At 39.3% G+C, this 144,179-nt stretch overlaps 3 protein-coding genes across 7 annotated transcripts in view; 1 reads left to right on the top strand and 2 right to left on the bottom strand.

Annotated features, from left to right (window-relative positions):
* The first annotated feature begins 47,348 nt into the window (after positions 1–47,348).
* On the top strand, positions 47,349–91,980 carry CEP162 (centrosomal protein 162). Of its 3 annotated transcripts, none has more exons than XM_041480428.1 (28): positions 47,349–47,601; positions 48,143–48,327; positions 49,144–49,240; positions 53,959–54,094; positions 62,870–63,022; positions 63,287–63,473; positions 64,418–64,467; positions 65,675–65,790; positions 66,765–66,795; positions 67,159–67,281; positions 68,003–68,194; positions 68,361–68,442; positions 69,290–69,554; positions 70,740–71,007; positions 72,681–72,823; positions 73,618–73,845; positions 74,480–74,614; positions 75,509–75,621; positions 76,400–76,505; positions 77,266–77,392; positions 78,300–78,463; positions 79,887–79,991; positions 81,034–81,258; positions 82,351–83,021; positions 83,847–83,988; positions 84,957–85,055; positions 87,843–87,977; positions 89,679–91,980. In XM_041480428.1, the coding sequence occupies exons 3-28, from the start codon at positions 49,181–49,183 to the stop codon at positions 89,886–89,888; spliced, it is 4,266 nt and encodes a 1,421-aa protein (XP_041336362.1). In that variant the 5' UTR covers positions 47,349–47,601; positions 48,143–48,327; positions 49,144–49,180; the 3' UTR covers positions 89,889–91,980. The 3 variants fall into 3 exon arrangements, with proteins under 3 accessions (XP_041336362.1, XP_041336363.1, XP_041336360.1); XM_041480429.1 differs by having other exon boundaries at positions 53,959–54,097; positions 65,675–65,742; XM_041480426.1 differs by having other exon boundaries at positions 53,959–54,097.
* Positions 91,981–96,839: 4,859 nt separating this feature from the next.
* Positions 96,840–107,810, bottom strand: MRAP2 (melanocortin 2 receptor accessory protein 2). Its single transcript, XM_041480415.1, has 4 exons — positions 107,740–107,810; positions 104,402–104,551; positions 101,550–101,649; positions 96,840–97,255 (listed from the first exon to the last, which is right to left on the bottom strand). Exons 1-4 carry the CDS (start codon positions 107,774–107,776, stop codon positions 96,904–96,906), a joined length of 639 nt encoding a protein of 212 aa, XP_041336349.1. The 5' UTR covers positions 107,777–107,810; the 3' UTR covers positions 96,840–96,903.
* A 28,267-nt stretch (positions 107,811–136,077) lies between these two features.
* Positions 136,078–144,179, bottom strand: part of LOC121360501 (cytochrome b5 reductase 4) — a 30,710-nt gene continuing 22,608 nt past the window's right edge. For all 3 annotated transcript variants that reach the window (XM_041480367.1, XM_041480368.1, XM_041480369.1), the window contains 5 exons: positions 142,882–143,034; positions 142,123–142,273; positions 139,151–139,237; positions 137,603–137,767; positions 136,078–136,698 (listed from right to left, as the gene is read on the bottom strand). In XM_041480367.1, coding sequence (XP_041336301.1) covers positions 136,644–136,698; positions 137,603–137,767; positions 139,151–139,237; positions 142,123–142,273; positions 142,882–143,034 — 611 coding nt within the window. In that variant the 3' untranslated portion in view covers positions 136,078–136,643. The remainder of the gene's footprint in view (positions 136,699–137,602; positions 137,768–139,150; positions 139,238–142,122; positions 142,274–142,881; positions 143,035–144,179) is intronic.

Raw genomic sequence — 144,179 nt, 5'->3', positions numbered from 1 at the left:
GTCCTTAGAAACTAGAACTATGTTTAACATCCCTAAATAAACACAGCTGACATGCTTACAGTTTGTTTATGCATTTCAGCATTCGCCACAGAAACCAAACTAATGAGCATTGATCTCACTTCTTGCATTGTAGTGTGTAAAAAGAAGCTAAAATTCAAGATACGTGTGCACAGTCCTGACATCTCCAAATCTTGGCACAGGAGCAAAGTAAATATTGCCAAAAAAAGTCTTTTTCTTTTTTTTTTTTTTTTTTTTTTTGTGAGGCCACCACAGTATCTTTCAACAAGTTACTTAGAAGTGTAAATCCTGAGATTGCAAGGCTGAGGACCTGCCTCCATATGCTGACCAGCTTCACTGGACTATGATGCTGTACCCAAAATTTCTGTTATACAGGACTCAAGGAGAATTCTCTGCTTTTACATATTGTTAAAATAAGGAAATGCAAGTTTTCCACCTTCTTCTGGAGAGTAAAAGAAGAGCTTGAGCTCTGTCTTTTCCTGACCTCAGTGCCTGAGGATGGTCCCTTTAAATTTGCTAATAGTGACATAGTTTGGGATGCTGCTACCTGCTGGCAGCCAACTATGAGGAGGGCTTAGGGGAAGGAGAAGGGACAAGAACCATATACTTTTTCTTATTAACTCACAGTGTTGGAAGAGAGGGAACAGAGTTCCCTTATATTTACTGTCAGAGACTGTTATCTTAATCATACACATACATTGTTGCTGGTCCTCTCCACCATTAGCAAAATCCTTTCATTTCACACCAGATTAGCTGAGAGACCAGATTTTGCACAGATGCCAGGCTAAGTTACTCTCTCTTCTCAGATATGCTGGCTGTTTTTTAGAGAATATGTCCAAGCAGTTCTGAGAATCCCCGCCAGATCTCTGCTGGTAGAAACTGGCTCACATTCCCACTGCCACTCCAGGGGAAGGGCACCTCAGCATGAACCAGTCTCTCCTCTGTACTGTAGCTGATTTTTGCAGAAGATGGTTTGGTTTGTTCCACAGTTGAGCCCCAGAGGAAGCTACAGGTTATGCAGAGATCCTGGAAGTAAAAGAGAGCAGGAATAAAGCTGATGGAGCCGTCACACCCACTTTGGACTACTCCAGCTGCTTGGACCTGGCCCTTGTTACTACTTTACAACCCCTTGCAGAAGGATTAGGCAGAGTTGCTTTTACTGGCAAGAGTGAGATAAGGTTGAGAGGGAACATTACTGATGCATGGTGAAGACTGAAGATGGATGGTCACATTAAAAATACAGTGGTCACAACATAACTGTTGAACTGTAACTCGTTGAATGTGATCACATTTCCCCTAGAACCACCTCTGCTGCCTGAGCATCTGTACCACTCATTTCTTTCCCTGGTGCTGGAAAGCCCAAGTAGCTGGGATCAATATCCCAGCCTTTGCTGAGAACTGCAGAACATGTGTCTGCTCAGCTGATTACAGGTTGGATCCACCGCCTGAGCAGCCAGGAATACTTGCTTTAGAAACATTAATTTGGCACTGCAATAAATGGTTTGCCAAGGTATTTATTCCCAGAACAAACTCACATCAGTTGGAAATGCCAGGCTCTCTGACCTGTTCTAATTGGAGTGTCCCTCCAACTCTTCTGGAAAGGCACAAACAGAGGTAAACAGACATCCTTCTTCTCCCTCTTTGGATCTTCTGCATGGCTGAGGTTCCCACATAATTCCTAGTATTGAGTTCCCACATCTTTTTTAGTACTAACTTTTGGATCAAGGCCCCTAGTCTTCCTGCAGCTGTAACAACAGCAGCAACTTAGTGGTAAATTCTGTCAGAAGGATTATGAAATTCATTGATAAATGTTCCCATATAGTGTGTCATATTTGTAGTATAACTGAATGGGAAAAAATACTCTTCCTCCAAAAAGAGTTTTAAAAAAACGTGCTGTACATTGCACCCCTATTTGCTCTTTTTTTTGTTGCCCAAGGAACCAATTTTGGTTATATACATTTTTCTTTTGTCGCTGGTTTGTTGGACCAGATCTGGTGGTGGCTGATGGATCTTTTTTTATGACATTGCCAAGTCCCGAGTCCAGAGGTGTGAGGTGGGAGTTCTGGCACTGTCGTCTAATAAAGAGGGGGGAAATATATTCAAAAAGTGAATGTAGAAATTTGAGAGAGTAATAAGAGTTTGAGAGATGCAATGGGGAACCTTTTTTCCTTCTCCCTAAGTAACTTGCATTTATCATGGCCCTTGGGATGGTAAACAGACATAGCCAAATGATTGCATACTTTCTCTTTTGCGACTAAGGCATTGGTGTTTTGCTGTATTTGTGACCAAAAATAGTTTATTTAAAAAAAAATGAAAGAAAAATAAAACAAAACTACTTATTCTTTAAAACATGGAATCTGCCTCTGCCTGCCACTGAAGTGGGAAGAAGAAATAGAGAGTATTTCCCTGAATGAAGGAAATACAGTAGTTTTCTCAGTATGTTCCCAGAGCAGAACCTACAGAAACTCTTATGTTCAACAGCACATTCAAGAAACTATAGTTTTTTGCTTATCCGTTTTTAGAAATTTTTTTTAATGGTCAGATTTGGCTTAAATCTGATACCACTGACTTCAAAAAGAACAGAAACAATCCACTGGTGAGTTCTGCAAACCTTGCTCTTAATTGTCATCAAGAAGAGCAAATGCAGCCCTTGGAGAGCAGTGGGTCATATACGAAAGTTTAATGAAGGATATCTGGAGTCCTAGTTTTTTATTTAGAAAGCACTTGGATGCAGTGGTGAGTCAGAGGCATTACAGCAGCAGGGCCTGGTATCATGCACACATTAGAGATGCCAACTAATTCTCTGGGTAAACTGGGAATAACTAAGAACTCTTAGTTGCAAAAGAGAGATGAACGATCAGGAGCAGCTCATATTTCACAGAATGGAAATATGCACTTCTGGAAGTAGGCTGCTGGTTTTTTATTGCAGGCAGCTAAATAAAACAGTGGAAAAAGAAATAGAAGCAGCCACTCTATGACTCTCGAATTTTTTCCTCAGCTGACTATGCCCTGTATGAATGGCACCAGCAGTGTTTTGGAGGGATGTCCAGGGACAAGAAGAAGGGCCTATCAGAGGTTACAGCAGCTGGTGGTCACCAGGTCTCCTAGGATCCTGGTTGCTTCCTTCCCAGTGGAACAGTGGACACCTGCAGACAATCAGCCCTCTTTCAGTGTTTTTTCTCCCCTTGACTTTTTAGTGGTACATACACTGGGCTTTTGAACTAGGTGAGGAGCTTTATCTACTGGGACATCAGGGATGGTTGGAGACCTCTGTTTGTTGTAAGTCCACTCCCCCTGTGGGAGCAGCAGACACAGGAACACCCCGTTGGCCCTCCACTCACTGTATGAAAGACAATACCTCCTGCCCTACCCACTGTCCACTGATTCAGATGTCTGAAAACGGATATGGCAATGCAGGATTTCCACACAGGGAGGGAAGGCTAGTGGACCGGCTGTCAGACTTAACCCCTTCAGGTACATATTGTCCAGTCTTTGGAGAGAGGTCTCCTACAGTAGGATACTTCAGCTTTCTCTTCAACCACAGGACAGATAGAGAATCCTGAAAAAGTTCTTTGAAGAAGCCAAGTACAGGTTTTTCCCTCTTCCATCACACATATTAGACCATTATATAGTGCCTCCCACCTTTGGTTTCTTTTTAAACAAGTATGATTCAGATGAATAAAGTTTGGAATAGGTGTTTGGATCAATATGGATTGCAGAGTCAACCCCATTGTCTCATTTCTTTGATACATTGTCATGTGTTTTACACCTATAATGATCCTCAGATGATTTACTGAACCATGCAGTTGATGTCAGTAAAATTACCAAGTGAAAACCATGAGAATTTAGAAAGAAAATAATCAAAATCGTCTTCAGAAAAGTATTATTTTAGGGCTGTGTCAAGTTATGTTTGTGAATTGTCATTGATATCAATAGGGCTTTTGATGGGATGAGGAGACAACACTACAAATTGTGCAAGCTGATCCAATACATCAGAAAACCCAATACAATCTGGTCTTCAGTTGTACCAGCTATGACTGAGGACATTATGGGATGTCCCCTGTCTCAGCCACTTCTTAAGTGTCCCCTGCAGGTCTGGGGACTTGTGCTGTTTATTACTGTCAGTGTTTCTACACAGGAGATGCATCAGAAACTGAGATTCCCTTACAAGCCATTGATCCATGTGTTCTTTTATATTGAATTGTTATTACTGAACCCTTCCTGCTTCACTTATGAAGCCCCTAAAAGAGAAATCAGAAGCACTTTGTCACCTCCCCCAGGAGGCATATTCCCATCCCATCCAGCAAGCTGCTGCCAATCTCGACTACAATGGGAGTTTTTTACAAATGTTGTCCAACTTATCTTTTGACAGCTACAGCCCTGCTTTGTGTACTGCAAATGCTTAAGTAAATACATTAACCCTAGATCTGTAACTTCACAAAGCCTCGTCATAGTGTGTATGCTTCTGAAACTTTACCCTGTAGTACTTAACATCTGTGACTCAGGGTGTCAAAATGTTAATTGGCTGGCATGATCAAGATTAAACAAGTAGATTATTTTGATATTCTCTAGTAATATATTAAAAGTGAAATCGGATCCGCTGGCCCTTGAGGTTCAAATCTCAGCACAAGCAATTATACAAGGAGTTCCCTGTAAAAGTGATCTGGAGAACTGAAAAAAGTGAGTCCTTCCCAGATGTGGTCTTAGCAGTGGACCATAATACATGAAATCAATGAGTTAAACTAAGGGAACTAGTGAAGGCAAACATGTTGGTTTTAAGTTTCAGATGAGGTTTTTGCTTATGCCCACCTCAGGAAATTAATATTGCATTCATAAATTGTTTTTCTTATCCAGGAGATGAACCTTAACATTTTCATTCAGCCTCAGAGTATTAGATTTCTTTAACACTTTGCCACATTAAAAGATGTTTTCCATCTGAATCTGATGATGCAATATCTGAAGAAAAAGTTGGCTGAGTGGCATTCCATAACAAGCAATAAAAGTTTATGATGCACAGAGTACGATAATTGGCACAAAATGAATTGAATGTTTCCTCTTGGATAATATTTGATAAGATATAGTATGTGTAGCTATCATAACATTTCAATCAACCCACGATTGCTACTTTAAACTGTATTTATTTTATTGTCTCCATAATGGGTTTTACAGTGCCAAAAATTGGTCTGACTTCACTGGAAAGATGAAAAATCAGTGTGTTGTTTTCCCCGGTGAATTTATTTCCCACTGAAATATTTTTCTCTTATTTTCTTCTCATTTTTTCAACCCACCTTCTTGCCATAAGCTGTTGACATATGATTTGTTGAAAGTCGAAGCTAGTGGACACCAGTGTTTTATTTTTTCCCTCCATTCTGGCATTATATTTGCATAGGGGCTTTTACAAGGTTAATTAAACTATAATGGGGAAATCATTCATGGACAATGTGCTTTCCCAGTTTCCAGATTTTATAAACCTCACACCTGTTTTTCTTAGGTTTTTGTGCTACGTCAGCCTATAAATCCTCCTGTATTTCCCAGTGTAGTTTCTTATGAAATAAAACTTTTTTCCCTCCATTTGCTCAACTGTTTTCAATACTTGCAGTCAAGCCTGAAGTTGTCAATCACGGAACAGCTTATCAGTCTGAGCTTTTCCTTTTCAAGCTTATACTCAGTGACTTTTGAGACCTGTCAACACCCAGTTGAATTTAGCCTTAACAATAAAGTCACACTCTATCTCCCACCTAGTAGCTTTAGATTAAATTCTGATGTCATATACGTCATATTTACATAGTTAAAACTCATAACAAAGCAACCCACAGGCAATAGGATGTAATAACCATGCAACAGAGCCATTTCCTGTCCCCTTTTTTCTCTCACACTATGTTTCGTGTAGTTTATTGGATGTGAATGTTTTGAAAATGAAAATCGTCTGGGAGAAAACTGCTAGCCAGGCGTGAGGTTTAGAAGAATTCAACTAAAAGAATATATAGAGTTGTAAATGCATGGCCACCTCTGGTATTGTAAAATAGAAACTCTTTCAATATTCCTTTCATTTCCACAAGAAGAATAGATGGGAGGCCACAATTATGTGCTCCAGCAGTCGATTTTTAATATCTTTAATTCTGCTCATATTAAAGGAAAACAATTAACTTGGAGTCAGAAAGCCTTAAACACCAAAAGTTTTACAGTTTTCATTTTAAAGCACAAAGGACCTACTTCAAATACAATGCAACAGGAACTTTAACCACGGGCTATGTTTAAAAGACAAATCCACCATGGTACTTTAAACAATCAATTAAGGCAAGTTTAACAATTTTTTTTCAGCCTTGCAAAATAGCCCTATTAAAAGTAAGAAAATAAAAGCCACTATGTTTCTCTCTCTCTCTCTCTCTCTCTCTCTCTCTCTCACACACACACACACAGAGTATTCTTTAACCATAGTATTCTTTAAGTCATACAGAGAGATTGTCTTATCTAAACTTAAAGAAAAGAGTAAGCCTTAAACTTATGTGAACTTTATGTAGAGCAATGCAGTACTTTCTGCAAACTGTTTTTCCAAACAGACCAATTAAATGCTGCCATTAATTTATTGATAGCACTCTGTTTAAAAGCAAAATATCCCTTCACTAAACTATTTATTCAGAGAGATTTGTTCCTCACTATATGGATTTATTTTACAATTTATTTAGAATTTGAATCTAATGCCCAAATAAGAGACTACAAAGAGTGAAGGACAAAAGCATCAGTGTCTACCAGAAGGCCAAAGAGTCTTCCCTTCTGATGAGAAGACCCTGTGACTCTCCCCTTATACCCTTGTTGGGCCCTTCTCCATCATGTTCCAACATGGAAATGAATGGTCTCTTAATTCTGAAGAGGGCCACTCCAGGGTATCCAATTGCTAAAAGCTTACATGTAGGCTGGACTTAAATGCACATGTCTGTTCACATCGTGCAGGGCTTGCATCACAGGTTGTGTGCAGTGGGCTTGCCCAGATGTATGGCCAGCATCCAGATGCTACAAACCTTGCTGCTTCTGTTTTCCTTGCTGCTGCGACTGCTGCTATTGTTCCAGCAGCTTTCTTTGCTACAAGAGCCTGGCTAGCAGAGGTTAAATTAAACTGGTTTTGGGGCCAGGCAGCTCTCCATGGACTTGGGAGAACAGTTTTATTTGTGCTGAGTTCCCCAGTTCTTGCTCGGTAAATAATGGTCCGTTTCAAAATGAATCATGTGTCAAAGCCCTGGTTTTCTAGTTTGTTCTGTGTGCTTCATTCCTCAGCAACTGGCAGCCTGAATTCCTCAGGAGGCACAGCTTGTTACACAGCAGGCCCCACAGAAAGAGGTCTAAAGTACGTATCCCATATCTTAGACATCAAATGTGAGCTATTGGTGCTGGGAACTGCAGAAAATGGGAATGCTGGGGGTATAAATTTGTGAGACGGACTTTGGCATGATTGGAGGACTTCTGCTGAAGTATTGAGTCTGGTCTTGGATGCAGCCCTTCAAAATGATGTGAAGGGAGGGACTCAGAGAAAGACAATAAGAATAAGCTGAGATTTAAAACCAAGGGGAGAGAAGAAATTTCATAATGCTTAGCAATAAAAAAAAAAAAAAAAAAAAAAAAAAAAAAAAACACCACCCAAAAAAAGAAAACTGAGATGAGAAATGGCAATACGCTTTGAAGGATAGCTGCCAAAAGACAAAAATCTATTCTTTCTTTTTTCACCTCTGTTTACATGTGACAAGCAGGAACATACTTAAATTGCAGCAGAGAAGAATGAGGTATTAGGAAAATCCATAAGGATCTTTAAACACTGGAAGGTGCTTCTGAAGGAGGTTGTGCAATTTCGAATACTGGCAGCATTTGTAAGAAGAAATGCATCTGTCAAACACAGTTTCAGTACAGAAGATCCTGCCTTGACTCAAGAAGATAGATAATGTCCTCCCACAGCTTCTCACACCTTTGCTATCTCTAAGTCTATGCTTGGCCTTTGTCTCTCTTCCTGACTAACTCCATATCAACACCTGATCCTCCTCCTAAGCCATCCTGCTCAACCCCGCCGACCCTCCTAAGGTGAAGTTAATTGTCAGCAGGCAGTAGCACTCATTGGAAAAGCTACCTCTTATTCCCCCAGCTCCTTCTGGTGTTTCCTGACAGGAGCTTACAACTGCAGGGAAGGGATTGACCAGCAGAGAAGAGAACAGGCCAGCAGTAGCAGAGAAGGAAACTCACCCAAGGTCAATCTACTGGTCAGCACCTCTGCAGTCATCTTGAGCCTCCTGTGCCCATAGACTTATGAATCCAGTGGATCATGCTGTCTGTCAGTCAACTGGCCTTCAGTACCAGGGCTTGGCTATCTCTACAGAAGGAAAAAATATATGGGTATAGTTAACATGTGTAACTCTAATGCATAACATATGTAGCCATGTATGTAGCCAGAAGGTGTTCATTGTGCTTGCTGGAGTGATGATTGCCTCAGCTTGCACCACATTTTTTTGTGCCACTGCTGCATTTCCTCCATCAATTGCCTGTTTGGCCACAGAGCATGAGTGCTTCTTTCTTCTCACATATGAAACAACTGGTCTCATGCCAGCATCAAACCCACTGTGGACCTCCTTGTACCACAGGAGACTCCAGGATGTCACGCAGCCAGTCTGACATTCAGACTTGCTAAGCTCTTGCTGAGCTTTTGCACAGCGCGCTGAAATCAGCAAGAACAACAGATGTTCAGCCACTTTGGAAATCAAGCCAAGAGCATTTTCTGGGGTGGGTCTGATGGCAGAAGGATCCTGTTCTGTCTATGTGATTTAAAGCCTAAGCTGAAGACTCCTTGATTCTCAAATGGACATGCACTGTATATTGAAATTGCAATCCAAGTTTCCTGACTGCTTTATTTCATACACAAGGTGGTTGATATGAAGACTTCAGAGAAAATGTTAAGCCTACATAATGAAAGACTTGACTGAGTTGACATAGACTGCTTAGGCCTGCAGCAGGCAAATTTTTATGGGACATGAGGTTTTTCTTTCATGGAAATTATGTGTTCCCACAGAAATACATGATCTGCTGCTCATGAGAGAGGCATGAGGCCACTGAGCAGCCTCTGTCTCCAGACGTGTCATGGGCTGACGTTAATGAAGGCGGGGTGCACGACCTGGTGCCTCTCACAGACACTCCCTCCACAATACTGTAGTTCCCATCTTCAGACCTTGCAGCAATCCTGCTGTATGTCCGCCACAGCATGCTGGGTGGCAACCTTGGCTCTGGGATGGATGTTGTTGACTACCTGGTGTAAGCTACCCACAGGATCCCAAATCCTTCAGGACTCAGTGGGAGAGCTTTTCAGCTGACCTGAAGTAGCACATGCATATATGTGAGAAACAGCTACTTGCCTTCTTGTTTTTTGAGCTTTTGAGCTGACAAAATAGCTGAGCAAGAGCTCATGTTAATACCTTGAGTATTTCAGTGTGTAATAGCAATCAGCCCTCTCAGCTCTGCGCACAGAGTGATGCTGAGGAATGAAGTCCCTGCTACCCTCTCAGCTAACAGTGATCTGGGTGTGCAAGGGCTTGTCTGCAGCAGGGGTGGGACACTGGCCATATCTCTGCAGCCTTGACGCCCAGCTCTCAAAAGCCTTCCATACTGCCTTCTCTTCTTACTAACACAGCTTTGTTGCAAAATTTCAGAGAAAGTGTATGTTTATTCTCCACTTTCCTTGCCTTCTTGTTTATTTAATCAGAGCATTTCCCATCTACCAAGATTTTCATTTGTCTATGACAGAGGCACTTTCAACATATCAATCATTTGTACTGTTGCTGAGAAAACAGTGGTCTGAACCACTACTGTTCTTTAAATATTAAAAGTAGGGGTTGATTATAAGAATAATAGCACTTAATGCTTTATATCTCAGGGAGTCATGAATTGGGAGCTCCATGCTGGCAGTAAATATTGGGAAAAGGAAGCAATAGGTGACTTGCTTAGGAAAGATCTCTACATTTTCTTCCATGAGTGTTGCATCATGCATTTGACTTTCTGATTCCTTGGAGAATGAGGTATAGTTTGCACAGCAGGGAAAGGAGACATTGCACATGAGAAGTTCATGATGATTACAAGGGCAGAAGCCAGAGTGCAGTGTGAGTTTCCTTCAGATGATCTTCTGCCAGGCAGTCTAGTAAGGAAGAAATACAGGGTTAATGAACAGAGTTAAGAGAGAGGAGTAACTGAAAGAGTAGGAGGAACAAAGCAGATTCACATTCAGCATGCCCAGTTTGTCTCTATCAGATGTGCAAGTGATAAAATGATCAGGATAACAGAATAGCCTCAGATATGGCAAACTGTTACACAAGTCAACTCTGTGTGTCACATTATTGAGTATTTATGAAAATTAATGTGAAACAATGGTAAAATTCTGTGGTTAAAAAATGACCTGTCAATTGCTTCTACCATTGTTTTCACATCATCCCATGAAACAAAGAACATTTGGAATCCAGGCCTCTGCTTCATTTGTATTTTGTCCCAAGCTTGTGATATGTTTTTGCAAATTTGTCAAGATGAAAGAAGATGGTAGTTGGTTCCACAACCAACATCTTCCAGCACACTCTACAAGAACACTGGAATGAACTGTCACTTCTCAGAAAGTTGTGGCCTAAGGACATTCTGTTATGGGCCTAAGGACCTTCTCCTGTCTTCAGTTATGTAAGACAAGTCCTGAGTCGTTTTTGACTAGGAACTAGGCCCACAGCCATGCTATAAAACAGCAGAGTAAATAGTTGCAAGCCACAATTGAGACTAAACTTCTATTTCTCTACTGAAGCCAGTCAGACCTAAAGACCTCACTTGGTATCATTAGCATTTATCACAGATCTAGAATTCACACACAAGGATATCTGATATTAGGATGTTTTTTCTCTACACTTTGGGTAGAAGATATCCGTGGTTACAATGAGGTAATGACTGGCCAATGCTGATTTTCCAGTGACCTGTAAGGACGCTTGCTCTTGATCTCAATTCAGCACTCCTGCAGCTATGTTTTCTTACCCTTTTCTAACTTACAGTCTTGGACTGGCTCCCATACATCCACACTTAATTCTCTTAGGCTACATGTAGAAAATGCTGTACCCTTTCTGCAAGAGCTCTTTTTTCTAAATTACATTCTAGTCTTCAACATGTTTTACTCCCTTTTTTGTTCACTTTCTTTCTCCCCTCCATAATTTACCTTTCCCTACAGAACACACACGTCTCAACAGACATATTCAGGCTTCATTTCCACCTTGGGCTTTCTGCACTTGTTATGCTCTGCCACCCCTTGTCTTTGTCTGGGGGGCTCCTCTCTCCTTCACTATGCCTGTTCAGGGCCACGAAAGGCAACCTCTGACTCGTGTCAGTTCCTCCATACCAGGTCTTTCACTGTCTCACATCTCTCCTACTTTCCAGAGCAAAGGATAAAAAACAAAGTTACAAATCATATTCTTGACTTGGGTTTTTTTCCCCCTCTTTGGTCCTGGCACATTCCAATCTCTTTTAATCTTATCCATACCTCCTCCATATGCCATTTCAGAACTCAAACAAAATATACAGTGTATAATCATAGAATAGTTGGTTAGAAGGAACCTTAAAATCATCTTGTCCCAACCACAACATAATTGGCAGGGACATCTTCCACTAGACCACGTTGCTCAAACGCACCTTTTCCTTGCTTCCTGCTTTTGACAGCTTCCTTGCTCTCAGAATTTAAATTGCCAGGACTCTCACTTAATGTCTGAATATGATTTTTCTTGGTTCCCCTCTTGGCTTCAGAAGTTTTCTTCTGCCTTGGCCTATGCAATTTATCTTACAACTTAAGATACAACTGAGATTAATGAAGACCTGGGCAACTGTTATCAAGTGAGAAAACTGATAATTTGAGGAAAATAATGCCACAGACTTTTAGGAGCATTTTAGAAAAAAAGAAATTTATTTCCTTTGTACATAGCTCTTCCTTCCAAAGACAGCTGCAAAAGACAGCTGCAGAGACAGTGGGGTTTTTTGTTTGTTTCCCTGGCTCAAATGGTAGATTTACACAGCAACCTGAAAAAAGTTCATCTTGGCTCTAGATACATTCTGTTGTCACCTGCTGTTATCTCCAGAGATAAACCAGTAACACAAGCACAGCTCTGAACACAGGTGGAGTCTGAACATAAATCAGACTATGCCCAACAGTCCCAAAATCAGTTCTCCCCCATCTTGGGGTCCCACTGGCATCCCCAGGACAGGCAATGCATGGGTTTAAACAAAACCAGGAGGGTTGGAGCCAGCCTGGATATTTCAAGTACCTGTTCATATTGCCTTGTCCAAGCTCATTGTCCTTCATAATTGCCATCATATGTTTCCATGTGCAATGTGACTGAAAGATAGGTTTATATCCGTTCTGCTATTTGCTTATGCTGCATCAGTGTATACAGCAGGAGTCCCTCACAGCTGCACAAAAGTGGGAACCAAAGTGTTCAAAAACAAGCACAATCAGTAGCTTGGACTAATTTTCATGAGCAATTTTATTTCAGTTGTGTGTTTTGTGAGGGAAAGTAGTTTAAATCAGCTCTCTACTTCTACTTATATTAACTGCAGTATTTTCTCTGCTGCAATTGTGTCTCTTTGTTTAACTGTTGTTTAGTTAAAGCAAAAGTGTATCATAACACATTTTAAAGTAATATTTCTTTATTTCTTCCCCTCAAATTTAGCAATAATGCTACCTTAACATGACAGAAAAAAATGCATTATTTAATTCTTTAAAAGCTAACAATACAATTCAAGCTATGGACATAATTTTTCTCAGATTGTTTCTCACTTTAATGATAACACTACTTTTTTTCTTCAAGTTATTGTTAATTTTAATACTCTCTAATCTCAAAATTGCCATGAGGAGACTTTCACATTTCTTACACTGAAGAGAAGTGGATGTTACTTTACCAGAGACTTCTCTATTTGGAAGTTAAAATGAAACATGTCTGAATGGATAGCAGGACGAAGTTATAAAATGAAAGACACTGTTGCAAACTTCACAGCCCTGCTATAAATCAGGATTTTTCAGTCTCTAAGTCACATGATCACCATGGTTCCCTACTTCCTCAACAAATTAAGAATATCCATCAAACAACAAACCTTTCCATTGATAGAGAATATTGTATCCAGGCTCAGTAAATATATATCCAGATACAGAAATGCAGTCATATCAAGAAGATCCTGAACATAAATAGAAATTAAAAGTATCCTACATTTTTTTCATCATCTTACCCAACACCACCCAGACAAAAAAAAAACCAACAAACCAAACTTCCTGAAATCAAAGAACTTAAACTTTACATGACTTGGAAAAGAGTAATTCATTCAGCAGGCAGACAGGGGACTTGGGTAGCCACTGAAATATCTACAATGCCTACTACCTTGAGCATGGCCAATTATTGCTACAGTGCTCCATTAGACAGAGATTTTAATGATTAAACAATTCTGGAGGACTAGACAAACATGTCTGTGAAGATGTCCATCTGCCTCACTTGGTCAGCTCCTAGATTTCGGTAGAACTGGATTTTCTTTCTGCATCAAACCATCAAAGGAGGCTAAACACAGTCAGGGAATCCATTAGAAACCTCAAACCATGGTCCAACCTGCTAAACATTTATTGAATTTGGAAAAATGTGAGACAAATTTAGACTGAACTTGGGCTGATTTATTGTGTTTGGCAAAACATTGTTGTTTTGTATGATTATGACTCTCAAACCAGACAAAGTTAAGTGGTTTAATTTGAATGAAACTAAAGCTTAAATCAAAGCTGGAGAGACATTACTGGAACAAAAGATTTTGGATTTTTCTTTTTTTGTTGTTCTTTCTTATTTTTTTTTTTCTTCACAGGAACAAAAGTTGTTTTGGTTTGGTTCTTTTTTCATCTTGAGCCAAACTCTATAAAATATTTTATCTGTGCCTTTCGTCTGCCTGCACATATGAAAATGGAAAATCATGATGATTTTTAATACAAGGTTTTCCCTGATCATTATTTACCTATTTTCATCAGAATATAAGAAGTCCTACAATTTTGTCAAGGTTGATTTCTTCACAGCAAACAGATTCTTCCAGAATGGAGAAGTGGTTTTGCCTAAAATAAGCAGTCTTTCAACCAAAAAGACAGAGGGAAACTCTTAGGCTTTTATTGAAGAGGTTAAACCAAATTACCATTCCAAACGTTAAATTCCAGGGAATAGGCACATGAAAGCAACAATAAAATAGCAAAGTAAGATTTTAAAAAAAAGTTTAATTCTGCTATTCTGGAATTCACATGCATTGCAAAATTTATAGCACTTCCTTTTTTCATCATCATCATTGTTATTATTTGCAATCATCAAGTGGAATGTTGTTTTCCAGACAGAGGTTTTGTAGAATGCAAACTGCAAGCAGTTTTATTTTCATTTCCTTAATATTTTTGCATAGACTTAATTTTCTCCTAGCAATATAATTAATTTGAAATTTAAATATATTCATATCTTGAAGCTAATGCAGATACATAGCCAACTACTCACAAAACCAGACATGAAACAGCAAAATATTTAGAACTTGGGCAGGTAGTACTACATTTTTTCCTCATATGTTTGCACAAAATAATTTCCTTTTAGGTTTGAATCATAAAATTCACCAAAACAAATATAATTTTGCTTTGAATTGCAGATGTTTTCCTTGACAGAAGACTCCATTTAATTTAATTTGACTTAATTTAATTTAATTTATAATGCAGTTGATGGCAGAGTAAATATAGTTGTACTTCAATTTGTCTTAAGAGAAAACTAAAATATATTTAATATTTGCATCACTGGAGGCTAAAGAAGAATATTTTGGTATCACCATGGCCAAGTAAAGCAGAATATGATGCAGTTATGAGTTCATTTTCATGACGGGATGTAGAATCAGGGCCTTTTGGGTGTCATTCACTGGAAGATAAAGAAGAATATTTTGGTATCACCACGGCCAAGTAAAGCAGAATATGATGTAGTTATGAGTTCATTTTCGTGACGGGATGTAGAATCAGGGCCTTTTGGGTGTCATTCAAAAATCCAGTGGTTATGTTTGGGTTTAAAATCAATAGGGTTTTTATACAGCTAATAAGACTATGTAGAAATGCAATGCATTATGCTTAGGAAAGAGATGGTGAGAAAAATGTACCTCAGAGCTTCATCCTGGCCTTGTTTCTCCCTCTAATCCCATTACCAGAGCATGGCCCTGGTGGCATTGGATGCTTGTGTACAAGCTGGCTGTGCTGCCCAAACCTTCCTGCCTTCTGCAAGGCTGATGGGGACGCTGGCAAGGCACGCTGCTGGGGCAGGGGACCCCAAAGCTGCTCAGCGCCAACACACCCACGGCACGGCCTGGCAGCGCGGCCGCGTGAAGGCCAGTGTGAAGAGAAACCCTGCAAGGCTCCAGTGCAAAAGATGCAACAACTGCACGTGCTCTGCAGGCAGCTGCTGGCCAGCACCAGCCCCGGCAGGTTCTGCCCCTCGCCTCCTCGGTGCCCTGAGCCACGTCCTGCTGCTCAGGGGAGCGATGCTCCGCAGCCTTGCCCTTCCCAAGGTCCCAGCAAATTAAGTGTTTGCAGAACAACAACAGAAAGGTGAAGCAAGGCGATTTCATACTCCACCACGAGTATATCTAAAATAATACCCACTCCCACTGTGGCGGGAGAGGAAGGCTAGCTATAATTAAGTTGCTGAAGTATAGCACTTTCATTCATTAAAAACAATTCTTTGATTTAGCGCTTAACACAAAACACCCACAGACCACAGGAAATCTCTGGGCTAATTCTCCTGCCCTTTCACCTCTCACACATTCGAGCTTTCTGCTTTCTTCCTCCTGTCCATCTGCTTTAATCATTAGCAACAGCCTTGTGCAACACCTCTAACAAGAAAAGTCAGCTGTCATCAGAGCATATTTAAACTCTGACTGTTAGTTTCCACTAAATCAGCTCTATGCCCACAGGCCTTATTAAGCACACAGAAGGGCAGTAGTTGCAGGTCCCAAAAAGCTCCAGGGCCAACTAGCCTTTCCCAGGCAAAATTGTGGTCCGTGCATTCCGCAGACCAGGTTTATCCTTTCCTGAGTTTTCCAAAAGCTTTGAAGTGCAAACACGATGGCTGCAGAAAACAGTGGCTGCATGACTGTGTTCACTCAAAATCTGCTGCCTGTGGATGGTGAATTTGTACCGCGGGCATTTGACTGCCAAAATATACAATTGTTGGGAGGGAAAAACAACATCAGCCCCGGACAGTGGTCTAACAGGGTAAGTACAGAGAGGACTACAGCACGAGACCTGGAGAGGGTTTGATTTTGCTTGGGAAATGAGCACCCCTTTCATAACATGCTTGTTCTTCACAGCATGATGACTGTAGGAATAGAATGAAGGCAATGACAGGGGAAGCTCTTGGTGTTCAATAAGAAGAGACTCATGGGCAAAGGGGTTTGGAAAATAGCACATAATGTGAAGGTGCAGTCATACATTGTGGGAACATTTACACACTTGGATTAGCTCTGCTGGAGAAAAACAGATGAAATTCAGAGATATCATGGAAACTACTGGGATAACCCCCCAAAAAATCAGGCAATCAGGCAAAGCATCAGGTAATCAGGCAAGCTGAAGGGATACCGGGCACTTTAGCTTCCATTGTCTTAAAATAACCGCTGGGGTTTTTTGCCTGTAGTCCTAATTATACACATATTACCTGCTTTGCACATATCCTAGAGGGTTAAATCAACATTGGGTATGCCTAGAGAAAAGATATCAATGGAAAAAAGGCAAGTAAAAATCTAAGGCATTGGTCCTGGATATTAATTTTAAGTGTATATGTAAGTACACATCTTTGGACCAGGTCCTCAAATGTTGAGAATCTATGTACTAAAATTAGAGAAATTGCAAAGACAGACAACCCAGACAACCACACAGAATCCTCAGAATAGTTTGGATTGTAAGAGACCTTTAAACGTGACCTCCCAAAACACCTCTGCAATAGTAGGGACATCTTCAACTAGACCATGTTGATCCAAGCCCTGTCCAATCTGATCTTGAACGTTTCTAGGGACAGGGCATTCAGTGTTTTACCATCTTCATGGTAAAAATTTCTTCCTTATATATAGTCTAAATCTATCCCCTTTTGTTTGAAACCTTACTTCTTGTCCTGTCATTAAAGACACTACCAAAATTCTATTTTCACAGCTCTTTTATAAGCACTCTTTAAGTATTGGAATGCCACAATAATGTCTCCCCAGAACCTTCTCTTCTCCAGGTCAAACAACCCCAGCTCTCCCAGCCTTCCCTCATTTGAAGGGTGCTCTGGCCCTCTGTTCATTGTCCTGGTCCTCCTCTAGACCTACCCCCACAGATCTATGACTTTACTGGGTTAAGGACCCCAGAGCCAGATGCAGCACTCCACAATCTCTTCCCCTGGCCTGCTGACCTCTATCCTTGTCATGCAGCCCAGCATACAGTTGGCTTTCTGGGCTGCAAGCACCAGTTTATGTCCTTTTTTTTCCATCCACCAGCACCCCCAAGCACTTCTTGGCAGGGCTGGTCTCAATCCCTTCATCCTCCAGCCAATGTTGACACCAGAAGTGGCTCTGACACAGATGCATCACCTTAAGCCTGGCCTTGTGAACCTCAAGAGAACCTCCACTTCTCAAGCTTGTGCAGGTCCCTCTGAATGGCATCCCATGCCTCAGGCATGTTAGCTGCATCACTGACACAACACCTGCCATTCAAGAGAATGCATAGGTTGTGTGTCTTCAGTTTGGAAAAAACAACAGCAGAAAAGGGGTGTTACAGAGCAACAGACAGCATTGTAACTGGCATGGTAAAGAGAAATAAGAAATTATTATTTACTTCTTGGATGTAGCCACACTGTCTTTGAACCTACTCTTTGCCCTGTGCCACCTGTGAAATTTTCACATAGTTAAAATGCCTGTAGAGAGGTAGTTTTTAACACTGCATGTGGTTAAGCTATAGAGCCCAAAAAGAAACAAACAGAATCACAGGAAGTAGGTCTATCTCAAGGTATTTATCACAGTGGATGACAGTGCAGGGTATCACTAAGGCACTGATAACTAAAGGCTGGAAAGATGAGTGAAGCTCTACATGCCTTGAGTTAGTACTCCGCCTCTTCATGCCTGCTGCCAACCACTGTTAGAAACAAGATACTGTGTCTGAGTGGTCTTCAGCTTTTTGCAGTGCCAAGACCATGTTCATGTTCTCCTGAGAATTTAACAACTCATAGGACGTCTTGCCAGGTATTGAATTCAAACATTAAAGTTATAGGCTGAAACAGTACAAAGCAAACAAATTAATAAGCAGTGAAAACTTATGTTCCCATCACAGGATTGCCAAATTATCACCTGATATCTTGAATAGTGCTTTTAATCTCCAGCATACTTTACTTATTAGCTGGTGGAAGGATAGCAAGTCTACGGAGGAAATTACCCTGAGCTTCAGAAAATAAGGTATGCTTCCCTTAGGGCAGCAACAGATTCAGGTTACCCTGACCATGCACTCTATAAATGGGTATATTGAATGAAATAAGTTCGAATGTTTCAATAAAGTTGAATCACTAGCATTAATATAAGCATAATTAAAGTTGTATCAGCACCTCTGTTCGGAAATTGCATCTTAGTCAGTTTCAAAGGTGTATTTTGAACAGAAGTTTTATTAAGTAAAAAAAAAATATCTGTGCTGAGGATGTGTAGAGGTGCTCCAGAGGGTGTAGCTACATTCAGAGCTCCTGACTTCAGGCACCAGGCTCCTTCCCTCCACCTCCCTCTGGAAAAGCGTGGAGCTCTCAGTGGTTAGAGAGTGAGGGAATGCCTTGGACCAGCCTCCCAATGAAGGCATTGTTCCATAGATCTGCTGAAATTAATCCGACTGGTTTCTGCCTTCTTACACCTCTCTAAATGGCCACATTTTAAAATACACACATACACAGTGCACATGAGAACATTTCACATTTGGTTTTTGCAATGTAATTGTTTTGCTTGCTCTGTTATGGTTTCTTGCACCAGATGTAGGAATGTTGAGACATATGGAAAACAAAATCAGCTACAGTAAGAGTGAGCCATAATTGTAGGTTACTCAGAGACAGGTGAGCAAGATTAAAGGCAATATCAACGAACGGGCAGAAGGATTCTGCGGAGCACTAGTGTTTCTTCTTTAATTATCAGCTCCCACAGCCCATAACACTGTAATGCTGTGCCATGCTTGCTCAGTTCTTCAAAATAAGCAATTCCAGAAGAAATCCTATGATGACAGTCTGTAACTATATAATCTGTTGTGAAAGTTGCAAGATGATAGCAATTAAAAGAAATTTAAGGCTCTTCACAGCCCACTTTGGGTCTCTTCACCAAAGGCTTAGGGAGGTTAAACTGACCTCTTAACAGCAGTCCAGCCTTAGAGATGGTACACAGAACAAACACCAGCAAAGTTTTAAACTCTGTACTAAGGGGAAAATTGGACATAGGGTGGAAAAACTAGTGATGATCTGCTTAGTCCTGGTTTACACCTTAGCACAATGCCCTACACTGCACCCCCCACGCCACGCTTACTGAGTATCAGCTCCTCACCTCTGTCTGCCTGGGAGCCCCAGTGGAAACATGGACACCCGTGAGCTGCCTTTAATCCCAGCCTGCCAGCCTGTGGCTGCGGACCAGCACAGGCACAGAAAGGGCTGCAGGGAGCCTCTTGAGGGGCAGAAAACACCCACTGCTCTGCCATCTGCCCTGCGCGGCTGCTGCCGCCCCTGAGGTGGTCACACGTGGAGCAATGCCTCTTGCTGAGACAGCTGGCCAGAGCTGAGCTTTTCTGCAGCACGCCCCTGCTCCTCCTCCCCATGCTCTGTGCGGCAGCCAAACCAAGCAGTGCTGCTGAGAAGCTTGGAGGTGACGGGATGTGTACAAGTGGCTGTGGCGGTGCTGAGAGCAAGGTGGGTCCCTGCCCGTGGGCTTAGCCAGCCTCTCAGCTGGGTTTTGCAGCCCCAGCCTCTGGCCTCCTCTCAATACCTCAGCCACCTTGTTCAAAACTGGCTTAAGTCTGCACTGCCTCATGCTGCCAGCTGCACTCACCATCCCAAACACACCGCAGGCACTCTTGGCTCCAGAGATAACCCATTGCCTGTGGCCATGCACAGAAAACTTTGGTTTTCCAAAGCGTTGCCTCAACCCTTCAGGAAGGCATTAGGATCACTTACAGAAGCATACAGAATACTTTGTTTCAGCGCTCAATGGTCTGTTTGTGTGTTTACCAACTGGAGGGGGTTGCAGCACGCAATTTTGCCGAAGCAAAAAGGTGTTCCAAGAAGAGCAGCAGCAGCTGTAAGCATGCTCTGGGAATTAAATAATGGCATCTTATAAAACTTCACAAATTGAGCCAATAAGTGTGCAATAAGTCAGTTTTGAAATTACTGTCTTATATCAAGTTTCTCTAATAAAAGTCAAATTTGTGCTTAGAAAAGCTTAAAGCCCATATGTAGGAAAACTTTACAACACTAATGGGAACCATGATAGAGCAGCATGTTAGTAAATACATGTGTAAGCAGCACAGTACAAAGAGAAAAGTAGCAATATGTTAATTATCTCCCTCCTGTATTATTTTTAGTTGTCACTGTGGATGCAACTGCAGTGAAACACATGCACATTCTGACAGCTGCTCTGTTCCACAAGGATTAAAACAGCAGGAAGACTGGCAATGTGAAAGAGAGAAAACAGAGACTTTTCTTCTATAATAATTCGTTACATGTCCATTTAGACATAGAAATAACCTTTTTGTGTTCTCAGTGATTGATCCAGAGGCAACTTTTTTAAAGGAGATATATGGGTTGGAAAAGAAAGCTGTCTCATGCTGGAGAACTAATCCACAGGGATAGGTTCCTTACTAACAACCATGGGTTCTCACTCAGCTTGGATGTGTTGCAAACAGTCATGCTAGCGTTGACAGAGGGGTAGTCTTTCACATCCCAGAGGCCTCTGGCAGGCTCACCCAGCAAGCTTGGAGCCAGCCTGGAACCGAGGTCTCCACCAGACGAAAGGTGAGCAAAGCTGCTGTTGCTTTGCAGGTGTGAGACTTGGACACTGTGCAGAAGATCCGTCCTGCTGCTGGAGAGGTTCCAGCCTTTCCATACGGAGCACCACTGAGTAATGACAGCTCATCCACTGGCTAACTGCATTTCCCAAATGGGCAAACTTTCCATGGACTGAAATAAAAGTGAGCAAACTAGTTTTGGTTGCATTTTTCCTTAGCCAACAGTATGATTCCAACAGTACAAGGCAGAACCACTCTGTGCTGTCTGAATTAGGTAACCACAATTCTATTGGTTGAGGTATAATAATAAAAGCTCATCTGAAAGGATCCAGGCAAGCCCTTTGAATGCCTCTCATCTGAGCTTTTAGAGAAAAAAAAAATCTAACAGAGCACCAAGATAAAGAACACTGTAGGCCTTTTTCCACTGATAGACCATACCCTTAAATAGGGAAGGTAAAAAAGAAAAAGAACTGAGCAGTTAACAAAGTGGCTTCAGAAGCTGAGTTAATCCAGCAAATTATGGGATAAATAGAGCCCATTACCCATGCAGTCACCCCTACATCCACCAAACCTCATCAATTTATCACAGGATAGAATCACTTCTCACCTAGAAAACATTAAACAAAATGAGGCAAATAAACAGAAATGCTTCCCCAAAGCTCTGCATAACTAAATTGGAGATGCTGCATAAAAAGGGTTGCAGAGTTCCTAACTCCAAAAGGACATTCAAGTCTTAATGAGTCCAGAGTTAATAACTGAGGTTCCACACTAGGATGAGTCTTTAAGATATAGCTTCATAATTTCCAACTCAGCCTATTGGATTTTGTGATTTTGGTTCATAGGCCTTTGACCCATGCATCACACTGCATAAGTACCAATGCTAATATTTTTATATAGATAACGTCTAGAATCTGGGCATTAAAATGCCAAATTCTTTTGAGGAACTACACTTGGACTTAATGTAGGGGACTTGGTCAACAGTTTAGATATATATTTTTGTTTCATCATTTTGAGTTAACAGACAAGACGATTTCAAAGATTTCTTTTGCCTTTGAGGTAAAAAAAACAAAAAAAAAAGGTAGATTTTTTAACTTTTTCTTATCACCAGATCTTCTTAGGACCTACTGTTCTGCTTTTAGAAACTGACAAATTATATCCTCTTCCTGTGATATGGTGACTAAAACTGTATAAACGAATGTTTCTGACAGTAACACGTAAACAACAGATCAGGTCCTCCCACTCTGCAAATATAACAGAACTCAAACATTTCCTGGGCCACAGTGAGGATGTAAGTAAAGTAACTGCTCAAATATGCCAAAGGTCTGGACTTGGAGGCCAGAAAAAATCACTTTACCTGCTACATTCTACATAACTTTGGTCATCACAAGAGCATGCAAGTATGGAAGTCTCTTTCCTTAGTGCAGTGTCTGTCATATATGGCCCATTGTCTGGACAAGAGTTGTGGATGTGACAGTGCTTTATTTGGTTGTGGGGCTCTTCCATTGCTTTGCTTTTGGGTCCAACAGAGAGCTTGGATGTGCTGGAAAGACACATACCCTCATCTTCAGTCAGGTGCAGATGATCCTCTGTTCTTGCAGTGGGTTATTCCATGGGCAGGGAAGGTCCCTGACTCAGCAAGTCTCCAAGGTGAAGACCAACAGCCACCCATGATCTTTCCTCCCCAACCTTTTGTCAAGTCCTCTGGAAAACCTGAGCTCAGGTCCTGCATGTTTTTTGAAGGCAAGAATCAGGACCTTGAACCTGATTCATAATTCAGGGGAAAAAACTGTTTTCCTGCACATCCTTAAGATGGAAGAGCTCCCTACAGCTCCTTGGACCAGGTTTTGGGCAGCCTAATTTCACATAAATCCCTATGCTTAGGGTTTCCTGTGGTGGGCTGTAGGCCTTTGGGCATCCAAGGCAATAGAAAAACACTTAAAACTTGGTTTTGGAGGCAAATGGGGCTTACTGACCCTAGGCCTGTATGTTTCCACTCCTTAAGGTGTGGGGGTGTGGGGTTTTTTTTCCGATGCTTTATTCTACACCACGACCAAGTGTGGCGGGAAGTGTCCTGGGTAACAGCAAATTACAGAACAATTTGCTGCAACTAATTTGAGCTAAAAGCACTTGACTTTCAGTGGGACTTTTCAGCTCTAGCACTCTGCATCCAACTGTTGCTCTTTCATTTTGGCTGCAATGGCAGAAAGCTGCAGCCTCGGCTGGGTGCAACAAGAGGAGCATCTGGGGATAGTTTTGTCAGATGTAGTGAGAAGGGCTAAGATAAATAAGAAACCCAAAACTCAGTACCTGAAATAACAACTCTTGACTAGAACATTGCAGATTTTTATCTATGACATTGCAGATTTTTCACTCATTCTCTTGATTTTTTGTGTGTGCATATACAACATGAAATGGAAGAAGGTTCTGGAGCAAATAGTACAGTTTGGTTTTGTACAACAATTCACACAGATCTGTGAAGCTGTAGTAGAATTTGATTTGCATTCTGTTTGTAAAATAAATACACAGTGTTTTCAAAAACATTTTTTATTTTCCATAAAAATATTACACTGTCTATTCCTACCTTTAGAAGCTGTTTTGCCTTTGAGATGCTGAGGCTCCACAAATATGTAACCAAGAGGTTTTTTTCCTAGAATGTCACAACATGCCCTGCTCCTAAAATGGAAAATATCACTATCTCCATATTTCACTATATTCTGGGGAATATGAAGTGAGCTCTTTTATGGACTAGGACAGAGGGGCATTGGAACAGCATGTGCAGGAAGTCATAGTGCAACCACTGGGGATATGGCAAAAAACCTCACATTTCTACTTACAGTGCTATCTGGGAAGGAATTTCCCAATAATATAAGAAGATATATGGATAGTCTGACCTATTTTTTTGTAGAGACTCACTGCAGCTGAGTATTTCCTGTACTGACCTGGATCCAATATCATAGAACCTAATAAATCAGTTAATATTTCAGGTAACTAAAATATTAAAAGATGCCTTAAAGATTTAAAATTTTTCCACACATCATACTCCAGCTTAACAAACAAAGGTAATGTGAAACATGTAAAAAGTCCCCTCCTTTATTAATTTTTCATTCTTTTTTTTCTTTTTCCTTGAAAGCTATCCAACTAAGCAAGGAAGCCATGGCCTTAGAAAGCACTTTTCTCTTTACCAGAGTGTTCAGAGACAATGTGTGTGGCACATTTAAGTGATACATAATCCCCAGTTCTTTCCCTCAGTCTCTAAGGAATAAAGACATAATCTCTTGTTGTGGTAAGAACTATTCCCCAGAATACAGATTTCATCTATACAATGTATCTAATGTTGCTCCAGTTATTAAACTTCCTGCTAAGTTTCTTATCTGTTCCCAAATACAGGATTTTTTTCTATGATTTGACTCAAGAATTCAAATTTTCATTTGTGTCACACAGGATCCATGCTGACCCCTCAGATTTCCTATGTATGGCAACTCTGTGAAAGCACCCAGGAATAAATGCACTTGGAATAGAACCAATTAGTTTCACTTAGCTTTTGCTGACCATGATGCAACTGCGCAGGCATCACACAGATTAGCCCAGAGAATCTATCCATGTTAAAAAAAAAAAAAAAAAAAAAAAGCTTTCCTATTGTTTTTCTAAAACAAAAGGATCTCAGTTTCACAGAGCCAAGACTTTTGTAATAATCCAGTCACTACATTTCTTGGAAGTTCAAGAAACAGTTAATTCAACATGATCTCTTAGAAAAAGCCTAGTAGCAGAAAAAGAAAAGTGCTTGCTGAAGGCCTTTTGCTTTACTCTGGGTTTTAGTTAATTTTATACACGACAACTAGGTCATAATTCATTCCAGCCCATTTGCAAGCCAAGGATTCTAGGATTTGTATAATTCTTTTGTAAAATAGCCAATTTCATGCAGAGCATGCAAACATTCAGAATTGCAACTGTCAGGAGACAAAATTTGCCAACAGCTGAATGGAATTAAATTCAAAAACATTTCAGTCACTCTCTTTTATATATTAAAGCAGCACAAAGCAAAATTTTACAGAAAAAAACAATGGTTGTGACACCAAAAATAATATTTTGTCATTGATCCACAGATACTAATTCAACCCCAAATCCTTAAAACTCAAGGGATTTTTCTTGAAACTCTGACGAAAGCTTCTATCAGATTTTCAAGGCTCTCCTGACCCTCCCAGCAGAGAAACAGGCAAATCAAAAGTCCTTGGTATAGCCATAGCTAACAGCATAGTTACAGATTTTAGCTTTGGGCTGTTTTTTTCTCTTTATAAATATCCTATGAACAAGCTGTCATTTGACTGCTTATTTCTTTAATGTAAAGTAATATAATTTTCAGGTTGCAGACTAGACTAGACAGGGAATATTCACTGCAAGTATCAAGCAAAATCCATCCAAGATCTGAGCTAAGATTTCAGGTCATCACTGACAAAGCAGTAGACAAAGACCTAACTGTGTTTACATGAAATTTTACTACATAATATCATTATATTTTTGAACGTACTCAATGATAGAAGTAGTTAACCTTTCAGTTGGATCAAGGAACTTGTCACATGAGGAACATCAAAATGTTCTTTGGCATTGTTTTTACTTTAGAACAACAAATAAAAGGAGTTTTTATCACATTCATTTGTGCTGTTGCATTTTTTAATAAATTCAGACTTGACAGCATAAGGTTTATAAATACATGAGGTTTATGAACATACAGTTTATGAACACTTTTTGCTTTAAACAAATCACTTATGTATTAGGAAATCTTAAAAAATGCCAATCGTTCACAGTGATATTGTATAAAAATATTTCTATGTTTCCTAATTAAAATAGGATGTTTCATTTCAAAATATCCTTCTACTTGTTTTTTATAAAAAAAGGTTAAGAATTACCACAGATCAATAGTCATTTCTGATGTTTTAGGATTTTAACTGTGCCATCCACCAAAACTATCTGAATGGTTTAGGTTTGGGGTAACTTCATCCCCACCCTGTCACTCCATCCCTGCCACTGAAGTCCAAACAAATCATCTGTTCTGGAAGAGCTCGACTGAAAGACAAGACAGTGACAATCTTCAGTCTGAAATTAGATGGAATTTCAGCCCACCTCAATGCCACAGGGTAGGTGATGCCCATGGGATGGTGGTGGCACCTTCCCATTAGAATGCAGCCCCCTCTGCACATGACCTGGGCCAGGACCCCCTTCAGCCACCCAGTATTACAGTGTTGTCACAGGTGAGTCACAGCCTGAAGACTCCCTGGGGCAGAATTGTCACTTCAGACCAATCTTGCTCTGAAACTGGCCAAGTCAAGCAGCTGCAGCCCTACATTCCTCATCTGGCAGGCAGGTCGATCCTACAATTTGTTGAGCACATATAGCAGTCCATTAAATAAACCTTGAATTTCTCAAGTTCAATGGGAATACTGCAATGACTGAGAGATTTTGGTTTCAAGGATCCCATCCTTCCCAGTACTGGTCCATTCCCAGCACATGGGAATTTTGCCATTGAATTCCACTGGTGTTGGGGGGTACTCCAGGATCAGGTCTATTCTGTAACATGGAGGAAAACATGCTTTTAACAACATAATCTGTGGTTTAACCCAGCACTGATATTCTGCTGCAGAAAACCATTCTGCATGCAAAATCTGCATTTTCACTTTGTAATGTTGCAGTTACAGTCCTTGCAAGTGTCTGCTTGGATCCACAATGAAAGTGGGGTGAAACTGAAACAAGTTGAATTAAAGGTGTTTCATGTCTGCATTGGTTTAAAATGCCTTTTTCTCCTAACTCCTCACAAGATACATCCTCCTGGCTAATCCTGTGAATCCAGGGAACAAAAAGCCACTTCACACAGTCTGTTTCAACTGTACAATGAAATATCCAGAGGAATTAGTTTGGACAAATGCTTTGATTTGGAGTTGTTTGAAGGCACGGTAAGTTAATAGTGTCACTGATGAAGATAATCCAAGGAATTTCAGATAAACAGGAGATTAAATGTCTCTGGTTTGATGGATAGCTGATATTCTGATATTACACCTTGGTTTTCTTTCTAAAAGTCTGCACTTACTGTCAACAACAATGGATACAGTAGACTTGAGCTTCCTCATATCCACCAGACAATCCTGCTCATTCCCAACTGTCACATATTCCTTGACTTGCAGCTACTTTTCAGTGTCTGCTGCTGCACACGAGTGCTGACTTACCTCAATTTCAGTGCATGTGGAGGCTGCTGTTCTGTGAGCACTGAGAGCTGGCCAGTGGCTTTACTGTGGAGCAAAAGAAAAGGTCACTACTGAAATAACTTTCCAACTACAGGCCCTGTCTGCAGGGGCAGATGCATCTCCTCACACACACTCGGCATCCCTCTGTGATCAGGGGGCTCCAGGAAGAGCAGCTGGGTCTACCCATATGTAGAAACAGAAAAAAAAGTACGGATACACCCCTATAGATAGAAGAGATGGGTCAAGAGAAGGGGAAATAAAAATGGATTGGGAGAAGCCATGCTCATTACAAGGGTCTGGAAGCCAGTTTGAGTGATTTTTTTGTTCTGGTTTAAAAATGCCTATTCGAAAAGAACACATATAAGCCATTTAGGAAAAGTCCATTTTAAGGAAGTGATTAAAATAAAAGAATATAAAGGCAAAGTCAGTGGCTCCAGGCAAAAGAGCACATATTTATCAATGTTGCTTTATTTGCAGAAAAAAAACAATGCAATATTGGTCAAGTAATTTCTCCCCACTGAAGACCACAATAATATTAATTGAACAACTTACTTGACAAAAAACTCTGGCTATTATTTAGTCAGCTGTAGTTACAGCCTAATTTATGTCCGTTTCCATTCTCATTGTTATGAGAGTTTCCCTCAGGAGCTAACAGTGTGAGATAGTACAAAAATGCTTTTATTTATTTTGTATTATTGCCTACACCCAAATGCTTGCTAATTGTACTAGTTTCTTTTCAACATGACAAGAGGAACATGCTGAGTGAGAATTTTAACAGCAAAAATTATTTAAGAAACAAAAAAAATCTTGTTTTCCCCAACTCCCTACTTCTTGGACACCAGCAAATAACTGAGTAGAAAAACATCAGCCAGAAAGAAGCATTTGTGACCTCAACAGTGCACTAACTGGCTTTAATGAGATGACAAAGTACCCAGAATCCAGCTGTCTACAGCAAATCTTCCAGATCATCACGCTGAGGGTACCTCCAAGTTATAAAACTGACTGAGTCTCCATACAGCAGGCCCTGAGAAACCCATTTCAAAGCATCCCTGCAACCTCCTCTTTTCACATACACACAAGGAGCACACGTCATTTTTAAGAGGCCCAGAAAAGCAACCACAGTGTGAAACAAAAAATACAACAAAGTCAAGAGGTATTTGGCGCCACTGGAGCATTTCCTCCCTTTATTTTTTTGCTTTTTCCCTCTACTTTTATCCTCCTCCTGGCAGCAGCCCTTCCTTGCTCTCGACCCTTAGCTATGCTACCTCTCCTCCGTACATCCCTGTACGTTCCCACACATCCTGTGGCAGCCAGCAAATAGTCAGCAGCTGGCCATGGCCTGCCTACCCAAAGGGAGCAGCCAAAATATTCCCTCCAGGGCTTCCCTTCAGCATCACCATCAGGAAACTTGCTGCTGACAAAGGCTCCGTGCTGGCCCCAGGAATCAAACAGTGGCCAAAGAGCAGGGGCTCTCCCTGTAGCCCAAACAAACACAACTTATTGTAATCGCTTGCTGCCTCCTGTGCTTATACAGTACAGACCTTCTTGGGTTACAAGACACTTTGAAGATCTCACCTTCTCCCATTACTTGTCTTTTATATAAAATGTCCACAGATGTGAGTCTGCTAGTGTGTCAGAGGGCTGTGGTTAATAACTTATAAAGCAATACTTCCTATCGGGCACGCAGCTCCCGCAGGGCCGCCCGGCAGCACTGCCTCGCTGCAGGAGCACCCTCTGCTGACTCCCAGGAGGGCCGCAGCCCTGAGGCCAGGGGTGGCCAGCTTGGGCACCTGCTGGGGGACAGCCCCCGGCTGCAGGGACACCGCCTCTCAGCTTCTCCAGGCTCACGGGGACTGTTAGAACCCCTGCAGCAAACAGCAAAGCTTAATGTCCCGGCAAAGATCAAATGAAAAGGACTCAAGTGGGAATGCACTGAGGTGTTACCCACGGAAACGCCATGCAATGCAACTCCAACTGGTGAGCGTCACCTGCAGACAGCCCGGCACATTTTCTGTGTGCACACTCCAGCAATCACACTGGAAAGGCTCCCCTTGAGCCAAAGGCACAGGGAAACAGTCTAGACAGACACAACCTAAAACAGGGCATTGTGTGTGATACTGTGCTCCCAGTTCAGCCCCGGTGTGAGGGAGCACAGGAGAGGATGTGGGCCATGCCAGATAACTCTCTGTAGGTCAGACTGATGCTCTGGGCCAGCAGTCACAGACTGAGAAGAGTCTCCTAGGAGCGTGCACTGGGTGGGTCTGCAACGCCCTTCGGGACTGTAACAGCTCTGGAGCTGCACATGGCAGCAATGATGGTGAGAACAGTCAAACAGCGTCTTCCTGCAGGGAGGAATGGGCTAGGTCCTCATAAATAAACAACGTGGTGCAGCAATGGCTGCTCAATAAAGAACCATTGTGTAGCTCAAGAGAGCTGGTGGCAAGTGCTTGTCATTCCTGCTCTGCCACATCTATCTCTGTGAACAGTAAGTCTATTTACTATTTCACTTTAAAAAAAAAAAAAAATTAAATATTCTAAACACTTTCTAAATGCTTGCTAATTGGTGAGCTGATGGCAATATACCTCACCAGGAATCCTTACAAGGTTTTAAACTGATCATTAATTTCAGATTCCCAAAATGCATTTAAGTGGTATAAATATTACAGAAAAGATTTCTGGGGTGCTGTGCAATTTCAGTTTTCTTTCAATTTTGTTTACATCCTAGGACATTTTTTTATCACAAAAGTGATTACAAACACAAAACATTAATGGCTCTCTAGGCATTTTCTTACTGATTTGAGGAAGAGTTTGTCTGTTGAAATCTTGCCTGCTTTTTCAGACTAGTGTAATAAAAGATATTTCACTGCCTTACAAACCTTGATCAAAGTGTTGAAAATATTATTACCAGCAGTCCTTTAGTATTCAGATTGGAAGGGCAAAGGCATGTTCTTATTTAGTTAGAAACCAAACTGACCTCCTCCTGCCTGAAACCTTTGGCTACTTATCTCCAGTCTGTGGTACAGGAGCCCCTTTTTGCACAGCAAAAAAACATGAACAGTCACTGGACACCCTTCATGGCAGGATGGAGGCCAAGGCTTCAGGATGGAGGGACTGTCCAGCTTCAGGACCCTGGCTAGGCTGTCCCTCCCTCCACACTGCTGCTTGTGAGCCCCAGATTGCCCTTTCCTGCTGTCCTTAGGCTGGGGAGGCAGCTGGTTGATGCACAGTGGGAGGTGTCGCTGGGCAGCCTGGGCAAGTGATGTGACACGTGAAAACTGCTGTGCTGATGCTCCCACACTGTCACAGAGTCCTTCCCATGCACAGCACCTGAGCTAAGGGCTGCTGCACAACCAGAATACCTGCAGGGACTGCTGTTACCAAATTTCATTACACTTGGCTTTCTCAGATTATCATATGATGGGGGAATGGCTTCAAAGTGAAAGGGAGTAGGTTAAGATTAGGTATAAGGAGGAAATTCTTTACAGTGAGGATGGTGAGGCACAGGGACACGTTGCCTGGAGAAGCTGTGGATGCCCCAGCCCTGGAAGGCCACACTCAGAGGAGCTTTGAGTAACCTGGTCTAGTGGAAGGTATCCCTGCCCATGGTAGTTGGGGTGGAACTAGATAAACCTTAAGGTCTCTTCCAACCCCAAACATTCTATGATTGAATGTATGGTAGAATTTGTGTAGGCGGTCTGTTATTAATAGGGCAAGGATACAGGAAGATTTGTTGCAAATGCTGAATTCTTTCCCACTCACTCATCCAGGGAGAGCCAATACCTTCACAGAGGAGAGACTTGAACCACTGCAAGGACAGCCAGTAAGCCAAGACCAACCACTATAAGAAATACTGTGCTTGTTGCACTGCATGGAGAGGCAATTTATCGATCCTTGCTTCAGTGTATCAAGACATTTTATATTTTTAAAGGAGGTGAAAAGCATGCAGACAACTTATTTCTGCCAAAAAGTACCAGTTAAGAGACCTTGAGGTATACTTAATTGGAAAAATATTCTGGTTGGTCCGGCTTTCAGCTTTTAATTACAATTCTGTTAGTGCATCAGAACCACACATACCATCTCTCATCCACATCTATTGTGAACAGCCAATCATCAGGTAGGGAAAAAGGGCAGTTTTAAATTACCCCACATTGTTTCAGTAGAACTTGTTACCAAGCAGCATCTAACAAAGTCCCTGACTCACTCAAGGAGCATCTACAGAAAATGAGGCTCTCTGACAGAACAATCCCCTTGCAACAGCAGTAAGAGGATTTGTTCTGAAGGTCTTTTATTTAGGAAGAACAGCAAAATGTTAAGAAGTGCCAAGATTTTTCTTTTGCGTATAAATCCCCTCACTTTTTCTATTTCAGGGGTCATGCACCACTGAGGTATGTGGTAAGGAAATAGCATCTTGAACTTGACTTATACTGAAAAATGAAACAGATCTTCAATATTCCATGGAGAAGAGGGTGTGCATCGTTTCTTGAGAATAAGCCCTTTGTGTCTCTATTATTTTTACAATGCACTTTAATGACCTGAAAGCATGTGTGTGCCTTCTTAAATCATCACATACAAAACTACATTTTAACTGTAAAATGTATTAAGACTCTTATAGAGGAAGTTATGCCATGTGGAGGGTTTTTTTTTTCCCTTTTCAAAGATAGCATGAGTTTTGTCCATATTATGAGGACAAGCTTCAAAAATGAAAAAAACTAAAGTGGGAAGGGGAAGATGGTTGGTTTGGTTTCTTTTTTTTTTTTTTTTAAAGAATGAATCCTAGCTCTAGACAACAGTGTTAGAAAAGTCACCCTTACCAGATGGCTAATACAGACAAGGGAAAACAGCCAACTTGATTTCAAATGTGAGAGTGATTTTTAAAATGAATGATAGAAACTACTTCAGATTCATTATTTTAAGCAGGGAAACTCATGTGTTTAGCTTATGGGTCTGGTTTGAATAAAAGTTTGTCTTTCTTGAATAGAAATCATATGTGATTCAGGCAGTGGCCTGGACCATTTGCTAATACTAATTGTTGAGGGTTGAAAGTAGGGTAGAAGATTGTTAAAGTCTTCCCTGGCAGTAACTTGATCTGTGGAAATGTACTTTACAGGATCTGTGATGAGGTTTACAGCTGGCAAAAGCTTGTGATAGAATGGCCACATGACTTCACATCTCCCTTTTAATAATGGAATATAAGCTCACATGACACAAGTTTGGTAGGTAAAGGATAACAGGGATTGTATAAACTGAATCAGGAATATATATTTTTATAAATATTTCACATCTTGAAAGATACTTGATGATGTGGCTATTTTGAAATAATATTATCACAATATGCTGAAGTAAAGCTGGCAACTTAGAAAACCACCAACTGAGGCCAGATGGGCCACTGAAGCTTTCACATGAAACACTGCGGAGAAAAAAAATAGTGTGAGATTTTAATCACATCAGTTTGCCCTTGCTCAGTCTCAACAGAAACTGGTCAGTTGGTAAACACTTCATTTGCTGATAAGGAAGAGCTCTAACCTTAGTTAAAAAGACAAAATGTGATTATTCCACCTAATTTACATGTTAGCACCTGGTAGATTCCAGAGTGAAACCTTATCTTCTGTTTCTGAAATGCCAGTGTTGCTGTATATTCAACCTTCAGCCATAGCCCTTAGTGCAGCGTTGCTATTCATATCTACATCCAAGCTTGCTGGAGCTTACTGCTGTGTGAAACACCTAGGGCATGATTCAGCTGCCCAAAAATAGGTTTCCTTGCCCTTCAAATGCCCTTCTGTGTCTGAGATATCCCCAGTGGGCTGGCAGACATGGTGCACAACCCCCTGCTCTTCATGTCCCGGCCTCCCCTTCCAGAGCAGCACCCAGCTGCCTCAGGGAAGCACACAGAGGAGCACCACCAGACAGACACCAAAGGCTGAAGCACTGAATCAAATCCTCTACATCTGTGGTGTATACCTGTGAAATCCCTTCAGAATCAGGCCTTACAGGGACCCATAACAGAATTGTGGCTACAGGCCAAAAAGGAATTGTGGGTTTGATGCCCAGGTGGAATGCCATGGCTCCTCACCCATGGAGAGCAAGAAAAGTTTGGCCCTCGTCAAATGAGTGGCTTTTGGTTAGTGTTCATACCAACAACACATCATTCGTGAGCTTGTCCAGAAGGGAGCAAGAAAAGTTTGGCCCTTGTCAAAGGGATGAGTGGCTTTTTGTTAGTGTTCATACCAACAACACATCATTCGTGAGCTTGTCCAGAAGAATTTCAGCCTGCAGTTCCAGTCAGAGAATCACACACTTATTTTCATTGCACATTCAATCCGTATCCCTGTATTTCCTGAAGCTTTGTCATGCTCGGGTAGACAGAAACTATTCTTTTCACTAATATTTGTATTGTTTCACATCTGGTTCATAATAATTCTCATGCTATTGTCAGTGGAATTGCTCTGCCATTTCCTTTCATGATGTGCTTGATGGCTGCTCTGGAAAACAGTTTATTTACAGGTTCAAGAGGATGCCGTTGGGTGCATTTTCCATTTGGCAAACTACAAAAGTAACATTTACAGTTATAAACACCTGCATAGACTAACACATATGTTGTATAACTTTCTTCACAGAGAGGTATAGAGCATAAATGTCACGTAAACAGCTTTCCACAAATCAAAATGAACACAGAAAAAACTCAAGACTCTTAGGGAAATAAAAGCACAGGACTGAAAGTTTTTCAAAATTTTCACTTCTATTTCTTCCCAATCCTAGTCATGGTTACTTCAGATTTTCTCCACTGTCTCTTTTGAAAGTAGTGAGTATTGTGTACTCATTTTGTATTCTATTGAAAAATCACAAACTTTCAAAAACACTGATTTTTTTTTTTTTTAATTAGTGATTTTACTTCTTTATCCATTTGCGGAACAGCAGCTGGCTGTGAAAATAATCTGTGTTGTGTCCTGCTCTTGTGTGGTCCTACAAGAAGTTACAGTGTGCTCTTCTTTGGAGGAAGCTGAGCTCCTTGGTTGAGCCATGTCTAAGTTCTTACACATTTTGCTGGTTCTGACCTGAACATCCCCTTGCATTTTTAGGCAGAACAGTGCCCTTTCCCTAAACAGAACTAATCAGTTTTCAGACCTATTGTTCAGCTATTAATGGAGTTGATTATGTAATGGTCACTTGTGAATAAAGACTGCAACACCCCTGACTGTGGAGTTTCCAGAAGATGGTAACAAACTCACAGTTGCCCACAGCAAAAATGCTTGTGAAAAAATTCAGCCCTTACACTTGTAAACCTGACATTAGTGACTGAAATCAATCACTTGTCTGCATATCTCTCAAAAGGGATGGAGATGGCTGTGGGATAGACCTTTCCTGCTCTGATTCAAAGACCAACATCTCAATTATTTTCCTGGCCCTCACATTCCCAAAGGAACAAAACTTTTTGTTCCTGCTCGTTGTATGGCCTTCAGTCCTCTTCCATTGACATCCCCAAGGGAAGCTGAGACAAAAGGTCCAAAAAAGCTCATGTCTGCCTGTGGAGGGGGGGATTCGACTCTGCAGAAATCTCCTGCCTCTGCTCCTGAACACTTCTAGGAGGTGCAAAGCTACTCCAGTGGTGTGGAGAAACAGATCAAAGGACTAGCAATTTATAGCTCTTCATTATGGACAAGGCTGCAGCATCGACCTTTGGGCAGGGTCTTGGAAAGAACTGATTTAACTTAACTGGTGTCCAGAACTGCCAAGATTATAGAAAAGACCATTGAGACCACTGAAAAAGAACAAGATAGAACAAGCCACCTGAGGCCCACACTTCCTATGCCAGACCTCTGAGAGTTTCTGCATGTGTCAACCTTTCACAGGCAGTTGGGTACAAATGCTGAGCAAGGAATGTAGGCCTTTGCCAGGAATATGTTTTAGAGAACAGCATGGACAAAAGCTAAGAAAAGCTTTCACAAACAGCACAGAAAACAGGAATTAGTGAAATTCCTTTCCCAGCTGTAATTCGCATGTGTTTTAAGCACTATTAACACAGACAAAAACAAATTTTCAGATAGTTTTTGTAATAGCAAAAGAGGTTGCTCTTGTAACAGGTTATGACTCAATGTTTCATTTTGTTTTATGCACTATAACTTACATCCAGCCATCTTTTAGCTGGCTCTGTCAGCAAGTCCTGACTCCCTTTTAAGCCTCAACCCCCTGGCACTCAGAACTAAAGCAGTGACCAAGTCCTTAAACTTATCCACTAAATGTGTTGGCTTTGAGAGCTTTCTCCAGAATTATGTCAACCCTCCACTTATCACCTATCTTCTTACCTCCTGCAAGTTCACCACACTTTGTATACAGCCTGGGATCTTTCAGAGATCATCATGTAACATGTTAAAGCCATTCTAATCTGCTGCTTCACACATAACCCCTCAATCACAGCTCGTGATTCCAACCATCAGGCTTCATAACCTTTGTAGCACATTAGCCAAAAAAAAAAAAAAAAAACCAAAAAAGAGAGAAAATCCATTTTCATTCTATCTTATCCACAACATGTGCAAATATTACCTCATCCATTCTTGAGCTGGCTCCAGAGATTAACTCAAAGTTGACATGATAGATGTCTAATTTAAAAAATAGTCTGTTTCCTGGCAGTTGATTTTGTTGTCAGTTTTGTTTTAAACTTCAACTTTGGGTCTGACATTGCTACCAGAATTTCATATTTTTAAATACCATTTCACTTGCAAAGGCTGAAGCCAAGGATGATGTCATGTGTGCTAGTAGCTTAACACATATCTGCAGTGGGAGCTTAAAGATTAAAAAGGAAATTTTCCTTCCAAAAACAAGAGCAGGAAAAATATTTTTGTAGGAAAGCAACGTGACACTATTTAACCTTCTGATTATGCAAAGCATTACATGAGTGTTTTAATTGTGGGAACATCAATTAAGGAGTTTACTAGGCAGGAAGTGGCTGCTGATGCCTGTGGAAAGCAGTCTGCATGAGGTTTGACGCAGCATCTCTTGAAGTGAATGGAAAGAGTTTTACTGAGCTCAGTGGAGGTACTCTGCATTTGTACTAATGCAATTCCGAGCACAATTTGACCCATGGGGATGAAGGGCACTGGCTAAATGAAAAAATAGCATGAATCTTTTGTTTATGTTACAGAAAAGCTCTTATTGTATGCAATATTACTAAGAAATAAAATATCCTTTGCAGAAACAGTTTGTTCTTCCTAATCCAGTATTATTGTTACGCATGTGTTAAATCATAGGATACACATGGTTGTAAAAGCTGATTTATTAACTAACTAAAAATCAGAGGCATCCACCCAAGTGCCACCCAGCATCTGCTGGGACTAATGTCCCTCAAAAACGTCCCATATGTCAAGAAGGGTATAGGTTCAGAAAAACACTAATCCCAGCTTGTCAAAAGGAGCCAAAGAAAAACAGGTTTAGCTTTATAGACTACAGTATTTTGTTTGTTTTCATTAAACACTCTTACTGATTTTAAACATCTGTATTTGTTAACTCGTCTAGTTCTTTCAAACTTAAGAGTACAAACATTGCCATATGTGCTCACTGCTGGCATTTCTGTTCCCAGTCCTAACGCTTGCCTCTAGAGACAGGCTTATCTCTGACAACTCAGTAAACATGGCTCATGATGAAATCTGAACTGTGCAAGGTGGTTTGCTGACTACAGAAGGCAGGAGGGACACGTGGAAATCTCTCTCTTGAAAGCTACGACATCCCCTGCGGCAACAAGGGCTCAGCTGAGGCAGAGCTGACAGACGGGGACTGCGGGTGGCCGGCTCTGCTGTCGCTGGTCGTTAACTTTCTCATCGCTTGCATTTGCTGCTCGGAGCCCGCACAAGCAGGTGGAAAGGTAAACTCCAGTGACTCGCACATCCTGATGCTCTATGATCATATAAGCTGGTTTAAAATTAAAGCAGAATCTCCCCACAGCAAGTTTGCTGACTTTTAACTTGCAGCCAGTCAAGCAGAAGTGGTTTGGCTTCAATATATTAGTACTGCCACAGAAAAGAAATAGACTGCACTTCTGAGCTCTTTAATCTAACAGAAAGGGTCTCACAAGTTGGAAGGCTCAAGTCAAACACACTTCAGTGCTGAATTAGATGGGTTTTTATCAAAAGAAGTAATCATTATTACTGCCCAGAACCAGTTACTAGGGAAAGCAATGTCTTCATGGCTGCCTTCCTAGCAGGCAAGTCATGGTCACACACGTTACCTGTCCCAGTACCACAGTACTTCCAATGGACATAAGATCAGACCTATCTATTCTGGGAACCCACCAAGCTGTAGATGCACAACTCACACTGCCCAGAAGGGTATGGAAATGACAGTCATGCTTCTTTTTTCACTATGGGATCAACAGAGAAAGCAAATCCCTTAAATTCTGCTCATTTTTGAGCAATTTGAACAGCCTGCTCAGAAAAAAAAAAATACTTATTTAAGGCATTTCCCATAGACTGCCCTCATTTTGAATATTCAGGCCACTTTTTGCAACCATTAATCTAATTTCAAGCTGATCTCTTACCAAATATTTTGACTTAAGCATTTTTTTCTCCTGTGATCAGCTTGTCATATCTAATTTCAATTTCTAATGTATGCTCCCCTGGTTTGCATATAATCTTGAAACCTGGCCTGGAATTATCCAACCTAATTCTTGGTGGAAAATTTCCAGCAGCATGGAAATGGGAACCACTTTAGAAATGATTCTTAGCTTTGTTTGTTAGGTAGTTTGCACCTTCACACAGAGTCCATAGATACTGACATTAAACATTTGTCTATATTTAGAATCAGGGGAACGTGTGTGCCTTTTGTCCTCAACGCCTGTCCCCTTTGCATTCCAGATTTATGTTTCATACTATGCCTTTGCTAAACTGTGTCCACGTTGTAGAGACACAAGCCCATGTTCACCTCTTCTGCTTCATTCTCTGTGATCCAGGGAACCCCTCACTCCTTGAGGCACGGGATGAAATGCCCTATACATGAGAGCATGGGTGTGCACATGTGTATGTTCATGGACACACACTCACACATTTGAAGACATGCAGCATCTCTGCCTGCCTCTCTCTAGCAGATGACACTGGAAATACTGATCCTATATAAATGCTAGGGAAGCAGCAGCAGACAACAGGGGTGGTAGGCATGTGTATACATACATTTCTTCAAAGGAAAAGAGGAATGGTTAGTGGAATATATATAAGGTTTTTAAATGGAAAACCAGAGAGGAAATAAAAAGCAATGGGAAAGTTTACTTGTCAAAGGCAGAGGACACAGACAAAGTAGGTTTGTGAATATGGAACTGGGGACTGCTTCTGCTGTTCATGTGCAGGTGTTTATATATGTTGGAGTAAGGGAGAGCATGCTGCAAATACAGAAAAACTTCTCCTGATCAGCTCTGGACACATCCCATGTGAACCTAACAGCAGCTGGATGAGGCAACTAACAGAAGATGAGGTCAGGCAAGAGATATGATACAGTCTTGGTTAGGTGAACACTTCCCAGAGACAGGAATCCAGTGTTAGGTGAGGTGCTTTACAGTCCTTCAGAAGTCAAGTAAACAATCCGTCAGAGACACTGAACATCACCGCTGCGCCTAGAGACTTTCTGAAGCCTCGTTCAACATTTCACTAACAAAAGTGTATGAAATTTGTCTCTTCTACCCTTGTACTTCACTACAGGAGGCAATAGCAACATGAGCTGATCAGAGAATGAATAGTTTCATGTATGTGGAGCCAGTATCCTTTTCTTGTTCCTCTTTTTCCTGCAGCATCCTTTTCACTCCATTCTTCATTAGCCCCCATGACAATTAACTTTTGGCACATCAGTAAGAATGTGTATGTTAATCTGATTAGACTCAAAGTTCCCTAAAGAGGAAAAACAGCACCTGATGAGATTATTGAAAGTTTCTAGGCAATGAAATATACCAAGAAATCTTTCTTTACTCTCTGGGTGTGGACTGTGGCTTGTATAACTTTCTGAAATGAAGGACAGGTGTCTGGGAATGCTACTGCAAAGAACATATGCAGGAGATTCTAATTCATATCACTTTTCTGAATTTGCACCTCTTTCCAAGCCCAGCTATTGGGTGGGTTTTATCGTTCATTACATTTTGAACTCAACACTGTGAAGATCAAATAAGCAGCCATCAATTAACTTCCCAGAGCATATACTTCAATATTCACAACACATATGCATTGCAGGCATAAAGGGGGGTGGTGAGGGCTGGTGGTGTGGGGGCTGTTGGGGGGCGTGCGCACATGTAGAAGGGAATGGGCTGCTCCGTTAACACACAAGTTTCCGAACATGTGGATTATACACGCTTCTACTTCTTTTCCCCACATCTTTCACTCCAAATGCAGGCAGACACACATACACACACATGCTCACCTTTGATATAAAATTGGGCCTGGCCCTTGCTGTGAATGTAATTTTCTTCTGCTCAGTGGCTCTCTTAAATGCTCTTCTGTAAATGGTCTGAGGGGGCCACCAGGTGAGGGAATTTTGGCCCACCATGTTTTAAACTTCATTGCACATTAGAGCCAGAAGCAGCAATAGCTTCTCATTGTAAATTGTGCCTGTTATTGTAATTTATCAGGATCAAACAGTTGCTGGCAGCCCTTTCCATAATATCCAGTTTCAGTGTCTATATCAGCATAGAGCAAAATCAAACATGGCTTGCGAACAGAGGTTTAGTGATAAATAAATCACTCAGGGAGCTTTAAAGAAACAACTCTTCAGACACACCAATGTTATGGTACTTGTCTTTATTTCTCTTCCAGCTTTCCTTTCTTTTCTTTCCTTTTCTTTTTTTTTTTTTTTAATTTGATTCACAGTGTTCAGATGACATGTGTTTTGCCTTATTCAGCCATTTGGAGTACAGGTGCATGACTGTGTTTTTGATGGAGTGTTGCTATTCTGGAGTGCTCCATCCAAAACACAATCCCACACATGTAATCCAAACTGCAGAAGATGAGTCAACCATCTTCTCTTTTCCATGATAATTAGACTTTTTTTTTTCATTCAGAGTTACATAGTTATTAGTTGCAGATGCTATGCTTGAACAATATTGTTGAATCTTAAAAGGCTTTCACACCATGCTATTTTATCCCTCAGAGTAGAGGAAATGAACAGAAAGTCCAAGCTTATCCAACTTTAAATTAAATCACTTCAAATATTATTACACTGTGAGACAATTGTGACACCTAAATACCTTTAGTACACAGGTAAAAATCACAGCCTAATATTCAATTAAATGCATATATAGCAGCTTGCCAGGGAACGTTTGTAGTAATTAAGGGATTCGTGGAACAGCAGCTTCCAGCCTCTCTAATCCAGGCAGGCCACACATCTAAGTGTCTTTTCTTTGAAAACATTTCCCAGTTTCTTATCACATTAAGAAAATGACCGTTCCCAGAAGCCTGAAATAACAAAGAAACCTCAGTAGGTTTTAAATCCTTAAGCTAGGTATTATTTTCCAGACAAATAATTGCAAAAGGCTGTTTTCACAGCTCTTAATATACACTGTCTGAACCTGGGGATTGCTGGTGTTTATTTCTGGTACCTTAGGAGCTAATAGGTGATTAGTGGGGTAGATATGGAGAGAAAGCGAAGACACAGGAGAACAGGTGTCATGGTCCTTTGAGGCTAAGCATTAAGGACTATTTTAGTCCCATGACAAGCTGATCTCTTAGCATTTTTGGTACTAGGTGGGTGGTAGACAGACACCAAAGGTTCCACTGCTGGAAATCTCTAAGTAATGACAGGTCATATCCCTAAAGCACTGTTTATAGAGGAAAAAAAAAATAAATAAATCTGTCTGTCCAGATTTGAATTCCAGAGCAGTGAGGTTTTCTATTCCATAGTCCCTATCTGGCTGACTCTTGTTTCACGTACACAGAACATCAGTTTAGATTATCTTCTTTTCCAGGTAAGGACAAATTAAACCAAAAAGCAGGAGATACATGCTGACTCTAGAAAGTTTGCTTCACCTGGTGCAGAATGAAACCTCCTTATACCAGCACAAGGCAACAAAGGCACTGTGCTAGAAATGTGCTCAAGGTGAGGGACCTGCACCTACCTGAAATGTCCCCGAGCAGAGCTGGGGATGTAGCTGCAGAGAAGGAGACCTCAGATTTCCCAGACTTTCTCCTCCCCCATCTCTCTACCAACAGCATCTGTACAAACAGCGGGGACTGGGCCTTCTGTCTCCACGAGTGAGACGATGACAAGAGAGACAGCTACACTAAGTTGACAAAACATGTAAACTGCTTCTCACAGATAACAGACTTGTAATAGTCACCTGGTCCCCACCATCAATACTGGTTAACACATCCCACGGTTTTTGTTATTACATGTGAACCCACTTTTGAGGAGGTTATTCCTTCATTGGCCAAATACAAAAAGGGGTATCCGTGTCTACTTATCTATCTTTTTTCCCATTCATCATGGGAAAAAGTCTTTCTATGCATTCACCTGGACAGTCTACAGATCAGCTGGTGGAGCATAACTTGCATAGGCAACAATTCCTGGCAAGAATCTGATCCTTCCCCCTCAAGCTTTTAAGATCTGATGCTCAATTCCCAGCGCAGGAATATAAGACTGAACCTCACAGAGAGATGTCAAGGAAAATTAAAAACTGTGGAGCAGATAATTTTCTGATGAAATTACAATGAGAAAAAACTTGAGGAGAAAGGTAATAGGGATAAATTTCACACTCCAGCTCTCCTGCCCAAATGTACATTGTAACTACCTTTAGCCTGATGAAAAATACCACTTACAAGCCCCTTAGTTCACACATGAACACCCTCAGTCTGGCACGAGGGCCTGAGCCCCTGGAACAGTGCAAACTGGTGTGGATTAGCATTGGTTATCACACCTGTATGCATCTCCTGCTCCACACCATGTCTGTGCCATGCGAGACAAGAGTTTCCCCAGGAATGCCACAGTTACATGCAGGGAAAGAGCAGTTTGGAGGGACTTGTCTTATATGCCTCTAATATGAGGAACAAGCACATTCCTCAGCTGCAGGACTAGTTTGGGACACACTTAGCAGTGGGCTTCAAACAGGTGACACTCCCAGTCTTTGACACAGACAAATCTCAACATTGTGGATTCACAGCAACTTCGAAAACATTTTGACTGATTTTCCTGAGGAAGTGCACAAATCTCTCTTTTGATCTCTTCCAACTCAAAATAAGTATCCTACACCGAATGAAGGGAAGCACAATCCTTGGCTGAGTGGGTGTTTCAGGTTTCCACCCCTCTAATAAGAGATCATTTTTAAATCAAGCCTCCCAAAAACCTGAACACCTCCCATTTGCACTAATCACAACAGTTTGATTCTTTTTCTGCACAATACGATAAAATGTGGTGTTATGACTAGCTGTATTTTAGTGGAAAAATCCCCTGTGTCTATCCCTAAGCTACCTAACTTTCTGAGGGAAACACTGAAAATTGCAAATCTGTCCCTTAAGATCTCACACAGTTTCTATACCAACAAATCTAATTGCACTTGCCACACTGTGCTTCTTCAGATACATATCTAAAGAGAAATGATGTTCCCCTAAATCAGCTTTTTAATATAAACACACATGCATGTGCTGTTTATTGTACTTTAAAAATAAAATTTAAAAAAGAAAAAAAAAGTGGAGCCTAGAGAAAGTTTTTCAAACTGCACTTGGAGAGTGACCTAAGATGTGGGAAAGTTGTCTATTGCTTATGTTATTTTTTTCACCCACTTTTGAGTGCTTTGAGGCTACATTTCCCCTGAGTTATGACAGATATTGCCACCCACCTTAGTTCTTCCTGCCTCTGCCCTAACAGAACCTCTTTGTTGTTTTATCTAATCAGATTCAGAGGCCCTGCTAGAGTTGGCTCTTTCAGACTGTTCAAAGCGGTTATATTTCTTATTTCCCAGGCTTCAGAAGAACTAAAAATAACCAAGTGAAAATCTGAAATGCAAAGCTAACATTCCCGCCAGTGCTAAGCAGATACGTTGTCAGGATCAACGAAAGATGTTACAGATCTGAAAAATTTTAATAAATCAGAATACTTAATTTTTCTCTTCAGAATTTTCTGAGTTTGATCTTTCCTAAGCCACCAAGGAATTTTTATAAAAATATTTACATTAACTTTATCTGAATAGAACATATGCAGTGTGTTTTCACACAAAGCGAAAAACTTACTACAAAATTTTCTAGATGCAAAGGAGAATATTTAAGGCAGATGAGGGTTTGCAGTTTAAATGACCTTAGGTGGAAGTGACCCAAGTTGTTTCTCCAGTCCCACAGAGTAGGAATTGTAAGCATGTTGCCTGATGCCAGGAGCTGAGAATTTTCACTGGCAAAGAAGGACCTACAGTGGGCACAGGGCAGCATCATTAGAATAAATCAAAAGTGCTACAGTTAGTCAAACCAGCCATGTTTGTATCTACCTTTGCATAATAATTTTCCCAAGATTTCTCAAAAGCAACAGAAGGGATCTTGCTCCACTAGCTGGATTACACAGTGGAGCAATGTTTTCCAATAAGTTTATAGAGAATCAGGAAAAGAAATAAAAAGCAGTGTTAAATGTTGAAAAATACATTTTAATCTGAGACAGTGATAAGCACCTTTAATTACTGACTGCAAACAATCACCCTCTTGAAAGAATTTTTAATTGCTTACAGTTGCTGGCGATAGGAGAGTTTCCTCTATGATGGTGAAGGATTTATTCCTGCAGCCAGTAATTACAGCAACTTTGCACTCTTCCACAGAAACTGAAAACTTGGCAGTACAGGGCACAACATTAAGGCAATTAAACATTTACACAAATAAGCCAGAGGGAGGATCCATTTTCAAAAAGCATGAGAAACAGTGCGTGTCTGCTAACTTCCAGAAAACGGGAAATGGCCAGCAACAGCCCAGCTTCCAAACTCCAAACTTTGCGGCTCCCTTCAAAGGGTGCAAGAAGAAATAAGATTTGTGACCAGTCTGAGTCTCTGGAATAATCTGAAACATGACACAGAATTTAGTTCTCAGCCTGTGGAGAAAAGTCATGATGGATAAAACCATACAGTGAGACGCTGAGTTCAGGCTACTGTAACTGAATCAACGAAAATTCCAGCCCTTGGGATCTGAGGACTTGTTATCGCTGACAGAACAAAATGAGACCTGCAGTGAACCAAAAGTGAAAGCATTAAAAATGCTCTTTTAAACTACAGTTCTAGTTATGTGAACTATTTTGTAAGTAATCCTAATTTGACTACCATTTTCTCTCACATGGAATACAGTTCCACACGATTCTTTATGTCTTCTGTGCCATTTCTAGTTATGAAAGGCTTTTCTTTTTTCGGATGTGCATGCTGGAAAGGGCTTTTATTGCATCGTCACTTAAGAAAGTCTCATCACAGTGAGCATACACGGAGAGTGCAATTTTAACTTCTTAGTCCATCACTGTTTGTTTCCTTTTGATTCAGTTGGAAACTGTTAACCCTTAAAAAAACACAACCAAGAATATGGTAAAATATTTATTATCATAATCTCGTATTTCACATATTTGCAGGCTCAGAACTGAAATACTATCTGATGCAATGCTTCAGCCAAAGTGAATACGGCAGAGGTTTTTGGTTTTTATTTGGTATCTTTTTCCCCACTGATTTTATGGACGATGCAAAACTGAAATTAGACAACAGAATAGAAGTATGCATATTTTATTCAATTTTGCCATTAATCTTTGGAAATTACTACAATAATCCATGAAGCCTCATATTTTTGCTGTTTAGCAAGAAAAACATATGTACTATGTGTGCACATGCCACATATTTAAATGAGAAGCCAATGACTACAGCAGGAAAATCTGGTTTCATAGAAGCCAAAAAAGGCTTCCCACCCATGTCAGCAGAGCCTGAAATTTACCTTATAATTTGGGGCTCTGTCCAGCAGGATCTATTTTAGCATTTGCATCCATCCTTTATTAGCACTGCTGCCCAAATTGCCATGTTCCTGGCTGAAATTCATGGCTAGCCCCGCTCTCCCATTTCTTAAGTTCTGCTGTTAAGAGCTCTTGAGAAAATTGCTCCAACTGGTTGGCATTAGAAGGAAATGAAAATCTTTTAAGTGGCTATTGTGCATGTTATTTGAATGCACTGGATGACATTTCAACACCAGGCAATGCCTCCTCTCCACCACAGTTGTCAAGAGTGGTTTAGGTTTTTTTCTTTCCCATATGGGCACTGAGGTTTCCAAGAGCATTGATCCCTCTGCACATTTTTCTATACTTCGTACAAGGCTCTTTGAACATATTTCGGCAAACAGAAAAGCTTCAATGTGCAACAGTTTTTAGCAGCTTGAAGGACTGAGCCCTTGATGTGATTATTTGATCATATATGAAGTAACTCTCATGATCAATGAATGATGTCACAGCTATCACTTTGAAGTTAATAGTAAAATTTGCATTGGCTTAAATCTGAGCAGGATCAAGGCATGAAGCATGACTGACATTCTTTTAATTAATTTCCATATTTCTTTTAAAATTCTCATGCCTCACTCCATGCTTTTTCACGCAACAAGAGAAAAGAGTAAATGTTGGAAATTGATGTTTTCACCATCAGTGGGCTGTCGTGTGTAACAAATTGTTCTAGTATATTAGTTTATGTGGGCATTCTGTCCTTGATCAGCTCCCACATTTCCTACAGACAGCAGCAGAAGTTGCACAGAAAGATGAAAAAAATACTTTGCAAATGGAAACATAATACCCCATCTGCACACAACAGGCCTGATTGAAAGAAGTGCTGCAGCACCTTTAGCAAAGTAATTCCTATAGACTTGTGTGGAAAACACAGACCCCATATTTCTTTGCTTCTTTGAATTTACACTATAATTTATACTAGCATTAAAAAATCTGGGATACATAAAGGCCATATTGGAAGCACTGTCTTTATCTCTCAAGCTAACAGGAAATGAGAGGCAGTAATAGGACTTTAACTGGTTTCTCACTTGCAATGAGTATCCAAACACTCGTTGAAGAAAACTTCCTTTCAAAATCTTTTCGTTCCAAGTCTGCTGAACAGAGAATCAAAACGTGTGCGTGTGCGAACAATGTCCATTTGTATTCTTAAGCGAACTTGTTTTATTTTGCCATTTACTAAATGCTGGCATAAAAATTCCTAAAGCAACGTGACTCTCACAACAAACACAACTGACAGACCCTCGCTGGAGAGCACATGCAAGCACAGACTGCAATTGTTCTGTGGTTATTTGAGAGGCAGTGGTCAGGGAAACAGGGGTCATTAATTTCCCTGCGTGTTTTAAACATTTCCAGAGATGTGCTAAAACGCATTAAAAGCACAACGGCCAACATCTAAGGCTGAAACATTAGGAAAACTTTAGAAAGGGATTTCTGTGAAAAAGAAAGAAGGGATGCTTTGAGTTTGACCCTTGCATTAGGGAATTAAACACACTTTTAACCCTTTCCTTGTTGCTTTTCCGGAAGATCAGTTGCACGACTTCTGGAGAAGCGCTTGGGGTGGGAAGGAAACCTGCTCCGACCGTGCGGCTGCGGGCTGTTCGAGCCGCTAAGGGCCTTCGGTGCGCGCTCAGGTGGTGCCAGTGTGAGGCCAGGCTGGTCCCTGAACGCTCGCACATGGAATCCCCCCAACTCCAGACTGGCCCCTGAACGCCCGGACATGGAAATGCCCTCAACCCCAGGCTGCTCCCGAACGCCCGGACATGGAAACGCCCCCAACTCCGTCCGCCCTGACCGCTCAGGGACACCCCCACCCGCCAGGGGGCGCCGCTCTGCCGGCCCCTTCCGCCAGTGCCGCCCGTCAATGGCGTCCGGGCTCGTCCGCGTCTGCGTCCGCGTCCGCGTCCCCGTCCCGTCGCGTGTCCCGCGGCGGACATGGCACCCCGGCCCGTCCCCTCCCGTGCCGCGGGTCGCCCCCGCGTCGTGTGTCCCGCGGCGGGGCGGGCGGAGCGGAGGGAAGCTGGTGGATTTGGCGGAATCACGTGGCGCGGTCCCTGCTGGCGGGCGGGACGGTGGCCGGGAGGGTTTCCCGGGCAACCGCGCCGCCGGCGAGCGGGGCGGCGGTGGCGGAGCGGGCCCGGCGCGGTGCAGGTGCGCGCCCGGCGCCCGCAGCAGCGCTCGGCTCCGAGCCGCGGCCAGTTCCCTCTCCCCTGCTCCCCGGGGAGCCCTTCGGGCCTTGGAGCCGAGCCCTGCCCGCCCGTCCCCGAGCTCCCGCGCTGCCGTGCGCCAGCCGCGCGTGTGCTCCAGGGACAGCCGGAGGAGGAGGAAGAGGATCGGGATGATGAAAAGGTTACGTGAAATGTGTTAGGCTGCTTAAGCTTTCCTCCATCCCCCTGGTTTAGCCATACCTCCTCAAAACTTCCGCTTTTTGAGCTGTGTTGTAGCGTATATCCCAGCAAGTGCCGCCTTTGTTTTGTGCACAATGTCATTTATGAGCCGCCAGGTTCACAAAGAAAATATGAAGATATGGCTGAAAAGTATATTTGCTAAGGTTAATGTTTGCCTATGGTCTTCTGTTACCGAAATTGTAAACATGTTTGTTGTCCTTTAAGTTACATATTGTTAGTTTTTATAAAAGATGTAATTATAGGGTAGGCAGAAGAAAGCCATCATTCTAATGTAGGAAGAAGTAAAGATAATGTCAGGAGAATCACTTAGTTTTTCTGGCAAGGCTAGAATTAAATATTCCCCACTTGCTAAAGTAGCTGGCACAGTTAGTCAATTGCTAAAGCATCCTGTGTTTAACATCGAGTGTTCTTTGATGTGAAAGTATAAAAGGATACTGGATTATGTGTGCCCTGAGAGGTAACATTCTTAATCTCCTTACCAGGTTTTCAGAGATACTGTCCAAATGCTTACATAAGGATATCGTGCTGAACTCAACGCCTGGGCAGTCTGCTGTATAACTTCTTTTTTTTAACTGCCCAAGCCAAAGTGTCGGGTGGTCTGTGAATGGATAAGGAGTGAAAGCAGGAAACAGTTGTCACAACTCGCCTGTCAAAATCAATTTACTAGGTAGGTAACAGTCCTGTGTACTGAGTGGGCTCCATACTGGGAGAAGTTTTATTTAATGGTAAAAGCACTTTTGCAAATGTTTAGCCCTTTTATGTTTACATCACACTTCTCGGGCTGGAAGATGCTAGTGCAGTTTAATGCTGCCGTACATATGCAGTTTTGAAGGCAGCCATATGTGTTGAGCAGAGTGATACACAAAAGCTTTGCAACCTTTTGGTTGTTGGGCATATTTCATACCTGAGGAGTTGATGCAGACTTAGGGCAAGGAGAGGGGGGCAAGTGTCACTGGCTTTCTGTGTCAGGGCAGATCAAACCAAATGCCATTCCCTAACCTTAAAAAGATTTACATGTATTTATTGTTTACTAAATCCAAAGCACAGCAGAAATGATGAAACAAAACTAACAATGCCAGATGCCCCCAGTGTTGGAGTAGAAACACAGAAAAGAATTAAAAACCCTTAAAATGGAAATATTACTGCAGTAGATTCTCATTTGATTATTAACAAAATGCTTGGGTTGCTGAGAGCTGCTTTTTGAAGAAAAATGAAAAGATGCTGGAGTGAGTAATATTTTATTTTTTCCTCAAAGTTTAAATGCTGAAACTGGTGTTTTGTAAGGAATTTGGGTGATCTAGGTACATTTGCACTGAGTGTCTCATTCAGTAAATAGTTTCATAAGGGATGGGAGGATAGTGTTTGTCATCTCTCAAGTTTTGGATTGGGATTTTTCTTGCTTATAGCTCCATTCAAGCAAATCATTAGGTTACATCAATTTCAGAATACATTAATTAACTTCAATTTAAATTTTTGTTTTTAGACTCAGTTGTTTGGAAGGTAAAATCCAGCTGCAAATTATGGCTCATCGATTTTCAAAGGAAGAATTAGATGAGCAGTTTGAAGAATTTCTGAAAGAGGTATGTTTGAGAGCAAGGTCACATCCCTATTCTCTATTGAAAATGGGGAAAATTGAGTATGGGAGAATATGAAATGTAGATTCAGCTCTCCTTTTGTCACATAATTAACATAACTGTCTTACCTATGGGTCTTGATTGATAAGCTAAATTCATACTATTTTGCTGTATTGAAATCAAGAGAACAGTTTTGTAATTAAATAAATATTTTGTCATTGCCTGGTTGTATCTTCAGAAAGAGCCCTTGGTTCTTGATTTTTGTTTAAATTTTATTATTGGTGCTACTTTGTACCAGAAGCTTCAAATTTATGTATAATTGAAAATGAGGTAAAAAATCTAATTTTTTACCCTGTATATAAACACAAGCTTATATGCCTGTATATAAACACAAGCCTGTATATAAACACAAGCTACGTTTGTAAAATTTCTGTGTTTTTCTGTGCAGTGCTTACTCTCACTGAATTATATTTAAAAATTCTTGTATAAAATGAAGCATGTTGTAATGATTAAAAAATTTGAATTATATTCCTTTAATTCCTCATGGTGCTTCATGGTTTTGAGTACTGGCAAAATCATGCAAGTCTGTGGGTTGTGACTTAAGCTAAGAATAATCAGACGTGATGTAAATTCCCTGACTAGGTATGATTTTTCCAATGGAAATAGATCTGTAATTTCAGAACTTGCCCTCTGGTCCGTAAGAACACAGTGTGGTAACCCTAAAACATAAACCCTGCTACATAAGGCCTTTACTAGATTTTAATTCTGTATATAAGCATAACTAATGATGGCAGAAAATATTTCTGGAGTCTCTGTTATATGTAATGTGGGCTTGAAATTTTTTTTTAAGTAGAGGCTGTGTTACAATTTAATGACTTGTGAAAAGTAATTTAATTTAATGATGTAACTAAGTTAGCACTCTTGAACTCACTGAAATTTTGAATGTTAGTAAAATTAGAAAACTAATCTTTGCATTTCCTTCAAAATTCTTTACTTACCATTATGACAAAGGGAGTTGCTTTGGGGAAGAGAAAGGACTTTTAATCTTTTATTTGTTATGCACATCTGTCAAAACTCTGCTTGTGATTGCTTCTGGTATTTTATTCCTCATTTGACATGCTCTTCTTCCTCCTCAGCTATTACCCACATTGAGAATGCTCGTTTAAAAAGAAAAACAAAAAAACCCAAACTATTGAATTATTCTAAGTGGCATTTGGAATGTCCCAAATAATGTAACTTTAACAATTCGTGTCTTAATTTTTTTAATAATTTCAATCCAAAACTGTTTCCAAACTGCTAATCCAGTTATTAAAAGTATGCATTGTGTTTTTTGCCCGCTAGATACAGACCCAAATGGCAATGATGTTATCTACTCTGTTAGTTTTACACATGCATCTTCTGCTATGTCCTTCTCCTTGCTTAGGTTTTTTATAAAAAGAGTTTGGCCTTTTAATATTAGAAAGATGAGAAACTGATGTGCTCCATTTCTTGAAATCTCTCTGTAGGTGATATTTGTGTTGAGAGCGTCACAGCGGGTGGGGAATAGTAAAATCTGTTTCTCAGTAGTTTGGGGAAGACTTCATATTGTTTAAGCAAATCTTTCAAAGAGGAAATGGAGCAGGATTTTTCCCTTTTAAATAACTCTTAATAAATCTGTGTTTGAGGTGAGGCTGTGTATGTATGTTTGTGATTAAAACATGAAGTTAAAAGGAAGACTGTATATACAGCTGGATGATGCAGGTCTAATATGAGGATTAATCTAAGTCTTTTGGTATATACACTGAACTTTAAAAGCAGTGGATTTTCTAGACTATTATCATTATACAGAAGGAAGCACAAATGTGTAATAACAATGACTGCATGTAGGATAAATCCTTTAATGATTCCCTCTGCCTGGACATGCTTATTCCCAGCCCCTTGCCAAGACACCCTGTTGTCATCCATAATTCCTCCCATAATCCTTCCTCTTCCACTGTCTGTGTTCCTGTGGTCCATCCACTCCTCACCATCAGTACCTTGTTTTGGTGTGCTTCCTCCTGTTGTCAATTGGCTTTCCCTTAACCATCATCTGTCATACTGGTTTAGCTCCAGGTTTTCAGTGTTTGTTGTGCTGGCTGTGCCGTTCTCTTGGGATGTGCAATGTGAGGAAGTCTTTCTAATGCACAGTGCTTCAATTAATTGAATTAATTGCTCTTTTTTTTGATGACTTAAAGCAATGTTGTGAAAAAGCTGTTGTGTGCTTCTAGTATTTTCAGTTGACCTTTATTCTATTTGATATTCATGGATACTTGAGAAGGAAAACTTTCAAAAGGAAAGGCTATACCGTCCTTGTTAGAATGTCTGTAGAATGGCATCTGGAAGATAAACACCACACATTAAGCCATGTTAGAGAAGCATTTTAAGTTTTTATTAAAATATCAAATAGATTAACATATTATTTTTTATTATTGTGTAATAAAAGCATATTTTGAAGTAGGCTTATTTAATTGAAAAATACTGGTTTCATGAATTAATCAGGACAATTGGTCATGAAAGTCTGAGTAGTTTAGATCAAATTCTGTATTACCTATTGTCATGGGTTGAAGGAACTTTTTTGAGTTCCTTCACATGCAAAGGAGGTGGTATGTGATGTGCCATGTAGTTGTTCTAGGTCTTAAAACTGCCTCTTTAGACTTTTATTAATGTTGAGATTAAACAACTGACACTTCTGGTGTGTCTGTGTTCCTGAAAGGCTGAGGCTGTCTTCTGGAGGAGGGGAAGGAAGAAATTGGTGCCACTTACTGGTGCTGAGAAGTCATTACAAGTCCAAAAAGTTGATTGATGATTGATTGATTGATTGATTGATTGATTTACCTTTTTTCAAAGGAAGGAAAAAAAATCTGGAAGTTTTGCTGTTGAGACAATTGACGTGTTGGGAAAAACACACCAGTATTTTTGTGTCAGCATTACTCTCCCAGCTGCTGCAGCTTTACTGGCTGTAGTTGACAAGATGGCTGGACGTGGAAAATTTCCAGAATTTGAGCACAGCCTGTGGGAGTTGCAGATTCTTTAGTTACAATCCACTAAGGAGCATGAGCATTCACTGAAGTTCTGCTTGCAGAGCAGAGGATACTGTTAGCTGTAAAAGAAACAGCAAGGGATAACAGAGCTTGCATCAAGCACCTGTCAGTGCTTCCAGCTAGCAGGAGGCAGTCTGACCTTTGGGGACAATGGCACTAGTACTTGTATTGTGACTAGTGTCAGGAAATTGTTATTAATGGGATATTTATTAGAAAGCTAAAGCTGATTTGTTCCATGTCACAGAGCCAACTTAGAGAAATTGCAATACATCCTGTTGTCTAGCAGTTTCTTAATTTATTAAAATTGTGGTTTTTTTAAAGTGCAAGGCACAGACCACTTCTTTCTTTCTGAGATTTATGACAGACATTTAGTTTTCTCTAGTGAAACTGAAAGCTCTAAAGATGCTCTTGATCAGAGATATGAATAAGAATATTTTATTACAATTATTTTTTCTTAAATTATAGTTTTATGTAAGTGGTATTTGATTTTTGAATGAAGAAGAAGTTGAAGTTTTAGTCATATAGTAAAAGTAGGCTTTTATGGCAGTGTTTTTAATGTAATAGGAGGCAGTGGATTGCAGAGACTTGTTTTACTAAAACATTCCCTTGTGTTTTACATGGTAAGTATCCACAATCCTGTTGCCTCGGATATTGGGTTTATACTATCAGATTTTCTTATTTGTGACTATTACAAAAGTGAAGCATTTGAAATTTTCCCATGTGATGCCTTTCATATGTGAATCTTTTGTTTCTTATAATTTATGGCTTTTATTAATTCTGTGCACCGTGTTCTCTAAGACACTTTAGGACAATTGGTTTTAACAGTTGTAGCTAAAAATTTAGATAAAAAGGATTCAATTCCCCTTAACCCCAGTTTGCTCCACAAAGAATGTGTAGGGCATAACATTGCAGTGCAGTAGTTTAATGAATATTTCCTTGTTCAGTGTGTGGATAGCTAATTGTGACTCTGAGCCTGCTGTAGGCCACAAAGAGCTTTATTAAAGAAAAGGAGCAGAGGTTAGTTGTCTTTTCCTTCCTGTTACTTATCAGTAATTTAAATTCATATGGTGTCCATACTCAGATTTTTTTCCATTGATTTAAGCCATCAGTCAAAATCAGCGTGGATGACTAACACATATGAAAGTTTGATACACAGTTGAGTAGGAATTGGTCTGGCATTTCCATTATATTGCATGAATACAAAGTATAAAATTAATTTCTGAAATCTGATTTTCTGGCAGCTAGAATGTTGCTAGTGCACATATATTTTTAGCATATTAATAATAATGTTCACGTACAAAGCAAGGACAAGGTAAAATTGTTTCTGCTCTACTTCATTATCTTCAGGGATGTAGTCAGAGTTTTGGTTCTTATATGTCTTAACTAATTGAAAAAGAGCTGATTATGCTGTTCATTTGAACATACATTCTCTGAAGCAGTCAACTTTTAATATATCCAAATTCTGGCAGTGGGATTATTAAAATATACAGTATTATACCATATGAATGTAGTTATTTTTTCTTAATCAGTTTTGTCATGCATATACAAAAAAGGCAAACAGTGGAGAGTAATGAGAGGCATCTTGACTCAGAAGTCCAGAATTGAGTGGCTGAAGCAATGTATAAATGTAAAAGCTCTCTTTAATCTTGTATGCAATTGATTCAGTCTCTTTCAGATGATTCACTTGAAAGTTCAAAGAAAAAGTCCAGCATTCTTGAGAAATTGGGACAGCCCAGGAAAAAAGACAAGAAGAAAAAGGATTCAGTGCCCTGGTGGTTATCTGAGGAGGACTCAGATGATGGTGGTAAATTTAAACTTTTGCAATGTTTTGGCCACAGGGGGTCGGGCTAGTTCTTTATCATACAGCATGTTAGGCCTGGTTTAGGATTAAGCTGATGCCACTCAAGTGTTTTAGAGTTTGTAAAGCATAAAAGTCAAGTAGAATTGTAGTTTTAATGGTTCATATTCAAGCTGTATGCAAGCTGTCTGTTTGTGTTTTTTTTGTAGCTTTTGAATTAATAAAACTTGTAAAAAATAAGCACATGATAAATAGTAAAATAGTTAGAAAATATAAGTTAAGAACTAGCAGAAATATTGGTATATGTGTTTTGTAGCCAACCTGTTCTTTATACTGACTTTTTATAGCTTTCTGTTTTCAAAACTGTACTGGAAAAAGACCCGTTTGTATAAATGTATGCTGACTGCAACATTTGTAGTAGGTTGGAAAAGCACAAAGAAAGAAAAACTTTTCAACACCAGCTGAATCCAAGATGTATGTCTTCAGTATTCTCAACATTTCCCTTGCCAAGAGCTGTGGCTCAAGGCAAAATGGGCTGTGATGACATGATTGCTGGTTCAGTATTGACACGGTCACATAGTTCTGGAAGAAAATATATAATTGTTTGCAAGCTTTCTACCTCTATTTTTTTTAATTTCTACATTGTCTTCTTGTTGGGTAGTAAAACCTATAGTAGTGGATTTCCACAGCATGTTTGCCTCTTCTTCTTGTAGTAATCGGTGGTTTCTTAATTTTCATTATTCGTATTAATTGTAAGTGAACCTTAACAGAAAGTTACAAAAATCTTTTTTTTTGATCTGACAGAGTTAAAATACTGCTGGTAGTCTCAGGTTTTCAGACTAGCTGTCAGTGTTATCTTAGTGAGGAGTCAAATCCTAGTCAGCAGTTGTGTCATTTGGCTTAATCCTAATAGCTGGTACCTGGACTTCTTATGTGTCTTGGCCTTTTAAGATGTTGATGTAAAACTCAGATGGATATGAGAAAGTTCTTATCAGGTGGTTATGAGATATGATGATTTCCTTACAGCTTTTCAAATAATGTAAGGATGGAGTGTTCTTGCTGGGCAATGTGAGAATTAAGAGGTTACCATAACCTCATTTTTCTACATACTATCAAAGAAAATTCTGATGACTTCAGAAGCTCAGCATGTTTCCATGGTTTTTCCAAGATGCTTGAGGCAACCCAGTTTTGATACTTCTTATGGTAGAAAACACGCTGAAATAGGTTCATAAAGGGCAGGGTGATTACAAGTTTTAGAGAACAGTGCTTGTGTGGATTAAGTAAATTTCAAAACAGAATCACAAGAAACAATGTGATTATATTGAGATGTTCTATCCAAACATTTTCCACCACTGTCTTTTTTAAAATGAAGGATATCTTATCAGTTGTGCAGGTTAACTAGAGGTAAGGCTATTAGAACTGGAACAAACTTTATCTACAATTTACTGATGTGTGAAATATCTGGTAAACTTTTCAAGGTCTCTCTTAAGAAAAGCTTCTCATTTAACAGAAAAACATTCAGAAGGTGAGCCTACCCAGTTTTGCCAGTATGGAATCAATTTACATGCAAAAGAAGCTAGCCTGTTCATATTCATACTGTTGATGACGGGCTGGTTTTTGGGGTTTTTTTGGGGGGAGTTGAAAGTAATCTGTGTGTAATGCATTTTGACTCCAAGATCCAGCATCTTGGCAGTTGGACACAACAAAGCTGAAAATATAGGAGTGAACGCCAAATGTGCTAGATCCATGCACAGAATTCTTCCCTGAGGACTGTTTTTGCCTGTCAGATTATTAGTTTTATTTCATTTACTGCTCTGTCACCACTCTGCATAGAATAGCACACTCATGGAGCATATGCAATAAACCATACCCCACCTACTCCTTTAGTATTGCCAAGCACAGGGGCCTTTCATTTCTACTAGAGGGCCTTCCTCTTTCTGTCCTGGCAAGAAGGTGGTAACTCCAAGGCATGAAGTGGATCTCCTAGTTGTGGCATCCCATAAGGAAAGGGATATATTTGTCACACTGGACACTTGCAAATGGTAGCAGTTCCAAAATGTGTGCTATGATGAATGCCTTTCTGCAAGGTAGGGTCTAGTTGTAGGGCAATTAACTTAGAGTCAAAAGAGAGCCATTTGCAGAGACCACCTTGGCCACTTTTGGGATAAATTGAGTTTTCCTCTGCAGTTTTATGTGGCTATGATTTTACTTCATGTATTTATGGTGTTTTAAAATGACAGGTCAGGTGACTGTAAGGAATTCAGTGTGGACGGGCTTCCAGAACTGCTCATGTTTTCCTCTGTTTGCCTTGTGTGCTTCCAAGTACTTTGTCAAATACCATTTTGCCATGTCTAATATTCTCAGCGTGTGTATGTTGTGTAGTGTGCTGCTCAGACCTATTAAAAGTGGATGATGGCACAGCAACATTGCAGTGTAAGTTACTGCTCTGGATGACTGAGATGATGTTTTAGACTTGTAGTTCTTTGTGAGGTTATACGTAAACATCTCCTAAATAGCAAAATAATTTCTTATGGGAGAAAACAATAACACTGCTGTAATGCTAACAAACATGAAAATAAGCTGAATTTAATTTCAGGAAAATGTAATGTCAGCCTGCTTCAAAATTTTTTGGAGGCCCTTGTGTGTACTTCTAGGCTTGAATCTTCATGTTGGTTGCAGATAGGACATAGTCAATAGACTATCAGCTAATAGAATTAGTGTTTTTTAAGTTGTTTTATCATCATGAATCAAACATATAAATGCTTAAATCTTACCTTGCCCCACAGTGTGGCACTGCATTCATTACAAATGCGTGCCCCATATGTATAAGTTGATGTCTTTGGGTGTGACTGTTTAGAGATAATATTATCTGAAGAAAGCCTGGATAATTAGCTTGTGTAATACACCAAGCTGATATGTTGCTTGCAGTTTGAGGTTTTGAGTTACTTCATTATCTATATCACACTTTCTTGAAAGACAAAGAGAAGAAGATTAAATATGTGCTCTACACTTACTTGTTATCTGTCCTTTTTTTTTTTCCCAAGGCATCTTGTTACAGAAGTGCCAGGAAATAGGTAGAGAGTTAAATTAATAGCCTGTTTCACTGAGAAGTATAAACTACATTTTAAAATAACTCCATGAGTTGTTCTAGGCATGTTTAAACTGTTTGTTCTTCAGCTTTAAACTGAAATGTGCAAATTATGATTCAAGACACTGTCTTCCATATTGGACAGGTTGGAGACCTAGGTGGTGCCCTTTCTACTTGCTTTCGTCATTTAAATGATAAAAGAAATTGGATACTAAGAATTCCTGTCATGTCTTGTTTGCATGTCTGTTCCTGCTGTTTGTCTTTTCAAGATTTTCAAATAAAATTTGTTAAAGTGAGAAAAGAGAAGAAACTGACAGAAAGCCATGCCGAAGTAGTGGAAAATACTGAACAAAAGAGTCCCCTTTCAGATGCCCAGTCTGGTATTTGATTAAATATGTTTTGATATATTTATTCAGTATCAGCCTTGTATTACTAGTGTGTTTCCTGTAGAAAATCCTTAGCAAACTGTCCTTTTGACCAAGCTGCCACATACTTCTTTTATCATTTTCAGAAGAAACTAATAATTGTGTGAATTTTTGCTCAGTTATTGAAGCCTCATATATCACTACATATAGTGATGTAGTAGGACAGACAGTATTTAATGTCAGCCCGGGGAAAGGAGGAATGACTTCAACAATCTGAACAACAAGCTCTCAAAAAGACAACAAAAAGACCTGTACTAAGCACATCCTTAATAAATAGAAAGTCTCTTACACTTCCTGCATTTCATACTTGACAAATATTAATATTCATTGTTCTACTTGTTTCATTTCAAAGACAGCAATCAGATAAGCATTTTACTTATTTTCTATTTATGTGGTTCTTTTTCCTTTGCTGACATCTGTGCTGCTTTGTGCATGCTGCCCCTAGAATGGAAACAGCAGTTGGTATGAATTAGAAACTTAACTTGTTTAATCTGCAGGATTATTTTAGTCAGTGCAATTTTAGATTCAGCATTCTATGTGAGTCATTCTGTTAACTGCAAAGAAACTCAAGCAAATAAGTAGGAATTATAAGCATTGATCCATTAAATACTTCTGTATAAAAGACAACAGCAATTAACTTGTCCTGATTTAAGCATGGCATTGGTGTTAAATTCAAGCAGATCTGTAATGTTTTGGAGAGGCGTGACAGTGAAATATTTGGCACTTGGTCTTTGTATCGTGTTGGTGATATAGTTTGTAGATTACAGAACATCTCCTGTGTTAGTTTTCTAGAGCGTATGTGCAGTCTAGAAAATGTATGTATATGTTTTCATAAGCCTCGTTTGCATAGAATAGCTGTAGAGCATCTCGGTCTGGGAGATAAATACTAAAAAATCATTTCTTTCTCCAAATAGAGTTAATGTTTGAAATATGAGCAATAGGAGGACCTCTGTAGTTATTTCAAATTACTGTTTTAAAAGGTATCAGGTGTTTGCATTATTTACAACAGATGGTATGCTGAAAACACTTCTAGTTTCCCAGTGAATGTGGGAGAATACAGATCTAGAGAAGTAGTGCCTTGGTAGGGAATTTACACATCAGTTGAGGGAATAAAGGACCTATGCATTATATCAGAATTTATTTAATACCATTTCTCTCCTTGCTGCACCAGCTTCCTTTAGCTATCTTGGATGTTTGAGCTGTGTTAAGTTCTGGTCACATATCCCTATACTCCTGCTCTGAATAGCAGAAGTATTTGGCTTGATGTCCTAGACTACTCTCTCTTGTGTCAAGGTGAACTCAGAAGACCCATAACTAAGAGTTTTATCAGAATTATTCAATTTTGAAGCCTCTTCCACTGTGACAATTTCAACATCGTGAAATCTAACACAGACCATCTGGCTAGCCTAAGGTACATGAAGGCTGTGGTGTAGCTGTCGTGTAAGAGTCCAGAGAAGGCCACTAAGATGGTTAGAGGGGTGGAGGAAAGGTTGAGAGAATTGGCTTTGTTAAGCCCAGGAAAGAGAAGACTTCAGGGTGACCTAAGTGTGCCCTTGCAGTACATGAAGGGAGCCTGTAAGAAAGATGGGGAGAGACTTTTGACAAGAGCATGTAGTGACAGGACAAGGGGGAATGGTATCACACAAAAAGAGAGTAGCTTTAGATTAGGTGTTAGGAGGAAGTTCTTCACTGTGAGGGTGATGAGGCACTGAATGGGTTGCCTAGAGAAGCTGTGGATGTCCTATCCCTGGAAGTGTTCAAGACCAGATTGAACGGGTCTCTGAACAATCTGGTCTACTGAAAGGTATCCCTACCCATGGCAGGGGCATTGGAACTGGGTGATCTTTAAGGTCCCTTCCAACCCAAACTATTCTGTGATTCTTTGATCATGAGAGTAGTTTTCAGCATAGATGCTGTTATCTAAAACTTAATTCTGCTAACGTGACTGGAAGACATTAGCTGTATTTGCAGCTGAGCAAGTCCCCACAAGGGTTTGAGCAAACAAATGAATTATATCTTATATCTGACAGTGATAAAGGCAGTAGTTATTTACACTTATGTACCTATGTTTTCCCACTTTTCTTTGTACCAGTCTACATGCTTCCTTTCAAACCTCATAGTAAAAACCTTTTACTGTTGAAGTAGTTTTACTAGTTTTCTTTGTTTTCAGGTCATTTATTGAGCTCCTAGAACAAGTGTAATTGAATACAAAGTATACCTGGATCCAGAATCTTTTTAAAAATAAGAAAAAAGGATGGAGAAGAGTAGTTCTATTTCCAGAAGTTATAAGTATTAACTTTAGTTTTTACTTACAGGTAGAAAATTAGAGGTAATTCCGTTTACAAGAAACTGAACTGTATTACTTTTTCAGAAGTGTTACTTTGAAGTCTCACATCTCGTTCTTTTCTTTATTCCCTGTCCACTATGCATTAAAATTTATAATGTTTATGTACACTTAGAAGTAGTTCCCTCTAAATCTTCCAGTGCATCTCGCAGCAAGGCTTTGTCTAAATCCAAAATGTTGGAAAAATTTTATAAGGACAAGAAATATTCGTACTTAAACAAAGAAGAAGGAGCCCTCGCTTCTGACAGCCCAGACAATTCTGAGGGTAACAAATTTACTGTATTTTGTATGGTATTAAAAAGGTAAAATGACTCAATTCTGACAGTCTTGGTCAGATTAGGAAAAAAATAAGTTACTTTTTGAAGTAGATATTTGTCATTATCACTTTGAGTCCTTTGTATTTATGTTTTTAAATGTTTCTCTGCGAGTGTCATAGTAAGAAATATTCTTCAAAGTGAAACTTAGGTTCTTTTTTTAATTAATTTCAAATGGCTGTACTTTAAAAAAGAATACTATATATCATTAGCTTTACAAAATGTTGCTTAGAAACATACAGGTAGTGAAATCTTTGGCATTCAAGATAACTACTTAAGAAGCTTTTAAGAGAAGTAACAAATACCCACTCCACAAAAACAAATGGCTCTTGCTAGCCTCACTGAAATCCGTGGGATTGTTCAAACAGCCAAAAATACAATGAAGAGAATGTTAAATCCATGTGAGTTCATATTTCCTCCAAGTTTCATAGATTTCTCAGATTGTTTAGGGTGAGAGAAAACAAATATTGTTGCCTTCACTAGCAGTGAGGGGTGTGTGTGAGTGTTGAGAGTGGCTAAGTTGCAAAGTTTAATGGTGGCAGAGACAGTATTTGATTTTCAGATTATTAAGGAAGGTGCTTTTTAAAAAAACCTCTGATTTGACTTAAATCCTGACTAGCAAAATATTTTAAAATTATTAGATAGCGTACATAAACCCTGTGAAGCCTTCAAGATCAATGTACATGCTGAGAAATTTCACTGGATATGAGATGATTTAAATTTAAAAACCACAGAAAAATGTTTTCTTTAAACTTTTGTTCTATTAAACATTCTAATTGGTTTTTTACTATTGTATAATCCCTTCTCCTTTCTTGCCAATCTGTACATAGGAGGTCAGTTGCAGTTAGCATTTGATTCTGCTAATATATTCTCATTCAAAAATAGTGTTGGAGGTCTGCTGAGGGTATGGCTAATCTAAAGCTCTGCAAAAAACTTGTGACCCAGCTGCAAACAGACTTCCCTTTGCTGTATTGATAACTAGAATAGAGTGCCATCTGAGTAAATTACTTTAAATTACTGCATTTGGCTACCTGAGAAATAGGCTATTTGTAGTTTTTTACTTCTGTTCAGCACTTTGAGCTTTCAATTTTCTGCTTTTCAATGTAGCAATATGTATTTATTTAGGCATTAACTTTCTGTACATGTGGAGCTTGACTTTTAGACAATGTCTCTGACATTTATTTGTTGCATGCAGGGCAAGTCAGAGCTCTATTTTGAGAACAGAGCTAAGGTTAGATACAGGAAAGTGGATTTCCAAGATGTGGAATCTTCTGCACTTAGCCTCCCAGTAAGACATGCAAGGGGACTTTAACATCAAAATCAAGAAAATAAACCTATTATTTTTAAAAAGGTGGCTCTTACAATCAGAATGAACATGCTGAGGACTGCCCAGTGGGAAGGGAAAAGGTCTTGAGGCTCCTACTTTCCCACCTTCCCTCACCCTAAGTACATTTTCAGTACCAAAGGGAAAGGATTTTCCATTGTCATGATATAGGCAAATATGGCATTTTTAAATTGGACTTGTATGGGCTTGTGTAGAGAACAGAGGAAGATCCCAGAGCTGAAGCACTTGGTCAGCACATGGAAAACTCATTTAGTGTTATTGATGTATGGATCTCCTCCAGTCTCCTGCAGCAGGAAATGAGCTGTTGTCAGTGTCTTCACCCCTTCTGGTGTGCTCAGTACAAGGACACAGCTACATCTCAACATCATGTGGCCAGGCAGGACCAAAAATTCTGTTACCAACTGACTATTCATGTTTGGAAAAACAGACTTAAGTTTCTGTTCCCTTCTGCGAGAACAGTTAAATAATTTCATGTGTCATTTGAGCAAATGCATAAGCAGCTTTTCTCCTATCCCTTCTCCAATGAGAACTTACTCAGAATCTAAGTACAAACGTGTGTGTTTTGCAGGCAGGCAGAAGGGAGTTTTTGAACTAGGAGTGTCCTGTGATGTCTGGCTTTTAGTGTTCCATAAGAAAGTAGATACGGCAGTGTTCTGCCTGAGAGCCAGCAAAAAGTTGTTAAGGTGATGTTGAACCCTCACAACAGTGAAATTGCAATTAGGAGAGAGCAGCTTACAAGTCATAGTTGCATAAATGTGTAGAATGGCATGACTGGGTGTTCATCAGTGACTTCTAAGGGACTTTGATTACTATTTTTTTCCTTATAGCCTTTAAGCAACAAATGAAATGTAGCTGCTTGGCCAATGGCTTAGCAAGTTTAAAAAATCTGTGGTGATCTGAGGTAGTAAATCAAATAAAATGAAGCGGGTTTTAAGAAAAAAATGTCAGTTTTTGTGAAGGGTCTGTGTGTGATATTGTCTTTCATGAGTAACGTCACAGTAGCTCATTTTTTGCATTTGACTCATGCTGAACTTGAGGTTATGTGTGCAAATACAAAGTATAGGAAGATAATGTTTATAATAGCTTAATTAATTAAACAAAATTTACATACAGAATCAGCGGAAATTAGGTGAATGGCACTCATGAGACTGCATACTTTTGCAGTTGCAGTGCGAGATTAAAACTGGTGGTTCTTAGAAGATTGATGTGTCATATGAGTAGCTTTTAGATGGTAGTCAAGAATATTGCAACTTTTTTTCTAGGAATGCTTGAAGCCAATGGAAACTTTGTCAAGATGCAGAGCACTTCACAGCCTGTGGGAGAAAGTCATGAAAATATAGATGTGGAAAAGATGAAGCTTGAGAAAAGCAATGGAGATGCTGTCTCTCTGAGTAGAGACAGCCTGGAAACAAATGGTGAGAACTGAGAGCCCAACCATTTCATAAAGTTAGCTAGATCTAAATAAGTTACTACTAAAAGCAGTTTACCTTAATTAATTTCAAGATGGGATTCTTCACTTCTGTCAGCTGTGTCATGAACTGAAGTCTCGTAGTACTAGTCTGTAATGATTTAATACCATTAATAGTTCGTGAGTCTGTCTGTGGTTGTTGTTAACTATTATGGCTGTTCTGTGTGGACATACAGCACAGACACAGTTTATTTTCTTTTTTGAAATTTAGATTCAGTTTTAGCTTCTGGGCCTAATCAAAGTATCGTAGGAGCTGGATTGGATACCTTGGAAGAACAAGAAGAAAAAGAGATCTTCTTTGCCAAGCTTGAACGAGAAGCTTCCTCTACTCTTGATTATTCAAGATTAAATAAAGAGCTGGATTCCAATGATTCCGTCATACTAGCACCATTTGTACGGTAATTCAGAGGGAAGAAAAGTTGTGGACTGTATTAGTGGGCACATGTGGATTGGGTATGGCCGCTGAGATTTTGTTGAATGATATCCTGTATATAATTTCAGTCAGTTTTTTGTTTGTTTATTGTGGTTTGGCTTTTTTTCTTCAAGACAAGGGAAGAAATGAGCTTAATAAATAAAAGTGAGAGCATGAGTTAGTGATGAGTGGACATAGCTCCACAGTCTTGTGCATAACTCAGTAATAACAGCTCAACATTCATAATTGTAAGAAGTAACTAAACGAAGAGGTAACAACTGATAATAACAAGGAAATAGATCAGGAAAGATTGTGTCACTTTAGACATGATACTACAAATGAATCTAGAGGAAAGATATTTAATCTTCTTAGACTAGGGCAATCCATTTATAATCAGTTACGTGAAAATAAGTTCCAACATCTGAGAGAAATGGATGAAGGGGAAGTTCAGGCTGCTGTTGCTGAAAATGCTGAGTTCAGAGGCAACTTCTGATATGAAAACAGTTGGAGGGGCAGAATTCTGGAGAGCTTTAGATAAGGACAAAACTTCTGTTTTATGGGAAAAGGGGAAAGAAAGGAGAGGTGGGTGGTTTTTAAAATTATTTTGTTAATCCTGAATGACAGGGTCAGAACCGGAGGCAAACCTTGATGATAAAAATATTTTTAAGAAGTTAATGTAGGTGTTGAAGAGAACGCAGAAAAGGAGTGGTTTTAAAAGTTAGATTGAGAATTTTAGGTGGGAAATACTTTATTTTAACAATTGCTGACACTTCTACAACTTTTCTTACTTTTGATTTGATTTGTTGGACAAATTACAATTTTTTATTTTATTACTAATTACTAAGAAGTATCAGAGTGTAGAGTCACAAGAAAAAAAGTATATTTATTTGCTGTCCAAAAAGAGAGTGGAATTTTCATTTTATTTCTCAGAAATGAAAATGCTGAAAAAGAAGAAGAACCTGCACATGAAGAGAAATCTGGTAATGCAATCTTTTATTTTACCTGTAATTCTTACATCAGCCTTTTAGGCTGTTGTTGCATTATGACTGTACAACTGTTATTCATATGGAATGTTTAAGGGGTTTGCTTTTGCTTCTGTTTTTTCTTTTCTTAAATGGATCTTTAATCTATTGTAAACCAAAAGACAAAAAAAGGGAAAAAAGTAGCAAAAATCCTGCATCATTCATAAATGAAAAAAAAACCCACTGATGTTGAAATTTTATTTACTCCAGTGTCTTAACTGTCATCTATATTTTTGTGCCATCTTCTCATACCTGAGTTTAATCTCTGTAATCTGCAGTATTGCTCTTATCTGATTTCCCCACAAAATTTTCATGCTGCATTTCTTGCTTATTTGTCTGTCACTTGTCATATTTCTTTTATTTTATGGTTCATTGCTGTCCTATGATAGTGTGTATTCATGTAATTTAATGGATTGTATTTTCAAATTTATTTATTTATTCAGCTGAACCTTTGAGAGGTCCTGTTGTCAGGATTGAATTTCCCAAGCATAACGAGGTTGTGTTTGTAAACCACAAACACATAAAGAACACATTATGATCCGGTGTTTTGCAAGGGTTCTAAGTTCAAGTGTTACAGATAATGCAGACGCTGGAGCCTGTTAACCACAGGAGCTGAGTGGGAGAGATACAGCAAAAGAGAACTGAAACTTGTGAAAGGATCTTGGTAACTGAAGGAAAAGCCTTTGGCTTGCTTGTGAAGTTCATTCTCTGACACACTTAAATAGTGCTTACTCTTGAGAGTGGCTTTTGGCCCACCAAAGCAGGTCATAAGAAGCCAAATTACACATTCTGAGCCTCAAAACTGATGTAGTTGTCAAAGTAAATGTACAGAGTACTTTATCTGCAGGGTTGGAATTGCATCATTTCACCCCTAAGTGAGAGAGAGTAATTGAATAAAAGGGTCAGTTCAAGTACACTTTGAGGAGACAAAGCATGTATGATCACAAGGCAAGCTTCCTTTGAATTTAGAGATATTATGTGTGACTTTCACTGTAGTTTTAGTGCCATACTCAGTTTTGGGAACTTTCTGTTGCCTTTCTAAAAGGAGTAACGTTAGCAGTAGCTGTTCTTAGACGAGGCATTGGGGAAAAGGAAATAGCTGTCTCTTACTGCTTTATCTTCCTTGAGTATTCATTCTGTTTGATATTTATTTTTACTCTTTTAGGTAGCTACAGTGAAGATTTTGAAGAAGAAGCAGATACTAATCCTGCCCTTAAAACAGAGGGAGATCAGGTGAATCAAAATATTGTGTCAGAAGTTGATTTAAGTCCTCAAGAACAGGTATAGCTTGCTAAATATTTCTATTGCTTGCAGGAATTTTAAAAGCTCTGCAATATGTAACTAAATATAGTAAACCTTTATATGATATATACAGTCTGAAAGACTATAGTGGCTCTCAGACTATATCTTTCTATTAAGGATATGCACTTTCCTGTGCTAGATCATAGAAGGGGTTAAGTTCTTCACAGGGTTTCCTGCTTACTCCTCCTTTGAGTTAAGAAATGAGGATGGAAGAGCACAAATGATGAGCTCAGGTTGGAAACTCAGCCTCAGGATGAGTAGTGATTAATCTTTCAGAGCTTTTGAGGTGCAAGTGACACAGACTACTGGAATTAATTTTGTACTGAGAAGCCCTTTGGACAGAGGACCCAAAAATCTTCACTGTAAGAGCTGTGAGGGCACTGCTGTCCACTGGCTTGGTCAGGTCTTCTGATGTGTGGCACATGTGGTTGGAGCACATGGCTGCATCCCTGGAGCACACATTCAGATTTGGGGGTTTTTTTCAAAAGAAGTCTATAGAGCATCATGTATTCATTTTCACTAGGTAAACTTGCTTGGTTTTTTTGTTATTTTTAAATAAATTTATTAGAGTGGTATTTCTAATAAATGTTTGAAAAGTTAGAATGGAGCTGTAAATAATGTGCTTACTGCTACTTAACTTTTGTTTCTCAAGTTACAATAAAAGAAAACCAGGAAGGTGCAAAAATGCTCCTTTGTGCAGAGGAGCATTTAATTTCTAGTCACTTGTGAAAAGGTTTATAGAGTACAGGATGTTGAGAGCTTTATGGCATCCTAAGGAGGATTTTAGAGAGGTGCATATTGTTGTAAAACTAATAACTGGTAAGTTCTAAGTTCTAAAAACTGTTTTTAGGTATTGGACCAACTTCTAAAGTTTGTCCAGTTTTTTTTTTTCCCGTGATATTCAAAAAGTAATTGTGTGGTTTTTTGGTGTTTTTTTTTTTTTTTTTTGTTAGGAAGAAGCAAACACTGGCATGCTGGCTAAAGGTAAAATATAAACTTTGTTCAGTGGAAGAAGATTAAATGGAACTTTTTGAAACTTACTTGATTTTTACTATTTTGATATTTTTCACCTTATTTTATTGTGTTCTACTGAAAATATGTTGAATTCAAATAGTTAAAAATAATCTACATATTAACACTTCGAGGTGATCATCAATATATTTTTAGATTTATTACGCCTACTCAGAACTCAGATGTGTCATCAGAGTTCATTGGTTTTCCACTATGGCAATAAAATAATCTACATAGTATTTTTTGTATACTTAAGACATCGAGCTCTGGTATACTTCCAATTCCAGTGTGATGAAGTATAAATAAGAGAATTTTCTTCAACATTTATCTTCTTAGTTGTATTGCTTGATTCACAAGATTCTGCTGTAGAGCTTCAGAAGGCCATTGAAGCATCAGATGTAGCTCCAGGTGAACATGGTCAGCCTGAAGAAGTCAGTGCAGTTGAAACAAATGAAGCAGGTAAGGGGTGCTTTAGAAAAAAAAAAAAAAAAAAACAAAAACAAAAAAAAAAAAAAAAAAAAAAAAACCCACCACACAAAAAAACTCAAAACCTAAAATCGTTCTTTGTTAAAGTAGGTGACTTCAATGTCTTCACTTGTTTTTAGATTACTGGGAGACAGGAAGCTCTTGGCTTTTGCCAACAAATCTTGAAAGCAGGAGGAAACACTTCAGGAAATAGTGATGTTTCTGCTAAACACTTGGTTATTGCAAAGTCGTTTTTGATGCTGCAATTTTATGCTTAAATACCATCTCCTCTGGTTATGTCTCATATCTAAAATTCTTCTTTGACAGCAGTGAACTGAATTATTAAATACGTTCTCTTATCAAACTTCACACAACAGTACAGTCCACTAGTATCCAGATTATGGCTGTGATGGCACCTGTTCAAATAGTCATTTAACATAAGCTGTTAATTTTGGTACTGTTAAAATACTGAGATGGGGAGAATAGTGGAGAGGAACACAAACTGTAGATGAGATAATTTAGTAGGCACTAATTAACTTGGCAACTGTTTCTTTTTACAGGAAAAATGAGATTTTAAATTTTTTTTTTAATGTACATGACATCACTGTTTTCCCCACATAATAGACCAAGCTAGTAACTGAAACACAGGCTCCATGGGATGTTTCCCAAAACAGAAAATCCAGTAGTGTCTCTTACAAGCCTGCTTTTTTCTCAGGTACTTCCTATGGACAAGCCACCAATGACATGGAAGCGCTGTACCAGGCATATCATTGCATCGATCAGTCTCTGGGGGACACTGATGAGCAGAAATTGCACAGTTCTGCACTGGCAGTGTCAGAAGGCTTAGGGCAAAGCATTTCACAAAATAATGACATCTATGCAAAAAACATGTCAACTGTTGATTCAGGTAAATAGTTCAAAGGAAGGCATGTACTTTACAAGCTTGTAAAACAAGTGAACTAGTAATATCTACAATACTCCATTTATGAAACATTTTTAAATGTTGTCCTTGTAACAAATTTTTTTTCTAGGTTGTTTTTTAATTTATTTTATATTTATTTCTCATTATTTAGATTTACCTACTGTGGAAGAATTGATGAAAACAATTACAGGACATATATGTAATACCAGAAATTTTGAAGTGGACCCTGAACGGTATTTATTTCAAGATGCATTTTAAGAATTGTAGTCATCTAAAGCTGCTAATGATTTGTGACAAATAGCTTACTAAATAACTTATCTGTATCTTTTTCTAATTAAATACTGAAATTTTGTTACATCCTGCACTGGCATTATGGCATTTGCAGTAAACTGTTAAATGAATTGTACAATGCTAATGGGTTTAGACAAGGGATTCCCATATTTACTTCGGGTAATAAGCAGCAATGTTTGTCAAATCATTTGGAGGAGTGTTCATCACCCTCACAGCTAGGATCTCTGCCTTCCCAGTCTTCTGCTCTTTCCCCTTCCCCATACAAGGATTTCAGCCCACATCCTATCCTAGCTCTCCAAACTCCATAATCTTAAATTCAAATTCTCTTAAGATCAAGCCCCACTGTTGTGATTCTTACTAACCTGTGCTCCCCCTTATTTGCTGCAACTGCTCTGTCTAGAGCAGACAGCACAGGCCTTGCAACTGTCAGAAATATAGCTTATGCTTAGCAGATGAGTTCAGGGAGCTTATCATATAGCTGCACTCAGGAGAAATACTGCTCATTCTTTAATTAGTGTTAATTACAGGCTTACAAGTGTTTATCTTGTAGCCAAATTTGCTACCTCCACAAAAACAGTTGCTGCTGGGAAGGGGCTCTTTTTACGCAGTGTGGGAGCAAATCTGTATGACTAAATCTGCAAGATGGGTCTTAAAAGAGGCTTAGTAGCTCTTTGAAATTCAGGCAGTTTTTACAGCTGATATGTAAGGAAAAAATGCCCTGCTTTTTCCAGAGTAATAGAAAAGTAAAGAGCAAAAGTCTTATTATATATGGCTTCTTTTTTCTTGTAGTCCTGTGAAACTGGTAGGCAGCACAGACAATGACTTCATTAGCCACTCACCCTTTGAAGACCCCCAGAGTAATACATCCTGGGAGAAAAACTTAGTTCAAAAGTTTAACAGAGAAGAAAGCATCTTTCTGCAGACAAACGTGAATGGCGGTAACTTTCAGAGGATGACTGAGAAAGAAATTCAGACCAGTGAAGTACAGCCTGATATACTAAGAGAAAAAATAGGACAAGACTCTCTGCTTTCACAAGGAAGCAAAACTAAAAAAGTAAGTATTATCAACCAGATTTTTTGTTATATGGAACTAATTTTTAAAGGTATGTATTTTTAGACTGCCTGTCACTTGATTATGCTCTGATGTTAAGAAATTGAGAGACTGTTGTTCTTTTTCTTGAAATTCTCATGTTGCCATTGCTGCTGTTAGAGGTCACCAAATCCAGTGTACCTTGGGACCAGTAGGATTCTTCTTGTCCCAGCCCAACATGTGGAAGGCTGCTGCAATGCCATGTCTCCAGCTCAAGACAGTGATGTCTCTGAGCACGTGAGCGTTGGAGTGACATGTGTAAATGCACAGCAGGCTCAGAACAGGGAACATTTTATAGAGAGAACAGTTAGAAATGCAGTTCAGTAAGAATATGGGAGGACCTGCAATGGTCAGTGTCCAGCTGAGTCAGACAAATGTGCTGACCAGCAGCCTGATCATGTCATCAGCTTTTTTAATCTGTTTTTTTCCCTCTATTTCCCAGACTTGTTTCTTTACCTATATTTTGTTCTTTCTCTAGAGATCCTGTAAATTTTGCACATTCTTACGATCATCTCAGACATCCCGGAACAAGAGTTATGTAATCCCAAATCTTCTCCCTGCATCCCCAAATTATTTTCTCCTTGCATCCCCTAAACTGGCTTCACATTCCTTTAGGCAATCATTTTTTGTGTGTGCAAGGCATTGTAGGGACAGAGGTTTGGCTGATTTATCCTGGTGGATTGCCCATCAGGGAAAACAGGCAAAACTTTACAACTTTTTCTTTTATTGGTCTTGGGAGTTCTGTGCTTTGTTTTTGACAATCAGGTTTAGCAGAGTTCCTCTGCCTGCCACTTTCTTTTATTCATGGCTGAGTTTCTATATTCACTGTGTTTATTAGCCTTTAGTCATGACCTACCTTATTTGGTAAGCAAAAGACCCTGTAATGTACAGTACAATTAAAATAAAAATACAATTTCCCAGATCAATTAAATAGAGCCAGTACAAAGTACTTGCCCTGTGTAGTTCTGAAGTAATACAATTCTGCAAAATTACTTACTACTAATTTGTTTAAAAACAATGCTTGCCATCACCCTGAGTCTTACAGTTGTGTAATTTTGGTAACTGGTTCTATGTTTTTCACTGGTGAATGCTACCCTCAGTTTACAGCAGAGCCTAAAGCTTGTTTTAAACCAATGTGTTCTGTCACAGGCTCTTCAGTCTTGTTCCTTGAAGAAAGAAAGATCAGAATCAATGTCAACCAAACCCATGTTATATAAGAATATTAGAAGTCCAGCACCTGTACATAAAAAGAAACCTTCACACGGTCCTCATGGACTGGTTAGAAGTTCTGGCTATGGGAAGCCCAGTTTACTTTCAAAGCAGTCTTGTCCAGGCAGTGAAAAGAAAACACCAAAAGAAACTTTCAAAAAGACCTGTATGAAAGCCAAAAGTCCTGCAGATAAAGCAAAATCTAAAGGTAATTCTAAGTTTTGAGAGTTTTAGTTCTGAGCTTAAGAGCCAGAGAGGTTTGCTTTTTGTGCTTCACATTAAAAAAAACCCAAATGTCGTAGAGAAATCTAAACTCAAATGCAGTTAAGTACTGATTTTTTTTCTGTTTTAGCTGTGAGAGAGACTTTTATATGAATCTTTTTAATTTTTTTTCATTTCCACTCACATTTATTACCACTATGTTTGAGACTTACCTGTTGTTCACCAGCAGGACCGAAAGAATAAAAAAAGCTGGTGTTCAAAAATTAATACCTGCAAGTTGACATTTTTCGTAACAATAAATGCAAAAATTTGCTGACTCACTAACTTGTATGTTCGAGGCTGAATTCCTGTTCTCAGCTTCTTCTTTTGATCTTGCTTTCCTAGAGTACAAAACAAGTATTAAAAAGGAAATCCTATTTTCTGTTCATGTCTCTTGGAAACACTCTGGAAAGGAGAATACCAATGTAATCCTGTGAAAGCTGGGTTGCAAGTAAAGGACTGACGCTTTTTATTTTGGGGTGAAGCCTGAAGAGTTTCATGAGATAATTAATCTTAAGCTTATTCAGCTTAATTCAGACATTGTTTGCTATCCCTGAGGCATGAGCAAGTAACTCTACAGGTACACAGGCTTAATGCACTTGAGGCATGCAGTGCTTTATAAAGCCCTGCAGGTCAGGAAAAGCAGTTTAGGATTATGTTACCTGTCTTAGGGAGGTGCTTCAGTGGCTGCTGTTGAACTGAAGGACCTCAGTTCCTCAGTGCATTGATGTGTCTCTCCCTGAGGAAGAGAAGGTTTTACAGCCTGGTGAAGGTGGTAAAGTGAATGTCAAGTACTGAGAAAATAAGACTACAGGCTTCATTTAAACTGGCTCTTCCCTCTCTAGCTATAACCCTTCATGATAGCAATTTTATGTGATGTTAGAAATTAATCTCACCTGGCTGCATTCTGCAGGGGCCTCTTCTATAGCTAGGAGGAGAATAGCATTGAATCAAGCAATTGCCAAGTCATCAGTGCTAAGGGAGCACCTTTCTGAGGGGTGTGTGTGACACTAAAAAGACATGAAATTTAGAAAAGAATCATTGTCTGGTGGGGTTTTTTCAGGTGTAACATTCCTAAGCAGGAGCAGTTGAAATGGGAGTTGTAGTCACTATCAGAAGACTGAGATATGAACAGTTATATGTATTTTAGTGACTCTAGAGGGATCTTTCCTGATTTCTTACTCCAGTCAAGTTATTTGATGCAACAAATAAATGTTGCATTTCTTTCTATGCTATCTGCACTCCAAAGTCTGTTTTGAAAATTGCTGTGTTTTATCTTCCCCAAAGCTTGAAATATTTCATGTTTATATATACTTAGATAACTGGCCACTTATAAAGTGGAGGAGTGAAGTTAACCTTGTTTCATGAAGGATTTATTATCCAGGTGCTTGTTTCACTTGTTCTCTTGGTTTTGTTTTATCTTGTCATCGGTTCCTTACTGAAAAAAAAATCAAAACTCTCCAGTTTTTCAGTGTTCTCAAGTTTCTATATTTCATTCAAAATTCAGGTAGTAGAATACTTTATATACCTACAGGTTGGATCACATGAATACATATTTTTCTTAAAGGACATAAAATTCTGAATTTAATTTGTTCTATTTTACTTTCTGCCTAAATGAAGAAGCCTTGTTTGCTACTAGGATAATAAGATCTGCAGCAAATGAACCAACTTTGGAGGGAAGTATTAACAGAGTTTTGTCTGGCCAATCAGTTGTTAGTAATCTTGGACACCAGGCTGTGGATTATAACAGGCAATATCATCATGTGAGTAATAACCAGTGATGCTCCTAATTATAGCATGTACAACTTGGTTTGCAAGCCTATTTTTTCAAGGCTTTTAACAATTATCACAAGGTTGGCAAATACTGAAATAGTGAATGAAGACTTCCCTTTGGTCAAATACTACTTTTTGCTTTTAAAATATGCAAATATAACTCTACTGCTTTTGAGTTGCTTGGATAGTGCTGTTGCTTTGGTGGTTCTATATAATTAAAGTTGTTTATTAAATTCTAAAAATTGCTATTTCATTGTAAAAGAAGGTTAAATATAACTTCTACTTACAATGTTCTGCTGTGAATGTTTAAACAGTACTACTGTTCGGGGATTTTTCCTATTTGCATTGCATTAAATATTTAATAGTATCTTCTGACTTCTCCAAGATGACTGAATTTACAGTACCATAATGGTTTTTCCTTCTCCGTTACCAACTGCATAAAAAAGCTATTCATTGAATACCTAAAGCATTGCTGCTTTTCTAAAAGTAAGATGCATAATATAATAATTATGGTAGCAATATAGTGGCTGTCATATGAGATGTATTTGTTTCTTTTTGGATTTTTTTGTCTTTTTTTCCTCATTTTGCAAATTAGAAGGTCGTTCATTAAAATGAATATAGGATGTTTTGCTGTTAAAGTGTTGGGGGTTTGTATTTTGGGTTGTTTTCTCAAGTGCCTTGTGTTGTTGCTGAGAGCTAGACAAACCAGTTAAATAAAACTGATGAGCAGAGTTCTGGTAAACAATCAGCTCAATGTAATGTTTTCCTGAATTGTCTACCCTAGGACTTATCATTTTCCCCTTTCAAAAGCTGTGATAGAGAGCTGTATTTGTTAAAACGAGTACAAGCAGCAGAGGAGGACCTGAACAGAGCTCGAGATTTGATTCAGCAGCTGGCCAGCAAGCTTTCACAAAAAGAGAAGGAGATGGAGGCCAAGGTCGTGGAACTGAAAACACAGCATGAAAAGGAGCTGTCCCGTCTGGGACAGGAAAACTATGTTCTTCAGAGTAAGGTACTTTATCATCTTGTATCCTGTGCCTGTAGAAGAGAAGAAACGTTGCTTCTGAAAATTGAATCAATGTTACTTTAGATGAGGTGTTGAGGAGCAGAAAATCCAAATTTTCACAGACACCGCAATTTTATAAATACATAACTGCTGTTACATTTATTGCCTGTAAGACATGATCTTTTTTTCCTGGAGATAAACCATGTTATCCTGAGTTTCCTTACTGTGCTATTTTGAGAGTCTTGCAGCAAGTTTTTGCAAAGATTGAATTCACTCCCACAGATACCGCTTCTTACAGATAAGTACTATATGCTGAGATATTGTTTATAGTTCTTGATGCATTTTTTAATGTGTTTTGTCTGTATGAAATATTCCCAGAGTTATTTCCACTATACCCTTGTTGTGGATAACTCCCTGCATCATAACATAGCCTTCTGTCTAGACACATGAGAACAGAAACCTAGCTTTTCCCAAACATTTTATACCTTTTCTCTGTTTCACAATGCTTCTGTAAAACTCCAGAAAGAGCCACTCATTGGTCTGCTCTCATACCATAATGAAGAGATTGGACTGTAGTCTTGTAGAAAATTCTATCCTGCTAACAAAACTTTCTTATTGTTTGTGTGTCTTTTTCTGAAAGGTAAGAAGTATGGAGGAGATTACCCAAGAAAAGAGGTGGACCCATGCAGCAACAATTCCTATAACTGAGGAAAAATTGGCCCAAATACAAAAAGAGATTGAAGATCAAGAGGTCATTATTCAAGGTTATCAACAGGTAACACCACACGTCATGTTGAACTGTGCTCTATCCAGTTTCAGAAACAAAATCGTTTAATGATTACGACTTTTCTGTTAAAAACAGGTGTCTTGTTGTCTAAAAAGTGGATGGAATTTGGATGTGAAGAGCAAACCTATTGCAAGTTTAAAAAGTCTTTCACACGTCTAGTTTGGACTAAGTTTTTCCACAGTTCCACCTAAATGTTCTAAATTGTAAAAATCAGTAACTTTTCAGTTGAGAACTAGGAAAATAGTTTATGGTCAGTGAAGAACCACAAACTTTTTCCCAGTGTAGATGAAAATTAGTAAATTTAAGCAGCATTTCAAATAAAAATTTGAAAAATTTTGGGTTTTAAAATGTTTTTCTCAAGATCTGAGCAGCAGATTTCAAGGTAACCTCATTAGTGTGCCTGATTTGTATTACTTAGTCAAGTGGAGAAATAGATAATTCAAGCTTAATAATCCTTTTGAATACTTGCAGCTATAAAATCCAGTAGGCTTCCAGCTGATGCTCAGCATAATTCCTTGAGACAAACACAATGTCTTTCCAATATGGCTGTGAGCATCCCAAACCATGATGGTTTGTGTCCCCAGGACTGGAGCGTGGGCAGGCTGAGCTCTGATCTATCAGCACTCACCCATGAACACATTTTTAGAATATAGTTGGGATAGTTTGTAGAGGTCTTAGCTCCTTCCTGCAGAGTAAGCAGACACTTGGATGAGACTGTAGATAATGAAAGTAGAGATCCATGTTAGAAGCTCAGTAATGAAATATTTTGTGTTTTCTTCCACTGTTTCAGCAGGTAAACTATGTGATTCATAGAAAATTGTTTTATAGCTGAAGAAAACATTAATCTGTGAACATTCTTTAACTTTGTCTGTCTCAACTTAGGAAAATGAGAGGTTATACAAACAAATGAAAGAGCTACAAATCCAAAATAAAAAAAATGAGGAACGAATGTTTAAAGAGAATCAGTGCTTAAAGACTGAATTAATACAGTTAAGGTAGGTTCATTTGCATATCTGACCTAAAATCTCTGGAATTTTCTGCTGTTTATTTGCGTTTTTTTTTATGAAGAACCATAGCAGAGTCTACCAGGTGCATGTTTTCTAGTGTTTCTCAGGTTTGTGGTCTTGTTTCTTCTTTTGAGAATTGATTTGTGTTGATTATGGGCACTTAATTCTTTATTTTCTTGGTGGTGTTGCACCAAGAAGACTAGAAGACTTCCACTTGGGAAATATTTCAATGTTCTTATTCATACCAGAATGCATAATACATTATGTTGCACTTTTTCTGATATTTTGGCTTTGCTGATGTTGTTAAGATGTTTTGAAGCTGTTGTAAGACACACAGTAGATCAGGGGGCACAAGAGGTTCTGCTAGTGGAGAAACTATTCTATTCACTGCATTGTAGTTCTGTGAGATTTGCATCCTGGGCTAGTAATGAGGAAAAACAACCTAGCAATTGTGTGTACTCCTAATCTACAGATCTCTGCTTTGGAGAGGCCTGTAAATGAGTTCCACTGATGCAGGGTAGATTTTTATTTCCTTCCCTTGTGTAGTCCAAATAAACTAGTTCATGCGAGGTGAGAAGACTTTGCCTTACAGTGAATTTTGTTTGCGTATAAATGTTGTGAATATTTGCTTCTCTTTTTGTTTTGAACCTGCACAGATTGACTTTGTGGTACAGTTTGGGGGGCAGGGGATTGTGTTTTGATCAGCAGCCACTGATAGTATGCTGAGTCACCACATTGCATAACTGCTTTTGCTGTTGCTCTTTAGAGAAAAGGTAGAGAAGATTAACAACCAGTCACGAGCCATGCAGGATTCTGAACCAGCCAGAAATCAGAGTTTCACAGAATTGATTTCAGAGCTTCGAGCAGCACAGGTAGGTTATATATCAAGCCTGTAAGATAACAGAGTAGTGCCTTTGAGTGTAGCACAGAAATACAATTAATACCACTGGAAACACGAGGAGCAGGTGTGGCCCGATGCACACAGGCCTGATGTGTCCTGCTCAGCAGATCAGGGTAGGAGCTCACTAGCAGTAACTTACCTGCATGCACCGCACCATGCACTCGGTCTGTTTACTGGCTGCTCCCAAAATCTCAGCCCCCCCCAGCTGATTTTTGCTGTACCTATGCATGCCTAGGACCAAGGGGCTCCATCTCTAGAGGTGGCTCTGGCACCAAGACCTTTTGTCCTACTTGGTCTTGAAGTTTGCTAGTGTTCATGTGTAGCAAAAAGAGAGACTGCCTGCAGAGAATGGCAAGAAGTAGAATGTAGTAGGGTGAACTGTTGGACAGTACATTTGTCCACTTATCCTACAGTCTTCAGTCTCAGAAGGAAGTCAAGCCATTTTCTTTACTGACCCTTTCAAAAAGCAGAGATTTTCTACTTCTCTGACAGTTAAATAAGGCTTAAAAAATCTGGAGTTTGGGTTTTTTTTAAATATTTAGGTTATGTTTTCCCATGCTCTTCTATTGCAGGGCCTGACAATAATACCAAAATTAAAATACCTTATTGTTGCTGTGGTTGGATGTAACTGTTGTGATTTAATCTTTGTATGATGAAAAGGCATGCTCAGGGGTTTTGTGTGATACTCTGTGTTTAGTTTTTCATGTTTTACTGTTTTCTCTAACATCTAGAAAGAAGAAGCTAAATTACAAGAAGAGATAAGACGTCTAAAACAAGATAAGCAAGCTCTTGAGGTAGACTTGGTACAAGCTAAAAAAGAGAGAGATTTAGCCAAAGTCCAGATTGCATCTGCATCAAGTAAAGCACCTTCATTTTGTTGAATAATTTGCTTACTTTGCATTTCAGTAAATAAATATGTAACAAAAACTTGTTTCTTATTGAAGTATTACTTAGTGAAATGCATCTAGACCATTTACAAATATTGTCTAAACCTCTAACTAAAGCATACAGTGTAGGACATGCACGTAGGACTTTTGGTACTCTGTTAGAAAGTATCTTCCTGTATCCAACCAGACTCTTTGTTGTGACCTGTTAACTTTGATTTCTTGCCAGTCTTTCACTGGACGTGGAAAAAAGATTATTTCAATTATGTGACAGCTCTGTTCATAAGAAAATATTTACTGTGTTACATCTTAGTCTCATATTTAGTTCTTGCCCATTTTTTAGCTATAACTTACACCTTGGGACTTTTTTCAGCATTTTTATCAGAGCTTTTTCCAGTTTGAATTAATGAGAGAGGGCTCAAAATTGGACTCTCTCATTTCCAGTGTCAGGCATCACAAATGCTAAGTGCAGTAATATTTACCTCCATGTCTCTTCTGAAAATGCTTGATCCCTAAATGGGAGGATTATGATCAATAAACATCAAAGCATATATTCTATGTTGTCATTCATCTTGATGCTGAAGGTCTGTTTGTTTATTAGAGCATGATCAAGAACAGATCTCCCTGAGATTCTGTTTTAAATACTTTCTGTGGTGAACTGTAAGCCATTGAGTACTGCAGTGTATGAGAGAAATAAAGGGGTTTTTACAAATACTGTTGCTTTTAAAATCCTAATTAGGATCTGATTTTAAATCTACTGCAGAAACAGTGTTGTCAAAATGGTAAATGTATGAAATATGCTGAGGAAGAGAGTGTTGACTAATTACTCCTTCAATACATGATTACTAATAAAACAATTCTAAGAATGTTTATTGTTGTAGGTGAGATGTCTTATGAATTTAAAGTTATGGAAGAGTCGTACAAACAGGAAATTACTCATTTAAAAAAAAGACTTCAGTGGTATGCAGAAAATCAAGATCTTCTGGATAAAGATGCAGCCCGTCTTAAAGATGCAAGAGAAGAAATTGAGAAACTAAGACTAGAGGTGATAATATCTAGCTTTATCTAAGAAGTTGGAACTGAAAATTGTTCTTTTTCCAGTGATGAGTGTAATGTAATTATTTCCTTCATAATAATCCCTTTTTTTGGTATATTAGATTGGTTCTATTGGACGTCTTGCCTATGCTTCTGGGAACAAAAGTAACATACTTCCCTAAAACCTTCAAATTTCTTGACCTAAGGGAAAGAAGTATATTGTTATGTTAACAACCAGGAACACCCTTCTTCTCCTTCTCTTTTCCTCCTTTTTGCTCCATGGTAACTTAGGCAACACATTTTTTTCTCTTAAGTACCAGTTCTAAATTCTTTCTTAAGAAAAACTCCCTGGTTACTGTGGTAGGGAGGAAAGACCCAAAACACTTGAAATATAAAACAAAACTAATACATGAATCTTAAGTAGTGGTGAGATTTGCATTGTCTTCTTGTCAGTACATTAGACTTAGGATTCACCAAAAAAAAAAAAAAAACCAAAACATTTTACCAGTGCTAAAATGTACCTGATCTTGGAATCTTTTATGGTCTTCTATTAGAGAGATTGCAGATGAAAGAAGATGCTTCTGAAGGAGCAGCCAGGGACAGACACCACCCTATCAAACTTTGATCAAGATATCCTTCCTGTGAAAGAAAATATTTTTATTGGCATTCTCTCTGGGCTGGACTGGTGTCTAAAAATTCCGGTGCCTAGAGCTATGACTTCATAGAAATAATCAAATCAGTCAAACTATAAAATGCTGGCATAAAAGCATGACTTAGCATGACTTGGTAATATTAACAAGCTGGGAGAGAATTCAAGATGGGAATATTTTTAAATATCCAGGATATAATATCCCTGTGCAGAGATCATAGTGGCTAATAAAGGTAGGAAATTCAATTTTAGATTATAGCTTTGAGTCCTCATGACCAGGCATCACAGGAATGCAGGAACATGAGTTATCCAGGTCCTTCCCCTGGTTCTCAGCTGGCACTCAGCTTTTATTTAGGCACAACATAACATTGCCTTTTGGCTGTTTCTATATCTCATCACATAGTGTAGCATTGCAGATCACAAACCATTTCCTAAACTCATCCTGAAATCATGGAATGCACTGTAGCAATTTATATGACAGCTTACTAATCAAGCCTGCATACTGGCAGTATGAAAGAAAGGAACAGTAATACTGGTATGAAAACAAGAGTGTCCCAGAGCTGAAATTCTCTTTTAGATTTCCAAATCTAGTTTCAGTTGCTTTGGAGAAGGAAACTGTCACGTGGGTTTACAGTCTGAAGAATCAGATAGTACAGAAATTACCATTATGAGTTTTTAAGTGGCAGAATACTTCCATTGTACTATGCGTGTTTGAAATGCTTTTGTACTACAAGACAATGTCTCTGAATCCTTATTTCAATTTGTGTCCTCATAAACTGGACAGGTTGAGAAGCTCAGAGCTGAAGCAGGAGATCAGTGTGTGCAACAGAAGAAACGTTTACGGGACAGAGCAGCAGATGCTAGAAGAATTCAGGATCTTGAGCGACAAGTATGCAATAAAAGAACTCTCTTTCATTTAACCTTTGTTTCGGATAAGGTCTCTTAAAACCCCAGTGCTTTCATAAGGATAAAGCATAGCATGAAGGTCTGTGATGAAGAAACTTGTGTTATTGGACACTCATGAACACAAAAAGCTGCAATTATTTAGTTAGAAGCGCTCTTCTTGCTACTATATTCTAACAAGCTGATATCCCTTTCAAAATCTTTTAATATAACTGTTTAGGGTTTCTTCAAAAGGGGTAAGAGGGTAAAAGCCAAAGCTTGCTGTTTATCTTCTGAGACTCCTGTCCATGTTCAGTAATTCCTTAACAGTATGACAAATTTCAACCAAGTTGATTCAAGAGCAGGGCTTTAAATTCTATTGGATTCATACAAGATTCATGACAACTGGGGGAGTGGAGACCTTAAAATACATGTTTCTACTAAAGAAACATAACGTGGAAGTGGGCCTTCCTGAATTTTAGGAGGTAGCAGTTGCATTAGTTAGGGATGTGGGACTCATGGGCAAGAGGATTTGCAGAATTCTGATACTAATACCTTATCCATAGATAAGAAAGGGACTTATTTTTATGTTGGGTGCAAAGTGTTAGTTTTACATCATTGCATACTACAAAATAAAAGGCATATAACCTGTTATATGAAATGAAATATCCATGAAATGTCTTTAACAGTTGGAAAAGTAGAATGTGAATGCAAATCCAGAAAAAAACATATTCATCACATTAAGACCCATTCTCAAATCCCTTTTTTTTACTTTCTTTAGACTATTGACAAAAGGTGATCTGAAGACCAGAGCAATATTTTGTTTAAGATCATGTGTAAGTTAGTCAGTAAGAGACAATGAGTCTTGCTTTTCTGTAAAAAAAAACATAAATGGGAAGAATATAAAATAATTCTCAATAGATGTGTCTATAGTTTTTATTCTTCCACCTTAAGGGAATGAAATTTGTTAAAATTCTGTTAACATTTCTGTTCCCTTTTCATTAGAACTTTATTATTTTTAACCTTTGACTTAATTTTCTTATGAATAGATCAGAGAAATGGAAGGAATTCTAAAAAGAAGGTATCCAAATTCTTTGCCTGCTTTGATTTTTGCTGCTGCTGCTGCTGAGAAAACAAATGATATTTCAGCTAAAACAAACACAGTTGAATTTTTGGAGAGAAGAATAAAAAAATTAGAAACAGAACTTGAAGGTAAAGATGATGAAGCTAAGAAAAGCCTTCGTGCCATGGAACAACAGTTTCAAAAAATAAAGGTAAAAGTTGAGTAGTTACTTTGCAAGTAACAGTCACAAGGCAACTAAGTGTAACACAGGATAGTGGTTAAAACTGAAGGCAAAGACCACCTTCAAGGGTGAAAAAGTACTCAAAGAATTTAGAACCAGAATTTCAGTACCTTCAGCACCTAAGATAAAAATAGCATTGAAATTGCTAGGGTAGTATAGAAACGAAGACGACACGTTCTCAAGGGATAGTAATTTAATTCTTACTATTAAGGTGCTTTTCACCCTGTGGGTCAGAGTAGCTGCTTCTCTAATTCCTTGTTGTACCAAAGGCTGTGATTTCAAAGGTCTGCTGACTGAGCATTTCTGCAGGGAATGTTGGGAACCACTAAAAATACTGTCTAAAAATTACATGATAGTGAGCCTAAAGACTTGGGTTAGGAAGCATGAAAGTCTGGCATTTTACTTCAAGGAAAAGGTGAACTTCACAGGTGCTTAATGGGCTAGAAAGGAAACATTGGCCAGTTGTTCCACCTTTTCTCCACGAGTCACTCATCCTACTTTCCTCAAAGTCCATCCAAGCTATTAAGAAGGTTAGGTTTTCCTCAGCTCATTAGGAGGAAAGATTCTATGTCTTTCTGAATTCATACTTCTATCTTCATACTTATAAATATGTAAAAAGAAAGATCTGTTCTGTTAAAAATTAGGATGTTTTGAAAAATGTGAAGTACAACTTTGAACATGTGACATGAATGTTTGCCAGCTGACATACAACAAGTACATAATGACATCATTAACATTGGTAGCATCTGAAGAGAACTTAATTACATTAAAATGAAATATTTTCTTGTCATTATAATTGTCTATCCCATAGTTACTGCATCCATTGTGATTAGATTATTTTGTAGCAAATTTTTTGAGTAATTCTGTTTTACAGCAGACTTAATTATTTCACTCACTAATTTCTGGACTGATTGAGTAGTTTGTTAGTAATCCTGATTTGTATTCGGTCTTCTGAAATCTTTCTTCAGAAGGGCAATAACTTTAAAGAATAATAGGAAGAGCTAAAATAACAGTACACTTGTGAAACTGCTTTTTTTTCACTACTTTCTACTACTCTCCTAGATACAGTATGAACAAAGACTTGCAGAGCTTGAGCAACTACTTGCCTATGAATTTATGAATGAAACACCAAAACTGAATGGTGATAAAGCCACTTCTGCAGAGCTTGAACAGGAGCTTCAGAATCTAAAGAAGACCCATCAGATCACTGTTGGAAACCTCCAAACAGAAATTGAAAATCTTAAAAGTCAAAATTCCCAATTAAAACTCAGAAGTAAAAATGATAATAAAGAATTAGAGTCCATGGACTCTAAGATGAAACAAGGTAGCACAAAAGACAGGTTGTTAAAACTAAATGAAGAATTGGTCACCAAAAATAAAGAAATACAAGACCTCACAAAAACTGTAGAGAAACTTCAGAAAGAAAGGATGGTGATGTTGTCTGATAATAATTTGAGAAATAAAACAAACACTAATGGGAGCTCTACAGAGGTCATGAAAAAGAATACCTCCGCAGCAGATGGAAGGAATTCCAACAACACTGAACCGTGTCTAAGCATTTTCAGTGATGACAAAACACACCAACCACATACCTTTTCTGATTCTCATCTCTCAGAAGTTCTGCAAGAAAATGCACATCTGAAAGTGGAGCTGGAGAAACTGTCCCTGGAAATGAGCCAGCAGCGGGTGAAGTCCCAAGCAGCTCTGGCTTATTCTGAAAGCAGCATGCGAAGGTGAATGCTCAACAGAGTCCTTTAAAAACCTTCTTAAAGTCTTGGCAAGCATAGGATTGAAGTAGCACTTTAACATGCCAGCCATGTGTGAAGGTTGCTTATACCTTCATTTGTACTGTTTCTGGCTTTGGGAGGGATTTGGGGGTTTTTTTTGTTACTTTGGGGGTTTTTTTAGCAGGGCACTATCACAGTTCTTTCTACAGGCAAACCTGTGTTAATGCTTTTATTAATACTATAATTTCTTATGCTTTTAAGTAAAACATCTCAGTGTAAATCATCATATCTTAGATGCTTTGTGTTGTATAGCATTAATACTTGGTCCATGTTATTTCCTTCAAACCTGGAGTGTGCTTTCAGTGGAATTTACCTGGCCAACTGTAGAAACCTTACACTTCACCTAGTCTCCCTTACATCCCTTCAAAATCAAAGTAGAAGAAATTGACATGCAATTTAGATTGCAACACATTATTTTCTAAAATAGATATCTAAAAGAAGATAGCTGCATTATGATTAAAAAGCATGTGTTCTCTTGCCACATTTTTAATAAGAGGAACCAGCAAAGATGATTGACTGAATTTTTTGTATCCTAACTGCCTCTAGTTAGATGATACGCATATCCACCATTGTAGGTTTCCCACCCTTTTCACCCTTCAGAGCAATAGAAGTAATGGTGATCCTGTCTTGCAAGGTTTTGTTGTGAAATATACAAGATATGCTGCCTTTAACATTTTCATTATTTTGTGTGTTCAAGTGAGAAGCTGCTGCATTTTTAAGAACTGTCTGTAGCTGCTTTACTGCATCTCACTTTTCTCTTGCTCTGTTCAGGATGCAGGAAGACACAGCAGAATACATTGCATCTCTGAAAGCTTCCCACCAGAGGGAAGTTGAGAAGATTGTTTGCCAGCATGCACAGGAACATTCTACTTCTAAAGTAGCTGAACTAAAGAACAGAGTTTCAGCACAGGAGGTAAGATACAGTGGATACATTGCTTACGTATAGATATATCTTAAAGTTATTTCTTTCTGTATTACTCTAAATTTACTTTCTTTGAAGTAGGACCTGTTGTTTTAAAAATCATTCTGTGCCACAGTATTCACAGAATTCCAGAATGGCTGAGGTTGGAAGGGACCTCTGAAGGTCATCTTGTCCAACTGCTCTGCTCAGGAAGGTCATCCAGGACCATGTCCAGGTGGCTTTTTGAATATCTCTAAGGAGGGCTATTCCACCACTTCTCTGGGCTGTATTACACATGGTATAAAGGGTAGAAAGAGCTGTTTCATTCAGATTATTTAAGAACATTTTAAAATGAGGAACTTGAAGATTGAGGCTTGTTTTCATATATTACATATGTACTTGTGTGCTATTTAACAGCCCATGCACACACACATGTTGGAGGCAGTGTTGTTAATGCACACAGCACTCACACCTGCACTTACATTACAATCACAGAATCATAGAATGTTAAGGGGCTGGAATGGACCTCAGAGATCATCTACTCACAAGCCCCCTTGCCATGGACAGGGACACCTCCTACTAGACCAGGTTGCTCAAGGCCTTATTCAGCCTGGTTTGAACAGTGCCAGGTTTGTGGTATCCACAGCCTTCCTGGGCAGCCTGTTCCAATGCCTTTCCACCCTCACAGTAAAGAATTTCTTCCTAATATTTATCCTAAACTTCCTCCATTTCAATGTGTACCCATTACTCCTTGTGCCATCACTACAGTTCCTGATGATGAGTCTCTCTGGATTCCTTGTAGGCCCCTTCAGATACTGGAAGGTTGCTATGTGGTTTCCATGCAACCTTCTCTTCTCCAGGCTGAACTGCCCCAACTTTCTCAGTGCTACTTATTTTTTTCTGTACTTCTCCTGCATTGGTTTTCACATGTTGTCATGGGTGTCTGTGCTAACAACAAAATATTTTTAAACCTTTTTTAGATATTAATAAAACATCTTCAAGAACAACTTGGTGAACAAGAGAGACATCAAGAAGCTCTTTTAGTTTCACAGATAAGAGAGCAACTCCTACAAAAAGAGGTATATTTAAATTTCAGTGGGGGTACCTTAGTCTAGTAAGAGTTTTCATCCTAATTCATGTCAAGCCTGAAATAATATATAGTAAAATAAGTCCTAGAGACAAAATCTTTGTCAGTTGCTCCTACACAAATTATCCCTGAGAATGCAAGGTTTTTCTAGTGTGACCAGGTGAACAAGACAGAACAGAATGCAGAATTTTGACCTTTTTAGATGTTAATATTTTTATTATTATTTTGTTTGAAATGTCTGACATCTGTATGAAGTTTGATCAGTAGGTTAATCCAGTTTTTCATATCCTCTGAGAGTTATGGTGGGTAGTGGTAAATAGACCACAGGACTTTTTCTTTATTCCTCTTAATTAAGAGCATTTTTTATTACTGTTTTCAAAAGCTTTTCTTTTTTCATCCTCCATTGCCATAAAACTGACTGAGGCAGTTATATTCTTGGCTTTCTCCACTGCCATCTCTGAAAATTAATGTATCTTAAGAAGGGTGAGTTAGCTACAAAAGTTATGAAATTCACTGTGTTTTGAGAGAAGTGTCTAGGGTTTTTTTCCCTAATCTTCTATCAATAGCAAATAATCTAAAAATTACACTTTTTTTTATCTTTGCATTTGAGTTTTGTATCAAATTGCTGTCCACCTTTTATCTCAAGCTTTTAGAATCATTTGTTATGCATTTGTTGTTCTTGAAGTAGTGCCAGTCTTTGTTGCCATTTCCTGTTCAGGAGGAGGATGTAGCCTGTCTCAGCATTGTGCCTGTGCTTTATTCACCATCTCCTTGATGTATGAAGAGCACTAATTTTAACATAATTTTGATAATACTCTAACTTGCAAGGATTATTAAAAGCAATTAATCTTAAACTCACTAAACTCAGATTTATCTGGGTATTTATCTTACACATGCAAAATTCCACCCTGTTGTGATTTATTTGTATAAAACTGTGGGTTTGTAGGGGGAGAAAAAAGATGGACACTGTTAAACAAGTTCTGTGTTTGCAGAATAGAGGCTGAGACTTTGGGTTCATATAGATGCTGGCTTTCCTTACAAAACTTGTTTCATTTCAGTGGTGTCAGTATATGTAATACTTCTTCCTGGAAAAACAGGGCAAGAGTACAATGAGACAAATGTTATTGTTTCCTCTATGACTGCTTTACAGATTATTGACAGTGATGGTTTAAGAAATCATCCCATCTGACCCACATGGTAGAAGCCAACTTCAAGGTGCTGGTATTTAAGAAAATGTGAAGGAGTGTCTTCGTTACAGAAATCATTGCAAGACTGTGCAGAGAGAAATATCTATGCCTTGCTTTTGCCCTCTAGCACTACTTCTGTGCTGCTTTTAAAATACATCTTAAGCATTAAATGGTTCAATAAGTTTTGCTGAGAAAAGAAGACAAGCAGACCTGGAAATGGAAATAGTAGTGACAGGGGAAAGCACCTCACTGGTAGTAGGATTGAGTCCTGTGTCTAAAATGGTGATACATCCAAAAAGGCAAAGTTTTTCCTGAGGCTTCTTGGAAGATTGATATTTGAATACTAATGTCAGAAGTGCTGTTCATGGATGCTTTCCATTAACTGAATGCTTCCTTTCCTTAACAGCTTGCACATAGCACTGCATTGTATTTGACATGGATCTATCGCTGGCAAAATACACAGAGCCTGTTTTCTCCTAGGCTTTTTTCCCCTCATGAGATCTTTCTACTATGATTTTTTAATTGTATTTAATTATATACTTAAGACCTCACATCAGCCCTTCCCTTCAGTAGGGCAACTTAGCAGCCAAGCAGCAGACACTCATTTTTACAGACCTTTTGAAACTAAGACTTCTGCTCTTCTGAAAAACGTGGCTGAACAGATTCAAAACTGCAGGAGTAATGGACAGACAAAAACATAATGACATAGGCCTTGTTATTTTAGAAAGCCACCTTGAAATGTGGAAATAACAGTAAGCTGCCTCAGAGTCACTTGTCAGTAAGAGTGATAACCTCTTATGAAGACACAAAGCTTCCAGCTACCAGCTGAATTCACAGCAGAGGCAGGGATGACTGAGTGCTTGAAGAGGGGTAGCAGCTCTCAAATATATTGGCTAAGGGAAGCTAAGGGCTATCATAAAGGATAAAGATGTCAAAGTTTTCACTCTAATTTACTTATATACATTAAGAGTGACCAAAAAATACTTTGGATGAAGGAATATCAAGTTGCTTAAAACAGGCGAAGAATGAGAATAAACCAGTAGGGCTTTATAAGGAAACTTCCCTGAATTTCTGGAGGATTAGGAAATCAGTTTTAAGTCATTGTCAAGTTATTTTGCCTGGTAATTATTAAACTTACACGCAGGCTTATAATCATCTCTCTTAGCAGCGTGTCTTTAATTAATTTAGTCTTTAGAAACACACTGGTATCTTTTATATTTGATCTTTATCTTGAGTGTGAGAAGGAAAAGTGTAAGAACATCTAATCATAATATTCTCTGTTAACTTTTGTTGTATGAAGTATAAAATGTGACAGAACACAATCCCTTCATAACATTATTAAAAGGACTGGATTTATCAAAGAGGACTAGACTTTCATGTCCTCAAGCTACTTCTTAGAAATGAAAAATTCTAATATAAGTCCCTGAGCCCTGTTAAAGCCTTTGAACAAAGAAGATTTCTCTTTTATGTCTTCCTTTCTACAGCTTTTGAATGTAATGATTAAACAGTGCAAATACATTTTTAAAGGAATCTGGTTTAATACACTGCCTAACACAATTATAACAATTTTCATCATTTCTCTTTCACTGTAGGTGACAAAATTGTTGGAAGAACTGAGAGAGGCTAGGGAGAGCCAGAGTCCTGAAATGAAACATTTCTTGTGCCTGGAAAAGAAAATCAAGCATATAGAGAGCAGACATGCAGAAAGAGAGCATGAAATTCAAAAGGTACACCAGTGCATAGCTGCATTTACTTCTCAAGAGCAATTTATTGGTTTAACTGTAATTTTATGGTATTTATTCAGGCTCATTTAACTCACACTGCAGGAGGAAAGTCTTTTTTTATGCAGCCATGGTTTTGTCTTTGCCTGCTAATGCAAGTGAGCCTAGGTGCCTGCCTGGTCAGCTCGACCCTGCTGTGGTAATTAAGATTACTTGTGTAACTTCCTTGCAGCCTGGTCTAAGAAGGTCTTGCTGTTCCAGAGGGTTGGACTCCAGACAGACCTCTGGAGTCATTATCATTATTTCATTCTTCAGTTTCACAATGAAAGCGAGCTACTGAAAACTGACAAGAGTTTGGAGTGCAGAGTCTAACCTATGATATATTCTTCAATGGAACTGTAATTATCTAGTCCTTGCAGCCCTATTCAGAAAAGCTACATTAAAAGTATATTAATATTTTATTTTAAATTTTAAAACTAGATCTCAAGGAATATGCTTTTAATGTACAGATTTTTTTTTTGTGGAAGTATTTCTTGGTGCACATTTCTGTATCAGATTCTTATCTTATGAAAAAAGAAAATATGCCCACACATAAAACAAGCCATTTGATTAAAAATAAATCCTGTTGCCACTGTTGCTTTTGTTATTTTTGTTCACATTCTGTCCTGCTAAAGGTGACTGTAATGCAACTCATTTTTTGCTATTAATTTGCTTTTATATAACGTGAGGATGTCTTTACCATTTCTGTGAAGTGTTTGCTGCTGCCTACTCTGTGATCTAGCTCCACTGAATACCAATAGTATTTACTAAGATGTTTTTTAATTTTTTGGGCTTTTTAAAAGAAATAGTACACATAATTAGTACTAAATAATTTCATCTTTTTGTGGTGCTCCTGCCCTTGTTATGTGTTAAGCTTTGGGTTTTGTTTTGTCCTAGTTTTCTCCTTTAACCATCAGCACTGGAGCATTGAACAGTTGCCCAAATGAATTATATCAAAATGAATGGTGTTGAAAAGGAAATTGCTGAGCATGAAGTTAACAGGTTATCCTTAGTATCAAACTGCAAATATGATAATTATGGCCTTTAAGTGATGATAGGCTCTCTTTAAAAGATCTATTACAATTAATTGTGGTATGGAACTTTTGATATCATATGACACTTCTTATGCTGTGTAACTTAATAGGATTATGTCAGGAATTTGTGTTAAAGTTATTGACTCCTTTATCTGCAGCAGCATCAGATCTTTGTGACTACAGGACAATTTTTGATAATTCATAGAACTTGTGGTTTTTAAAAGTTTTACATGTCGTTCAGATTTAGTTTGTTTTGCAGAGCATTATTTTAATTACTACATTTAAGTGGAAATTCAAAAAGTTAATTTTGATTTATAGAGGGTTTTATATTATATGCTTAGCTTTGCCTTAAATATTCAAATTTAATTGCTGCTTTGGAGAGGATAAGTTAAATTCTTCTGGGGCTCATTAGTCAATAATCAATTCTACCCTTCTGTCATTAATGCAAATATTTAAAGGAAGTCCTTGCTATCAGAATGATTTTTGTAATATTCAGAACAAATTGTCCCACGTAATGTGAGCATTCAGCTTTGAGACTGAGCATCAGATAAAATGATGTGGCAGATTTTTGCAAAGTGGCAGCACTGGCTGAGTATTGGCACAGGAAATCACAGTGCTGTCTTCTAATTTGCAGGCAACCCAACTGAGACAGCACATTTCTGAAGTAAGGCAAAGCCAGGAGGTTGAGAAGTGGCGAAGGCTGGCACAGCAGAAGAATCAGGAACTGGAGAAATTTCGAATGGAGTTGGATTCAATACTGGATGTTCTACGTGAACTGCAGAAACAAGGGGTTGTTATTCCTGCACCTGATTCCAGTGGATTCAGAGTGACAGACGGCTGTTAGAAGACATGATTAGGTAGTAGTTAAACAGAGCAGCAGAATTTTAATATTCAAAGTTATCTATAGAAATGTTATTGAAAATCATTATTGCAACATGTATAAATTGTATTGCATTTTGATCTTCTCTGGAATCTCTCATGTCCAGAGGCAAATTTGCATTGAGCAATACTCTAGTCATACTGTATGTCTTCTATTTTATTAGTAATAAATTTACATGTTTTTTAATAATAGGAATATTGAGGTTATTCTGTAAGTTCCACTACCGTTGAAAAATTTCCTTTTTCAGTCTCTAGAACATGCCTGAATATTTTTAAGTTTGATTTCTAACTTGTCTTGTAGTGATTCCTTTGTGAAAAATTTGAGTAGTAAGCTGTTTAGTTTGTATGTTTAGTGTATAGCATTGATGTATTTCATTCCATAGGGCAGGAAAAGCGTATTTTTCCAACATTTGCTTCGCTCCCTCTAATTCACATAATATTCCTTCCCTTAAGACCTCTTTCCACTTTAGGGAATGACTGGAGGGCTGGAACAGAGCAGGCATTCCTGGTGTTGCTCAGATTCAAGCTGTTCTTTGTTTCCTTTTCAGAGTATTCCAACTGTGCTGGTAGGACTGATGGCAGAATGGGTCTGGCTGAATTCTTACAGGGCAGATACAGAAAAAAACTATAAAATACAGTGTGAGTGTAGTTATTGGTGTCCCTTTTAAAAGGGAAGGCTGTATTGATAAGGTTTTTACAATGGGCTGTTCAGAATCTGACATAGTAAGTACCTCTAGAGGTGATCTTGACAGGCTAAGAGACCAGTCAGATGTGAAGACAGTGGGCTAAAGCTCAGGCTTCAGGGATGTGTAGGTGGGGAAATTTAGAGTTAAAATATTGAGCAAGCTAGGAAAGAGGCCAGGGGAAAGAAGAAAAAAAAGAAAATCAGACCAAAATACCAAACATGGAGGTAACTTTCTGCTGAATTGACAGTCATCATGGCAGGTAACACACTGAGTGTTGGAGGCTGTTGCTTTCTCCCTCTCCTCAGGTCCAGCCAGTTACACACCTGTGCTGTAGAGCTGGTACATAGGAGCAATTCCTGCTGCAGCACAAATGTGTACCTTAGGGTGCTACACTTTTGGTCTCTTCTTTCAAGAGAGATAGACCCAGTGGAGGGAAAGAAGAATCATCACTCAAGGAAACGAAAGATGAATCATCACTCTGGGAAATGTAGCCCTAGGAACCTCTGAAGCCATAGGAACTGCACTGCTCCAGAGAGGAGCCTGGGGGGATGATGAGCATGGCTATTACACTTAACATATATGAAAAATCTACTGCTAAAAGCAAGAAGCAGCAATTAAAAATAAAGGAAATTTGAAATAGGTGATGATGACTATATCGTTGTTGGAAGGCATGCTTTCCCAATAAATCAGTACATTATTAGTCTGAAGTTTCAGTGGGTGCAAATCCTTAAGAATTCCCAAGCACATATGTTGAGGTTTTATCTCAAACTCTACTTACTTGGGCAACTGCTACAGGGCAAAGAGAAGATGAAAGTTAGACTGTACTCTTTAGGTCCCTGAGGACCTGCAGTATTGGTTGAACCTAGTATTTAAGTCAGATGTGAAATAGTTCAGGTCTGTGCTTGCCTGTTTATGTATCAAGTTCCTCAGGGGCCAGCAATAGATGTGCATTTTCTGTCATACAAGCATGTGGTATAGCAGGCATAAAAAAACAAAAGAGTATAACAAATTGTACCATATAGACATAGTGCTTAAGTGCAAGGTTTTTTTCTTTTTGGCACGTGCACAAACATAAAATGAGCCTGTATACACATATATAAATATTTAAAAAGGATGGTCAGTTGCCAATTAGTATGGTAATCTTGATTGTTTCATGTTCAGATATTTTCAGTATTTTTGTCCCCATCTAACAAAGTATCAGTCTATATTCATAAAATGTGTAAATATAAAAAAGCTTTGTATATAAAATATCAGCTGTGTGTAAATATAATTCATTTTCCTGATTTGGGTCTGTTTTGCTAATGAAAAGGATAAAAATTGAATCATTTCAACTAATTTATTTCCTGTATAATTTGCTACATGTGTAACACTATTAAAGTGTGTGACCTGAAGTGAGAGCTGTTTTTTCAACTACTGCAAGCCTTGTGTTCCCAGAGAGGTCAAGTCCTGGATGGAGGTTCCTAGGACAGGAGTCCTAGAGGAAGCATTTCTAGTTACTGGAGACTCATGTGTATGGTGGGTTGCCCTAATGTTCATTCAGTTCATTCAAACACTTTTTACAGTTCTTACAGTCAGTTCTCAGCAATTGCTGGTATCTTACATAGCTGGAATTAAATTCTCTCTCTGAGTCTGTTTTACTGAGCAGGGACAGTGTTATTTACCATTACTGTAAGCTATCAGATGGTTTATTCCATTTTCTTACAAGTATTTATGCAGTTGTACACTCACTGAAGCATGGTCTTCAGTTTTTAGGCATTTACCATGAAGTGGTCCCTCTGCACAGTGACAGACTCTCTGGGCTTCAGTGGCTGCAATCCTTTTAGAGATCTAAGGTACAAGTTTTACATTCTCTTCTAAAGTTCTTATTGACTCTCTGAGGATTTCAGTGTGATTTTTCAAGGAGTTATACAATTATCTACTTCTCATGTATATTTTTCTTCTTGTGCCGTCCTGTTTCATCATGCATTTCCAGGAGTCATTATGGATGGATTAAAAGATTTAAATGTAGTATCTTTAAATCATTGCCTAATGCTTAGCTGGACTTCATCTGTTTACAGCAAAGCAGCTAGAGTATAATAATTTGAAATGTTGTGTTTGAAGCTTTTAAGAAATCATGTGAACAGCTGGCTAGGTGACTCAGTGACCTAGATTTCTTCAAGAGAGGAAAACATGGTGTGCAGAAAAGGATCAGATTTCATCATGGCACTTGGGACAGAGACAGCAGCAGTGTGTTCCATTTCAAATTCTATGAAATACGTGTCAAACTTGTTCATGTAACAAATTAAATAGGTTATTGTGAATGAAGACTTTATTTGATAACACATAATACATTTTGAAGTCTACCCCTCTATCCCATATTTAACCTGTTCTGGAAAGTACAAGGAAACAGGACAAATATACCAGCACTAGCTGTGCAAATCGACTTCTGCAGGGAATGAGGGGGTCCTGTATCAAGTGCTGCCCTGACTCTTGAACAGAAATCCAGTGATATCTCTGAATTGAAAGTAGCCTTTCATATAGCTAACTGCATATCTCTCATCCAAAAATAAGAAAGCACAGGCGTCTCTTGCTCTCATTGGAGAACGTTCTCTGCTGTCCTTGCTACCTGTCAATATCCAAGGCTAAAAAGTGGCAAAAAATGTGTTACAGTATTCAGGGTTGAGGGCTCAGGTGCATAAATACTTAATTTCATTACAAATGAAATTTACCCTGTTGACTTCACCTTGCAGTCTCAGAGACTGCATGACTCTGGATTGCACTGGAGATAATCACAGTTTTACCATTCTCTTTCTCTTCTCTATGAGCAAGCATTTACTGATTTTACATATAGGTTTTGCCTTTTTTTTTTATTTTTAAGATACAGAACTAAAACTTGTTAATATAGAAGAGCATTTTTCAAGTATTTAGCTTTGAAAACTGGGATAAATAACTTGACCTAGTAAGTTCTACCAGAATACAAGTCATGTTTAGGCAAACAAACATATATAGCTGGCTTGGAGGAGCTATGTCTCTCTGCAGTTAATTCTGCTGCAGGTGATGCATTTATACTGAGTTTTGAGAAGAGGCTTGAGGCCAAGCACTAAGAAAACTCACAAAAATTCAATTTTCAAACACCACTCAATTCCAAGTACTCCTTTTGAAGATAACTCTGATTAGAACACTTTCTATTCTGCTTCTAGTGCATCAATGAGTTGATTTTCTGAGAAAAGATTATTTTTTAACAGGTTATATATTGCCCTTTCCCCTGAGGCAAAATATGTCTATTATTAGTTAAAAAGGAAAAAAAGGAAGGACAGCCTTAAAATAGCTGCTTTTGAAAACTGCAGAACACTTTTGTGTTTGCCTTTGGCTCTGCTTTGAGGCAGAGCAAAAATCTGAATCAGACCATTGCTGCCACAGTGTCTCCGGAGTGGTGTGGGAGCTCTACAGTGGGGACTGACAAGTTAATTTTCTGAGAAAAGCAGCATGAAGACTTCAAGTATAGAAAGGAGATAAGATGAAAAAAGTAGATCTGTCATAAGGAAAGAACAGAAGCAGAACCCAAACACTTAAATAGCTTTACAGGATTAATACATGCTTCAGAAGGATATTAACTATGCAGTTCAAATATGTTGCAAGTTAAGATGGAATAATCTCTGGGTCATTTTATTAAGTACCTTTCATCTAGGCATTATTCCCAATATCCATACACAAAATGCTTCCTTTTTCTTCCCCAAAGTAGTAGTTATGTACCCAAAGAAAAGCCACTGAGATTTAAGGTAGCAGAAGAAAAGCATAGGCTAGCCTACAGGGAATAGCAGTGTCTTCTTTTTCTAAAACCCCATCTGCATTATTTTGAAATTCCTGAGAATTTTTCGCCCCCAAGGGATTGTGGAGCGGTGGAACAGATGGCCCAGGGAAGCAGTGGAGTCACCATCCCTAGAGGTTTGAAAAAGCCATGTGGCACAGGGTGAGATGATTTAGCTGGGGACTTGGCAGTACTGAGTTAATGGTTGGACTTTATGATCTTGAAGGTCTTTTTCCAAGTGAAATTATCTATAAAATGTAGTTTTAAATGGCTTAAAAATACCCTTCATTTCTCAGTTGCGAAGGAGATGGATTCCACATAGATTTGCCCTTCCTTCAAGCAGCATTGCTGTTTTCAAGCACAAGAAGGGAAAAAGTAAAATAAAAATAATAGCTCAAACATTACTGAAGGCAGCTCACTCATCCAGAAATCAGATATAAAAGCCTCATTTAGTGCAAGTCCCACAATGTGTTAGCAAGAACGATATTGAGCTTCAAACTTTAACCATCAGATAGCTAATAGTACTGAGATGCCTCAGCAGGAAGTAGATGCCATATTCAGAGACAGATTTCCCAAATTTAGGAAAAGGAAAGTCCACACCTACAGCCTTCATAGTTGTAGTTATGTACTTTGTGTGAAAGAAGGCACCAGAAACATTTTACTGGAGCTGTGCATTGCAGGTCATGGAGCCGTGCTCATTCAGAACAGGGTTCATTTCAGTCTTTGGGAACTATTTTCAGCAATAACCTGCTAGTTTTAAAGAGTCTCTGCTTTAAGTGTAATCCTGTTGCTTTAAACGCTAGCAAGTCCTGCAAAAAACACCTTTGAAAACAGGAAATTGAGCTGTAAGTGGTGTGTAATAAGGGCACAGGACACAAAAGCAAAAGATGTTTCCTTGCACTCTTCCTACACAATTTGTATTCTTTAAAGCCTCAACCCATTCACTCTTTTTCCTATTTGTAAGGTGAAGAAGGGGTTAATTAATCAGCATTTTAGTGACTGAAGAATGTATCAGCAGCTCTCTAAACTGGAACACAGATATGTTGGATACAAAGCATGTTACTTTCAAGAAAATCCAGTTAGGCATGTCTGGAATCCACTCTTTTCATCTCAATTAAGAACGTCGTGTAGAGCATACTTGAAATCCAGCAAAGGGTTTGAACCTGGTACCTCTGCGTCTTACATGCTTGCTCTAAAACCATTCAGTCATTAGTTCTGAAGAAAGCTGAAATACAATTTTAAGTATTCTCAAAGGTTCAGAACTTAATTCCATCCCTAAAAAATAAAGATTGAAACTGTACCTATTCAAATCCTTACCAAATCTTTCACTGGAGAACAGCTGGGGTTGCAACACTCTTGCACTTGAGGACAAAAGAAGATGAAGCAAGGACAGCTTAGCTATACTTTTGGAGTTGGTCCTCTCAGCTCAAAGCCTGCAAGCACTTCACTTGCCAGTGAGTAAAGAAATGACCTTTTATAAAGGCAAAAGCATAGGAAGGCTCAGCCTATTAGCGACATATGACACCAGCTTAATATACCACCACTATTTTCATGTAGTAACTTTATTGGCAGAAGAAAAATAGGGGTTTTATTATTTCCTGTGATTTAGCTACTGAATCCTGTAATTACCAAACTGGAAGTTCACATCAGCAATTAGCAGGGAAAAAAAAAAATGAAATAGTCAAATCACAGTTTGTGTGTGTGTAGAATACTAATTCCATGTCACCATGGGCAGCTGCTGAGGTGTCATTCTGAAGTATAATTACAGGCACCAATTTGTTTTTGCTCAGCAGCAGGTGGTGATAGCATTTTGTAAACACTGTAACCGAACAATTGAATTTGCAAGGTATTTCCTCTTGAAGCTTTGTAAATTGGGTTTAACCTGCACCAAAAAGCAGTTAGGGATCAGAAATTGAAGTTAGTCCCAAGCAGGTATTTATTGTGGTGCTCAGCTCCAGGCATCCTTATTGGGAGCAGCAGAAACTACAGAACATCCCCAGGGGCTGTTTATTACTTTTTTCAGTCTTCTTTGAGATTTACACTTTTCTTGGCCAATGAATTTTCACAGACCTCCCACTGCCAGGCTCCATCCTTCACTATTCTTGTAAATTGTTATCCTTCAGAAGCTGGTCATAAGTAGTCGTTTAAAAATGAAGAACAGTACAAGAAACAAAACAAAACAAAACCAAAAAAAAAAAAAAAAAAAAAAAAAAAAAAAAAAAAAAAAAAAAAAAAAAAAAAAAGCAAAAAGCAAAAATAATACTGGAAGGTTTAGACCATAGAAGGCATCAGAATAAAGCATTCAGTGTCTTACTTCTTGTCTAAACCGAATTCTATCAGTGCAGCCAGTCTTACATACAATAAAAAGCACAGGTGTGAAATACCTTCTGTCAAAAGAGCAGGAGGCCAAGAAAGGCTTCAAACTGGACAACAATGGGGATGTTTACCTTAAAGTAAAGGATCTTTCAATCAAGGATCCAATGTTAAGATTGTGTAACTAGTTTGCTTTATAAAAGGATTGGTGGCTCTGAGATGAGGAGATCATCCTCACCTAATGAAGAATTCTGCTCAGTGTTCACAAAGTTAGGAATGTTAAATTTTGTAAGACAATGCAGGTCTTCCTCAAACATTCCACTGCTCTTGGGAACCTCCTGGAAGTGGGTATTACTCTCCAGACTTGGACCTTTCTGACTCGCTTTTTCTTTGTTCATATGGTCCACTTCATTAATGCAGAAATGGAAAAGTGACTGGGATTCTTCAGCCATTTGGTGAGAAAAGACCCTCTCAGACTCCAAAGGTCTTCCAAAATCTGCCACAAAGCTGTTCATGTGAAATCTTTTTTCAGGAAGCTCTGCATTGCTATGGAGGAACAAGAAAAATACAGTAAACACAAAAGTAGAACTATTTGAATTCTTATCAACAAGTTTGATTTCAGCAACCATTATGATCAGGAGAAAAGGAAACCCTGCAGTTTATCTACCACAGACTTTTAAAGCCAGCACTATTTATTCTTTTCTGCTGAAGCAATTTTAAGTCTTCATTTGTCATGACAGTTTTCCGTGGGAATAAATTAATGCCAGCACTCTTAAATGGCACTTCTAGTAATCAATATACTGTAATAATCACCTCACTGAATGAGTTTATAAACACTCTTGATTTCAAGTAGTAACAATTGTTATAAATGGCTCATAAGAACAGTTTGAGAAAAGTCCTTGCTAGACAAAATGCTTCTGAGGCACAGGCAGCACTGCTCTTACTGAGGGCATTGAGTGTTTGCTTGTCCAGACATCAAACCATCTTTTCCGCTGACTTCAATCAATGACATCCAGGTTTCCAAATTAGAGGAGTTGGAACCAAAGACTGCTTTAAACACTGGCAGTCTTAGCAATCCAGGCAGCCCAGAAAGGATAGTTTAACATGTTTTTTGGCAGTTTTCTTTATAAATCGTATCTCAAACCAGCATCAATCTGCACGGACTCGTGTGGGAGCCATTTGCAGCTGGGGGTGAGAAGAGCTCAAGCTAGATAGCAGTTCTATAGATTCATTCTTTGTCAGTCTGAATTTACATGCTATCATCACAAAATGCAAGTTATTTGCATTTGGAAGGCAGTAGAGGTATTCAGAGAATGAGCAATGAGACATGTTCTGAGAATATGAATTTTGTTAAGAACTAATAATTCAAACAGTTTACATCTGGAGATGTAGCAAATGACGCTGGAGTCAGATAATTGGACACATAAAGGTCCACCCAGCACTGAAGAGTTTTCAGTGTAATTTCATTTCCTCAAGCCTGCAGTAGGAGATAAGTGCCTCAGATGGCATCTTCAGAAATCCACCCACTAAAATTTTCACAGAATACCTACCATTAGTCTTTCAGGCACAGAGTAAAGATCCCTGCTTCTCAAAAGCTAATTTACTTCCCTTACATGATGGGGGAATTCTGCCCTCACAAAATCACTTCCACTAGCCTAGGAATCAAAGCAGTTCTCTAGTTTGTCAAAACTGTATTGTCTCACTCTGCATTTCAAAGTGAACCAGGTAGAAGAATAACATTAAATTGATGTAAGACTGATCAGTAACCAAGTAATAATCTACTGTATACACAGCAGGGGGCAACAGACTGGAATAATTCTGAACTGACAACTGACATTTATGTATGCAGTAAAAAGCACCACTCTGAGTTTAAATTTCATATATAATTTGGCAAATTTGTCCCAAGAGTTTCTAGGTAGTGTTGTGGCACGGGCAGTAGAAGTGGCAAATAAGCACAGAAAGAAGGACAAGCACTGTAAGCCCAGGAAGAAGTGACTGCAGAAGAAAGTTTAAAATGCATCCACTACAAGAGTAGAATTACTTCATAGGTGTGGAAAGTGCTTCGTAATCCAGTGAAGTATGAAGGAGCAAAGGCTGACCATGCAGAGGGGCACACAAGCAACACAACAGCAACCTAATCTTAATGGAAGATGCAAATAAATTTTACAATGACCCAGAATATTGACGATATATGATGAAGCATAAAACTGTGTTCATGAGCAGGGAACACATGATCTAATATACAGTGAAATTTTTGGATTTTGAAATTCACGAACACCATCTTTAAATTTCAGAGCAAAATTTTATTACATTTTTTTAAAACTAGACTAGAAGCTTGCATAGTCTTGCTCATTACAATCTGCAAGATTTCCTCAGCAGGTATCTTTTCAGAACACTCAAGAAAAGCAGCCTCAAAAATCCCAGGTCAACTGGGATCAACTGATTTCTTAAAAAAAAAAAAAATCAGTTAGCTAACATTTACTGCTTTAATCTTTTATACAAATAGGTTGCATGATGTCTTGCATTTGTTGCACAAATATACTCTTAAGGACATGTTCAAATGCAGAAACAAACATGGCATGCTTTCCCTCTCCTAGTGATGAATGTGAGCATTTTTTGGAAATTCAGATATTGCCAATTTTTTTTTTCATTTGGACAAGCTAATGTTCCACACATACTTATATATGCAAATGAACAAAAGAGAAATGCAACAGATATAATTTCCATACCTCATTATATTTCTGCCAGTCCCCATCTATATCCTGTCCATTCTGGTCTGAGAATGTACCTAATTCTGAACATCTTGTGTAATTTTGAAAAGTACATCCTATCATGGCCTTTTATGTTGAGCCAAGAAAAATATAGTAATAGAAAAAAAAAATCAGAGTATTCTACTTTGGATCCATCCATCTGAGCCCAGATACACTTAATCTCTCACATTAATGGTACTTTAAAGAACAGCCAAATAGCCTTCCTGAAGGCAGAGACTTCATCCATCAATCAAGCTGGCTTTCTCCCAGGACCTGGGAATCCCGGTAACATCTATTTCTAAAGGAGGGCTCAAGGCAGCCCACTAATGAAACACCAAGCCATGAAGAATCCAGTCAGGCATGGAAATAGAAGATGCAGGCAAACTAAAACAAGTGGTTTTACAGGCAGCTGTTCTCCAGTTTTTATACACATGTATCAAAAATAAGAGAACCCAACTGTATTCACTGCCCTTAGCATATTCCCTGAGGATCCATGTTCAGTACCATGAGCATTTCATTAGCAAATGTCAAAAAACCTCAAAATTTGTTAAAGGTGCCAACTCAGCATGCATGGCAAGCACTCAGGCACACAGCTCCCAAAGCTGCAAAGAGATCTATAACAAATACAGAAAGGAATAATTGGCCTCGCTCCAGCAACTGAAGAAAAATTATTATAAGGTGTAGAACAGAAGGGACTTCTGGAAGTCTCAAGAAAGGCAAGACTGAATTCTGGTTACGTTATCTGGATGTAGAAGATGACCAAAGGTGGACATTTCACCAACTCTTTAGGACACTGCTCAGAGAAAATTGATGAAAAAGCAGAAAAATTTGGGAGATGTCAAGCAGGCTCTGCTACCTGAAAGTAAATTTTTACAAGTGTAAAAATTTTTGGCAAATATCCGTTTTAAATTCTCTCTATATATGTATTTTGGACTTCATTACTTTTTCCCCTCTCAAATCATCCACATGGGATCCAGACTCATGCTCAGCTAATAAATAAGATCTTTGTGAAAAGGAGGCAGCACACCAACAATTACAGGGATTTTAAATCTGTTTGGGAGCAATGTCTGGCTACTTCATAACAGTCTGTAGGGGAAGCAAAAATACCAGCACAACAGTTCTGGTAAGCTGGATTCTTCTGACTATTTTCTTCTCACAGGAGCACACTTAAGGAGCACAGAAGAGGCTCAGGATGTACATCAGCCATCTCTAACGTGGCCTGTCTCTGAGATGTGCTATTACACAGTTCCATGGAGAGCCAGTTTACATGTGATTAAATAGCAAAGGGGCTGCAGGAGGCAGGGACAGGCTGCTTTAGGAAGTGATAAGCAGCAGCAATTGCCTTTTACAATCAGCTTCTCATCATTGCTACCTGCCTGCAAGCAATCTCACACTCCAGAGAGGCTTTTTATTTCCACTTTATGGCACATGAGCCTGAGAGCAGATGTGGGTTCAAACTTTCTCAGGGGAAGGGACACTGGCAGCCTGCATCCTCTGCAAATGCAGATAAACCACTGAGGCAAGGCATGGTGTGCACATACTTATCAGCCAGAAAGAATAAAAAACAGGACTTTCAAGGGACCCTGGCTTTAAAGAAATGTTAAGTTGGTCTCTACTTCAGCATTCATTGCAATTTCTCAGCAGAAACAAAGACACTCAGGTCTCAGGGGTTAAGGGAAGATTTTGCAAACACTACCCAAATCTGTCTTTGGACTTGTACACACAAACATTTAGAAACCAGCCAGATTAAGATGTTCCTTAATTCAACATCTGCACTGCATTTCATTTGTATCTACTCTGTTGATATTCACAGTATCACTCCATGAAAACTTGAGCCTACTTAGAACCATCCCACCTGTTTACAAAACAGTAATCTAAAGGCACCTGTTTGGCAGCCTACCCAAAACATCCTTTTAGAATGAAAATGCTAAGATTTCTTGAAATGAGGACAGGCTGCACTGTTTCATAAGAACAGACTATAACAAGATGGTACAATGTCAGCACTGTCACTGCTTGTTTGGGGGCTGCAAGAGCCGTGGTGTGCCACAAATCCAGCAGGCTGGATTTGTTATTCCCGTTTTCAGACTCACTCTTGATGTGGTGCTCCTGTCTTCGTCAGCAGGGTCAGGACAAAAAACATGAAGATGACAAAAACTGCAAGACCAACCCAAAATCCAATCACAATGGAATCTGGTGAAAGAAAAAAAAAGGAAACAAGATGATCAATATTTTACTTGCACTTGCAAAAAGTTGCCTTCTACAGGCAGCACAAGTGCAAACCCAAAACAATTTGCAGCTTATTTCTGGGTGACAAAGAGAAGGGATAATCAAATTTATCTTTATCTATTTTTAAACAGAAAACTGTCATTGAAAATCTCATTTTGAGACCAAATTTTACTGATATCTAGACAAACCAGAGAGTAGATAACAGAGGGAAGATAATTCTCTTGGTAAGTAAAATAAAAGGAGCTCCCTGTGTGATGCCAGGCCTATTTCCAAGCATTGCTTTGGAACTTCAGTGCTAGAACTAGGAAAGAAGGATTATTTGATTTTCCCCATATCCTCTGTCTCTGTAGAACTGAACTCCTGCTCTTTTAAGTTATTTCTGCCCCAGACCATTAAGTTTCTGGACTTAAATGGATTTCTTTGACAAAGTATCTTTAGGAAGACCTTTTAGTGGCAAGACAGAGGGTTCTGCAAGAAACAGAACCACAGATAAAACAATTTGCTACTTCAATAAATATCAATAGCCAACAAATACCAGATATTTTTGAATAATTTTCAATTTGGGTTTCCAACTTAAGTGCAGAAAACTGCAACACAGTGTCAGAGGAGCACAACAGATTTAGACAAAAAAGTCAAACCAGCAGTTAATCAATAGAAAAGCAACACTGCAATAGCCAAATACAGCAGCCATTGGGAAGAGCATGGCTTTTTGCTTGTGTGCTTAAACTCTATCTGCTCTTCTCATTTATAGCAAATGGACTGCAGGCAATTTGCCAGCACTACTAAAAACAAATCTATGTCCACTTACAATTTCAGGGTGGATCCACAGCTGCTCAAAGCTGTTCAGAGTTTCCAGGAACTTGATTTAGAGAGGTTCAAGTGGAACAAAGATATTTCCAGACACAATCAACTGATTAGCATGGACCAAAGTTACAAAGCACCAGCACTTGGTATTACCTGGCCCAGGACCCATCAGCACTCTGGGGTTTTTTTCACCTGTCATTTCAGTCAGTTATTCTTTACTTATACAAGTATTCAAAACTTCCACTGTAGAAGTTCAAAACCATTGACATACAAACATTCAGGCAGGAAGGCTTGGCCAGGACAGGAATCCTTTCTACCCTTACTTCTCATTACACAGCCACTACCAAGCCTCAGAGATCCTCACTGCCTGTAATGTCTGACCCAGTGCAGCAGGCACAGCACAGAACTGTTGCATTTCCTACAGGACTAACTAAAGACACTGAAAAAAACAGGAATCAGCTATCCTACCTGGTGCTTGACCCCAGCTGTTAATCACACTCCCACTGTGAAATATCTGCCACGCTAAAAGGCAAATGTGGAAACTGGAAATCAACTCAAACCATTCTCTCTTTCCCTGCAAAGTCAAAATGCCTGCTGCAACTTGAGATTTTCTCCCTGAGAAAATACTTTATCACAATGAAGTCTCTCCTTAATCCCTTTCTTAGGTAAGCTAAGGAGGTTAAGTTTCAAGTCTCCCACTGCAATATTTATTGCATCTCTCCTATGCCTTATCTTCCCCTCTCAATACCTTGTGTAAAGTAACTGGTTTGAATATAGATCTCTGTGATGGAGGGGAAGGAGATTTTAAAACCCTTTTCTGTTTAAAGCATTCTGCCATGAGCATTCTTCTGTAATTCCACATATTATGTGCACTAAATTACTTTCAGAATCATTCTGTAAGCACAGCCTGTATTCACTGGTTAAATATATACCTTACCTTCCTAATACAAAATGGCTCATCCTGCTGGACTTTGTAGTACCTGAAGATTTAATCTAAAAATCAATACTCCCTTTAAAAAAATTTACCACTTAAACATTTATAGCTACTAGTACCTTCCAATTAGTCACACATGCTTGGATGGTATGCAGCTGCATTAATTCCCAGAATGTAAAATGCAATCAAGATGACCAAAAAATATGCACATAGTTTATTGCAATCAAGCTGAAAAACTTAACTAAAAGGAAAAAAAAGAAAATCAAGGCTCCAATAAAGTACTGCTCCCCACAAAAATCACACCTGCTATTGTGTGCTGAATAACAAGCCTGTTTTGTGGTTGGTTCGGCATCCCTGCTCCCAACAGAATTCTTAAGTTTACTGAGCCTAATGCTACATCTTCCTTGCTTTATTGTGCCTCCTGAAACACTTCCAACCCTCTGATGTATAAATTACATTGTTTGAATTTGTTTAAAATTCAAGCAGGTATCCTGAGCTCTCTTCAATGGTTGATTTAGGTCTCACTCACTTCAGTGGAAATTATTCAAACCTACTAAATTCTAAACACTTATTCAAAATTCACCATACATAACCCAACTTTTATTCAACAAATATGGTATGAAGGACATTTATACTGCCCAAAGTTACAAATACATATTCATAGGATACTTGTACATTTTCAAGTTGCAGTTTTGGTCTTCTTTTTCTTCATAATACAGACTCATAACATCCTGGAAGCAGTTCCAAGTCCTCAGATCATTGCTACCTAAATTGCCTCTCACTAACATTACTGAGGCTTCCTCATTTTCAAAAGCACAAAAAGTGATTTTGTTCTTATCTCTGCCAGTCACAAGTATCTCCTGGCTATCTTAGGAATTAGGAGAGAAATGTTTTTGTACAACACTGAGTCACAAGTGAAGAATAGGAACACGTAGGCAGGAAGCTGAGCTGCATGAAGTGTGTCTCTGCTGAACTTACACTTATGAGCCTTCAGACCTTCGAACGACACTGGTCCATACTCATAGTACTCGTAGTCCCAGGTGTAATCAGAGTTAGACAAGGCCTGCTGGGAGGTTCTGTTAGAGATCAGCCTCAGGGCAGACATCGTGCACCTCAGCAAATACCGACCTGTGGATATGAAATGCGTTAATGGAGACTACACCTAGCACAGCTTTTGGTTTTTGTTCTTTCTCATCCATTGGATCACTGCCTCATCAGACAAGGCTATCCCATCCCCTCCCACTCCTTCCCCTCATTACAGACAGACTCAGGGGATCAGTGAAAGGCAACCAAGATGTTTGGGGAGCTGAAGCACAGGAGGCAGGAGAGCCTAAGGGTTTGTTCAGCCTGGAGAAGGGACAGCTGCAGGGAGACCTCAGCGCTGTCTTCACTCAGAGGATTCAGAGATGCTGCTGCCAGGCTCTTCTCAGAGGTGCACAGTAAGAGGATAAGAAGGAATGGACTAAAATTGGGCAAAGAAATTCATATTAGATAAAAGGAAAAGTTTACCTGATCTAGTCTAACATGCTTTGAGCAGGAGGTTGGACCAGATGACCACCAGGGGTCCCTTCCAACCTAAATTTCTCCGTGCTGATAAATGGGCTCAATATGCCACTACAGAAGGAAAACAAAACAGGAGTGATTTCCCTCACAGATTAACAAAAACTGCAAAGCCACACTGAGCATCATGAAATTATCTTGATAGATATCTCTGTCATTACCACCATTCTGTACTAGAGCCTTGCATTTTGCAGAGTAATTCTTTTCAGAATATGAGACAGTTTTGTGCACACCAAAAGAAAGCACATCTCTGCACAAAACATGTGCTGCAGTGCTGGAGTCAGGAAATCCAAATTGAAACATATTTCAAAATACTTTTTGTGAAAGCAAGCTGAGCTTTGGGTAATTCTGGATTCAATTAAAACCCAGCAGGACTGACTAACACTTCAAGTGCTAGGAGAGCCATCAAAAAGAATGAAAAATCAGGCACAAAATAAGAAACACTTTCACTCAGGTAATATGAACAGCACTTCAAATTTGTAAAATAGTTCCTTCTGCAGCTATTTTATCATGACCAAATGCTGTCAGTAATGCCTCAAAGCAATTTTAAATAAGTAGTATGCCTGAAAAAGTAAACTTCACACTTAAATACAATGTTCAGAAATTTAAACACATAACAAAAAATTTGACTAGCAAGTTATAACTCTTAAAACAATAAATTGACCTTTTTTTAACCCAAACCAATTTAGTTTTCAGAATGAGCAATCTGACAGCAGGAAAGGTAGGTAAAGGGGTGGGCTGGGGACAGAAGTGACCAACCCCATTCTTGGATCAGGATAAGAAGCTTCACCACATTATCCTCACCCTCCCCTGAGCCATTTAGAAAGCCTCCAGCATTAATAAATAGCCTGAAGCACAGAGGAGGAGGAAAAAAACATGGATATTGTGGACAATGCAGTTCAAGGCTGAGGATGTTTCTCATCTTGTGCTTCCAACACTTTCAGAATGGACAGAGAGAAGGAGGTAAGTCTAACTAAAGTGCCTGCATTGGCAGTAAAGTTGCTCCTTGGCTTTTCCATTTTTTCAAATTAAAGAGAGAATGTGTGATTAAGCTTTAGGTATAAGTTTTCTTATTTTAATCAATTAAAGCAACTGCTGCCTCTGGGAGAAGGAAGTGGCAGAGAAGACCCCAGGATCCCTGTCCTAGTTTGCTCCCATCTCAGCTCTGTCAGTTGTTTATTACAAGGCTCTGTGTTTCGTTTTGTGATGAAACATGGAACCACACAGGGCTCCCACCATCTTTTTTCCCCTTTTCTCCTCAACGTTTTGTTGATAACATGTCTCTTGACTACATTGACTAGTCCTGTTTAAAGGTTGTTTTTCTGTTTTATAACTTTCCAGAGAAGCCTTTCATTTAAATATTCCTCACATAGCATCACTTATGGCCATTGTCACCTCCCTCCTTTTAGTATTGCAAAAGGAGAGGAAATCCACTTGTAGAAAACTTCAGAATATAGGAACAATCTGAAAAATGTTGTTTCTTCCCACCTCAATGAATCCCTGTGCAGATGGGATTCATTGGGCCACATGCAGAGCTCTCTCCCACTCTAGTCACTAGTGTCCATTTATGATTTATGGGGAGGATAGCCACTTCCAGGACACAAAGAATCTGTCCCAGTACAGCATTAGGTTAGGTTTAGAAGCTCCAGCTTTTCACCACTGACTTCATGCATGTGGAGACTTGCTTTCACTGTAGACAAGCCACTATCAGAGGGAGAGATGCTAATGAAAAGTTGCCAGCACTCTGGCTAATCTGCACTTTGAAGGATATATAAATATGCTTCTAAATCAACCAGCAGGGCTAAGCATAATCACTGTTCCAAACCAACTTTCAGCTCACTTGTAAGCTTTGTCTGTCTGAATACCTCCAAAAACTCAGCCTCGAACATGTGAAAACCTTTTATTCTACTTTAAAAGCCAGTCTAACACGGTGGTACAAGGACAAGCACAGTGAAAGAAGTGGCTATTTAGACCTTGCATCTCCTGGGAAGAGCAAGGCAGGCTGAGCTGGCACAGTAGCAGCCTGTCAGGTGCATCTGCCAGCTGCAGCAGGTCATGCAGGGATTCAGGTACGAGGTAAGCACTTCTAAGAAGGAATTCCTCCAGGAGATGCTCTCAAACACTCTTTCTGTCAGACACAGAGAGCCATGATTCAGCCCGTAGCTCCGGAGCTTCACAGGGACCTCCTCTAACTGACCTGGCTGAGGGTTTTTCTGGAAGGTACAGGAGCCTTTTGAGGCAAACATGAAAGCCTCTCTATTGATTTTGATGTGTATGGATGTAGACAGGCTTTCCTCACTCCAGCTCTCTTCTTTCAGAAGGAAGTCAGGAACAAAAAGCTTCACTTTGATTATTCGAGAAACCCCAAAGCAAGACTGTGTTCAGTGCTGCCAACCAGAAATTTAGGCAGGTCTGCATCCTGGAAACTAAAAAGGGCAAGTGCTCAGGGCTTTCTTCTGGAGCATTGGGTTGCTCTCTGCAGAAAAATGTAACCAGATGTTCCCCATGGAACTGCAACTCTTGGAGTTGAATTATGCCTTCATGAGAACTTGTTTGTAATCTGTGTGAAAGTTTGTAAGGTCTCAGCTGGCCTGACAGCTGCCAGTGGCACCTGGGCAAGCTAGCTGGGCTGTCTGTGTTGGCATAAAACCCACACCCTGGAACAGCAGCTGCAGGATATCAAACTCTGTGCAGCTGGACTATTTTCTCCAATCTGGACATCACTGATACATTACATGAGGTTCTCAGCCACTTACCCTTCAAAATGAAAGCAGAACTGAACACACACCACATCTGCAACACAACTTCATGGCTTACACCACCGAGACCACAAAGGCATATCTGGTTTTGCGTGTGCCTGAAACTGTCCTTGCAACCAGCAGCAACTCCCTCCGAAGCTGACCTACCTGCACAAAAAGAAAACCATGTGGACTGTTTATGTACTGTTTGCTTCTGGAGCAAGAGAAACCACCAATATGGTAGACACACAGAGCTTGGTGAATTTTCAGTCACAAACTACATGTATTTTCCACATACTTCTATTCTGCTTAGTGCCACAGAATCTAAGCACTCAATGGTTTTCAAAAGAACAAACCATTGTCCGCCTGCAAACTCTGAAGATCCCAAGACCCAGACAGGGGAAAAAAAGAAGGAACATTTCCAACTGTGGGAAGTCCCAGGCTAAGAAAGCTTATCACTATGCCCTGGTGCATCAGCTCCATCAGCTAGGCAGTACAGTTAACCCAGAAGCTGTAGGCTAAGAGAAGTTAACAGCTCAGGCTGTTCCCTTATCTTCTGTGTTCCCATACCAGCACCAATACTGTGCATGAGGAAAAAGGGAGTCAGCCACCCCCACATTCCTTTTTACTCCATCCCAAAGACTAGGAGGTGAAGTCAGAGAAAAAGACAAAGGAGAAAACCAACCACAAACATACTTATTTACACTTCTGCACTGCATCAGATGAAAAGCAATACAGACCCCATCTTTCTACAGCCCTACCACGTGGCTTTGAACAAGCTGTGCTGCTCCCAAGCACAGACAGGAAAGTCTGCAGGAAATACTCACCTAAGAGTCCTTGTTTCTTGCTAATTCTCAATACCCTAGGTGGGCAGGTTTTGAGTTCAAATTTGTGATCTTTTCAGGGGAATACCCAATTCCACCTGCAATAAAAGAAGAAAGCAAGCAATAAAAATGAGTTAAATTTAAGAGGGGGAAAAAAAAAGAAAGAAAGATATCTGAAAACTGACTTTACAATTAAAAATCAATCATGAATGCCAACTCTGATACCTAGGTCTTTTCTTGGAGAAAAAAGAAAGTACAATGTTAACTGTGGTTATGTTTGTTACTGATGTTCACAAACAGCACTTTCTGAGCTGTTGCACTAAAGTAACAAGAACGGATCCTTCACAAAAGGAGTTTATAACAACAGAAGGGAAAAAAAAACTGATTTAGTCACTGCTTAAACTGTGAACTAAGGATGAGGGGTTACAGTTACAGACATCTTTGCCTCATACCACCATATTACACATCATATAACATGCATTTTGTTATCCTATAACAGCGCAATGTAAACTCCAACAACAAACCTCTTATGCACCCCACACAAACTCCACACCATTATATACAATTTGCATGGTAACTGTATAGCTGCTGTTTGTACCTAGTTAAAAAGTGATGACATTATGGCTTTAAAGTGAAATTTAATAAAGGCTAAAAAGATTTGCCAACTATTTTCCTATAGACAATAACAATCTAAGCAAACAATAACGCCCACTTAGCAGTCCAGCTCAGTAGGTGCCACCTGGAAGTTAAGGGAGAAACTGATATGAAATTATGTCATACTATGAGTTCACTGACTGTATGGTTCTAAAAACAAATAAAGCAAATACTACATAAGCCCACTCATCAGCCTTGTCTGACAAGGCAGATGAACTATACCTAACATGGTATCACAGAACATCTGCATTCCTCTTTCTCCAAAGAAGTCTCAGGCCTGCACTGAACTGTTAGTAGGGAGCTGCTGGCACTTGTTCCCAAAACACACCGAGGCTTAGCTTAACTCCAGTACCAAAAGCTTTAGATATTGCAGCCAGTCTTAAGAGACAGCATTTTCTAAAAGTAATAAAGATTAGCCATAATTCCATTTATTTCCTGCATCTGGGGCAAGACTACACCAACAGTATTGAGCTTATTTTCATCCCCCCACTAAAAGCCACCCTCCTCTTAGATGTGCAGGTATGGCAGCTGCAAACCCAAGTTCCTTCAAGACCAACCAGACTAGAAGAAGCACTATCATTAAGCATTAAAGTACAGACACTTTTTCAGTCCTATAATGTTATAAATGCTGACATCAACAGTATATATACATATATTCAACATTTCCCAAGAGAATGGCTGTCTTTCCCTTAGCAATTTATAATATTGCCTATTTTAACCTTTTTCACTGCAATTTTTAAACCTCTCCGGCTGATTTGTTGTAGACAACCCTGAAGTGAAAGAGCCCTGGCATATCTACCAATGAGGTAAGATTAAACTGTAAAGCAAGTTTTATTAAATGTTTATTTTTATTAGCTTTATTCTCACAGAAATCTCTGTGCTGAGATGGGGATGTTCTGAATTCCTTTCTAGCCCTGAAGTCTGTCAGTCTGATGCCTTATTCTGAGCAGAGAGAAAGGAAAGCTCCCTCCATCTGCTCTCACTGATCAGCACACTGCAGGTCAGTTGGAATGGCTCCATCAGAATATGATCTACCTGTAAGAGTTGCTTTTAAAATACCTCCTATTTGTGCTACTATGTAAGAACCCTTAAAAAAAAAAAAAAAAAAAAAAAACAAAACAGAACAGTCTCCACAGAAGGGACAGGAAAAACACTGCCATTTTTTTGTAACTAAAAGATGGTATTCAGTTTGAAAGCAAAAACAACTCACTGAGAAATTATTTCAATGCAGAGGGGTACGAGACTAGATTGACTCAAATTTCCTAGTCTGCAAGTCATCAAGAAACACTGGAAGCACAGTGTTCTGTGCAGTCAGAAAACCCAACTGAGCCCAAGAACAGAGGCACCCAGGTGTGCTTCAAATAACCCCACTTAAACCATTTGTAACAGGAGCAGGGCTGAAGGAAGGAACAGCCCTCGTGTGATCATTCCTGGGAAACTCAGCACTGACTAACAGCTAAAATCACCTGGGCTCCCTTTGTGTCAATCCCCAGAGATGCCTGGGGATGCCCTGTGCTGCCCAGAGCCGCTGCTGCAGCACAGGCAGCCCTGCCAACCTGCAGCGTGCCAGGCTCCGGGCTCAATGCAGCTGCTCGTAGGGTTGCACATCCCAGACAATGGATGAGTGTGATCAGACCTCATTTCACCTCTGTTTTAGCTTTGCATCAGTGAAAAAGTCACCACAGAGGCTGGCAAGCACAGTGGAAGCCAATGACAATTTCCTCTCTCCCATTACAAAATAATTCTCTAATCTTCACACAGCGTTCATCTGGTCTGAAGCACAGGCCACAACACGCTTGTCATAGCACCTCTTCACTTCTCAATGTTCTCCCTGCAGAAATAGCTCTGTTCCCAGCCTCTGCTGAAGCCAGAGCAAGATAAACCAGCTGGTAGGGAAGAAAAAAGCCCAAACAATACAGGTATGACAGACCATTTATCAGAGCTACTCCCACTCTTGGGTATATCACAGCTGGGGTTTGACACTGCTGTGGTGGAAAAATCTTCAGCTTGTTCTTTCATCCACACAGGGTCTGGAAGTTGTAATCTCTCAGATGCAAAATAACACACGAGCTTTTTAATTTGAATCACATATTACATTTCCTCGAGAAGTAATAAAACAAAATTATAGAGATTTTCTTTAAAATTTCCACACTTACATGACAAATATTTTCTTAACTTTTGTGGTTATCCTACAACATAATGCAGAAATATTGCTTTAATTGGTACAGTGACAATTTCAAGCACTCACTGAAATGGAGCTGTTCATCCAAAGTCAAACTGGTCTGGGACTGTTTCAAGCAAGAACTGTGGGATTTTTTTCCCTTGTTTTCAAACCTAAGTCTTCCCTCCAGCACTGCTGAAGAAGCAAACCATTGTGCCTCAAATACAAATTTCTCCTCAGGTAAATCAGACAGCAGTACACAACTCACAGGCACACGTCTGAATTTTCCCATTCTCATCCCTGCCATATCTCTGTGTTATAAATAAGTAACTAGATGCCAAGAAAGCATCACTGAACCACCACAACCCACTGCAGTGAGTACACAGAATAAAGCCTTCGTTTTTATGTAATAAGATTTATCATATAATTTTGCCAGTAAGAGCTGCTATTATAGGTACAAAGACTTTAAATTTGATTTAAACTCTTGAACAAGCTGCAAGCATATCATCTAGGCTTCACTCAAAACCTTTTCCATGACTAAGTGTACATGGAGACCAGGGACAGAGTAGGCAGTAAATTACTTTGTCCAGCTATTAATATTCTGGGGGGTTTTTTTCCTTAAAAATTCTTGCAACAGCTTGATTTATTTTATATATATATTTGGTTGTGATTGAGATACCCAGAATGTCTCATTATTTTTGACAAGAATGAAGCCAGGCTGTCGTCAGTCAATGGAGACCTGCCATTCCCCTGGCATTTTTCCAGGCATTTACTCCTACGGTCAAAATTATCTTGACTCTCTGATTAAGAACCTGAACAGAAAGCCACAAATGGACAAGAAAAACAACCAGAAGTGAGGACTATTACCTGATTATCTCTAAGTAGAAACAAAAACATCTGTTTGTTTCCACAGTGGTTACGTAAATCTGCGACCCTGCGTGCACAGCCTCTGGGAAGTTCAAATGAGAGGAACAGACCAAAACAGGGAGACACTCCAAGACAGAGCAGTGGGCTGGGAAACACACCTGGAAACAGAAGTGCCTCAGTGCTCCCTCCAAAAGAGTCCAACCAGCCCTGCTGGGGCACTTTGAGGCAGCATTGCCACCGCTGTCCCATCTCTCTGCGAGCTATGCCTGCCACAGAAGTGCCAAACTTGTGGTGTGTCTATGCTTCCAGTCATGTCCAGCTTTATGTGCCAAACAAGGTTGTATGACAGGATGAAAAGGCAAATGTCAGGGAATGGGGACTGCTCAGAGAGAAGTTTTGCGAGCTTGTCACTGAGGTGATTGTTTCCAGTAAAAAAAGAATGGCAGACAGGAGAGAGACCTGAACTTACACACCAGTCACTGTCAACAGAGGCTGAGGTCGGAGGAAGAAGCCACTGAGATGACAACTGTTAGAGACTGTTAAAGGAAAAGGAAGGGAGGGAGAGGGCAGGGGGAAAGTATGAGAATCAACAGACGAGGGAAGAACACGCAGAGAAAGGGAAGAAGGCAAGACAGAGCAAGAGAAGTAATCTAAGGCTGTATGGAGGAGAGGTGTTCATCCCTTCAGTCTGAAAGCACAAAGGAAGAGAGATGTTACCTGGAGGGGGAAAAAAAGGCAAAAAAACCCACAACAAACACAATAAACTCATCTTGGAGTTTTTCCCCCTCAAACATTTTTTTTTCAAACGTTTTCGGTTCAGTTGTTAAATTCATTCAAATGCTCAGCAGTCAGCGTGCTTTTCAGCTGCTCTGCTTCTGAATACAGAAGGAATTACTCCGTTAGAAATTCAGAAAAGAGACACAAGCATTCCTACAGCTGACGTTCTCCACATCACCCAAATGAACAATGCTACCTCCTGCATTTTATTATTATTATTTAAAATGAAAGAAAATTTGGCAGAGAGCTTCAGACCTTAGGGCTTGCGGGAGCCGCCTGCTCCCCGTTCGGAGCCGCCTCGGCCACCTGTTAACCGCGGGCTGAACTCCAGGGGCCCGGGGCTCCCGGGCCGCCCAGCCGGGAGCACCCACCCCGGGGAGGGACCGGCAGGGCAGGGCAGGGCAGGGCCGTCCCTTTCCCGGCTCCGCCGGCTCCCCCCGCCCCGCAGCGCCGGCCCCTCACCGCGCTTACCGCGCCGGGCGCGTCCGCCCGGCCAGATCCCGCAGCGCCGCTTCGTCCCGGCCGAAAGGCGCAGCCCTCCCGGAACGCCCTGGCCCCGCCGAGCCGAGCCGAGCCAGCTCTGCGGGCAGGACGGAGCGGGCAGGACGGAGCGGGCTGGCTGCCGGCAGAGCCGGTGAATCAGCAGCGGGGGCTGCCCGGCCCGCGCGGGCGGCATGGATGGGCCGCGTGACGCTCCCGCTCCAATGGGCGGCAGGCAGGGAGGGATGGAGGGAGCGGCCCCGGGCGGCCACAGGTGCGGGGCTGGCGGCGGAGCCGGTGCGGGGCGGCCGGCGAGGGGCGGGGAGCTCCAGGCGGAACATCAGCTGGGGCAACACCTGCGTGTGGCTGGCCGGGCCGGAGCTCGCACATCCCGAGGGGAAACATCGCTTTTGGAGGGAGAGGGGATGGCCCGTCCCCACCTGGGGCTGAGGGGCCAGCGCGCTTGCACATGGGGAGTCTTTGTGAGCGGGAGCTGATGGGGAGCATTGAGATTGTCAGAGGCGCTGTCTCAGCCGCCAGGAGATCGAGGGCAGTGCCCTAAATCTTCAGGGATTTGGTTCAGGTCTCGAACCATATCACAGGATGGACAAGTTCGGAAGGGATCACAGTGAATCAGGTGGTCCGGTCTCTCTGTTAAAGCTGGGTCGTCCCAGTGCACGTTGCACAGGATTGCATCCAGATGATTCTTGAATATCTCCAGTGAGGGAGACTCCACCACTTATCTGGGCATTCTGTTCCACTGCGTGGTCACCTGCGCTGTAAAGTTCTTCCTCATGTTCAAGAGGAACTTCTGTGCATCAGTTTCTGCCTGTTGAAGAGCCTGGCTCCATCCTCTTGACATCCCCCTTTAGATGCTTATATACACTGATGAGGTAAACCAACCATCTGAATTTCCAAACCTATGAATTGTTGCTTCTTCAAACAAAGAGATATATGGAATGTCATATCTGTAGCTTGCTCTGACAGACTTGCAGGGGGCTGGTAGGACATCTGGAGATCATCTAGGCCTGTGAGTCATCTAGGGTGTTTTGCTCAGGACATGTGTTGGGTCTTCAGGAGCTCCAGTGATGGAGACTCCACAATGTGTCTGAGAAACGCTGATCACCCTCACTGGTAAAAAAAAATCTCATGTTTAATGGAAGTGTCTATTATTGCAATTCATGCCCATTTTTTCTTGTCCTGTCACTGGACACCACTGAGAACAATCCCACTCCATCTGTTTTGGATGGAGTGGGACTTTCCCCACCATCAGTCTTCATCCACACACGTAAGAGTGCCCTGAGCCTTCTCTAAGCTAAGGGATCACAGATCCCCTAGTCAATGTGCACACACCCAGGCTCTTCATCATCTTCATGGCTTTTAATCATCTTCATGGCAACCAGGTGTTGTAAGGAATCACATGGCTTCATTTTTCAATCCAGTGCTAGGAAACAAGTCTGAAACATCACCAGTCCAACAAAGCAGCCAGCCCTCTGCAATACCCATCCTTTAATGTTAGTGGGTCTTTGCCAATGCTCTGAAACTTGTTAGCACTGTCTTCATCTGTTCATTTATAAGCAGGACCTGGGTCTTGGACAGCACTGTCCCTCTCCAGCAGTGGTCATAAAAGCTACCAATACTGTCCTCTTCATCTCAAAAACACAGAACTGATGCTTGTGCATGCTCATGATTGTAATCAGAAATGTGAATAAGCACAATGGCAAGTCAGGAACTTCCCATCTCCTGCTATTTGCAGTGCTGTTGAGAAGACAGAATGACTCAGGCTTTTGCTCATTTTTCTGAGCCTTAAAAATAATTAGCATTCAAATTCTCTCTAAAAAGAAGAAGCCTCAGGTAGCCAATACTCCACCTCCAACACATCTCTGCTGTCCTGTAAGAAAGTATTTCAGAGCTTTTACACAAAATGCAAAGAAGCCAAAAAAAACCAAAAAAAACCCAAAAAAAACCCCAATAACCAACCACAGACTAATGAACCAGAATTGTAGCATTTTTCTAAAGATTCTATATTTTGTTTCTAACAGTTCTTATTAGTGAAAATGCAGAATTAATGACAGTTCAGTAATAGCAATGCAGCTGAAATTGCAGCAGAAGAAACACAGTATTCTTGCCTGATGAGATGTGGAACTGCAGGTGCACAACAGCAGGTGTAGATAGGGGTGCTACACAATGATTTTCCATTCCTCCTGTCATTTAGTTTTCTGACACTTTATGCTCATCATTGCTGTCTCTTCCTTCTAATAGGGACAGCAGTGGGAATTTTTAAAATGCAAAGGAATTCAGCTGAGGGAAGAGGAGCGGTAGTACAGGAATTCATGTTGTGGCTGACCAGAATGAGGATGGAGCTTCATCTGCAGAGCTGCCCTCTTATGGCTCAGCAGCTGCGGCATCAGCCCCGGGTTTAGTGACACACAGCCAGAAACTGCATTTACAATTACAGCACAAATTCTGCAGAAATTAATTCTACCCGTCCTTCTCTCTTCCCAAATCTTTAGAGTTGTGTGTAGTTAACAGCTGCCTGAGGTTTAGCAGGCACCTAGAAAGCAAAGGAAAGTAAACAACACTTCTCACTGCAACTGATTTAGAACTGACAACAAAGAAAGAAAAACCAACAAAACAACAACAGAACAACAGTCTTGAAAGGAACACTACTACAGAGTTAAAAGCTTTGAATTCCTTCCAGACCTGTGGTGGTTTAAACAGAAAGAAGGAGAGGAGCTTTCCTGCACCACTTACAACAATTATGACTGTGTTATAAGAATAAAGCTGTATGGTTGCACTTGAATGTTGATAAAAATGATATAAAGAAACAAGCTTCTGAATTTTTGCCATTTTTCTGTACTACATTCGCAAAAAAACTTCTCAAGGTTGCAGATCTACAAACCAGCTGCTCAAACTGACTTTCAACAGTGCTGTTGACAGACAATTGTACTTACAAATTCAGGGTTCAAAATTGCCACAGATTGATTCTGATTTTCCTTCAAACTTTATTGAATTCCTCTGTTTGTCATGTTTTAAAGGAAATAATATTTTAGCAGAAAGCATATTTTATATACCTTTCAAGATGAAACTAAATTAGAAGCTAAGACTAAAACACTTATGAAGGGAGAGTGAAGTTTTAACAGAAGCCACTCCTTCAAGTTAGATGCAAATCTGCAGATATAAATAATTAATAAAAAGCAGATTACTCACACACCGTGTTCATATCATTGTAGTGACACCCCTTTCACAAGGGATAATTTTAAGGTGTTATTAATATCAAGTGCAAGCTGCGGAAAAACCATGGGGAAGTGGCATGTTGTGCCAGTGGAATTGCTTCTGAGGCACACTCCTTGCCCATGGTAGCCAAAGAGAATCCACCTTCCTCCATCGAAGCATCTTCCACTGCTCTTATGCTCAACTACTGAAAATGCTGTCTCCTTTCCTGTTGGAGTTTGAAGATCTTAGCACCGTTTTTATTATTTGTTTCTTGGTATATTCTAATGGTGACTGGGTAACTATAATTAGCACCCTTTGAATAAGGTTCACTGCATCCCTTTTTTCCTTTTAATAATCCATTTTCATTTTCCAATGAAGATAGATCAGAACTTAGACGTTATTCCAGCACCAGACACACGAAAGGTGAATATCAACTCTCTAATGATCCTGCATGTTCCTCTTTGCAGTAGGATGTAGAGCCCACATAACCACTTCATAACAGCAGTCAAGTACTTAACTGCTAGTTTTGTCCCTAGAAGCTTCTCCAGAATCATAAATTTCTAGCATATGCTCCTTTTTTCTTTGTGTGTGACCTGCAGTCTGTGTTCCTCTCTCTCCAGACTCCATGTTCTGAAATGCCTTTTAACAACATAATAAAAAAAGCCAGGTCAGTTCATGACTATGACACCTTTCCACTGATAGCGGCTTAAAATCTGAATCAGCACCACACCTGATATGTTCTTACTTGCATTTTAATGCAATTAATTGTGTTATCCAAACATGGTGCAGATATAACATGTAACTTGCAATTATTTTTATGAGCCAAAGTTGTAATCTAATTTAAAAACTGACTTATACTGGTTAGATACACCCTAGTTCCCTTGAAAGTACTAGGTGCTAGTCAGGCTTTGAATAAGCTCACTTCTCTATTCTCAGGGGTTAAAACAAACAGTTTCTCTGACAGCCAGCAAGTATCAGTAATCAGATTCCTGGATAATTGTCCCAACTTCCCCAACACTTGCAGTTACCTCCTAGAAAAGTTTAAGTCCTGAAAAGAAAGAATAAGTCACCCAGAGCACTTGCAGTCTTCGCTTTAATTTCATTTGATTCATCCTGTGCCAAACTTCCTGCTCATTTGTCCACCTGTGACAACCTGTCCAGGTTGTCCTTGTACAGATCCTCTCATCTGGTCCTTTTGGTAATGCCTTAGCACAGCATCCTTTTTCCTTGGTGGTTTGATCACAGAATAAATTCTATTGTGATATCATATTACACTCTATTTAGTGAAGAGCCTTGTTCCTGGAACAGCTCCTATTTCTGAGAGGAGTAGAGAGAAAAAAGCCCTCAGTGATTTCTGGTTCAATCTTGTAAGCTGCGCAAGGAAAGAGGAACAGGCAGACTTCATTCTGATAAATTTCAGATATTGTTTTCTAAATATTGTGTTGTATATGAAGCAGCTTTATTCCAACAAAACTACTAATGAGTCACAGGCATTATATCCTAGTTTATCCTGCAGATGACAGTTCTGTCATAATTTAGCAAAATAACCTGCCGTGCCTGCCAAGCCCAGCATTAGTAAGTAATGAAACAGAAATATGCTCCATGTCACTGAGATTTGATAAGCTACATCACACAAAGCCCTACCAGAAAGCCATGTTCACCCACTGAAATTGGTAAGCCATGTCAACTGCTGGAAATCACGAGTGTCCCTGACTGCCCAAAGCTCCTCCAGGTTATGTTTGCTTTATTTTGGAGTCTGAGAAACAGGTAAACCTAATTTCCTTTTACTGCCCAGATTTTGCTGTGCTGTGCAGAGGAGCACTTCTGCAATGGAAGCCGAGGCAGTTGTATCTTTCCATAGACTGTTGGAAGGGAAGGAGGAAGCCTAAGTTCCATTCTACCCTCAGACATGAGGCTCACAAGTCCTCACAGACCCTTGCACTGAAATTCAATTGTCCTGAAGTTGTCTGTGAGGAACTGGCTGATCTGAGACTGGAGGAAAATAAGTGTTTCACTGCAAGTATCCCCCGGCTTCCTAGCAAGGGCAGCTCATCTGTTTTGTTTCACAGATTCATGTCTAGGCAGGGATAACCTGCCAAGCATATTAATACTGGTGTGCCTTGCAGGTATTGACTCAGATGTCTGGGTTGTGATAGGCTTTACTGCACATACTGCCCTGCTCAGTCTGTGTTCTCCTTCTTGTAGCTCAAGTCATAGCTCACATGGGCCTGTGAGTGGGGCATTCGCCCCTGCAGGGATAAATGGGATGTGACCAGACAGCTGGAGACTGCAAAGGCAGGACATGAATATAATTCCACATTCCCTTAGATAGAGAGAGAGGACATTCAGATATTCGTTCTCTGGTCATTTACAAAGGCTGTCATTTTATGCTGAACCCTTAGGGCAGGTTGTGAAGCTCCAATCTAGCCTAGAATTTGTAGTATTTTCATTCCTGCTGTCTCCTCCATAGTAGAAGGGGGTACTGACAGTGGGGATCGCCTTCTGCCAGAAGTGTGCTTGCTCACAGAAGATTTATAGTCATGTATTCACTGCTGCAGAGAGGATCTTGATCAACCAGGTCTGCACCTCTTGAGAAATCATGTAATTGAACTACGAGGCAACTCACCATAAAAAATTATTACACTGCCTTTGTTGAGGCATTGTTTGCTGGGAGCCAATTTAATTTATTAGATAAATCAGCAGAAATTAATATAATCAGACAGGCAGACTAATATGCACACAGTCCTTCGTCTGGTCTGAAGAAGCTACATCCTCAAAGCCAAGTGCAATTTGAATGAGGTTTTAACTTGATTTTTCTTAATCTGTAATTGGTTTGAAAGAATATGTGATTGAAACCTGTAAAGCAGAGGTTGATATTAGAGAGACCTAGAGTTCTAAGGTTGGTAGCTCCAAAAAAGGAGAGAGAAGTACTTTACTCCATACAGAATAGATCTGTAAAGGATAAATCCAGGATGGGAAGCAGGCAGAAGCCAACATTCTTCAGCCTGTGGTTTTCAGTATGCAGCACAGTTATGAACTATGCTTGCCAGACTCTTCTGGTTAAGGTAAACACTTTGAGGGCCATGAGAGAGGTGAAAGGAGCACTTCTCTGAAAATGCTGACAATAAGGAGGTGTTTGGTCTGTGCTATGGCACAGCAACAATTTGGTTTCTTCAAAATTCATAGACCAACATCCCCACTTCTACAAATACAGCTACAGTCCAACATAACGAGCTCAGATACTGAACAGTCACTGTAATGACAACATTCATTTAAAAAGGATGTTCTTTCTTAAAATATCATGGGTTTGGGAAGCCCCTTAAATAGACCTTATTATGTTATAGGAACAACCCCTGATTATAGTACATGCACAGTTGTCACATAGCACCAGCACTGGTGAGTGTATGGAAGAAATACACAATCAAGAGCAACCCACCATCTATAGAAAAAGAAAAGATTCTTGGTGGGAAGGAATTGCCTCCTTTGTTCAAGGTGGTCAGCAGAGACTCCTAAAATTTTAGCAGTTTCCATTTCTGTTAGGCACTTTAAATAATAAACATCACTTTAGAACATCTCTCATTTAACCTCCAGTGAAACTTTAGCTCTTTAAAGGGCTTGCTGTTTTAAAAATTCATTTTGCACACAGTTTGTATAAAACTAAAGCTCCCTAAAGTCTGCATGTAACTGGCTTTTAGCCTTCTTCAGCTTTGAAAAGTTTCCCTTGATAAAGCAAGATATTCTTGGACTACAATCAGTTTTTTTAGCCTCTAATCTTTGTAAGTCATATTTCTTCAAAGAAATAATCTTTCTGCTTGGACTAGGATAGAGCTTGGAAACAGCTATTAATATTTAAGTACATGCTATTTGTATAGGAAAATGCCTTTCATCTGGAGGTCTCAAGACTTCAGGCCAGCTTCAAATCCAACTCTTGAGTTCAACAGAGTTGTCTGAGCTGCCTCCTGTGTCAGAGAAAAGGTCTCAGGCTCTTTTATCTTCTGCACAATCAGACTTAAAGTGCTCCAGAGGCCAAATAATCTCTGTGACTGGAGAGCTTGGAGAACAAGGATGAACAATACAGGAATCCTTCTGGCTAGCTCAAGGACAGGAGGTCAGGACTTTTCACCAGCAACTAGGTGAGCTATATTCATTCCTTCACCTTTAAATGAGGCTGCCCTCATCATAAAGGGCTTGCTGGTAAATTGAAAAGGCTGAACTTGCTAACCTGAAGGCCTTCTTTCCCTGAGGGTCTGGCAGTTGTAGCTTCCAACAGTTAAAAGATTATTTTATAGTATGGAAAAGTTTTTCTCTACAGCATTGACAGGTAGCATGCAGCCTTGCTTCAGTGAGAGTCTTGTGTCAGAGGCTGTGTGAGTATGGAATTATAAGTCTGTACTCAGTAAAGGCTTTTGGTATCTGTCCAAAATCTTTCTTAGTCAGAGAAAAACCAACTCTTTTCAGCTCCCTTAGGTCAAAAACAGTCTGATGACTCTGCCAGGTCTAACCCAAGCTGTGTTTCAAAGTCCACGCTGTTCCTGAAATCCCCATTGACAACTTATTCTCAAATGGAACTCAGTGGGACAGAAAAAAGGGCAGAGGTGAGGGCCACCAGCTTCAAGCAGCATTCAGCCCTCTGTGTAGTCTGGGCAAACACATGGCACAGGTATTCCCAGAATGAGCAAAACAAAGCTGCTACAAGAACTGTACAAGAACAATGCTGTAGTTAAGCAAATGGTTTAGAAAGTTAAGCTAAAATGAGAACACCAGGTATGTTTAAACTGTCAAATATGATAAAGCCTTTCAGTGACAATAGGCCTGATATGCTATTCCTCTTGCTAGGTGGTGTTTGAGAATGGAGTAAGGTTCTAACAGCTCAGTAATATAAATAATAGGCAGCTTTTTGGAATCATACTGTACACCTCGTAATGAAACTAATGGGCCTTATCTGTACAGATCAAAACAAAATAAGATTTCAGTATTTTAAAAGAATATAACAGTCATAAATTGGCATCAGCTTGATATGGATATAAATGTGCAGCAATTCCGAGTGCTGGTTTTAGGATCAGTGTGAGTGTAAGTGATACGCCTGAAGCCTCCTCATGAGAGACACAATTAATGCTGCAGTGCTTCTCTCCAGCAAGACCTGATTATTAACTTCTTGCTGCTTTTCCATGTTTTCAAGAACAATTTTTGGATTGCACGAGAGAGAATGAAAATGAAACTTATAATATCCATATATCTTTCTTGTGACTTAAGTTCCTAGTAAGCAATTTCATGTATATATTTGATAAGTCCATTATAATCATGAAAAGTGGCAGAGGTCCTCTGAGGTTGTAGGATACAACAGCCCTTATATCTAATTTAGAAGTTTTTTATAGTGAGGGTGGTAAAACCCTGGAAACTTTCAAGGCCAGATTGGATGGGGTCTGACCAACTTGAAGATGTCCCTGCTCACTGCAGAGGGGTTGGACTAGATGGCATTTAAAGGTCATTTCCAACCCAAACTGTTCTATGTTTCTGTGATTATAACATTCAGGAAAAAATCTTGACATACTAAGCTAAGGAACTCCAAATGAAGTTGAAGAACTTCAGTTCTTCATTTTCTTTCTACTTTTTTTAACACAGCCCTTGGCAGTAGTTCCAGATCTTGATGTTTCATAGTAGGAAGCAGAGTACAAGTCCATATAATGGGGCAGCTCTGTCCTGAAGCAGACAGAGGTTAAATGGGAGTGGGGGATGTTATAGCAACATGCCCGAAAGAAGATTTGAGAAATACAAAGCATAAAAATATATTCATACTTTGTGTCCAGGGAAAACACCCCAGCTATCAGTCCCAAGGGGGAAATATAAAAATGCTCTAAAAACCCTGTTCCCAACTCTTACCTTTGTCACTATGATTAAATCCTCCATCATGAGCAGTAGATAGTATATTTGTAAATTGTTGATGGAGTATCCTGCACTATGCTATATTGTTTGGCTTCAAATATTTTTATGACTTTCCAGGAGGGGGAAAAAAACCAACCAACAAGTCAGTTACAGGAATAAAATATAATTGAACTCAATTTCTTACCTTCTTCACAGAAGCAACAAGGGCACAAAAGCAAGGTATGTCAGGAGAACATAAGGCTGGAGATACCAGCACAACCTCATGGTTAAAAACACCTCTCTCAGATTATCAAAAACTTACAATTGGTATCAGGAAAGAAACTAATGTAGTGGCTGAACTACTCACAGTGCTACTAGCTAGTACTGAAAATTGCAGGACTGGTGGCACAATCTGCTTCTTTGCTAAGAAGTTGACTCGAAACTTTCCAATGCTGATGGATGGCAATGGGAAGAATTTATGTCATGAAAACTACTCACAAGCAAAATACTGGACAACAGCCAAGGAAGATGGAGAAAAGATTGCTAAAGCTGAGAAATACAATGCGTACTAAGTATTAAACAGTAGGAGAGTGAAGGGAGCTAGGGAGTCAGACAATAAACAAGTGACAAGTAGAGCCCTAAATTAATTTAATCAGACAGGAAAAATCATAACAAATTTTGAAGAAGAGTGAAAGGAAAATGCCAAGAGGCTGAAAATTGAATAAAGGTGCAGAGAAAGCACAATGCTTTTAAATTGGTTTAATTTAAAAATGAAACCACAGGAGGAACACTTATCATTGTACAGGGGAAAAGAGACAAAGAGCTCTCTATCATCCTTCATTCTTTATCCTTCATTCTCTATCATCCTTCAATTTGCGCAAGTCATCTTCAAACATGGAAGAAAGCTACTTGTGTGTATCGTTATTTGAGCCTGATAACAAGCTTTTCTGTAACACCCTCCCACTGCCACAGTACTGAAGCAGATTGTGTGGAGCCATGGCAGAGATTTGAAAGGTCTTACCCAAGCAGTCCATGGCTAAGCCAGGATCCAAAGCCAGATGACACTTGAAAAACCATGAGCCAAATGCTGCTGGTACTTGAGACCATCCTTTCTTGTTGATGGTCTGGCCAACACATTGGCATGGCTAGGCTTGGCATCCCCAAGCAGTACTAGAGGACAACCAGGGCTTTGCAAGTTGTTGTTTACAGCTGTGGAGAAGACACAGACTCCTGCATGTGTTCCCAGATGCTCCAGCCTGTGTATCTTCAGAAGCTCTCTGACTTTCACAAAAGAGAGCTGATTACTGCCTTCACTGTTAAGATCTATCCTGTAAGAGCTGCTTTGCTTCAGTGGCTTCAGCGACCTGCTATATATAAATGTGCCAACAATTACTGTCCCAGCCAAGGCTTCAGGAACTCACACAGCTTGACTGGAAGCTGAGCTGTCTTCTCAATGCAGAAGCGTTGTGTTGTGGGTTAACATGGAAGGCAACTGAACACCACAAAACTGCTCGCTTGCATCCCCCTCCAACCCACAGTGGAGAAGGGGAAGAGGAAAGGAAGAGCAAAAGCAAGACAAAAATGGTTTAATTAGCAAAGGAGAAGTGAAAGAAGAAAGAAAGAAAACAAACTGAACCAAACCAAACGAATCACTTACCACCTCCCACAAGTGGACTGATGCCAGCCATGAGCAAAAAAAAAAAAAAGATGGCTCATCTCCTTAGATACTCTCCTGTCCATTTTGTTGTGAACATGACATTATATGGCATGGAATATCCTTTTGCTTGTTTTGGGACATCTGCCTGGTTGTGCTCTCCCTGCTCTCAATCTATTCCCTGATGGGGGTGGACACGAAGAGTGAGAAAACATGAATGAATAAACAGCATTCCAACCAGGATCAGTACAGGGAAAGTAGAGGGAAAGACAGGAATCATTGCCTAGTGGAAACTTCTCTCTCTGCAATTGACACATCCACTGTAGGAGTCCTTTCCTGTCCTTCTCTCCCTGACTATAACCAGGAGTGAGCTGAACATCCTACGCTTGACTTCTGGGTAGTCAAGGAAAGTGAATCATGCATCTCACTTTTCTGTCACCCCCACTACATATAAAGGTAGAACACTTTCCTGTTCACTGATGCTTTTGTTTGAAGGCAGATCAACAATGGCAGTTACTGAAAAAACAAACATCTGGAGTAGAAGAAATTCCATTTCCTACAGCAGGCTTAAGGAGGATTGTCCCAGTTTTGAGACGCTCATTATCAGAAGCTGAAAGAAAAAATTTAGGCTCATACACCATGTGAGAGCAAGCAAATTACATTGCTATGCAACTCCTAAAGAAGTGTTTTTAAGTTCAAATCTTGCCTTCCCAAAAGCAGAGAGTAATACTAAGTTTACTTCTAGATGAGCCCTGCTGTTTTGGATGCTATAACTTAAAAAGGAATAGGATAGGTTGTCACATTCATTCATCATTCCTTCCTGCATGAGGCACCTCGTAAATACAATAGTAGGTTGTACAGAATACAATTTTCCCATCCCAGTCTCAGGTTTTTCAGTTATTAGAACAATACACAAAGATTTTTCTACTTTTCGTCTCATTGGCCAATCAGTGCCAAGCTGTGTCAGGACTCTGGAAAGAGTAATGAGTTTTCATTATTATCTTTTTAGCATTGCTAAATGCTTTCTGCATTCTTTAGTGTAGTATAGTTTAGTATTCTTTAATAGAATATGGTATCATAAAATAATAAATTAGCCTTCTGAGATCATGGAGTCTGATTCATCATTCCTTCCTGCATGAGGCACCTCGTAAATACAATAGTAGGTTGTACAGAATACAATTTTCCCATCCCAGTCTCAGGTTTTTCAGTTATTAGAACAATACACAAAGATTTTTCTACCCAATTTAACAGCAAACAGCACTTGTGCACGTCTGCTTGCTGAATTTGATTATTTATCAACCAACTTAATGGACAGTGTTTGGGTACTGCCTAACATGAGGAATGTCAGATTCCTAAGTGTCAGAAATACCTACAGGATGCACCCACAACAAAAAAGAAAAGTCTTGATGAGGGTGTGGAAAGAGAATCTTTAAGGTTCCTTCCAATGCAAACCATTCTATGATTCTATATAAAACCAGCTGATAAAAAGCTGTGTCTTGGCACATTTTCACTTCTCAGCCTTTTCTTGCACACTTCCCACTTTCCGTCCAGACTGGTCTGTTTTGTACTTACCCTTTTTCACTCTGGAGAAGATTGTTAAGATGACAGCTGGGAAGGGAACATGGAAATCAGATGCAGTAAGTTCTGGAAAAACTTAAGTATATTAGCAGGAAGTTCTGGGGAAACCGTGACTGCTGAGGATCTACCCCAAGCTAAGGTTCACCTTGTCACTGAAGGCTTGTTGAGGACCAGACTGATGGAACAGTGAGCTCCAGCTCAGCAAGACTCAATAAAGACACTTAAAGTATTCCACACTACAGGACAATGATCACTTTGGAAGAAATATCTCATGCCTAAAGAGGATAGAAAAAGATAGCTAAAAGGTAACTTTTTGACAATGCCATTCTTCAGTGCCAACCTACCAGAGTATGGTTTAAAAGAGGATCATGCTGCATAGCAGATAAAAGAACAATTGAAATATCAAGCTGGTGGGGTTTTTAACAAAAATAGCAATACCAGCCAGATAATATGATTTAATATGATTTACCAGATATTTCAGAAAGTGACTTGCACAGACAGGATAGGTCCATAGTGCCAGGATAATTCTTTGATGGTAGTCTATAGAAGCAAAGGACAGAGTAAACAAGTCTTGACACATTTGCTCTGTTATGTAAAGTACCTTACCAAGAGTAAGAAACATATAAGACAGAGACAGTAATTGGAATAAATATAAGACAGCTTGCCAGGAAATTTAGTCGTTAGGCAAAATAAAGATGTTTTAGATCCTTGCAGAGACAAAGAGACCAATGATCAGGCACACAGGACACACAAGATGCTCACCACAGATTTCCAGGTCCTAAAAACAGACCAGAATTTCTTGGCAAAAGCAATAAAATAATATATCCATGAATATGTCTGAAGGGAAGATGGGACATATTTTGTAAGTAAATCTTCCATCTGTCAGCCTAAACATGCATCACCAGCAGCACTGGCTGCCAATGATCCAGGAGGGCATGGCTTACTCTCATCTCAGAGTACTAGCAGAGACTGCTTTAGAAGATGATGTGCACAGAGACTTTTTTCTGCAAATTAAGTATATACATTCAGATGCCTGCACTTAGCTAACACAAAAGCTGAAACAAAGGCCTCACACCCACATCTCCCTGGGGGTCACACAGACAAGCCTTACAGTGCTCCTTGGGATGAGACAAGTCACTTGTCACCAAAGAAATTAATTTATTTTAAGAGTCTTACTCTTCCTAAATAATGGGATTCCCTGAAATAATTAGTTCCTTTTCTTCCATGGAAGGGATAAAGGATTTAAATTATGCAATGCTGACAGTGACTGTGATAATTATACCTCTGCAATGCATAACAGGTTGTTTTCACAGATGACATAGATTTTATTAAAAAACAGTTTCAGGATTTGTTTTCAACAGCAGTGTAGACTTGAAAAAACTGCCATATTTACAGTAGAAGCAGGGGAGACCTGAAACAAATTAACACTTTGATTAAATTCTGTCTGTGCCAAACATTTTTTCCCCAATATGAAGCAAGAAACGAGAAGACATTTACTGCTTATGTTCATCCCTTGAAGCCCAGATGACAGCAGGAGAATGTGTATTCAGGGCCTGACCTTGGGCTCCCTGAAACCAAAGGCAAAAAAAGGTAACACTTTGCACCGTGGCATCACCCCTGGATTTCTGCAGGTGCATTACAAAATTTCATGCTGGTTTCATTTTCTTTTTCAAACACTTCTTTAGCCATCACATTCCCATCTCTAGACAACCTTGTGAACATGTCAGTAGAATAACACTCACTGGTCAAAACATTTACATTTAGCTCGTCTGTTTTCCCTGATTCTTTATCTTGGCATTTTTTCAAGGAATGCTCTGAGGCATTCTGAAATTGTTGGTTGTGTCAGCTTCATGTCCTCCTCAACCCCTGTTTCTCTATTATGCTGCCATTTCTTCTCTTCAGTAAAGGCTGAGGTGAGGAAGAGAGAAGGAATAAAGTGTTTGCTGCCCTTCACTTCCACCAACACATGAAATCAACCCAAGTTGGTAAAAGGACAGCAGGCACTATTTTCAAGTCAACATTTTTGTGACAGATACTGAAGAGCCCAAGTCAGCTTCAGATAGAGAACTGCACTTCTCATTGTTGTTTCATTCCAGTTTTAACAACCACCCAGGCTAGGTACATTCAGTCCCAGCACAGCCATCTATACAGTCAATTGTGTACTAAAATAGACACTATCACAGGATCAGCCAGAAGTGGGTTTTTGTCAGTGCCTAGGAGTTCACACTCTAGTTGCAGGTGACAAAACTACTGTTAAAATGATTTAACTCTTTTCAGCACTTTGCAATACAAAAACCTAAGTTGGAAAGAAGAGCTTACTCACTAAACCTTATGATCAGGAGCATCTTTAAGTTCCACAGGGATGGATGAGTAGTGGACATAGAAGTAGGCTAAGCCAATTTGCTTTTCCAAGGGTGTGATGCCAAAGCATCTGCTAAGGCACGACACATGGATTGCAGCCATGTTTGGCCAGGCCCATCCCTTGCTGAAATCAGTACCAAGGAAGTGTGGGCTGGACCTACCTTCCACCACACAGAGCAATTATTACAGTAACAGCTGCTCTGCAAAAGTACTGAGAAATGTTTGTTTCCAGCAGAAACAGGACAGGCAGCTTTGCTGAGCATTACCTGTATCCTTTGGGCTAATGGGAGCACTCTTTCACAAGCCCCAGAGAAAGACCTGCTCTACAGCAGGGCTGCCTTTGAGGACACTCTTCCCAAGAGACCACCCATCTTCTTTCTACTACAACATTTGACTTGCACTTTGTTCCCAAGGTGTTTGTGCCTCTTCACTGGCAGTATGCAGGTCCCACCCTGCATGACTAGGGGACATAGAAGTAGGCTAAACCAGTGGATCCCTGCATGCTTTTACATTCTTGGCATCCCAGCAAAGCTCCCCAGCCATTACTGGGCAAGGGATGGCCAGCAGTTTTCCATTTTGTGGGAACAAGTAGCCAATTTGATGAGAGAAATATTACAAGACTGGAGCATCTTCACTATACCAAATTTTCAACCTAGGTTTAAATCTGAGAGCAGGTTAGGGCAGAGGATGAAAGAGGAATGTCCCGCTGATGCTGTGTCCTCACAGAAGACCAGCAAGGTTAGAAAACCCCATAAGAGCCCTGAGCTGAATGTGCAGAGCCCCAGCCTCCACGAGGGGTCTTTCTGCAGTTGCAGGTCACCTCCAGTGTCTAACAGTAAAGAAGGAACCCCTGTGCCTGAGTGATGGATTCATCCTGCTCTCCTGTCAAGGAGCACACTTTAAGAGACACCTCCAGATAACCCCACTTCTCAGGGTTCTGTCAGCTTCTTTTTTAAGTTCAGGTTGTGTGAGCATCCCAATACACAGTTCACAAGCATTGCTGCCATGCTTAGAATTTGATTAAGAGCTTTACCAAGAGGAGATTCCACTGCATTAAAAAATGGGTATAATAATCAATTTTTTAAAAAATCATATAATATTTACTAAAATTCCACTGTCTTTGGGTTTCACTGTACACAGCCTAACAACGTACAAATTCAGAATTTGCCACACACTCATTCTCCCTTGTGTACATAAAATTTATTTGCAAACAGTGCCATGATACCAGTCTATTTGAAAGGGGAAATAAAAGCAAACACACTTACACTTAGGAAGCTGTCTGGACTGCCAAAACTGCTGCATGCCATTATAAATACAACTGTGCATGGAATACAAACAAAAATTGTATCCTGTGTCTTTTTCTGTAGAATTTATTCACCTGAGACATACCGTGGTCTTGTTATTTTCCTGTTTTATTAAAGGTGACATTGTTTTGTTGGCATTATTCCCAGTGAATGGAATCTGAAATAAGTGTTGTTCCAAACCACCCATGGCATGGTCCATCAGTCCAGCTAATTTCTCTCTTATGCTGAGCAACATTTTCATTGCTATGGTAACTATACAGCTGTTACAGGACTGGGGTAGGAAATCAGTTTCGGTAATTATTTCTCAGTTCCTCAGATCCAAGGGAACTCCTGCTTACTCTGCTACATCCACATATGTTTTGGGGAGCACAGATATTCACTGATGACTGAACCTCTTTACAGACACATCTGCAAATGGAAAAAACCATGCCTGCCACTGTCAAGAAGCCCACACTTCACACTGTCAAAGGGATCTCAGCCATATGCAGAGAGGCAAGGTTACGTGCATTTTCCACGTTCATGGTATAGGACAGTTTTCAGAGTTGGACTAGAGAAACTAACACAGAGGATCAAAGCCAGGTGCCTGAAAGAAAAATGTTCTGGTGCTTTCAGCTTGTGTGCCAGATCAGGACACCTCAGTGCCTTGCTCTAAGACATTGTTTGGCTTTTTAATAGATTGAACTATTACCACAGGACAGCCTAAGCTGTCCATTGGTCTCCATTTACGGCTTCTGGTAACAATTCTGGTTCAAAGGTACCACAAAACCAACCTCTATGATGCAGCACAGACAAAACCAGGAGCATTAAATCTGCTGCACGATTTTGCTGGAGAATGTATTGAATATCAAAGTAGAGTTCATTGTAAATTCTCTCAATGGCAACTGATGGGCTGAGGGAGCTGAAACCAGTGTCTTTACTACTAGCTGTCAATAAAAGTAATAATTGATGAAAATGTATTTCAAGCATTTTTAATCATCCTTAGCTTCCAGTAAAGAAATTTAATTTTTTTTCTGCTATTTGAAGAATATATAAAATTATAATTCCTAGTTGAAAAAAGTAAGCAGTTATGCACAAGATTCATGCATTTTCTTGACTTCTGGCAAAGGATGAAAAAGGAAAGGAGCAGCACTCAATTTTTCTTTGTAGCAATTTTGAAGTAGTCATATTAATAATCAGAAAGAGACTGCATAAAAGTTTGGCCGTTACTTGCAAGTTTTGTTGCCAGATCTGTATTTGCTGTGAATGTTTTAAAAATTATTTTCCAAGGCAATCATGTGCTGGGCTGGGAGAAGCTATTTTTGGAGCTATAGATACACTGGCATATTTTATTACTAAATTATTCTTATTTTTCTAAGAGCATGTCAGGGAGTGCTACACAGAATTAAATGCTAATCAAGGTAAGTTATACCTCAGCTCAAAGCCTTATCAAGAGAGACTGGCAAATGTCTCCCTTACATATGCAAGATACCATGTTCCTATGTCCTCAACATAGGCTAAAGGGTTGTGTCGAGGTTTTATAATCTTAACAAGATGTGTTTTGCTGGGAGATGCTATTTCTTGTCTTAGATAAACTGAAATAAGAAAAAAAAAAAAGGAGGGCACACCGCCTTTGTGTCTGAAACAGAAAGAAGAGATTTCCAGCTGAAATTTGAGATGGTTGATCTGAATTTAACTTGATTCTGTTCCTCAGTTACGCAGCTTAAGGGGAAAGGAAAGAGAGCAGCATGGAGCAGAGGAGCGTGCTCCTGAGGAGAATGATGAGCACAGTGTGAGGCACAGGGAACACACACACACACACACACACACACCAGCCATGAGTGCTGTGGAGTATATAAGGCATACAGGCTCATGGTTTGAGACCTTAGGTTGGAGGGAGTAGGGTAGAGAAACATTTTGAGACAACAGCAAGGCAATCTAAACTAGAGATTAGTGTCACTGGACAAACTGATGTATAAACAAGTCTGAAAAATAATGCACCAAACATCCAGTATATTATCAATACAGAATTCCCTCCTTTGCCCTTGTTCACTGACCATGTGTGGCTCTGCAGAACACCACTGCAAAGGCCTGATCAGAGGTCTTTTGAGTGGAGTTTTTGAGAGGTTATGTCTCAAATATAAATAAAGAGTCTAGGAGATGAGTTCAAAAGGTAACCAAAGCCTTACAGGTTCACATTTAAAAAAAAACTTATTTATTTATTTATTTTAATATGAGTAAAATACAGGATAAGGCCTTACTTTAACTGAAGCAGATGACTTTTCCCTTAAATGGTTTGTCACTTCTTCATCTTCTATGGAGCTGATGCTCAACATTTTACTTTGTGTTCTGCACTGACCTTCCTTTGATCAAGAGGGACACAGTTCAAAGCACAGATCAACAAGACCAAAAGGGAAACAAGATGAGTCCCTTCTCCCCATCCTGAGCCGGTCAATTAGTTTAGCAACTTTCTTCTACTTTACTGGGAGTGAGCCAGGCACCACTCCTGACTTAGTGAGCAGAAAGGTCTTACCACACTGTGCTTTAACTAACATACCTGTCTTTACAGACTTTGGCAAAAGCTGCTCTTTTATTACTACAATTCGACTAGCATGAAGTGAAGTCACTTATTCCTCAAGAGATTATTCCTTATAATCTCAAGTGCTTTCTCACCCTTCCATTTTCTTCCAGATAAATATCTTTGTATCTTTTGCAAGTTGATTCAAACTTCTTGCTTTACTTGCTTTTAAATCCACAGTAAGTGGATCTTCCTTACCTCATCTCACTGCATTTTAAACTGATTTCTTAATTCGAATAGGGGAAAATAGTTTCAACAGGATCATGTTTTCTATGTGAAGATGCAAATACACACAGGATTGCCAGCAGGTACATTTCAGTTAGAAATGTTTGCAAGTTGGTGACAAAATCCAGACATTCCTCTTTGATCTCTGCATGCCCAATCATCAATAACAGAATCAGTACATCCCATGAGAAGTTACAAAACACACAAGGTAAGTGCATTTCTCATGATTAAATGCAGAAATACATGCAAGTTGGGAGGAACATTCTGCCATTTTAAGGTTTAACACCATCATCTGCACCCTAGGGAGCTCGTCACTCTCTTCTGGGACACCCAGCAGCAGCTCCTGGCAGATGCCACATGCTCAGGCTTGGCAGCCAGCATGGACTTGACAATTTTCTACACCTACTAGAATTTTTTACCTGTGTTGCCACAGCAACTCAGCATGTCCAGTTTGTGTGAAGACAGTAATATGTTTCCATGGGAACTAAGCATGCAGGTCTGCCCTAAAATTTCAGCTGGGAAAACATGAAATTTTTCCAATAACAAGAAAATCAATGAATGAAAGGCAGGTAGCTAAGTAAGAATCTGTACTGCATACTCATAGGACTGTATCAAGAGACAACCACAGAATATTTACTCTGGCCAAGAACTAAGTAAATTTGTACTCCGACTAGATAGTCACTAGTGTGTGATAAGACACTGATCACACACTCTAGGACAGCTCCGTAAAAATATTATTTTTTTTCCCCTCAGTGATTGGCAGCTTTAATATTTATAATATCTGCTCAAGAAGTTGAAAGGGCTGTGGTACAGAGAGTTTGGGGTTTTGTCAATCCAAATTTCTCCAGACTAGCCTAGGAAAATTACATAACACCTTCTCCAAGTAGATTTAAATGTCTGTAGAATACAAATGAAGTAAACTTATTCTTGCTGCTGTTTGTGTGAAAACAGGTATTTTAATAGGACCACTTAAAGTAAGATCAGGAAAATCATAAAAGTATTAACTCTTTAGGAGTGCAGATATATTTTTTTAAATAAACATATAAGGAAAAACCTAGACAGTTAAAAAACAAAACCACCAAAAACCCTAAACCTACTTTCACAGTACTATTTCTTTGCATTACTAGTGATCAAAGACACAGATATTCAGATAAATTTAGGCATCAAACTGGGCTTCAGATGTATAGACAACATTGTCTGACAGGCATAAATGGAAGGAAAAACAGAGGCAAACACAAAAGATGCTGTTGATAGGTCTGGCTTGTCACAGAACATTTCAAATGGCCCTGGGCACCCTTAATCCCACATCCAGCACAGCTGAACCAACTCTCAAGACCTGCACAGGCTGTGCTGATTTGAATTCTAGTGATTACAAAGAGAGCTTGGAAACGTAGCCCTACCGCAGGCAGCTCATTTTAGACAACTTGTTTTCAACCTAAATCCTGCTCTGGGGAGATCAAATATAAAAAAGTCAACTGTAAGGTTGTATTTAAAACTTTTTAATGATTTTTTTCCCTGTCATTTCACCCCCTTGCCCCTTCTAAACATGTACTGCAAAGAATGAAAGAGTGGGAAAGTATCTCAACTTGACAAAAGCAATCATGGTACTTTCAATATCATCCTATAAAGGAATTAAAAAAGCTATAAGGTAGTGCTTATATGAGCAGAGATAATTGTTTTGTGTGTTGATACTGACCTAACCACAGAACACTGTATTGAAGAAATGTACTGGAAGCACTCAACTGAATATTTTAAGTACATTGTTTCTCTTGCTTTTTTTTTTTAAGTCACACAATTTGCTGTGTCATATACCTTATTAACATCAGCTCACACACAAACACAGAAAACTTTCAGGAATCACAGAATCATTTAGGTTGGAAGAGACCTCTAAGATCATCAGGTCCAACCTTTGAACAATCACCACCTTGTCCACTAGACCATGGCAGTAAGCGCCATGTCCAGTTGTTTCGTGAACGTTCTATTGCATGGTGACTCCACCACTTCCCTGGGCAGTCCATTCCAATGCCTGACATCCCTTGACAAAATTCTTCCTGATGTGCAACCAGAGCCTTCTCTGGTGCAGCTTGAGATTATGCCCTCTTGTCCTGTCACTGGTTGCCTGGAAGAAGAGGCCAAGCCCCCACTTGGCTGTGGCCTCCTTTCAGGCAGTTGTAGAGTGAGAATGTCTCAGCCTCCTCTCCAGGCAAACAACCCCAGCTCCCTCCTTGGCTGTTCTTCATGTGAGTGAGGCACTCTCCAGACCCTTCACCAGCCTTGTTAACCTCTTTTACACTTGCTCCAGCACCTCCATGACATCCTTGTAGTAAAGGGGCCCAGAACTGGAAACAGAACTCAAGATGCAGCCTCACCATTGCACAGCACAGGGGGACAATCACTGCCCTGGTCCTGCTGGCCACACTATTGCTGACACAGGCCAGGTGCCATCGGCGTTCTTGGCCACCTGGGCACACACTGCTCATGTTCAGCAGATGGTTGTCAACCATCACCCCCACATCCTTTTGCACTGGGCTGCTTTCCAGTCAAAACATTTTGTGCCTGTTTGATGACATCACCAGTCAAAAAGGGTAATTACAAGACTGCCAGCAGCTCCATTTTAACACCAGCATTAAGGCTGGGATAATTCCTAATGCAGGCAGCCACACCTGAGCATTGCTGCCTTCAAAAACCACTTCCACTTTACTTTAGATGCTTAGCCTGGTGGCCATCACTTTAGCAATGCATTATATAATTTATGACCTGCAACAAGTCTTTCAAATATTAGAACAATATAAGTAAAACTTAGAAGATTCACTTCAGGCATTTTGAACAAGTTATCTATCATATCTAGATTAGCAAGTTGAAATAATGTCAAATGACCATTTGTTGCTGAGCAACTCACACAAAGACCTGTTATCAGTAATAACAGATCTATTCAAAACTCCAAAGAATATCTGAGGCTTTTAGAAGTATGACAATTAATCCTAAATTACATCTGAAAAATCCTCAAAGTGCCTAAGGTTTTGAGAGCCAGTCCTGGGGAAAACACGCAATTGTGCTTATCTCAGCAGAAAGTTTACTTTGGAACTTTGAAAAGTGTCCCTTCACTTAACCGCACTATAGATACCAAATTATGACTGCTCTCAACTACAGTCTTCTGAAATAACTTGTGACCTATGGGCAACAACTGACAACCAGATCCTTTTCTAACTTCAAGTCCAATAAACTGAGGAGGGGCACTGAAGAGATGACAGTCCAGTTAAGCATAGCCAGTCACTATCAGATAGCAATTTTAGCCTTTTTAAAGGGTATAATTAAGATATTTTTCTTGAATATATTAATGCCACAACCACAAGTCTTGCTTCTTAGGAGGAAGAAATATCCATTCAACACAACAGGAAGACATAAACAGTACTAGATGCCACACAAAACAACACCTACTTATACTAATGACAACATCTAGAAGGGGAGTGGCTGCTCTACTGCTTTTTTCTCCCAAATCCTATCAGGCTGCAGATTACTGCCTCATGACAACTCATTTTTAATAATGGAGTGTAAAAAACCACACTGATGGAAATAACCTCAGTTAATACTAGTGCAACCTGTCAAATATTTTTAGATATTTCTGTGGTCCTGACCCTGGTATCTGTGCTGTCATGCTTTTGTCTTCAGATTGTGTCACAACAAAGGATGCCTGACATCAGTCACATGGGAAGTTTTGTGGGACACCAAGACTCCATGGCTCTGTTTTGAGTTCTCAGCTGCAGTACTAAGCTTGTGGAAACCTTTCTTTATAACACTTAAATGAAAATACAAAAAATTTCGCAGAAATACATGAAGTAATGTAAAATTATTATTTTTTATTATTTGATGTAAATTTTATGTTTTACCAAAGGTACTTTTCTTCTTTGTTTACAAAGCCAGAAATGTATCTGGATCACTTGCAAGTCAAATACAGACATCAGATGAAAAGGAAAATTCTTCAATGACTGATTACCTGAGTTACAGTGCAGTATTTAATTTCAGACAGTATTGCTCTTTGGACTTTTTACAGTAAGAAATAATAAGTTTTATCAAGTCAAAACCTTTATCAGAGCTTGTTGCAAATTTCAGAATTCTCATGAACCAACAACATTAAACACCCGACATAATGTATACTACACTTTTTTGCTTGCCTCTACAATAAATTAATACCCTGGACGACTTAAATATTAGCAAAAATATTTACAAAAAGAAGATAAAACACAGTATAAAACTTCTTTTCCAAGATATGCTTCTTCCAAGAAACAGTTTGGTACCAAGAGTGAAATTTCAAGTCTTACAAAATCGTTTCTCACGTATTTAAATTCATGAAGACAAATAAATAACACTGAATTATACAAACAAACAATGATATCCTCCTATGGGTTTATGCAGTAAAAGCATGTATCTCTTCTTGGGAGTATCCAAGGTCCTTCAGATATCTGAAAGTCAGAAATCAAGTTGGCAATATTAATATTTGGAACTCAAAACCCACCACAGACACAGATGAAGCATAACTTCAGCACCACTTCCTTGTTTTTATTCAGACATGCACATTCAACTGTACCCCTGCAAATACATTTAGAAAACAATCAATGCCCAGGAGCCCAGATATACTACATAAACTTTTTGAGTAATGAAAGCAATTTCTAAAAACAAATACAGATATCATCTGATTTATCTCAGATTTCTCAAGAGGCAGCATAATTATTGGCCAATACACATTGACTTTAGTAGGACTGCAGAAATGCAAATGACATCATACTGGTTCAATATTTTGAAGCTGGACTTCAATAAATTTCAAGAGAAATACAGAGGACCTTTTATCTTAAAACATGCATAAAAAAGAGAAAATACTAGGTACAAACACATATAAATGCATTCATTTAAAAATAATTGAGAAAAGTGCTTCTACTTGAACAACTGCTTTGAACTTCTGTAACTTAATTTATCAAGCTAACACCAACAAAGAAAGCTTATTTCCTATTATTACAACTTTTCTATGAACGTCAAATTAAAAGCAGCATTTAAAACCTTGGGCAAAAAAGGTCACTGTTAAAGAGTTGGTTTTACAAAGTACTGGACAAAGTACTACTCATGAAACTCATATATTGCTGATACTTACTTAGCTACACAGAAATATAAATATACTCCTCAAGTATGGTGCAAGCTCGTTTTTTTAATTCCTTTTTTTTGTTTGTTTTCGTTTTGAAAATTTTCTTACAAAGCAGACAACACAAGGCTGGTTTTTTTTTAAAGACTACCAAATCAGAAACACTACAGGTGATTAGGTGATCAAATTCTAAAGAATTTCTCACTTTCCAGTTCATTTTTTAAAATACTCACTGTACTCCTTGTTCTGTAAAAGGTGTTGGACCACAGATGCAGATAAGCACTTTGGAGTCTCTTCTACTTCTTTTCACAAACTCAGATAGAAGAGATGGAGAAATCTTCCCCTGTTTACCTACCCAATCTTTTGATGGTTGTGAAAGAATGAATTGAACCTCAAACCTGGTAAGCAGAAGAATATTTCATAAACATTACTTCTGATTAGAAATCTGCTACACTAAATGCTAGTGACCAAGACATTGATGTTTCCTGTTACTATCTTCCAGTTCTGCTCAGCTCCCCCTTGCAGTATCAGAACTCACATATATTTAGTCATTCCTACTGATCAGGTCAGTCAAATCACTTCCAATATTGCTTATTTATTTAACCAAATCTTTCAATGTTAAAAATTCCAGCTTTCTATTTCACCTTACAAAAAACCCAGCTGGCACCAATTAAGATACTTAAGCACAGATTTTACTGCTCCAGTAGCATTTTTGCACAAACATTGGCATAGCTCAATACACAAGCAGTGAGATAAGAATGCCTGGCCAAACTCGTGAAAATGTCAGTACAATTTCAGTAATAAGAAAATACTCATTACTGAATGTTAGTTTCAAAAACTCACTAATAGAATAGTAACTAAGTAAAAACCAAGCACTTCTGTATCTGAGGATCCTACAGAAAGGCAAAACAGGCTTTTACTGTAAATTTGCACAATGTCTACACTACAAAGCTTTCAATGTGCCAGACATCACAAGGGTATGAAATAGTATTGATCTTTCACTTCAGTGTTGTGAAAGAACAAGTGCTTTCTACTGAGGAAGAATTCAACTAAGAATTAACCATAAACAAAACATATTTTTACCACATAAAATCTAAGCAGTGATAATTTATCTTGTGGTAACAGCAAGGGAACTGAAATTAAAGGGTAACCTGATAATCCTGTGTGTCCTGACAGAATGATGGACTGTTGAATTAGTTTAACATTACATGTGCACTACTTGCATTTTAATCTGCAACTACATAGTAATTGAGGGCAAAATGCAACAATTATTAAGAAAAAATTAAAGTAATGAGCCTATTTAAACTTTGAATTTCTACATAAACATTTTCATAACCAGTGACACCAAAAAGATTTTTAGAAAACGTCTCTAAATTTATAATGTTTCTCCTGGGATACATTATCCTTCTCTCTTCTGTGCTCCTTTTTTCATAACTGTGTTTTTGATAGTTAAGGCTAAGGCAAATTTTTTTCTGCATCAAAAAGCTTCTCAGTTTTAAAAATCATCTCTTCTAACATATCATCTCCAATAACCATCTATTAAACACTGTAAATCAAATCCCTGGCTTCCCATGGGACCTACAGAATTTAACAACATAGCTTCTGCTATGCATCTGTGAGCAATGGATCTCCTTCCACTCCCTAGGTCTCCTCATATTCTTAGCTAAGAGCTTACAGAATCAGAATCTGTCCTTGTGCCAAAGTGAACAGTTAGTCTAATCCCAGGACTTCTTCTGTACACAGAGATGTTACAAGTTGTTCTCCACAAAACTTTTAATTACCTTTCATCTTTAAGAGCTAATTGCTCTAGCTGGTTTCTCCAGAGTATGTCATCCTCAGTTTTGTTGAAGAAGATCAGTTTCACTGTCCTTAAGAAAACAAAACAAAAATGAAAATTAATTGCAGATTATTTCTGTTAAAGGATCAGAACTTAATGCATCATACAGAAACCTTTTACTTATATTTTTTGTTTTCTCCAGAGGCATTATAAGTCAAAATGAAGCACACTGCACAAGCTTTGAGAAACTTGCCTGGTATAGACAAAAAAGCCCCAAATCAGCTATGCTCCATCTTTAAATACTAAAATCATCTTATTCAGGAACCAGAATGTGCCAGAACCTTTACATGCTTCCCAGGGCCCACTTCTCTGAAAACATGGAAAATAAAGCCCACTACACTAAAGTAGTGCTCCAAATGGTGGCATGGTGCACCACAGCATCAGTGTTACTCAGGTGGGGGAAAAGTCTATAGAATAAAGTGCATAGGAAAGCCATGCATTTTGTTCATGGGCACAAAAGTAGAAAATAGTTATTTTGAGAATAATGTTTTGAGACACCCTTACTGGTACTCCCCATGGTAGACAAAGGTAGCTGCTGCATTTCTCCTCAGTGCTCAGCACTATAAAGAAGAGAAAATTAAAACCTTGGAATAAATTGGTCAGTCTTGCTGAAAATAAGGGAGAACACAACTAAAATGAAGAAGTGGAAATTTAGATATGATCCCCACCAGTAAAGAAAAGCTGGTTGACAGAATTATGACAAAAATTTAGATAACAAATAAGAAGCTTCATCAGCCCTTTGTAAGGAAAGAGAGTGAATCTAACATATTGGAAACTACTTCAAGGGATGCAGATTTTACTGAACTAAAAACACTGGCATGCAAGGTCATATGGAAGACTGCTCAGTGAGAGGAGTTGGAGACCCCATAAAGGATTTTAAAACCGAGGAAGAAGAGGAGATAGAAAGTTAAAAAATTACCTTCCAAACAAGAATGATGATTAAAGTGGGACATTATATTAAAAGTTGATATGAGAACAGAGGGGTAATTTAGGAATGAAAAGGTGGAGACAATGATACAACAATCAAGGAGAATCCAGAATAGGTTACCAGCATCCTATACTTGACAAGAGCTTTAGTCCCCTACTTAGAGTTTAGTGCCTTTGTGCTTCAGTCTTCTTTAAGAAATGTACCACCCACCTGACTGCAGGTATACACAGCCAGTAAAAGGAGCAAAAAATCCTCATTGGAAAAAGGAAGCAAAGAGCACCAATATTCTTTTATAGTTAATACCTTGGCCAAATACAATTTGGCCTGTAAGAGAGGAAACGAGGCTGCAGAAAAAGCATCATGACTTGATGCACAAAAGGACAGTGCAGCTATGAAGGGAACAAATTGTTTCACCCGTTTACAGTAGGCAAGAAATAGACTTACAAGATAATAGGCAGACTTTGTCTAGACAATAAGAATGAAAATGCAATTATCTAAGCCCATTACAGCAAATACTGCCCAGGAAAGCTGAAGATTCTCCAGCATTCACAGCACAGCCCCAGAGGTTCAGCACCACTCACCCACCACTGCAGACAGAGGTTGCTTTGGCACCCTCAAGAGAAAAGTCTATCATTGTACAGATTATTCCTCAGCTTTCTGCAATTTGTGTCCTAGCATATACAATCCAAGCTGTGGCTAGTTACTTTACAAAGTAAGATCATTCTACGCAAATCAGATTTATACTGCTCATATATGTATACACACACACATATGTATCTCATACAGATAAAGATAAAGATACATATATTAAAGACCCTCTGGTAGTACTTTCCCAAAAATAAATTTAGGATTAAAGAGCAAATATAAGGGCAAGGAACCAAATTGCCTACAACAGTCAGAAAAACAAAGCCTTAAAGAGTCTACATATAAATAGAACCTGTCTCTGTTCAAGCCACTCCAGCACCTAACCAGCCTCCACAGCAAGAAGGAAAAATTCATTTACTTTGACTAGTGAGGAAACAGATGCTGCTGCACCCTAAACCAACACTGAGTTCCCATATAAAATTGTGCTGAAAAGAGCTAAAAATGTGTTCCCAAGCACTTTCTCAGATGATTAAAAAAAAAACCCCAGTCACAAAGCCAGTCAGCCACTTTTTATCTGCTACCAACAATACAGGACACTTTGGAAGAACCAAACAGTACAGTCTCTCTGCTCACAAAACAGGATTATATGTAACTGCTGAAATATAACAATCTAAGAACAGTGTCTGGATTTAGAGTTTGGTTTTTTAGAAACAAACTTTTGCAGTCTATGTCATCCTTTGTAGCTTTAGCATGAAGATTAGTGTACAATTAATCTATGTTTCAAACGCAGAAATGCTAGTTCTGCAAGACATAAGAACTTGTTCTCTTGACCAAGAACAAGTAATGCTTTCTTCTTTTAGAGTACAGAATGCATATGCAATACACATCTTTTCATGAATTCAAATATACTTAATGCTGTACTTACATACATGACAAATAAATCTGTGAAAACTGGAACTCACCTGGGAACAACGTGTTAGTGCTGCTTAGCAGGTGAAACCATTAGCTAACAATTCTAATGGATCAGAGAGAAGCCATAAGTAAACAGTTGCAGCCCTCCTCAGTCCAAAACTCAGTATCTACATTGTAGTATCTCCATACTGAAAAAAGACACTCAATTGTGAAGGTAATTAAAAAAAAAAAAAAAAAACCAAAAAAAAAACTCCTCAAAGTTTCTGTTCAGTGAGCTCATTTGTACCACAACTAAACTTTAAAATGCAAATCAGGTCATTATGTTGATGGCAGTCCACAAGCAAATAAGTAGAAGTTGCCTCGCCTCTGACAGATCCTTCCCTAAAGCATGCCAGTTTTTGGTGTAAGTTGAAGAAAAATGTTTTCATACTATTTTATTTTGTTAACTGTTTCATTAACACTGAAGCTTGTGTGTCAAGAAGTCCACATACCTGAGACAGCTAACTTCAGTCAGAGCAAAATTCAGCAGCTTAACCATTGGTGTGAAACCTGTCCCTCCTGCCAATAAAAGGAGATCTTCTGAAGTTTGAACTTGTGACTTCTTGAAGTTGCCTTCAGGATTGCTGACAGAAATACAGTCTCCTATATTTAAAAAATTAAAAAGTAAACATTAATTTGATGAAAACAAGCTAATTAACATTCTGATTTTTTAAAGGCCATTTCATATTGCCTTCATCTTTGTAATATTAGGATTTCTTTCAGAAAGGTATTATACACTTCACATAGAGATCATTCTTGTTAAAAGAAGAGATGTACAAATAAAATGTTATGTCTTGATGGATTTTACGCAATGAGAACACAAACATTTGCAAAGCCAGTGTTAAAAATCTACCTCTGTATCTGAAATGGAAAAGGAAGTGCATCCTAAGTCCCATAAAATGGACCTCCTTTCTTTCTGCAAAAGTACAAGAAGTCGTTCCCAGAGCATATGACATCAACGCCATCAACTATGATGTGTGATACAGTTCACATACATCACTCAGGAGAGAACTTTCTGTAATGGACAACTCCTAGTTACAGTGAGGACAAGCCTTTACACTCAGGGAATGGAGAATAAGGTTTAAAAGAAGTTTTAAGTAAGTCCTGGTTAAGTAGGCAAACAATCAGAATGTCACAATACTCAGACAGTGAATCTTTAAAAATAATGCAATTGTTGCAAAAGTAAACACAACCCCCTAGCATATATTTACCAATTTGTAGGTGGTCAAGTGCCTGTGTGAACAGTCCATGGGAATAAATTTTAATCATTAAATATAGATGCACACCATCATGGCAAGGTGGTTCTTGGAAATCCAGTGGCAAAAAAGGCAACACAGGTGTGTATGGTTTTACTACCTCTGTCCCTAGAGAATAGACAGAAATACAGCTCGAATAATATGAAAAGTACTCTACATCCAGATACTACAAATACCAAAATAAGCAAAGAGTAAATAAATAACCCGTATAGACCATAAAAATAAAACCATCCCATGCTTTTACTCAAGTTATTACTTTCCACTGCACCAGTTTTTATTACAGAATTGGAAGCCTTCTACTTCCAACTAAAAACTTGAGCATGTTATTTCCACACTACTTAGCAATTCAGGACACAGGATGAAAAGATCGTGAGTCATCCCCAAAGAATATGAAAATCTAAACATTTTCATTAATTTTCAAGTACCACAGCTTGATTTATTTCAAATTTAAACAGCAGATTGTTAATATTGCACAAGTAAATTGTCTTGCAGTATAATTTTAAAAAGCTACTGTATAATGACAGTAATATCTCAAGAGCTGGACACTACTAAAGAATTAGGAAGGGGGGGAGGAGGAGGAGGAGGAGAAGGTCAAAACAGTTCTCAATTAAAAATTCTTCTGAGAAGTATCCACCATGTATACGCAATCCAAGTACAGTGACCAGTATAACTATTAATATTTTAACATTAATTTAAGAAGCATCCTTCAAAATAATAAATTGGCTATTTCTTTGATCTTCTGTTTTCTAAGCTTTCACAAAATTTTGAAGAATAGCACATTGAAAAAAAGCACGTGATTTTCAAGACACATTCTTCTCATAATCTCACATTATTGTTAATATTGCACAACTGGAGTGTAAAGCAGTGTTACCATGACTACTATAAATCCCTCAAAAGAAGAAAAAAACCCAAAAAATTGCAACAATACCCTCCTCATTTCAAAATACCTGCAAACTAAAAGGAACTGACTAATGATACATAAGACATATACAATAACCTTCCCACACTTCAAAGAAGAACAGCACTGCTTTGGCTTTTTTAAAGGGAGAGTTGGCAGTAGAGACAATAAGGTCACCAGTAAATGCCAGCCATCTCAATAATTAGCTTTCCATTAATATTAATCCAGTCAGTTCATTATTAAGTACTGATCGTGACCCTGGAAGCAGAGACTTGCTAACAACAATCAGGGAGCTAGTGGCCATGGACTTGGCATTTTCCCAACACTATGAAAAGGATTTATGTAAATATATCCA

The sequence above is a fragment of the Pyrgilauda ruficollis genome, unplaced genomic scaffold, assembly GCF_017590135.1.
Source record: "Pyrgilauda ruficollis isolate IOZ18807 unplaced genomic scaffold, ASM1759013v1 scaffold51, whole genome shotgun sequence".
Classification (NCBI taxonomy): Eukaryota; Metazoa; Chordata; class Aves; order Passeriformes; family Passeridae; genus Pyrgilauda; species Pyrgilauda ruficollis.
Note: the sequence above shows the minus strand (reverse complement) of the source record. Positions and strands in the feature narration are given on the sequence as shown.

Bases quoted from the DNA above. Each gene is read 5' to 3' on its own strand.
- CEP162 (XM_041480426.1), top strand. From the start codon at position 49,181: ATGGCTCATCGATTTTCAAAGGAAGAATTAGATGAGCAGTTTGAAGAA. The intron at 83,989-84,956 runs GTAAGATACAGT...AACCTTTTTTAG, and splicing joins ACAGAGTTTCAGCACAGGAG to ATATTAATAAAACATCTTCA. The intron at 85,056-87,842 runs GTATATTTAAAT...CTTTCACTGTAG, and splicing joins AGCAACTCCTACAAAAAGAG to GTGACAAAATTGTTGGAAGA.
- MRAP2 (XM_041480415.1), bottom strand. From the start codon at position 107,776: ATGTGGTGTGTGTTCAGTTCTGCTTTCATTTTGAAGG. The intron at 104,552-107,739 runs GTAAGTGGCTGA...TCATATCCACAG, and splicing joins TTCTGCTTTCATTTTGAAGG to GTCGGTATTTGCTGAGGTGC. The intron at 97,256-101,549 runs GTGAGTCTGAAA...GTTCCTCCATAG, and splicing joins ACAGGAGCACCACATCAAGA to CAATGCAGAGCTTCCTGAAA.